Raw genomic sequence first — 114,244 nt, 5'->3', positions numbered from 1 at the left:
TATCTGTGGTGGTGCACTCTTTCCATGAAACACAGACACAACATACATAACACCACATACAAGGAAAATGCACTGATGAGTATAACCCCCCCGTGTGGGATGTGTTGCTGCAGGTTATGAATTAAAGTAGGTGAAGGAAAAATAGACTTTTAACTCTCCTGTTTGTATCAAACTCTGTTGAGATAGAGTGTAACAGCAATAACCAGAGCACAAATATGTGAACATCCCTTTTTCCCATACTGCCTCAGAAAACAGATTACTCAGTGATGGCGCAGCAGGGAATAGACTGAGGTAGACAATGGAAGGCCTCATTGGGTTCTGATGATCCAGTCCTACTGACGCAACCCCGTCTGCTTCACATGGGACCGAATCAGTCTTCTTCCGCCGTGGGTGTCTGTCACTCATCCTCATAAATACACACCATGGTGCCTATATACACACACATAATGACCTCAATATATCAGTCAGTTGCTCTTAGAATTAATGATGTGGAACTATTTAAGCATAAATAAACTTTAAAGACTTATTGCCTACTGTATGAAAGGAAATAATGAAAAATCCAGGTGGCATTTGGTAATAATCAACAAATCTTTTTTTTTCTACCTGTCCTTTTATTTGCCATGTTGCATAGTTCACACTCACCTGAGGACATGGCCCTGGTTAGTGAGAGGACAGAAGTAAACTCCAGTTTCGGCAATAAAAACTCTGTGACCAGATGTGTGCAACTCTATCAGAGCCAGATCATGCAAAGAACCGAGCTCTGACAGAGCGGTAATGTGGCATAAAGAAAATCTGGGTGACAACAGCTCATCTGTCTCCTGCTACGGCAGCTTACAGTAATTTATGAGCACCCCATTTGAACCATACACAAATGAATGCTTTCCAAGATTACATGCTCATAAATATTCTGACGAATGCCTTGAGTGAAGAGGTGACACCATCAATGACAATAATTTACATTTCAAAGGTTGCAAAAACACTTTAATGGCTTGTTTTTTTCTTTCCCCCTCTGAAAATTTTGAGTTTGGGTTGACTGCTTTCCCAGTTCTGCATGGAAAGGGTCTGGAGTTATCATCGTGGAGGAGATTCCAGAGCAGGTACTTAAGGGAATCTGTTTCCATGCTCCAGTTTAACACACAGGGGCAGAGAGTCAGAGAGACAGACTGCGAGAGTGGAATAAATAGAATAGCGAGAGATGAATGTGGGAGGGAGAAGAGATGGAGGGCGACACGAGATGGCTGAGAAGTAATGAGGAGAAGACAGGAGGGTAAACAAAGCGTAGGTGAAGGAGATAAAGAAGATATGTGAATGTGGTACTAACAACGAAACATTCAGGTTTAAGTAGCAAATAGAAAGTGTGTATGAGGAAAGGGGCTTAGTGAGTTAATAACGCAGTCAGAGCTCCCAGCACTGTGAGAGAAGGCAGCCAAAGGTGGCACACTCTCTGAGTTGCAAACCACATTAAAGAATCCCAACCTTTGCATTTAAAGCCCCCTGATGTAGACGCTAATGTGTTTTCATGCTCCAGGTTATCAAAACAAATGGGGTGACCGGGTTTCGTTCTGTTTTGCAAGGAATGTAACAGATGCAGTCTGGAGCCGCAGGGGGCTGGTTGGTAGTCATAGCACATGTTGTTGACCTTGTCTGCACCCCCAAGAAACCTGGACCGGTCGCTGTAGCTGATACATACATGCCTTTGAAGTGCAGACAGACAGACAGGCAGACAGGCAGGCAACAGTACAAACAGGGCACATGTGCCATTGCAAATCACTGCCTATGCCAGTAGAAGCATTTCATTAGCTGACATTGCTTATAGAAATAGAGAATAATACATAAACCATGTGTCTTGCAAGTTGTTACTTATATTGTAAAGATATTTCATCCCAATTTGTTCAATAATGCCTCATGCCTGAGGGTTGACATGGTGTAATCAGTTGTGATAATAGAAATTAATACTAACAAAAACCTGTCTGTTGCCAATGTAAACAGCAATGTGGTTAGTTTCTAAATTTGGGGACTTTTTTCTACTCTGGAAAAACGAGTGCATTCAGGTAGATGGGTATGGTTTGTCAGAAAAAGAAAGTGGAGAAATCAAACAAAACTAAGAGCTTACAGCCATGCTAGCAGCTCCGCAAGGCCTTACTTAGGCACAGCGGTGCTTTGAGCTAAATGCTAACATCAACATAAGGCAAGGCTAACAAGCTTGCATAACAATTACCATGTTCATGATGAACATGGTAAGCATTAGCATGCATATTTAATCTAGCTAACATGCTAATTTAGTGCATTAGCATGCTAAAATTTGTTGAGTAACTCTAAACACAAAGTACAACGTATCCTGGTTTGTAGTTTTGAAGTGGTTGGCCATAAACCAAAGTTATTTTTACATGATGAAACGTTATGACAAGTCCCCTGGGAGGGACTGAATTTCATGACAAGAGAGATGTCAAGATATTGCTCTAAAAACCAAAACATTACATATGTATTTTGTTCCATTTCATTTACTGGATGTTCACATATTTCACTTGATAAGTGGAAAATTGTTTGTGTTGATGGCAACAATGAAAAATCAGGAAATCAGCAAAATCATTGAGATTCTTACTCTGGGCACCATGAATTTCATGGCAGTCGATTAAATAGTTGTTGAAACATTTCGATACAAATGAAAGTGGTGAACTCAGCTACTGTATATTACCACGCTGCTGGTATGGCTAAAAATGTGTAAATCGGTGAATGGCTCAGGAATGCTATAAATCCATAAATCAATCAGTTAATCCGATTTTTGTAAGAGATTTTTTTTTTTTTTTTTGTCAACTGTTTTTTTTATCAGTAGGGGAAAGCTGATTTCATTGAAGGTCTTTCCACTGATGTATTTTAAACACTCCATCTTTCCATTGGCAGTGTCACATAAACCCTGGCAGATGACTTTGTCTCCCCTGCGTTGGATCCAGTGTTACAGTCCCACTGCTGTCAGGAGCCACCGGCAAGGCCGACAGCTGCCTGGAAAGAGATCTCGTGGGTCCAAACAGAATCTTAGTTGGGGTCCTTTGGGTCTCAGCGTGACTGTAAATCCTCATCCAGGATATGATATCCCAAATGTTGCCTGTGCACAAAGATACATTCACTCCCACATACTGCAGACTACACCTGCAGACCCCAACGCCTACTATGGCATGCCATTCCAGTGGCTATTATAAATTTGACAACATAAGTAATCGCTGTCGAGAGAGTGCAAACACAAATACTTCTTAATATGTGTGTGATTCATTGATGGGAAACAGCAACTGAACAGGTAGAGACAAGTTACTCTTGGATGGTCATGTAAAGTTAATATTATGAGCAAATGATGTACGTCTGGCTTGGATTGAATTCAGGCTAATAAGAATGGAACTACTGTTGTTTTGCTTCAGTTAATCTTCAGCAGATTTTTGTCATTTGTTATGTTAGTTATAAGTTACCTGATTTAGAATTTGTGCATTTGTGCAAAATCCATGCTGCAAGAGTTGTATAAATGTAAAATTACACTGCTAGTGCATGTTACTCTGCAGACAGAGATAGTTATGTATTGTATATACAGCAGTGTTTCTGCCTCCATGACAACAAATTCAACGTGCCCACATGTCATCAGGTGGCTGATAATGGACATGTCTTGTGGTGATGATGTCACTACCTCCATACAAAGGAGACCTCGAGCATTAAATAGAGTGTGGAAGAGACTTCTCATTCGCAAAAGAGCTCTGTGTTGAGTTAGGGATTAGGGGGGAATTAGAGTGCCAGTGTCACCTCTAAATAGTTCCTCCATCTTTTAAAGTCACATAAAACGTTAAATCTATGCACTTGGGCAGCAACAAGAACTTTGTTACATTGTATTTTCCATTTGGTTTCAATAGCCAAGAAAAATATGGCATAACCAGCAGTGCTACATCAAAGTCAGGGACTGCAGAGGGAGGAGAGGGAAAGAGAAAGCGACTAAGAGGGAGGAGGGGTCCGGTTCATACTGCTCCTGTGTACCTCACTCACTCTTCCCACCCTCTGGCAAGTAACACGCACGCACTGCCTCAGTGCACCAGTGCTGAAGCTCTGAGCTGGGACGGCAGCCTAACTATTTATCCTCTGCAGCCATACACCCTTCGTGCTTGACACTACTCCCTGCAGTCCCTCAACACATTAGCATAACAAACTTTCCACTTGCAGTAGTTTTCTCATAGGTCTCTTTGGTTAAGCGGGGTCTTTGAGGAATGTCTGTTTTCTGGTAAATGGGTGGCCACAGATGGGACAGCCACTGTAGTCCACAGAGTATGTGTCACTAGAGGCCAGGCTTCCTTTCTGGTCTGAGGGGTTCTCATTAAATCCCAACCACTTGTGAAAGGGCCTTTCATGTTACCTGGCTCAGAGCAGTGCTCAGTGGAGCTGTCATATTCATGACTCTTGCTTTTTTCACATCATTGCCATGCTCTAACACAAGGCCTGGTATTTCGTTATTTAGAATCTTAGTCAATCAGAAATAATTGCCCTCAATGTGAATGCTGTAAAATTACATTAAAGCTGCTATAATCGAAAATTGTAAAATCACGATATGTCATATGTCTTCTTGGACACGAAAGGTGTTGCTCATAGTGACAAAACCATAGAGATATATCACCGACTCTGCAGTCCCCCTCAGCTCTACAGAGCTTTGTAGCATCTTTAAGCTCATTGTTATGTTTGACTGCCCCACAACTTTACTGTTTAGTAAAGTAAGCATAGTTTCCACTTGCAGCTAGCAACTGTTCTCAATGAAAAAGCTCTGATAAATACTTTGAACGCTACCTGCCAACAGACAGAAACGGAGAGTAAATATTTAACTTGGACAAATGTCGCTCTGTCGCTAGATGTTTAATAGAAAACCATTTTAACAGGTTTGCCATGTAAATTTAAAAGGTGATAATATCAGTGCTGTGTCTGCCCAGAAGTGGCCTGAAAATTAGCCATTGCAGCATTAATTGAAGTGCAAGTGACTAAATGTAATATTTAGAGGAAAATATAATAAAAGAATAAAACAACATTGATAGCTGTCGAGACATCCTTGCTCAAAGGAAGGATGACAATGTATGTTTTGAATCTGATAGACATTCATATCGTCTGCCCTTCAAAGACAGCACTTCTGCTGTGTCTACAGCAAAAGAGGACACACACATACACAGAACTCCTCCTGAGACATACAAAGAAATTGAATCTTATACCCAACTGTTATGCTAGTTCCCTTACTGATGGCACCTGCAGGTGTGCGTCGTACCATCCACTGCAGCCTTGACAGATAGAGATGAGACAGTGTTGGTTTGTTTTTCAGGGGTGCTGTGAACTCTGCTGCACACTCCGCTGTGAACTTTTCTGTCTGGTCATGCCGAGGACAGCTGGGGTCACAGCACGGGCCAGATAATCCCCATCCCTGCGCACGTCTAACGTCTGTGTTCACCCCTAATAGAAAGCAGACACCATTAATAGCAGATTCCTGTCCATGATTAATGATATTGATTCAGTTTTCCAAGCCTGTGTTTTTCTCTTTCGCTCCTTCTGAAATGTTTCATCAGTGTTGCCATGGCCAATTAGTCTGATTGCTCTGCGCTGGCATCAAAGACCGACTGGGAGAACGAGCCTGATGGGTCCTGGGCAGAGTGTTCAACATGCACATGAAGGACTGGAAAACAAGCCTGATGTCTCTCATTAGAACCTTTCTCACGTAATCAAACAAGACTTGTGTCAGCTATTTCAGATATGCTTTTATGTCTGCATACATAAATGGTTACAAGGACTAAAATCTGCCCTAAATAGCCCCCAGGGGGTTGAGATAGGAGAGATCTCCCAGATGCAGAGGTGCAGCAGTAGACGGATGAGAGGACTATTAATGCAGGTGTCCTTACAACTCACCGTTATTATGCAAATTCAAATGTACTATGGTTGATTGGGAGACATTATCACATAGCAAGAGAGATTAAAGTGGAAAATGGAAATCTTTTCATAATTAAATCACTCATGAGGAAATGCCATTCAAACAGCAAATGTCATTCAACAGGGGATTTACAGAAGCTGCACCAAAAGGACAAGTGGAAACTATCAGTGTCTGAACCAGGAAAAGACTGATCAACAGTCCACAAACACCTACAGCATTCTTCTCTCAGTGTTCTCACTGTGCTGAGCCACTGGACCAGGTGCACACCGGGACACCTGATACAGGTACGACCTCTCTTCCATGCATCATTTTCCTATTGTAATCATTTCAAAGTGCGTCATGGACATGAATGTTAGAAGAACAATATTCCACGAGCTGGGAACACCCAACATGATTTGATGCCTGATTATAACCCAAGTTTTTGCCATGGTAATTGTTTTTATGATGATGTAGATTCTCTACTTGTTGCAAAATTAATGATCCAGCTTTTTCTATCCAGATCACAAATCTAATGACTAAACTCATTTGTAGAGTAACAATCAAATGCTGGTGCTCTCTTTTCCCAAACTCGACATCTGTATACCATGCACTACATGAAAGTGGGCAGCCTGCCATGACTGAATGAATGTTAGTGCATCTTTCTGAAATATGAGTCAGGTAATGGTCACGTATGGAGTTAACTTACAGTTTGTAAATGTTTTGTAAACGTTAGGTTTCGCAGGCCAGGCCAGGCCAGGGCAACACAGAGCAGAGCAGAACAGATCTGAGTGGCTTAACAAAACAAATCAGATTTTTTTTTTATCTACTTCATTTAAATCTAGGATTACCAACTCTTTCCTACTCTGACATGATTTTATTTGTCACATTTCACGGAAAAGTGCATTTCAATCTCACTGTCACTTGTTATGCTGTGACCACATATTCTTTTGATCACTTCGCTTTCTTTCTCCCTCACTAATATTTTGTTTACTGATCTCTGTTGCTTCCCATTACTTGATACGACTTCACAGAGACTCTCATCAGAGATTTTGCTTCTGTAATGTGCAACCAATTAAGCTGAATTACCTTAGCACACAAGCTGCAGCACATGGCTCATGAGCTGTTTCTATTGGCTCTGTTGAATCAGACTAGGGAACATGTTTGGTGTGTGAACACAGGGGAGGTGGGGACTATACGAAGGGAAAAGTTTCTGTAGATTTGGGTTTGTGTTTTTTTGTCCATTCTTTTTTTTATATATATATATTTTTATATGTTAAGTTAAATGCACATAAGAAGTAAAGGTATTAAATTAGTTTGAAAGGCAGTGAAAATCAGTCACAAACATGTAAGAGCATCCACTAGGTTTGGGATAGCATCTCTTTCATCCCACATCTCGCAAAATACTGGAGACGACCAAATCTGCGGCTTCCTGCCAGAATGATCTGTGCTTTACAGCGCGAGTAGCAACAGAGAGCACTTTAATGGTGCTGAAATTTGTGCAATATGTGGTTCACAAGTAACATACCAGAAACAGGAGCGGGGGTGGGGTCGAGGGGAGAGACTTACTAAAAGCAAAATGGTGCACCGTCATGGTACAGCGGCTCCCTCTGAACACACTGACTGCAGCCTACTGAGCCCCAGAGTCGAGTGTTTGTTGCACACCGTGAGCCCTAACATGCTAACGAAGCTTTATCGATTCAGTAATGACATTCCCGTCCACTCTATCTCCACAGGGTGCCCCACCCTAACTCAATCCAGATGAGCTCCATCATGTCATACTTGGAGGGGACCCAATCTTACATGACAGAAGTGGGTGGGTATTTCTATACTTCTGATAAAAATGAGGAGAGTAGGAAAAACATTTCTAAGGGGACACTCTATTAAAGAAAAGGCATGAGGCCTTTTCCACAGATGTTTTGCACATTGGCCTGAGTCAAGCGGCGCGGCTGGTAATGGAGTGACAGGCAGTGTGGAGGCTCGCTCCACTGAGGGCCATTTTACGCTTTTCAGGGTGTTGAAGAAGTGCACTAGGAGGACCGCACACACACAGTTTTTTTCAGTTTGTTTCTCACACAAACACAGACACCGTCTTTCCGAAAGGAATCGAAGACGGAAAAAGAATTGATACATAAATATATGCTATACCTCCTCCAGTGGATTAGCTGTTCAACTTGCTGCAGTGATGCACAGGTGTACTTCAGAACGCGCTGACATCACTGCTGGGTGTGGTTACAATTACTGGAAAGCACAGTTGGGACCACACCCACCCATACAGGTAGGTGTGGTCTGAAGTGAAACAAACTTGAAACTTGAAACTTTTAAAAGGGCAGTAAAACAGATTTTCAGCTTGGTGTGTAGTTACGCTTTAAACCTGAAATAACAGATTTTTGCTCCACATGGGGGGGCAGTGAAAACAAGCTGTAAACACAACACTGACATATCAAATTTTTAATTTACTTGGCTAACTTCATCCAACAGTTGTCTATTTATACATCCCACAGACACATACAGCAACATTAGCATTCACCTGTAGTTGTGTTTATATATGTCCAATATTCACTCTTCTTTTAGCTCTGTTTTGGTCTCCAGCAGCTACTTAATGCTTAACCATGTTCCTCAGCTAGTTGCTGACTTTAACTGTTGGTCATTTGGTGCTGGGCAGGTGTTGCAGTAGAAATTCTTTGATGAAGTAGCTCCCTGCTGTGGCTGGAAATTAAGTTAAACACTCCGTAGAGCTGAGGGGGACTGTAGAGTCGGGTGATAAATCGTTGGGGCTTCTTCCCTGTGAGCAGTTCCTTTCACATTACACATAGTCCTGAAATCCATTATAAATGTAAAAATATTGATCGGCCTTTAACTTAACCCTAAATGAAGATGAACTTCATAATTTAAGCACATAGTCTAAAATGACATTACATTAAACACCACATATTTGATCAATTTCCAGTCTACAATCGGGAACAACAGTTATCACTGTTCAGAGATCAGTGACACATTTTTCTTTTTCATGATTGCTGTAGCTCCATACAGCAACAGTCAGGTCTGAGCAGGCCTCTAACAGTTCAGCCTCCAAACACCCCAGACAGCTTGATAGGCCGCATGGACTTGCTCTGTCCACCAGTTCCCGCAATTTAACTGCCTGGCGTGCAAGAAAACTCATTACACAAATGTGCACTTCAAAGTTCATTTGGATTCCTGAGCTTCACACACGCGGGTTGCCTCACTCATACATTAGAGTCATGAGCAATACTAAAACAGGCTATAAAATTACAACGTTACTGTGATGTTTAATGCAGTTTCTGGTGTTTGCTGTGCAGCGCAAGACTTAATGTTTCCTTTCCCCACAGCCAAGCCTTATTTCAGTGCATGCTCCAGTGATCACTTTGCATTTACGCTCAGCAGTGCTGTGTTACAAACACAGACACACATCCAGAATCATCTGTGTCATAAGTGATTCTGTGTGCGGATGGATGCAGCGAAGGTAGAGGGGGAGGACAGCAGTGACATGGGAAGATCATCAAGTCAACAACATCAAACAAAAGGGCCCAGGTTAAAACAGCAGAGAGTTGATGGATGACCCAAATTTTCTGTCTACAAGTTGTCAACTTTTTAAGACAAAAATAGAGTACCACTTCCTAATAAAGGGTTTATAAATTGTAGTTAATGGCTTTATCAATAGTTAATAAATCATTTATCATTTTATTAGCTAGCCCCTTATTTTTTTAAGAAGATAACTTACATGTATGTAATATTTTTAATTAGTTAGTGTCAGTAAGTTGTTAAAAATGGATTTTGGTGGTTAATAGTCCATAGGAGGCAACTTTTTGATGGAGTTAGTAATGTCATGCTGGAAGAGAATTTTCCACAACCTGGCAACCCAAAAGCTTCTCTTGGATATGGCTTAAAACTGATCTATAAAGCAATACTGAATTATTTATTAACCATTAATTAAGTCATTAGCTACAGCTTATAAAGCTTTTATAAAAGGTTCCTTGTTAGAAAGTGGTACCAAAAACTGCCTTGTTTTAGGGTGATGGCAGTACAGTTAGCAAACCACCAAACAAAGTTTTTTGAAGTGGTTGGGAATTGGTCTCATCCCCTAGAGAGCCACGAAATCTTTCAACTAAATCTAAAGTGTGAAAATCATACCAACTGGATATATAAGGTTTTCATGGTCACACACTTTGTGTCTCTCTTACTATCTCTGTCTTGCTTTCTCTCTCACACACACACCTGTGCACACAAACCCAGAAAAAAAGAAAACAGCATAATTCTGTGGTTTCTCATTGTCTTTTTTGTCTCATTGAACTCACCTTACGATGGAGGATTTATACAACTGTGGCTATTTCGTTTGACTTTATGGTGCCTATGGGAGCACTCAAAGTCAATTAATATACTGAACAATAAACAGCTTCACACAGGCATTTAAAAGAAGACTACGCCAATGACCTTCATCGGTCCAGCACATAAAACACCTAAACAGTAGGATTCATAAACCACTCTGACTTCTCCCGAGTAGAAGGAAAATAACAGACAACTATCTGCTAAGGCTTGTCAAGGTCCAAGGATTCACTTCCAGTTTTCTCTGCTGCCAGACACTAAGACTCTATTAGTTCACACCTTGTAGTGCAATGAAACATGCTTGTGCTAGTTTTACGGGTTTTGGCCAATGGTGCTCTGTATCCACACTGACCAGTAAAAATCTCAGAGTGCACAGTGGAAAGTCAAGGTAGTTGGCCCCAGTGTGCAATCAGACAAAGACAGTCAGGATGGGAGAGATACAGGCCCTCGCAGCTCACCAGGCACACAATAATGTCACAGTGCAGAGAAATGAATCCATGGAAAAGACACATAATCCTCATTACAAAGGGTTTGGCGTCTCTTTTTATGACACATGTGACTGGCGAACAATTATGTATTCTCTAATCCCATCAACCAGTCAGCAGCCAGTCTTCTGGAGGCTTAACCTTTGTAGTTATAATGGAATCTCCCGATCAAAACAGGAACATGTCAGGTTCCTCTCTCTCCCGCTCACGCTCTTTTCACACTCGCTCTCCTTATTGCATTACATCAAGCACCAGTCTGACAAATTAGCACATGCATAGACCAGTACGTGGAGAGCAATTCATGTGTCTCATCTGAATGCACTTGAACAGGATAATAGTTGGGAAATAGCCTTTGTTTGATGCTGTCTTGCAGGGTTCAATTTGTTCACAGGCTTTTGCTTTTATTATTTTTTCTTTTTGGTTTCTATGGCCACAGATTATTCTAGACATTTCTTGTCAGAGTAATAGGGCTATCAGTGAGTGTGTTGCTTTGTTTTAAGGTGGGGTGAAGAGGACAGAAAGAAGTGGAAAAGCTGGCAGCAATGGTGGAAAGAAGACACAGTAAACAAGAACCCACTGATGAGCCTCTGCACAAGATGAGGATATGTTCTGTGAGCGTGCACCATCTCATGTGTGCATCTGATAATCTGCACCAAAATGCACACAAGGGTGCGTGCACACGTATAAGGTGCATGTGCGTATTGTCTTCCAGAGTTGTAGAGGATGGGGTTCACTCAGTGACCCTGTGCAGGGCTCCTCCAGCAGCTTGTCAGGGTTGGCGGCTCCTTCCCTGGGACCTCTGGCTCTCTTATCCAAATTGCAGTCAAGCTTCAAAAATAAAGAGCCCCTGAGACCCATTCGCCTGAGCAGGCGAACCCCGCACCGACAATGCGTCACAAACTCCACATTGACACTTTCATGGCCGAATCTTTTTTCTTTTTCTTCATTTTTCTCTTTTTTTAAATACATTTTTTTTTTTTTTTTTTACCAGCGCTTTGACCTTTGAAGAATTTTCACAATTGTTTCCTGCCTCACTCTCTGTTTTCTTCTTCTACTTTTCCCCCATTATAGTTTTTCTCCTCCCTGTCTGTTGTTTTGTTTTTCTGTTTCTCGCTCTTGATTTCTATGGTGACAGTGCATTTCCCAGGAATAATGGAGGCTGGGGGATTAGAAGGCGTGAAGGCAGATGGATGGCTTTCTCATAAATAGGTAGGAAACTCCTGGAGCTGGGTGGATGGGATCAGCAGATGTGTGACATGGGCTCAGGCTCTAATTGGAGACTTTTCTATCACTCAGAGGTACAGGGAACATTTGCACAGGAGAAACACAGACACCCACTTGTACAGACCTTCATACCATCTCATCTGAACTGAGGGGCCACTCCGAAACACCACTTAATCCCTGCTATAACCAAACACAAGGAGCACACACACCACATGTAGCTATGCAGGTGCACACGCATGTAAAATCACTGACATACATCTTCTAAGCTCCTACAGGTAATGGCATCATCAGATGCCACTTGCAGGATTCATCACAGCCAGGCTCCACTTCAGCTCCAAATGGCATGGGAACCACACACACCGCAAAAGCCTCAAGTCAAAACACATCAAAACACTCAGCACACACTCACAGGCAGCAGAAGGGGAGGTCGGACAGAAACAAGCTCGGTGTGTTTACAGTCTGATTTGACTTGTTTGGAAGATAAGTTTGGGCCATTGGTGGGTTCGCGAGGATGTTTCTCTGCAGTGTGCAGTAATTCTAACACAGTGTAATGAAGGATTTGGATTTCGACAAGTGGTTTTGTCAAAGGAAATGCCAACCTCTGTGGTGCAGCACTCCTGGCCTTTAGAGAAAGACAGAGAGAGTGTAGTTGCAGAGTGTGTATTTCTTAGAGAGCATTTGTGTGTTTGAGAGTCTAAAACATTCAGTGGCTGCTGTGCTCCATACTTGCCTGACCGCGGTAACCACAGGCGAGCCACAGCTAAGCCTCCAAAGCCAATTAAAATGTTATGAAGTGGAGTTCCCTTTATTTATTTATTTATTCCTCCAGGCGGGGAATAGCCAGACAGTTACTGTAACTACACAAAACTGGCTGCGAGCGTCAGGCCTCCTCCTCCTCCTCCTCATGCTGCTGCTGCTTGTGGGAAACGTGTGAGTGGAGGGTCCCTCTGAGGCCTGGCGGGGCAGATCAAACCTCCAGATTGTAGAACAAGCCCTCTGACAGACTGACAGCAGAGAGGAGAAGGCCTGCAAGCCTGGCTGCCACGAAGCAGACATCAGACGGAGGCCACAGGAAAGGCCCCGCCGCTGCACTGAGGCCGACCTACGCGCCACATACCGAACATATTGCGCAGTGACGCATGGTGCAATGACCACGTAACCCTGCGCCGTCAGAGCTAAAGCCTGTAAGCACCTGTGTGTGTGTATGTATGTGTGCGCATTGCGCAGGAGGGGATCGCCTCCCTTATAAAAACATCCTGCAGGCCCAGCTGAACACACACACCGGAGTCCCCAGCAGCCCACAGCTCCACACACTGGGCTGCATGGCAAACACCCCAGGAACACACACTTCTTCAGGCCTCACACACATCCCCACCCTCGTCCCCCCAACTTCCCCAAGGGAGCCACAACCATGCTTTTCCCAGGCTTTGCTCATATCGTGTGTCACAGGTGTTTAAGTACAGAAACAGCGGCGAGGCTTCGGAAATACGCCCGCTGCCAGTCGCAGGCGTGAGGGAACATGCTTGATATCGCCTTGACAGCATGTTTATTTCTTTGCTGTTTTGCCTTCGCCTCAACAAAATGCCTCTCCCCCGGAGTTCGCCGCATAAGTCCATTTACAACACCAACACCCTGCAGATGACAAGGCATCACCTGTAGTAATACCCAACTCCTGATGTAATTCACCTGGCCTCGCGCTCTAGCACAAGTGTGTGTGTGTGTGTGTGTGTGTGTCTGTCTGTCTGTCTGTCTGTCTGTCTCAAGAGGCAGAGCTTTCTTATTTCTTACCCTGTGCTTGACAGTTTATGTGTGCATGTGCAAAAGTGTCTCCTGCACTCCTGCAGGAAGGATTACTGCTGATTGTGTCCACTGTCTTGTCAAGGAAAACCTGCCTTGAAATGACTCCTTTGTCTTTCTCTACTCACAGACACACACACACACACACACACACAATCCTTCAGGGCACCTCCACCGCCTGACTGAGGAATGTTTTTCTCGCTCACCCATCAACACAGGGGGAAATTGTTTGTGCACGTGTGTGTGTGTGTGTGTGTGTGTGTGTGTGTGTATGTGTGCGTGCATGCTCAGGAGAGACAGCTAGAATACCTGTGAGTTGGAAGACAATATCTCATGTCTTAGCAGGTTGAGTAGACAAAGTAAACAGCGGGTAAGCACAGCAGGAACAAGACAACCTGTCCCTGGATCAGACGGAAAGTTCCACCACACACATATCGTTTTCCATCAATTAATCTACTTTTTGCTCTCAGAAAAGATCAGATTTTCAGTCACTGCCACTCCCCTTAAAATGGAAGATGCCTAGCATGGAAAAATCAGCTGCAAACTGAATTACAATGTATTGGAACACCTTTTTTTCCACATGTAATTGCTGAAAAATTATGCATCTTGTTTCACTTTTTCAGTCTCATATCAAATTGTGTTTTCTGGTAACCACTAGAGGCCGTAGTTTTGCCCTGAAGTACAATTTATCAAATACCACAAACCCAAAGACAAGGTTATGAGAGGGATGCTCTGAAAGCAAGGAAGGAATTCAGATTGCATGTTCAGTGAGAGAAATCCAGCTTGAGCAAGATGCATTGTGTTCTGCTTGGTGAGGAATGATGATGTTAATGGTGCTCTTGTGGGATGATGGATGTGTGAAGAGTTGTGTTTCTCCAGGGCCCAAGAGGTGTGCTTCCTTGCTCTCCAAATCCTCCCCAGCCCTTTGATATCATGTCTTCCCTGCAGCATGTTCGACCCTGGCAAGAAGACCAACACTTATCCTCCCCTCTGGAAGGAGTGGGAATACTTGTATTTGTCAAAATGGTGGAAACATGGAAACCAGAGCGCAGGAATGATTCCCATAGATCTGAGGCGCAACCTTGATGAAACACTCCTGCAACAGCTTAAACCAGAGAGGAGGACTGAGCTGTATGAACACGTGTATATTTGTGAGTCAATAAAGATACCACTGATGAAAAACAGTTAGTGTCTGAGGAAAAGTCAGAACAAATCCTGATGGATTGTAAAAGTGTCTGAGGAAGGAGGGAGTTCTTTGGGCTTTGGGAGGAATTAAAAGAGAAACATGTCCTCCAAAAACAGCTAAGTGTATGATCCAGGAAATACCGCAAAGACATAAAGTTGTGTGAGGAGCTGAGAGGCTTCATGTATAATTTGCTCTGCCTGTCCATGTTCCACTTTTGATTTAAAGTTCTTGGATATGAATGGAATCTCAAACAGCAAGAAGCTTTTTTTCCCCTTTTTAAAAAATCTGAATATAAAGCTAAACCTTTCGCCTGAACTTTGACTTTTTTCACAGACACAAAGACAGATACCCATGGCAAAGCAGATATAACAGCTCGTATTTTTCACTATTATCAAAGGGGGCTGCAGACTGCACCAAGGGAATGGGAGGCATAATTCACTTCGAAGCAGTGCATGCAGACCATCTCATATCACAAAACCTCTTTGATGTCCAGTGGTAAAAGAGGAGAGGTTTTTCCTTAGCTTGAGAAAACAAACAGTGGCATTCTTTCCAATCGAGTCTACTGTATGTGCAGGCGCGTATTTGTTTTCCCTTTTCCCCCTTTTTTTCCCGATCCCAATCAATTCCTGATGGAATTACTGCATTATTCCATGGAAACTGCCTAACATGAGCAGGTGTTTCACTCTCGAGCTGATTGCCAGAGAGAGCAGGCCGGGGTGCAGCTGACTGTTAGCGCTAATGTGAAGTGACAGGGCCTCTGAAGCTTGGGGAAAGAATAGAGGATCGTTCTACTTTCCAGAGCCTCTCTAAGAGTTATCAGGTTAAACACAGGTTAAACATAAATCACAGAAAACACTTAGATCCAACATTAATTGTTTTTCTACTTGACAAGTTCAACTGCAATTGATTAAATGGTTGTGCTCCTTTCATTAATATAATTATGTCATACAGATTACACCTCTAACATGAAAGCAAATCATTTCGTCTTTAATGCACAGCCTCAGCTGTATCATATTGTTCACTTTATACAGACTTAACACTTGACGTACTGCTAAATCACAGGGAGATAAAAGCACTACATTCTTGGATAAGGCTGCTGTAATAAACCAACAAGATCAGTGATATTTCATCTTTGAGTATGCTCTGGTGAAGATAGTATAATTTGTCAAGATAATACTTTTTATAGGGCATAAATTAATGATGAATGCTGCTCCTCCTTCAGGTGTAATGTATCCTCTGTGCCACATGTTTTTCTGTTTTATGAGCATTACAAAATATTCACAAATTGCATGTCAACCAAAAGACACTTATTTCATTTTCCATCCTTTGACAGTATTTATTTTTCACTTCAGGTCTCCTTTGCACAACAATGTTGAAGACGTGAGAGTATCAACTTTGATTTGACATCTGCCCCGGCATAGCAGGTGTTTTGAAAGTGGAGGGACACTCCATAAATCCAATGACGAACATGTTCACAGGCAAACAAAATGTCATCAATCCAACCATCTACCAGGTTTTCGATCGAAAACAGAAACCAGCAGGAATCTTGCTCACATCTGTTTCTTGTGACGCCAATGGACAAAAGTCATGAAATCACTCACTAGAGAGGGAGGGAGAGTCAAGGTGGTTCCAATTAGAGAGCTATAGATAACCCTTCATTTATTTGAGGCTTGGCCTCAAAGAACGAACGTAAAATTCACACCATTGGCTAATAGAGTCTTCCTTAATGAAAGCAGATACCTCTATCAGTCCTGGATATCATCAGCTGCTGGCTGTTTTTTAGTCAGTATCCAGCCATGCTGACAGGATTAGGCGTAAACATTGAGGAGGGCACACGCAAGGCCCAAACCTGTACTCCCTGTGCTGAACCTCAGACAGAGAATAACTGAACGACTGCCATGACAGCCTGGACGGGGAACAGAGAGATGGCCACATCTGTTAGGCTCATGACTGGGCCGATCCACACCGAGTCTGTGCCCCTACACCGAAGGAGTAAAGACTGAAAGCAAAAGTCAGAGGCACCTTCAGACTGCTTCCACACCTCGCCCACTCATCCCAGCCCATCCAGTTCAAATAATACTGCATTCATAACCCCAAAACATGATATCCCCCAATAAAGACCATGCTGTTTTTAAATCTTACTGACTGGTCAGGCTGTCCGGACAATAGCACCTAATACTGCACTAGACAGAGCAGTCTACTAAAAGACGACAGCACCACTCAGTTTAACTTTTTGTCAGCGTTTTAATATTCCAAGGCGGAGGACGTATGAGTGAAACCTTATGGGCCAGGTGCATCCGCAGAGCAGCGTCAGAGTCTCTGATTGAGACACAGAGAGAGAAGGCAGACAATAGACAGGCTTTGTGAGGACAATGAAAAAGCCATGTGTCCACGTGGGCATTTCCAGACCCCGGGGTCAAAGATGTTAAGTTTCATAATGCAATGATCACTCGGCAAAACCTAAACAAGCCTGTGATTTTAACATTGCTGCTCTCCACCTTCTCTGGAAAATGGCTTATGTCTGGACTTCTGGAATGTGTTTATGGGCGGCCGTCCACCTGACAAAACCATCGCCAGATATATGAACTACTGTCACAAGTCACTTCAAAGGTTATGCTCATATCTTCCGAAGAAGCTGCCGCTGTGTGTGTTCTGTCTCCACCATCCTAATACTGAATTCAACAGAAGGAAATGTACTTATTACCACAGAGACCACCAGGCCTATTTTCTTCATTTCCCACAACATGTTAAAGTCACCCACTATCAGCATTTCTCTTTAGTGCAGCGGTTCTCTCTGGCATGCCCCCCTTCAGAAGCTGAAAGATATTCACGCTGCCCCAGCTCCCACCCCACAACTTTTTCAAATCTTTAACAATGACGGGAGAAGCATCTTATGAAAAAGGATCAAGTTGAATTTTAGTGAAAGAAAGATCAGAATGATAGCATCAAACAAATGGCATATTCATTCAGCTTAGTTGCACTTCATATTTTCCCCTGGTCATCCTCATCCTTCCTCCAGTGGCGCTATGCCCCCACAGGGAGGGGCCACCCCCAGTTCGGGAACCACTGCTTTAGTGAAACTGAAACCCTTCCCCTGAACAGTGATTGTACAACATTAGCTTAGCAACTGCGGCTGGACACGGTACAACTGTCAAGCTTTGGATTTCGCCACGTACTGACACGTTGTGCACATAACTGTAACAAGAGCGATTCTCAACGTCTAAAAAGTTTGGAGGATGGCGTCTTTTTGTTAGCTTTTCAAAACCACCAGCACAGGAGCAACAGTCTAAGGAATTCATTAACTAGTGTATCTACTCTAACGTTAGCTGCAATCATTTGCATGTCCAGCTAACCAGCTAACCCCGATTATTAGCATTACACAGCATCACGTCCAAGGCCAAAGAGCATATCATTAACTAATTAGGTGACATTACTTGGTGTTTAAAAAAACAGTCACAACTAGCATATCCACAGTGTATTATTTCTCAACTGTGTTGATGCTGGTGTTATAGGGTTAAGGCTGATGTCAATTTAGAGATGTTTTTACACCAGAAACCCCAGGAAATGTTACATGAGATAGTGTTACGTTTGCCTGTTACATTTGTCTTTACTGTCATACTTACAATACAAGGACAAACTCCACACACGCAGCTTTAGCCACGGCCCTTAAAGTAATAGTTTGCGTTATTTGAAACGGGGTTGTGTGAGCTGCTTATCTATTGCAGGTGTATTACCTGCAGCAGATTGGGATCAGCACACTCCCGCTTTTGAGAAGCTGAGCAATGTATGGCTGTGGATGGAGTCACCCACAAAAACGTGTGATATTATGTATGTAGCCATCAAGGGCATATTCAAGTCCCCAGTTACAGTGTTTTCGACAAACGTCCGGAGCTAACTTTAGCTTCACTAGCTAGCTATGCCTGATTTCAGCTGGCAAAACAGAAATGAGAAACTGCAAGTGGTAAATCTGCCATTGTTATCATTGTAACCTGCATACCTGCAAACCGAGTTCTGCTTGGGAAAGATGTTTTGCACAGTGGATATTTTAAGAGAGATGAATAAACATTAATGAAACAGGTGCATCAACAGTCAATTTGCTCTTCTTTCACTGACTTCAGCTCTCTGATGAAATGGCAGCTTGTGAGTAACACATCAATCTGTAGTGGAAAGGTCTATTTCTGTCCCACTCTTGCCTGCAAGTCCTCTATGAAATGCAGCTGTTGCCTTTACTAGAGCTGAGAGACCATGATAATTAATAACCTCACTTGTGCCTCACACGCAAAAGCCAATAAGAGTATGTTTAAAGACAAAATACACACAATACCATGACAAACAGTTCCATATTTCAGTTGATGTTGTGTATACTGTGATATTAGTTTGTTCAAACGTTATGGAAATGTAAAATGAAGTTGATGATATCAGAGGATGATTTAAGTGGGATGTTGTCAGACTGTTAGAACATGAAAAGGGCGGCAAGAGACCAAAGCACTTGCAGACTGAGTGTCCTTTTCAAGTTTGGAAAAACAAATATGCATGCACACATGCAAGCGCACGAAAAACAGAAAACTTACACATGTACCTCATCTCTATGGCCTAAATTAGAGTGTGACGAGCTGTTCAAAGAAACTGGCTGCCGTCTTTTCCCACTGACAGATTTGAACCTGCGCCCCCTGAAACCACAAGGGACAGTCAGAGTGATGGTTTATTCCAAATCTGGATTGTAAAACAGACTAAAGAGTCCTTTAAGCACAGAGAGGGGGCCAAGATGGCAGTGCTGTTTAAAACGCCATCCAATACTAAACCGTCCAAGATATTTGACTAACACATCTTTCAGGTCACACTTCAATAGTTCAACATTTTGGGAAATGCTGAGCATTAGATGAGAAGTTTGAAACCAGTCTCACAACTCGACGGTAAATATGTTGCTGGAGGCTGGTTAGCTTATCTTAGCATAAAGTCCAGAAGCAGGGTGAAATAGCTAGTGTCTCTGCAGTAAATACGAAGCTACAGCTAGCAGCCAGTTAGCTTAGCGTGAAGACTGGCAACAGGGCACGCAGCTAGCCTGGCTTTGTCCAAAGGTTAAAAAAAAAAACAGCAGTAAAACATTAACAGCAGTGAACATATTTATATCTCGAGTGTTTAATCTGTACAAAAACAAAGTGTCAAACGACATGTACAGCAAATACCCTGCTGTGAAACCTGCTAAACAAGCTAAGCTAAATTAATTGTCTCCTGGTTGTTAATATTTAACAGACAGATATTAAAAGTTTATTCATGTGAAAGAATTGTACTTCGAAATACAAAATCTTCTCCTCGGCAGAATATTGTAATGCTGAAATAATAAAAAAAAATAAAATTTACTGCTGCAATGTGAATATATGTAAACACTTACACTCTGCAGACATTAAAACAAGTTCGTTGGAATCTGTATTTCACTCTTGATCTTCCAGCTGCCAAACCTGATGTGGCAAATAATTTATTGTATTGGGGGTGTTGGAAATAAATGGACTAAACTAAAATTTTTGCTGGAAATATTTGACAAATTAGCTTTTTGACCTCTCGTGGCTTGATGCTTAATTCTATGACAAGCCCTTTTGAACTATCAGCCAACATGGAGGTGTACCATAAAGACACTGTTCGAAGCAAAATGGAAAATCAGAACTTACCAGGAGGTAACCAAAGAGCCTTTTGTTCCACCACAGTGTGTCTGATAACTACTTTTATCTTTGCCCACATTTTTCCTCCTTCTAATCCCCTGCATGTCGACTCAAACAAGGAAATGAAAACTTCTGTTTGATTCCATAAATCCATTTGGCACATAAACAAAGCCTCCTCTCAGTGTGTTATCCCAAAGAGAGGCAGCGCCTCATCAAATTACCACAGCTATTCATATCTGCCTCCCCTCTACTGGAAAGATTTAGGTAGAAACCAATCCCATCTTTCCTCAACAATCTTCAGTCTCTCTTAATTGTCCACTGTTTAACTACTGGATTAAATAGCATCAGACATACAGCCGGCGGGAATGAAATTAGCCTCTCTTAAGGTGAACTCATTCATAAAAATAACATAAAACTGCTAAATTCTAAGATATTTTTCTTTTTACTTTTCTGTAAGGGAACAACTTTACACACATTTTGTCTCTTTGTCTTAATCCCTCTATTTCCATTGCTTGTACCAGCCAGAAGGGGGGAACAGATTTGGACCTCAGTGCATGAAGTTTAATTGTGGATTACAACCCCCTGTTTATTAAGATAACTGTCCCTAATGGAGGTAGAAGAAACTAGCTCTTAATGCAAACTTAATGGCAGTTTTTCCAAAGCAAACAATTTTCCAACAGTTTGAATTATACAAATTATAGCTCTGCAATGCTCAACAAACTTTTACAAGATCCCACAAACTGACAGTGTCATTTGCAATTTGTTTGCACAACCATATTTTGAAACAAAACACTGTCAAATTTGGGTTCAGTTTGTTCCCAAATTGTTGAATAAAAATTATATTTCTGGTCTCCATGAGCTGACGACGCCTATTGCCACTCTCTAGAGAAGAAATACAATCAACCAGTGTTGTCCAAAGATAATCAATGAAACTACTTTGCATGTCATTCCTCACAGCAAGTAAGAATTAAGAGGGACAAGTAGGCATGAACCAAGATTCACAGTGTATGTGCAATAGCAACAAGCAAACATCACCTCAGCTTGGCTTTGCCTGTTGACTCACTTTGTTACGAGGAAAAAAACCTTGGTCGTGACAAAATCATTTCTAGTGAATAAAGGGTCAAATTGGTCTTTTCAGCATGAATCGGTGGAATGGGTGCATTTTTTTGGCTATCATTCTTAAATTTGACACATCCTCGGCTTGTTCACCATGACCTACGGGGGTGAAGAAGACAGGAGATTTTGGAAGAGTCCTTTTTTGTGGGAGTTGCACAAATTTCCTGAGTTTGAAGACAGTGAATACATCCTGGTGTCCTGCAGGGCTGAAGTTTCCTCTTGCTCAGAAAATGTATTACCTTACTTCAAGCCACCTACAGCTTAGCACTGCATTACTGTCTCATTCATGTTGCAGACTGACAATAAATGGAAAATCATATCTGGTTCAAATAGCTTCACAACACTGCAAGGCCTGAGGCTTGATCTTAAAAATTTTGTGTAATCAGTGTTTTGGCATCAAGTTGCTTCAACTGGCCAAGTGCTTAACACAAACATGTACAGTTATTTTAATTAACATGAAACTTAACAAAACTGAATACAAGATGGCATTTATGTTTGTTTGGCTGCAAACACCTAGATTGATTAGACCTTTGTATGAGAGCTGAACAACAGGTGTCTTTGTGCATGTAAGGCTGCAGCAGGCAGAGAGTGGCCAGCGCTTAGGGTTTCACTCTTTGAAACTGATATGGGTGAGCTGCTTTTCTCAGGCCTAACCCCAAATCTGTCGTTGATGGACAGACCACCCAACTCTCAGCTCTTATGGGCGCACAGTGGGGCCGCTCGCTGCAAAGGCAGCCCCCTGTCATTTTCCTTTGGGAAAGAAATGGATCTGCCGACTGTTTGTCAAGTACACTGTCAGGGTCTCCTTCACAATCAAACAGCCAGCATTACACTAATGGATACCACTGGAATACATGCAGTGCTTTACAAACCCTTACATCAGTCTCTCAAAATGGTTGAAAATGTGACAGCAGTAGCACTGACAGAAAAAAAGTGAAATCCTTGCTCTTTGTTGAAGTACAGAAAGGTATCTTTCAGGAAATAATAGGACAGTGTGATCAGTAAAAGTAGACTCCCCAAAGATAAATGACATTTTTATGGTGATCTGTCCCCTTCGCCTCTCCAGCGCAGTTCACGGTGTCTCTGTTGAACTTTATTGTGTTGTGGGACTTTATAGGAGGTTTCTGCCCTGTATTCTGATCAGAATAAAGATTCCCCCAGGATCTCACTTTGCCAGAGCAGAGGATGCCAGAGCCATTGGTCAGAGCAGAGGGCTGGGGGTTAGCCTCGCTGGGCTGCTCAACTGACAGTGTGTTGTGGCCAAGCTTGGACTCAGACTGAGACAAAAGATTCACACCCATCCTCTTCTCTCCAGAAGGATCCCTTCCCTAAAGTCATCAGTCACAGGACAAACAAAGCCACCAAGTACACGGTCTGTAGTATGCTTTCTTCCTGAATCATCTTTTACATTTGTATGTTTACACAAAATAATCAGATTGGAGCAAGAAATATTAGGATAGAGGTTGGAAATTAGCTCTGGTGTCCTCCTATTCTTACACTCAATAACTAGCAGAAAAGCTCAAGAACAACCCAAGTCTTGTGCTAAAACTCTACCTCGTGTTTTGGCACATCAGGCCCACTATCTTCTCATATTTGGAAGCAACCCCTCCATCTATCTTTTGCCCAGATCTTTTTTCTTTCAGAAGACATGTTGCTACATACGCACTCGCACTGCGCGCCCAGTTAGCACAAGGATCCAAGTTGTGTTTGGTTGGTGAAGGGGGCAACCATGTGTAAGTCCAAATCCTAAACATATGTTCCCCCCTCTCTGGATGAGATCTGAGATACTGATAATTACTTTCATGGCTTTTCTGGGGAGAGCTCTTACGAGGGAACCCCTCCCCAATTAAACTGGGGCCCCATGTGTCTCTCCAATCAATAAAATGGGAACAGGATCGAATAGCTCAGCCAACAAACAACACTATGTGAGCCACACAAATTAAAATCCACCCTCAGGAGGAAAAAAAAAACAATAGCTGGTCTCTAATTAATGTGGTTTATGTCAAAATAAGTATATAATCCATATGCTTATGTAAGTGTGAAATGCTTCAGATATTTCAGAGCTTGTGTTGGTGACCTTCCTACAGTAATCCAGCATCTCTGCCCTGAAATAAATCAATCCATTGCCACATAAATCATACAGCATATTAAACAATGGGGTTATGAAGAAATTAAGCCCATGATTAATTTTTCTCTGGACATTTTTGTCAAAACGCTTACTTCATCCTGCACTTTGTTCATTACTCAAACACATCTGGCTGACAGGTGCCCCGTCTGTTAAACGTTGAGTAATTTAATTCCAGCAAAGAGGAGCAAATGGAGAGGAGTGGAGGATAAGGTACTCTATCTTCTATCTGTGATGACATCAGGGCTCTGAGAGCTTGTTAGAGATGGAGAGTTAGAGCGGCGTTGCTCGGTTTCTACAGACAGTAATCCAGCCCACCGCTGTCAGTGCCCTTTCAAAGCACTGATTATTCCATTTCCAAAGGCCTAATCTCTGTAAACAATCTCTGTTTTCATTATCTTTTAAACTGATTAGCCCTATGAATATAACTTTCCAGCGCTGGACTAGACAGAAAAAAAGCCCTGCCATATTAATGCCAGCTGTAGCTGCATGACCTTACAAGAGAAATAAAGCTGCGATACAAACACAGATAGAGGAGCGGACTGGGGAAGAACATATGTGACTAAGACGTGCTTGAAAAGTATGACAGACGGATAAAAAAAGATTTCCTGAGGGAAAATCCTTAACCTGCTTGTGGTTTTGCACAATTTGCAGCTGGATATTACAGTCAAAACCTGGGAATAAACAAAGTCTCGACCATTTTTTCTCAGACTAGATTGACAGTTAAAGTACAAAGTACATAAAGGGGTTTACTGCTTATTCTTGATACTATGGGTCATCAACAACTGCAAGGCTTGGACATTCAAATATTGAAATTAATAACTCTTCTTCCTCTGTTATCATTCTCTTTCTTTCTATCTCAATGTCTGTCGTGCCATTGGAAATTAAATTTTGCTTCCCCCCCCACATCCTTTTTCCTCTCCCCTCTTTCTGGACAAAGTGAGGTAACGTTTGCCAGCACATGTCTCCATCTGTTAACAAACACTTCCAATATGTTGAGAACAACATTTTGGCCCTCAGTCTCCTCCATCAGGATGTGATGAACGCAGTGCACCTGTCTCAGCCTCCAGCCTTGTTTCTGGCAGCCGAGAGACAGTCTCAACCTAACAACTATTCACCCCCATAACATCAAAGACGGAGAAGTTGAAGACCTCAGATGAAAACATTGGGTTTCTGTGCTTTCTTTTCCATTTTAACCTCCCAATACAAGTCATCAACAATGAACCCCTTGGCCCCATTAGTTCGTTTGGCATTTTCTCATTTGCCAAAAATCACTTTAAGTCATTTAAAACGTCTCTGGTAGAGGAGCTGCTTAACATCAGAGAGCACACGAAAGACATGACTTCTGTTAATCCTATTTGGTAAACAAACTTTAAGCATTCTCATGCACAGGCCCACACAATCACCCCAAACTGTAAATCACTCTGGACAGTAAATTACCTCCACTAATATACCAAATCCGAGTGTTCATTTAAGTCAACAACAGAGGAGAGAATAACAGCAGAACGACGTCAGAAGCTGAAGCGGACTTGATTGCAGAAACTGAGAAAGAACCCATCCAATCACGCCAGGAGAGTCAGCGAGTTGGACTCAGCTCTGCTTTTGCATCGTGACACGGTGGAATGTTTAAGAATGAAAGCAAAAAAAGGACAACCTGCGTCACCCCGCTTTGAACTCCTCACTTTAATTAACTAATGTATCTCCATTTGTCATGGCGTGACATTGCATGATTCTGAGGCAATCTGAGATGTTGGCTGGGCTCTGAAAGGGGAAAACATCAGCACCTCTACTGACGAGCCGGCCAGCTTCAGGGCCCCAGTGGACTTTGATTTCATTTCCTTTCATTTACATGAAGGTTGTTTGTCTAATTATCATCTTATGATAATGCTGCCACTGATCTGCTTGCTAATGAAGACCAGATCCATCCTCTGAGCTAGAAAAATCTGCTTTCTTTGCATCGTTTAACTCATTGTGACTGCTATTAAACTTGAAGGATTATGACAATGACAATAATAAAGTTAAGTGTCAGAGCCACAGAGGGGCTTCACACTAAAGAGTTGTTTCCAAATACGTAGACTTAATAAGCCTGGCCACACTTTCACTGTTTCCAGCAGCAACAAGTTGGCTCCTGATTTTTGGGATTGTACGAAATTTATTAGCTAATCATTGATTTTTTTTTTTATCCCAGATTTATGTTTTATTCTATTTTTTTCCCTTGTTACACACCATATACAGTGGAGTCCAAAAGACTTTTGGACTCCACTGTATGTTTGGCCATATGAGAACGCTTCTTTCATAATTTTGGAAATTGGTGGTTATGTGAAAATTGCTGTTCCATTCACATATTATGGTTGAATTGTGTTACACCATCTTAAATTCCTGATGCACCAGTTATTAAAGATGCTGTATGTACATTTTTTCTGCCACAGAACATGGTTCTTGCTGGGAGCAGGTGGTGGTAGTGGCAGTTTGCTAAGAGTGTCAGCCATTGTTGCGTTAACTACTGATGTTGAACTGAGGGCAGAATGAATGCTACAGTGACTCACTATTGCAAAGTAGTATGACGAGACAGAACGGGCCTTAATTAGAAGAATAGAAGAGATAGAAATAGAGCCAAAAAAATGTTAAGATTGGTAAAGTAAGGTAAGTAGGTTAGTAAAGGAATGAAGTTTGATGCTGAACTAGCAACTTCCTTCTAGACTGGTAAGTAAACCACTGTTAATGTTGGCTTTGTAGCAGGAGCCAAAACTTGCTTGCAAAACCTTTAAAGGAGAAATAACTGTACCACTTTTGTGCTGCTATATTTGTTTGTTTGCTATATTTTGCTTGTTTGCTTTTCAGGTTTGTTGCAATTTTTCTCATACTCAAAGGGAGGGTCCAAAGAAAAACTCAACACTGGTGAGGGCCTTTCTCTTTTAAGAGAACTACAAGGTTCAGTCCCTTCTCCAATAATTTGTGTACAGCCCCTTAAGTATTCTGAACTTGATGGATGAGTAACATAAACTTAAATAATTCAGTTTACAAATGACTTTACTCTTGCTATGCACCCATCAAAGGCCATACGAGCTAAAATAGAAGTGCAAAGAATTTTATTTCACCTCACAAGATTAGTGAGAAAGCAAATATAAACTCTGATTCCAGGAACAGTTATCATTATAAATCCTTCCCTCCCACATCTGCCTGGACGAGAGGGGACAATAAGTCAGAGTAGCAGGTAGAGCTTTTTCCGATACATTTGGCTTTTCTGTGAAAGGGAATGGCTAAATAAAGTGTGGGGTAAAGGTTTGCGTCAGCACAGAGATATTCTCAGTAACGGGATGCCTGGCCTTTTTCATGTCAGTGTAACTGAACCTGCATCAGTATGTCACTGTCTCCTCAGCTAAACAAATTAGTATGTTTGATTGATCAAAGTTTATATGAGAGCATGTATTTGATTTCAAACAGTGAGAGGAGAGAAGGGGGGGGGGGGGGGGGGGGGGGGGATGTAAATGTATAGATACAGGCAGAGTGAAAGGCAAAGCAAGGGAGTGCTGAAAGAAGGAAGGAGAGGAAGAAAAAGAGAGAGACTGAGCAGCTGGATTGCCATGTAAATAGCTGTGCAGATAGGTAGGGTTGGGCTCGATGCCAAAGGCTCTACAAAGGGCTCCTAACATCTGTTTGAGGGTAGATTCCTGCTCTGTGTTGTAGTAAGAATAATAGTCTCGCTCTGAGGGCCTGTTCCCTCATCAGACGGGATCATGATCACGCATATACACTCTCTAACGACAGACCGCAGCCCTGCACAGCAAGTCGAGCTGTTATTACACTGCACCTCAGTCATCAGCATGGATGGACAGGTGGAACATTGCTCAGATATTGAGGGCTCATTCATGAAGCAGGAGCAGACTAATGTGAGACTGCAATTAATTAGACTTATTACCCTGAAAACATCCATTCACTGATGAATCAGTGGCTGTCAGTGACCAGAAGAATCAGGAAAGATTCAAAAAAGTTTGAAAACCCTACTTATATCATGGATAAGTAGGAAGTTTACACCATGAAATACAATGTTTAGTGTTCCAGTTTATATTTAAGTCAGCTGTCTGATGAAAACAGCAAAACCGCAAGTTTGGAGTACGGATAATTAACTGCTAAACCAAAATGTTGGAGACAAAGTTAAAATATTCCTACCAAGGTTTTCCCATCGAGTAAAAAAATAGTGGGACATCTCTGTTGGTCTGTCATGACAGGGATCTTTTTTCCTCTCCCAAGAACATATGCAAGCAATTTGTACAACAAATGTTGGTTTTAGACTGTGTTCCTTGCATACTAGTGGCTTCTCAAAACCTGGAGGGCTCCATTTGTTAGTGCTTAAAAGCAAAGCAAACAAATTAATTAACACTATCTTTACATGGGATGGCCAAGGAAAACAGGCGCTGAAATGTTACACCATTACCTAAATTCGCATGCATCTGTCTGTGTCGTCCCCCTCACCCCCCCTCTGTGTACCCTCCAACCCCTCCCCAGCGCACACAGCGCCCTTGAACAAGACCGAAGGACCACCTGCGTGAAAGAGGAGACCCTCTCTGTTATGTCTCTGCTAGGGAATGAAATAACACGGAATCCAGCTCTGCAAATAACTCACAGTGAAGATCATTTTCCACATGCTGCTTGACAAAAGGTAAAATAAGAACAGATGATATCCTTTCTCTCCTCTCTCGCTGGGAATTTGAAGCTCCGCTCTGTAGCTACACTTAGCAGTCCTTAGACCCTGTTGTGCTGCTTTGCTAGCAGGCAGACGCAGGGGTTTGACCCCTTTAGTGGCCTTGTTAACCAGGTGGTATAAGATACAAGCCCTTATTGGTAATAGCCACTGATATTGAGTCAGGCATTTTTTTCATGCCCTCCCTCGGCTGAGGTTAAGAGGGGTTTTTGCGGAACCTGATCCCAGATCTGATGATGACGTGTGAGCCATCAGGAGCAGCAGGAGGCCTCCTTCTAAACTGGGCATCCATCACAGGAGAGGAAGGCGGCAACTGGCTGCACTATAACCAGTCTATTGTATATGATATGCAGACGATACCGTTTTTTGAGCATCATGTTGGGGAATTTACACACAAACTACATATGCAACAACATCACAGTGTTTTCAGGAAATGTTTGACAAGAGTTCGATCCGAACCCTACTCTTGTGACTGTGTGTCAAACGTGAAGCTATAAAAACCACAGTGAGATGCTGGTAGGTGGCTTTCTTTACCACTGGACAGAGCCAGGCCACCCCCCCAACTCCTGTTTCCAGCCTTTATGCTAAGCTAAGCTAACCAGCTGCTGGCTCTAGCTTCATATGTACCTTACAGACATGAGAGAGGGGAATCTTATCTTCTCATCTACCTCAGACAGAAAGCGTAAGTCTCCCAACTGTTGAACTTTAACATCAGCGATGACTGTGCAGAACACAGACAGGACCCTCCAGCAGGCTGTATAACCGAACTGAACACATGTCATCCAGTCTCATCCTGTCTCAGTCTGCAACAACATACCGCTTTAATTTGTCCAAGCGGACCTTTGCACAACCCACTGAAGAGGACACATATGAAGTTTGTCTAATCCAAATAAACAGGTGAGGCACTTATTAGCCCCCAATTCCCGCTGCAAGTGTAACTTCATTTTCAATTCCGACTCTCTCGCTCGTGACTCATGGGAGAGCGACTTCAAAGCTGCAGCCATGCACTTGAGGTCATTATCTTCATTTCTATATCCTCTGCAGGTTCTCAGCATATGGGAACATTTTAACTCTGGATTTTTTTTTGTGTGTGTGTGTGTGTGTGTGTCTGCAGCCATAAATCTGCCATGTCAACTATAAAATATGGCTGACCAGCAACAGATGTAGCTGTAATAGCTACCAAAAAAAATGAAATAAAAATTTAGCACCTCTAGGTTTTTATTCTAACGCTGAATAGCCGTTTAGATTGATTTGAGTTTTGAGAGGAGATGAACAGTGACCGAAAGTCAGAACATGAGGGACGAAAAAGGGGGGGTGGCTGTTTCCTTTTAATTTTCTATTACTCTGTTTCGCTTGCTCAATCTCTTTCTTTCTCCTCTTCTCTCATTTCTTTAATCCCTCTCCTTCCACCCTTTAGCTGAGACAAATCCTCCTTTCATCCTCTTTTGCAGTGAGGGCCCTGGTGTCTGTTCGCACAAAGCCTGACCATCCCTGACTCCTCGTCAACCCCTTGCCCAATTCATCAAGCAGAGGCCCATGGGCATTCATCACCCCCACCACCTTTCATATCCCGCACCAGCTGAAAGCCACTGTCCCTCCTCTGACTTCAATGCCGCCATGACACACCCATAAGATTTATAGTGGCATAATTAGTAGCAGTGAAAAAGGCTCGGTGCTTTGGAGGGTCAGTCATACTGTATCCCACTCAAAGCCACTCACATCTGCTTCCAAACGGATTGCATTGCCACCCCAAAAAGTTGATAAATTAGCCAAAAAAAACAAGAAGCCAAGAAATTCATCAGAGCCTGACAGTGACATCAAGACATTCATACACACTTTGGGTAATTTTAACGCAGTTTGTCACCATTCATTGGAAGCAAGACACCGTCATAAATCCCATTTCTGTCACAGGGAAGCTGCTTCTGCCTGTGATGAGCAGCTCTGAGGTGAGAACTCCCCCTCAAGACAGGGGTTTCCAAAAACAGCTTGAGGGAGGTCTAAAATAACATGCCTAATAGTTAAAGTGTGTTATTGATGTAATCGTGCCCTCCCCTCCCACCTCGCCCCGCTGTCACTGATATCTCAAGAACAGTGAACTAATTAAAACACTCCTGGAGTTTGTTTTCATTTCGATCCTCACACAGAAATAAAGTCTTCGCTAAACAGCTGCATTTAGCTTTTTTTTCTTCTCGCGAAGCCACAAGTTGGGACCTGTTGTCCAATTGTGCACAGAGGAGATGCAAAATCCCCATTCAATCATAAATTACACATTGTGCCTGTTGTGGCTTTCTCTGTGTTCTCTTTCATGTGCATGATGGCACAGCTCATGCTGCATTTGAAATATGAAAAATGTTTGACATCAGTGGTGGTAACAATCTGTGGTGGAAGGTGACTGAGAACATTTACTCACATATAGTTTTGAAGTGTTTGTACTTTATGCTTTTATTTCACTGCATCTCAGAGGAAAATACTGTGCCTTTTTTTTTTTTTTTTTTTTACTTATTTGACAGCTATAGTTACTCATTTACTTTCAAATTATGATTCTAAGAACAAAACATGTGATCATCTTACATTCACATTAATGTATAATTAATAAAAATATAGAAATATAAAAATATAATGCTCACATGGAGCTTTTTCTTTTTTTTATAATTTGTTTTTTTTTGTTTTTTTTAATGCTGGACTTTTACTTAAGGGATCTGGGTACTTCTAACACTGGTGCTAATTCAGAGAGGAATTTTTTTTTATGAATGTGTGGTGCTTACTCATGTTTTATGTAGTTACATAATTACTAGGCAGCAGAACATAGTGGGGAAGCAGCAGCTTGTTTGAAACTTTGCACAGAAGATGGGAACATGAACAGTTTGTAAGATTAATATTGGAGAGGTTAAAAAACATTTTGATCAAAGCTCTTCTGAAGTCTCCAAAAGTCCATACGCCTCTGCACCAGTCAGATTTGATACTACACGTCATCAGCATTTGGATTTTCCTTTTTTTTCTCTCCTCTTCCTTGCCAGTAGTACAAGTGGTGAAGCTGCTGGTTTGCTGGAGCACATTGCAAACGTTGTGCAGAGGGGCGAGGAAGCACCTGCTTCCAACAAGGAGGTGGAGAAAATGCTCTCATGAAAACGTCCAACTGCAGTGGTTGGCACTGACATTTGTGCAGGAGGTTGGTTTGCTCTGAGATTATGCACAGGTTATTTTGATAATCCTGTGATGGTGCTGGGGGGTGGGTGGGGGGGGGAGACATTCGCCTGATACTTTGCGGTTTTCCTTTTCTTTCCCAGGAGGAGAGGCTATGGTGTGACCATAAACCAGTCAGTGTAAATTATGGATTTGCCTTTGTGGTGAAGTGGTTGTTACAGTTTCTGATAAATGTAGCTTTTCTGCTTTGTGTCAGCTGCCATTTGCGTTTTAACAATGACGGTCTTTGCTTCTGCATCTGCGTCGCATTTTAATGCACCACAAACTGTTGCCAGAGTTTCCTGCCCCTGGGCAGGCGATGTGCTTTTATCAGAGAGCCTCGGACCGCGCTCGGGAGCGCAGGATCTATGAGAAGAAACTTCTGGACTTGGATTTTTTTTTTTTTTTCTCGGAAGATAGATACAGCTTTCTAAGAGAGCAGTGACAGAGACGTAGCTGATAGACAGCGGCATCATCAGTACTGAAAGTTGGACTGAAACTAGTCTACACGTTCAGTGAAGGAAACTGATGCGCGTAAGAAGGGATGCCAGCCAGGCGTGGCTTGTGTTTGAATATCCAATGTGGGAATGCGTGGGGAGTATGTATATAATAGACTCTCTCCATCTGATAAACAGAGATATCAAACTGATGATTAAAGCTAAGGACGGTCAATAAACTCATAGGACTCCGCTGATTTGGAGGAGCACGGCGCGCTGGGTAGCTCCGCTTTGTGCGTGCATGGACCGGACTCGTATAAACTTTTCTCCCTCTTTGAGTCACCGCAACGTTTTAAAATGCCTACGCTTAATGTGACAGCTGTGCACACAATGGCAGAGGTCGGGAGTTTCCTGGGGACAATCGACCTGGATTTACAAAGTTTTCCTGCACTGGGGAATATGCCCATACCGGAGTCTCCAGTGGGCTTGAATGAGCGGCTGGGGCAGATTGAAGGGAGGCTGCAGCGGGGGTCACCGACCGATTTCGGGCACCTCAAAGGGATCCTGAGGCGGCGGCAGCTCTACTGCAGGACCGGCTTTCAGCTGGAGATATTCCCCAACGGGACTGTGCATGGGACAAGACAGGACCACAGCAGATTTGGTGAGGGTACTTCTTTAGCACTGGACCTTTTTTTGTTTTTGTTTTTTTGCTTTGAAAATGTCCAAATATTGTAGATTTTGTTATATAATCTGTTTCTCAGTTCACAGTAATTTGCCTTTAGTTTGCTTTACCACCAACGACTTATCACAGGCCTGGGTCTAAAGGAAAGGGGTGAACCATGGCCCGTCTGGCAACCCCGAGGAAAGCAACCATCAATATAGCACATTTTATTGCAGTTTTTGCTGATTTACGAGGTCACTGTTATGCAATATGTATTCTGCAGCCACTAACAATTTGGATCATTTTCGCTGCTGTAACTCTGGGCGAAGCGGGTTTAATTAAGACGCCTTTTTATTTTCTCCCTGCACACATCCCCAGTGAAAACCCATTCGTGCGTCACTGTCACCTGGCGCGCAGGGGAAGCGGAGCCACACGCGTCCCTCTGGCAACGTGGGGCGCAGGTGTCTCTCCTCAGTCTCTGAGGGGCTTTTTTTTTTTTTAATTTTTTTTTTTTAAGCGATAAACAGATGAGGTCAGAGGTCATCTCACAGGTGCGACCACCGCGGAATTCAGGGGAGGTTTAATGTTCAGACTTCAGCCCAAGACAGGCCGGTTTACAGGGGATGGGTGGTCCGTGTGTTTGTTTCTGGCTTCACTTAGCTTTAAAATGCGAGGTCTTTGTCAGAGCTGCAAGAAGGACATGGCTTTGATTAGAGGGATATGAAACACACTCTTCACCCCGCAAAAAATTAGAGGGATCTTCTCTGTCATCCTCTGGCATCGGATGAGGTCGAGGAGATGGGGACCAGGTGGCTGTAAGCCGGCCCCTGCCAGTCAGCGCAGCCAGCTGGATCCTCTCTGACTAACCTCTGCATCACAACAGCCAAATGGCTTTTAATTTTACCGGTTGTTTCCCTGCCTTTGAAGTAGATGTTCACTTTACAGTAACTTCCTGTGAGTCAGCAGTTCACTAAACAACTTTACCCACATCTCAGCTTCATAAAAGGGACTTCTTAGTGTATTGGTTGCCAGCTGGGAAATCCCAAAGACAGGATGAACACATTTATGGAGACCACAACACATTATGATACAGCGGAGTGATATGTGTTGCTTTAGCAAGACTAAAAAAGAAAGCTAGAAACCAAAGGAATCTTCCATTAGCGCTGTTGTAATCCAGTCTTTCATGCTGTAAGCAGTGATAAAATAAGTCATTCAGTGGCCTTAAATGTGCTATTTTCCAACTAAAGCATGGAGTGGCAAGAAGACGCTGGGTCTTCTTTATGCATATTAGAAATAATACAAGAAAGCATGAGAGGACAGTGAACACACATCCGCAGTACAAGTGAAAATAACTGAGACATAGTCTGCCCGGTCTGCTGTCACAGGAGAGAAGGCCACTTGTTGCCGTAGTGATCCTGCCTGTTTCAAAAACAGTGTTTTCGTGGGCTTCACTGACTGGTTTGCGTTGTGTGTGTGTATGTGTGCCGTGTTTGACCTCAGGTATCCTGGAGTTCATCAGCCTGGCTGTGGGTCTAGTCAGCATCAGAGGGGTGGACGCTGGACTCTACCTCGGCATGAATGAGAAAGGAGAGCTCTATGGGTCGGTGAGTCAAAAACCCCTCCTTTCATTCACAACCCCCGCCCTCGCCATGCAGCCCAGGGTCTCATTCAAAACAAGTCCGGTGCTTAATACACACGACTTGATTCCCAGGATATATTATTTTCAAGCCATTCTCAGTGAAATGGGAATATACGTCAGTACTGAGCTATCGAAAAGAAGTTTTCAGAAGGAGTCTGAGGGTCCGGTTGTTATCAAGGTTCCCATAAGGGGCAGATGAGAAAACCACAGAGAGACAAAACAAGCTGTCTTTGTTTCTCTCACACTCTGTGTCTCATACCTCCCTCTCCTGCTGCTTCCCTCCAGGATGGTGAGCAGAGAAATTAATAAAGACAGTAGATTGACTTTTAGACCAAAAACAGCAGCAGTGTCAAAGAAAAGAAAACAGATCTTTACTCTTTTTTTTTTTTTTTTTTTAAATAGGAAAGGATTCAAGGAAAGCAGCTTTTGAGAGCAAACTGTCCTCTTCATTTAGTTTTGAGATATGCAGAAATATTTACATATTTTCCCAAAGTGGAGACGGGAACGCTTGGAGTCACTTCGGATGTGTGCAGAGGATGAGCTCGGTGGAGATTACGTATCCATGCGCAGCTGGGCCAGAGTTTGGACTGCAGTGTTAAATATAGAAGAATTATCTTCTGTTTTTCTATAGCAAATTCAGTTTCTAGAGAACATCTGTTTTTTGGAGGGGGGGGGGTCCATTTTGGCTGACTTTCTCTCACATGTGGTTGGTATCTGGAGACAGAGAGAGGGGAAATGGAAGAGATAAAGACAATGGAGGGGAAGTATGTGTGGGTTACCTGTATCAAGTGTCCCAGGGCATTACCTGAGGGCCTCTCAGGGCGCAGAACTCGGAGCATTTCGAACAGAGGCCACCTTTAAGCACGGCCATTATGTTGAAAAGTGCAGATATTGTTACTGCGTGCTATCAGAGTCTGGCATCCTGGAGCTTTGACCGTGGGGGGAGGGGCGGGTGATGGTGGGACACAGTGATTTAGCAGGGTGGGGGGTAATTGCACACCTGACTGAGTCACCTGACTGACAGAGGGAGCGATGTAGACATGTCTGTCTGAATCTGAGAGGCCAGGGGATGGGAGGGGGTGGGGGGGGGGTAACAGGTAGAAGGGTGCTTCCGTCCCACAACCACCAGACCTTGACAAGCTTTTGATCCGATACGGTTCTTGTGTGTGTGTGTGTGTGTGTGTGTGTGTGTGTGTGTGTGTGTGTCAGGATGAAGCTAGCCCAGTCATGTGCCCTCAGGGCTGTGTTTACAGACAACAGCTTCACCACACAGCCGCAGCCAAGCAGAGCCTGACAGCCAATCAACAAAATTGCTTCTGGAATAAAAAAAAAAACAGACTCTTGCACAAACACTTGCAAGAACTACAAAGTGTGCTAAAGGCAGCGTTTGACTGATCCTGAACATTTATCTTTTTCTCAGCCAAAAAAAGTTCGGGTGCCCAGGAGGGACAGCAGGAGGGAGAGTGCGAGATAGCAAACTGTTTGGGACGCCCCCTAGAGTGGTTCATATTTGGCTCTCGGTCCTCAGTGATACCCTCGACTCTCCTGAGGTCCGGCCCTCTTACAGAGCAGCAGAGACTGACTGGTCTTGGCAGGAAAGCAGCTCAAACCCTGTATTGTTCCCACACACTCACTCAGCCAGCACACTCTCACCTGCTGAACCTGCAGCCATCACTCATGCTGCGCCGTCAGTGGAGGCCGAGGCTTTTAGTGTGTCTGTGTGCGTGAGGGAAGACTACTGCTGCTCGCTGTTGCATCACAGAGAGGGAAATAATTCTCCATGCACAATGAGAGGTTACCGGGTCTGAGGAGTGAGTGTGGGGCCTAAACTGAAAAGCTTGTAATGATTTCCCCTCTTTGGTCATCATGAGCACGCGCCTAGATGAGCTTCCACTGGTTCATTTCAGCCTTCAAGTGCAGTGCAAAAGAGTTAACGACAAACAAAAACAACTACATCAGTAACAGTGCAAAGCAGCATCATTCATCTCACTCTCATCTGCATTTTAATGTCTCTTTAATCTTCCTGTTGTTGCAAATTTTCTTCATTTTTTTTTTTTTCTCTTCGCACCCAGTGCCGTGAAGCAGGACTTCGGCACGTGACTAACAGGTTGTTTTCTCTCCTGCAGAAGAAGCTGACAGCAGAATGTGTGTTCAGAGAGCAGTTTGAGGAGAACTGGTACAACACCTATGCTTCAACTCTGTACAAGCACACAGACACGGGACGCTTCTACTATGTGGCCTTAAACAAGGACGGCTCGCCCAGGGAGGGCGGCAGGACTAAAAAACACCAGAAACTCACCCACTTCTTACCGAGGCCGGTGGAGATTGAAAAGATCCCTCAAGCATACAGGGACTTATTCCAGTACAGGTGACCAGCGCTTACACCGGGAGAGCTGGTTACATTGGGAGGAACAGAAATAAAAGAAGAGGAGAGAGGGGTTATTGTGGATATTTTGGACCCGGTACAGAACTGTTTACCCTCAACTCCCCCTGAGGTCACTGTGTTTGCGCCTCAGCCCCACTACCAAGCACATACGGCACTGACATAAACATTGTGCATGTTCCTGGATGTTGCTTCTTCGCTTCTGTGGTGGACTCGTGACCTCGGAGAGGAGGGAAAGTTGTCTTGTAAAACCACTATGGACATGGACGAAGGAAGCCCACATGACCTCCCAGCTGTGGGGCGATCGAGACAATCACATCAGGTGCCATGTTTTCTCAATAACCACTTTTTAGAGGTAAATGCGTAGATGCTGAAGCGACATGCAACGACAAATGGAGTTGTGGCTCCTGGCAGTTTTGAGCAGCACTAAGCTGGTGGGGAGAAAAAAAAATATTGGTTGACTATAACAACACAGAGAAGAGACTTTCAGAAGCTCCAAAAGGAAACAGAAAGCACTGCATTTGTCGCGCACTATACACAGTCATGGTAATGTTAAATGTGAAAGAGGGCAAAATCCACATACACACAGAGAGATAGATAGAAGGTAAGGCTCAGAAACACACTAACTGTGTGCTGCATGCAGGTTAAGTGGCAGGTTTGGATAGTCAGGTACTAAAGAGTCTGCAAGAAGAATGTCTGTGGGGCAGAGACCAAACTATTACATGGGGAAACTGGAGTTTTATTGAGTTGTCTTCAAAATCAAAGATGAAAGTGAAAGTGAAAGGATATAAAATCTCTATGATGAATGTGGGATAGATGAAAGAGCACTTACTGCACATCCCCAGCCCCAGCTGCAGGCTCACTTGGTCTCCCATATAATCACCAGTCTAAGGATCACATTCAAATCAAATATCAAGCAGCATCCTGTAGGAGTTGTATGCAAAGTAAGTGATTAAGCTGGGGACAAAAGCACTTCTCTGACTGTGGTTGTAAAGAGTAAGAAATGGGTTTTTTTTTTTAAAAAAAGGACGGTGACTTGTAATGTTCAGAGTGTCAGGAACATTATTAAAAATGCAAGCAGCTGAGGTGTACATATGGGTGATCCTATTTATGAGATGTACAATATATTTATTTTCTACATATAAAGTATAAATATAAATCTATATATTTATTTATTGCAAAGACTTTATTTTGTAATGAACTTGAAGTTATCTGGACTGTAGATTCTACTGAAATTACACCAAAAAACAAACCAAAAAAATGAAGAACTGCAATGAACATGACAATAAAATTGTCCTGCTATCGAGAACTCATTGTGACAGACTATTTTTGCTTGGATTAAAATCTGATGTACCAATTAAAACCGGATATACATATCTATGTGAATGTTGCTTTTTTTTTCCCTTTGGTTTCTATGACTGATAATATCAGTCTGTCTGTGGGTCGGCCCACCACTTTGATCCAGATTGAAATAAATCCACAACTGTTGGTTTGATTGCTTGAAAATGTTGTACAGACATTCTAGGTCCCCAGAGGATGGATCCTGCTGACATCGGTGATCCCCTGACCTTTCCTACAGCGCCACCATGATGTTGATGTCTTTGTTTTTCACCTGAGAATAAATAGACCTCTATTAAAAAGCAGCTTTCTTCAGCCTGAACAAAAAATATTTAGACTTTGCTGAAGTAAGTTAACACTACTGAATGACCGTTATTATGCAGCCAGCTCTTTGTTATTAAAATACATCATATCAAATGTAATGTCTTGAAAAGCAGTGACCTTTCGGCATTTTGTCCTGCTATCCAAAAGACTGAGAGAAAAGTGGGTAAAAAGATACAGTAGATTTTTTTTTTCACAAAGGAGATCCCATGCCAATTTGCCCTCATAAACCCTTTACCACAGTCCTTCTCTGTCTCCATAAGGTCTTAGTCAGGCTACATCCACCGTACAAAATCAGATTCCTTATGCAACTGGATCCTGACTCCTAATTGGCTTTACACATCAGCATGGATTAAGGGCAGTGATTGGTTGTTCAGTGCAGGGGCCTCACAAACTCCACTATAGTGTAGTCTGCAGTGGGCCTTTTCAATGGACAGAAACAGCTGCCTGCTGCAGAGAACCAGCAGGGCTGTGCTGCAAACCTGGAGTGGTGGTAATCTGGGGCTAAGAGGGGATGGGATCAACATTTCAACATCTGCAATAGTTGTAATGTTTCTCCACTGGCAGATAACTGTAAGCTGTGAGAGCAAGCTCCCCTGGGGGGGAGGGAATGGAAAAGCCAAAGACATGCAGGGGAAAACCCTGGCAGACTGAGAAATGAAAACAATACCGGGAGAGGGAAAAATAGATGAAAGATTGAAGGGAGAAGAGAGTGGGACAAAAGGCACTTAGTGCTGTGGGTGTGAAATACAGGGACAGTGCATCAGGAGGTATCAACTAGCTGCTTCCCAACCCCAGGGGTAGTTCTTGACGACATGAGAAGGTATGGTAAATATGAGACAGTTAGCTTAGCATAAAAACTGAAAGCAGGGAGAAAAGGCTAGTCTGGCTCTGATCAAAGGTAACATAAGCATAGCCACTCACATCTAAAAAAACTCACTAGTTAACACGTAACCTTGTACGTAAACCCAAGTGTAAAAACATTAAGTTGTGCTTTCACAGGGGTTATGTAGTTCTTGGTCAGGCTCAGTGGCTCTGTGAAGTCTTTGCTGGTTGTCTGGCAAACCGGGAAGATTTTGTTACCTTTGGATAGAGCCAGGCTAACTGTTTCCCCCTGATTCTAGTCCTTTTGCGAAGCTAGGCTAACCAGCTGCTGGCTGTAGCTTCACATTCGTCATACAGACATGAGAGTGCCATAAATCTTTTTATGTAATTATTGGCAAGAAAGCAAACAAGCATATTTTTAACAAATGTCAAAATATTCTTTAAATTTTACATAAACCTGCAGTTTCCTGTTTATTGACTGCATGTTTAAAGTGAAACACATCATGTATATTGGCTGGTACAGTGTATCAATAATAGTGCATACATCCCTTGTTCAAAGCTGGCTGGGAAGCTTTGTCATTCCCCCTCCGCCTCCAGTCATTTACTTCTGTCAACTGTCTAATTAAAATGCTCCAAAGAAATACTGGCCAATATTTTGTTAATGATACATGATGATATAAAAGTCTTAAAAATCTGATGTCGGGATAAACCTTAACCATTCACCATTAGTCAAGCTTCAGATACATCATCATGCAGGTGTGTAATAAAAAGTTTGTGAAGACCTACAATAGTAAATAATAATCTCCTACTAACATTCCCCACTATAAATTCAGTCAGTGCGAAGGAATGCAGACTTATTAAAAACAAATAACTCAAACACAGGAGTTGCTCATCCTTTTGGTCACTTTATTAAATGTTATATTAAATACTTATCAAGATAATAGCGGATCAAATTCATGGCAAATCAGGTTGGTGTATTTGCTAACATAAGAACATTCTTAGAGGAGGGCAAAAAAGTTCTCTACACTTATGAAATACACCTTGTGCAAACACATGAGCCAACTAGAGACAACAGGTGTCTCTTCGTGAGAAATGTACATATTCCTCATGTTTAACAGCTACACCAGTTTAAGCATTTAGAAGCAAGAAATGTGCCAAAGTCGAATACACGTAGTCTGGGTGCCTGCCTGGTGAGACTACAGTGTCCAGGAGGGCGGTTTCTCACAAAGCAGAGGACACAAATCAGCCAGATATAATAAGATTTCCTTTACTTCCTCTGACCAAGTCCAACCTGAAACACACGTCTCAAACGGTGACAGACAAGTAAAGGGAAATGTTTTGGGCCCTGTGATACATGGCTGAAGTGGTTGTGTTTTGTGAGACCCAGTCAATCACCCAAGCTTGGGATCAACACAAGTGGAACATAAACAATGAACAGGACGCACAGTGCTATGCTAGACAACACATGACGATGACAATGATGTTACAAAAAGGTCATAGGAACGGGCAGGCAGTTTTGAACAACACAAGCATTCCAATACCATGTTCAGTGACAACTAATGTAAACACTTAAAAGCATAATAGAAAAAGTTCTCAACAAATCTCAAATCTCAGAACTTTACAGAGCTTTTTAGGAAACAAATATAAGGCCATTATTTTTTTTTAATGTTTTTTTCTTTTTTTTTGACTTATCAGTTTCTTCTATCTCCCAAAAAGAGCAGGACTTTGCAGAATAAACAGCTGTTGGTGATATTGGTGGAGGAATCTACTGGTGCTAATAATCTTGTAGAGCTTTACATCATAGAGTCCTGTCACCAACAACACTGGTCCCACTCAGGTTTAGTTAGGCATTTTAAAACAGTATAAAAAACTGAGTTTAAATTATAAGGAAACCCTCTCATGGGGAAAACAATACAATGCTAAAAAGCATTGGGGGTAAAACTTGTTTGTCTTTAAATACATGAAAAATGAAGATACAGAACTTGAATAACATTAAGGCGGTATATACATTTTTTTTCCTGTTGAAACAGATTTTTCTTTCATACAGTCATTTATACATTATATTTCACCTTCTCTCAGTGAACTACAGAATAAAGAACTGAGAGTCTATCCCACTTGAGGCCCCAGTGGACAGCAGCCTAGTCTCAAAACTACTCCACCCTCTGCTTGGTGCACCGGTTTGCTTTGAGCTCTCAGCGGTATCACAGTGTGTTGTTACAGGGCCACTCTTGGACTGGGCCACTGGGAGCCGGCTAGCTGAGTGGGAAGGGGGTGGGGGAATGGGGGCAGAGGAAGAGTCCCTCTGACTTACAGGCCCTTGGAGGGCCCAGGATTCTTGCCCATGCCTTGATGGGAGCCCAGGCCATGGAGCTGTTGGTAAAGCCCCAGTAGGTCCATCTGGCTGAGCCCGCCGCCTCCCATCATGCCGTTCTGCAGTGCCAGCTGATTCAGGTAGTTGGCCTGGTTAGCCATGACGAGCTGCTGCTGCTGCTCCTGCACCTTCCTGTTGGTGATCAGCTTCTGCACGAACATCATCAGCTGGGCAAACAAAAACACAGAAAGACTGTTCAAGTAACTATAACCAACTATAAAATTCCTCCTGTAATTAAGTAACCACCCTCTGAAGACCTCATATCTCTGAAGCACATGTGGAGATAATGGACAATAAAAAAGATAGACATTGAAAACTGGCAAAATATGACAAAACACTTCACCAAGGTAGAATGTAATGGCTTATTTAATTATTGACCTAAATAACATGTACGTCCATGTATGGGTGGCATGGCACAGCAAGAAGGTTCTGGTGCCTTTGTGTGGAGTTTGCATGTTCTCCCTGTGTCTGAGTGAGTTCCATCCAGGTACTCTGGCTTCCTCCCACAGTCCAAACTCATGCACGCAAGGTTAACTGGAGACTCTAAATCGACCGAAGGTGTGAATGTGAGCGTGAATGGATGTTTGTCTCCACATGCCAGCCCTGTGCTGGACAGGTGTCCTGTCCAGGGTGTACCCCGCCCTCGCCCAGTGTCAGCTGGGATTGGCTCCAGCCCCGTACCGATATACAGTATAGATAATGGACGGATGGACGTTCATGTATGCTGGAAAATACTTATCTCAAGTTCTCTTCTAAAAATTGGCATCCCAAGTTGGCCTCTTTTCCCTTGCCACAACCAGGCCCATGTTCTCCTCCTCCTCCTCTTCTTCTTTGGATTTTTTCCATACACATAAATACCGCCATAGCAAGCTCCATTGTTTACCACTGTAGTGGTGCAGATGGATGTCGCACACTGATGACAATTTATTTTGTATATTGACTTGTTGTTGACTTTGTTGGCAATGGAAAAGGAAACAATCGGCATCCACTCCTGGGTAAAATGACTGATGTGGTGGATGTGGGTATTAATCTGCTCCGGTCCAATCGGCAGTAATGTAAACACAAAACCTGGGTGAACTTGCTAATTTTTGCCCCTTTTCTATGTGAAACACTGTAAACATATCTGTCACCTGCCCAGCACGGCGCTGTTAAACCAGAAACACTGCAGCTATACTGCATTCAAATATTAAAGCGTGCACAGCCCCGAAATGAGGTTTAAAAACACACACAAGTCACCGAGCGAAGCGTCTCCCACGGATGCTCCAACACTTAAAAGAGCACCAACCCGGAATGAGTCACCACAGATCTGTTTTAGCAGTTTGTACAGCAGCTAGCAGCTCACTCTCTCCCCCGTGTCTGTGTCTGAGTGTGTGCTCTGTAACTGTATGACATTGCTCCTTGCAGTTGTTTGTGTCCTCTCAGAAAAGCAAACTCAGCTGGCAGTGTGAAAGGAGTCCAGGGTTTACTCGCATTTAAAAAAAACCTGTTTATACCTGCTAATTTTGGTGTAAATGGGTATATCATTTAGGTCATACAACTTTCTGAAGAGTGAATGAACAAATGCTTCTAACTGCTTGGTCATGATATTCACATGAATAATGATCCATTAATCAAACTTTATGGGTACATGTCTCCTTTAAGCACCACTGACAAATATTATTAACAAAAAGTATTGTAATGAAGTTTTTTGTCAATATGGCCCAGTTGTACATGCTACAGTTTGGTTTTCATAATTAAATGACCTGGTTTGCGAGTAAAATGGTGACAGCAGACATTGTCTTCAACTAAGCTGCTCTTACCGTCTGCTGCCGGGTGAGAACGTCCCTGTAAATGGCTTCCCTGCGCTTGATCTCCAGCTCCACACTGGCCTGTCGTCCCAGAGCCATAGATTGGACCTGACTCTCTGTGAGTGACGGGTTCTCCTTCCACTGTGGGGGGAGATGAGAGTTCACACGTTAACCTCAACCACCGCCACAACTATAATCATGCTGCAGTCTAGTGCCAGAAAGAGGACTTCTTTAAAAGTACTGTTTTTGACAAATTCAGATGCTTGCTCCAACAACAGTTTTCAAGATTATCTTCATTGACTGAAGACTGATTTAGAAGCCGTGTGGCATATGTTTTGACACTCACCACTCTGGCAACAGTGTCCTCCAGTGATTCCCGTGATAAAGTCTTCAGTGCATTTGTTGCTTCAATGACTTTCTGTCGTCCCTGGTTTATAAGGTCCTGAGAACAAATGAAGGAGTTGGAAAACATGAAAAAGATGCAGGTGAGCTTTTGCATAAGCAATGGATACAAATATTGCAAATATTTAGTATATATTTAGTATATTTAATATAGTGCATGGACGATCTTTAAAGCTGTATTAATTAATATTTTTGAGATTGACATCAATTTAAAAGAGTAATGTCAAAAGCATCATTTGTAGTTATAGTTCATTGTTGTGTTTTTATAACCCACATGTTTATTAGGCTGTTCAATGTCACTACTCCAGTATCCCTGTAGGCAGCAAATGCCAGAAAAAAGAAAACCAAATAGCAACTGGCTGGTGAGGAAATTATAAGGAGTAGGTGAATACAAAACTAAAACAAGTGTAAATATTAGATTTGTAGTCATCAGCTGACTGGAAACGACTCCAAATAATCTCTGTGTGCGCTTAATGTGAAAACAGGCAGCACATTAGCAATACACACCTGATAGTCAGCTATCATTGTGGTAGCTTTAGGTCCTAAGTATGTTTGATTTTAAGCTCTAAAATCTGTTGATATGATCTTCTTAAGAAGAGGATGCTGAGCTGTGAATCTCTTTTACAAGTTTATGAGAGTCTTCTTACAAAGAGAGAACCACAACAACATAATTTCTTTCGTGACATGATTATACACTCCTTTTGTTTTACACTCGTTTGACTTTCTTACTGAATAAAAAAAAAAAAATCGCCTCTCTGCATTTTGTCCTCTCCTTCAGTCAGATTTGCCACCATGTATAAATAGCTGCTGCCCCAGACATGAAGTATTACAAACTGTTGGGTGGCGGAGCGGGGCAGAGCTGGGCTTGTTGGCTACTAGACTGTTGTCACAATTAGCAGTGGGGTCTGAGGAATGTGGGGCGCCATGCCGTGGGGGAAGGAGACGGACGAGTGTGAGGCAGGAGAGGGGCATGTGGAGCTCATTACTTACCTCCAGCTGCTGGTTGGTCATGGAGGCCAGAGCCGCCACGTTGTAGGAGAAGTAGCTGGAGCTGCCCATGTCCATGTGGGAGTATGATGACTGGTAGTTGGTCCTCATGGACAGACCCTGACAGATGAAAGACAGAGACGGGGGGGAGGGGGGGGGTTAGTATACAATTATGCAGGTGTTAAGAGCCACCAAGGGCATCACTTTGGTCGACCAGAGACAACAGTTAATGTCGCTTGTCAACCTCATTCACACAGTGACTAGTCCAGCTCTTCTAATGTTCAGCCAGTAAACTTTACAAAACTTTACAAACTTTCAACTCTTCACACATTCAACTTGTTTCACTCTGCAAGAGCGACAAGTTTCCTGATATCAGCCTGGTCCTCTTGTATTAAACGTGTGTGTGTGTGTGTGTGTGTGTGTGTGTGAGAATGTAGTGACCTGAGGTAAACAGTCCTGTCCCAGTAAAGGCTAGCAGGATGCCAATGTTTGTGTGTAATTGAGCTGCTGCAGATGGTTTTCCCGTGCCCTGTAATCTGGCCATCCGGTGTGTGTGTGTGTGTGTGTGTGTGTGTGTGTGTGTGTGTGTGTGTGTGTGTGTGTGTGTGTTGGGGGCCAGTGGGGGTCTTTGGACCTGGTCAGAGACAGGTGTGCAGGCCTAAACAGTACAAATACTCAAAACAACCACAAAACCACAACACACATGAACACCTCAGCACACACACTCACTTTTGGATTTGCCATTAACAAGCAGCCACTCTTGGACTTCAGCTGCATCCTCAGATGCTCTGCAGACCTCAAACGTCTTCAGACAGACACACAAAATCTAAACTTTACTTCATTGCCAAAACTCAACGTCTGAAAACTTAATTTATGACATGAGCCTCGCTAAGCTCTGCACCGAGCTGAAGTCATCCCAGTGAGGCAGAGGGCTCCTGGGTTCAGTTTGGTTTTGGGCACCTGGTCATGTTCTCACAGTTTTTCCCATTTCCTGAGTTGCAAATCTGATATTCATACACTTAGCTTTCCCTGGCCACCACCGGCCAAGCCTTAAGTTGTGAAGACATTAGCAGAGACCAGGTTATGTTTGTTACGCTGCTCTCCTACAAAGCTCAGAGTATACAGCATGATACTGAAAAGCCTCTCGTGGCTGAAAGTGACCACCTCTACATCTCAAGTGTGCGACAGTTTGCAGCGATGCGAACACAATTGAAATCCTCACATTCGACCTCAGCGCCACTGTTTTTCCTGTGACTGGGAACCCTCTGTTCTCTTGAAAAGAAGAGGAGCTCGGAGGGAAAAGCTGCTTAAGGCACACAGAGGGCAGAGGAGGGAGTGTGTGTTGGACAAATAATCATTAGAGTGAATTAGAATCTAGGATTACACAGGGGGGAGAGGAGACCTGCTTCTGCTCTCTTTCAACATCAAGCCCCCCCCCCCCCCCCCCACTTCTCCAAATAAACCCCACTACTTGCCCATTGATTTGTCCCACAAGAAAAGAGAGACAACATAGGAGGAAAAGAGAGAAAAGCGAAGAGTGAAACAGACAGAAGAAGAGACCCTAACCCTCTGTGTACAGCAGCTCACTCGCCTGATGGTGGGCCATAATGACAATCACTGGAGTAGGGGGTGGTGGACTGGGGGCTGTCATCTACTTTAAGTGAGGAAAGGATTACAGATCCAACACCAACTCACACATCATGACAAACAAGAGTGGGGCCTTGTTCAGCTTGCACCTTGCACTTTGATGTCAATGACTTGGAGACTGACAAGGGCTAAGTGCTGTGTGTGTGTGTGTGTCTGTGTACCTACGTGCGTGCACCATTGTATTTGGAACTGGTGGCTATGCCACTGTGCAGCGTGCATGTCTGTGTTTGTGTTTTTCTCCTTGTCTACCTTTTTCTCTGCCTCATATTCAGCCCAGGCAGCCTTGCGATCCTCCTCACTCAGGGCCTCCTCCTCCTTGTGGTCCAGCAGGGAGTCATGTTCATGGTAACAAACAATCTGGTCCTTATTGTTCTGCAGAATCTCAGCCAGGATGGGATCCTACAGCAGGGAAGATGACAAAAAAATGGAAAGGGTCACAGTGTGTTTGGCCACATAAAGGTAACTATATATATATATATATATATATATATATATATATATATATATATATATATATATATATATATATATACATACACACACATCCGATATATATAGTAACCTAGTATACAGTAATATATATATATATATATGTGTGTGTGTGTGTGTTTGTATTCAGACTAGCAGCACAAATCCTGTTTTTGGCATGTCTAGATTGGAATCCCATTGCTTTTATCAAAAGCTATTAATTAAAAAAAAAACAAACCTCTAAGCACAAAGCAAAGCATGCAGCAAGAACGCAAGGGTTGAACAGAGGTGGGTTTTTTTCTGGATTAAAACAATGTGTTTCTTAATAAAATGTTCTGTGAGCCACAAACAGCACACAGAATCTTTTAATCAAATTTTATTTAGATCTCTGGTTGTGTTGGCAGTTTTTTTCATATCACCTTACCCCTCAGACATTCATAAACTTGCGTGCAAAACTGATTTTATCTTAACAGGTGGTTTGAAATCTAGCTCAAAACTAATCTCTGGATGTGTACCTCAATATGTTCACTTATTTAAGATGTTAAATTGTCTCTCTCTTTTTTTTTTTTTTTGGACATTTACTCAGTGGTGACTGGGAGAGATGACAGGAAATGAGGAGGGGGAGAGGTCAAACAAACTACCCTGAATTGAATCCAACCCAACACTTGGATTTAAGAAAAAAAACACATGGATTTGTCTGTTAGACGATTAAAATGACACATAAAAAAAACCCCAAAATAAATAGATTCATTTTTTTGGGACTCTGGTTGCTATAGCTACATTGTTATTGAAAACAATACCTGAGTAAAATTAAAAGAGCTGAGCCAGGCTCCACTCACACAAACATGGTTTAAATTACTCTCTCTGCAGCACGTTTGCTTTTCTTTGTCTCAACTTAGCTTTACATTAAACTGGAACTTTGCAATCTGGAAACAAACGTCATACAGAAGTTGCATCATTAACCTCCACACGGACCAATTCATAGAGGGGCCCCACTTGCCTCCATGCTCTTCTCCCTCTCATTTTGAACAAGTGTGAAGATGCAAACAAAATTAATCATGGATGCCATTTGTATTAAGGTGGAAAAAAATTCAAAAACAGAAACAACACACTATGAAATTAAGCAGAGATTGTAAACCTGTACTGAATAAACTGAAAATAACCACCAAGCCAGACGGAATGAAACTGGATCTCTCAAAGGGGGAGAAGTGAGCAGTAAGAAAACCACACAAGAACCTATATTTAGGTTCTCTGCAACTTCAGAGAGTGACCGATAAGGTGGCTGAAACAGGTAGGTGCCAAAAGCCTTCTCAACCGCATACCTATCAACCTCGTAAAGTTGGATCTCGGGATCTGATTGTGCTCCTCGCTGACACATGTTTGTGTTTCCCAGCCATCACACTCAATCGGGACAAAACCAGGCCACCCCTGAACGACCAGACATTTCAGAGCAGAAGCACAGCCAGCGATTCAGCTGGTCCTTTGCTCTCTAATTAGGACATAAAAGTGCAGGAGAGCCTGTTGGCCTGACTCGGATAAAAGGCATCTATCGTGGTTTGTTCTGCCAAAGTAGGTGAGCACAAGGTCAAATAAAGGCCACAGTAGATGCCAGCACAGGCACTTATGTTGGCACCGGTATAGACACAACAGGCATGGCTTGATGAAGTCCAAATCTGACTCAGTGCTGACAATACGGATTATCCAGTGGCCACTCAGACGTTCAGCTGGGCAAGTTGATTTTTCTGTCATAGTTTCCCATAAGAAGATAACATTCTACAAACTTCCACCTCTCTGCTTTGCAACTGATCTGTTGTTGTCTGAAGGAGGAGAATGATGGCAGGTACTTTGAACTATGACATGAAAAAAAGTCTTGCATCATGGAATCAGGAATTTCTGTTGTTTTAAAAAGGGACAAGTCAAATCCTGCAATACTTTGCACAGCCTGCTGTTGAAATAAGGCAGATTGAGCTGCCTTATTTTTAAGTCAATGACAACTACAGCCAACAGGCACACGTCCACAACAAGAGCTGGCAGCTTCTTTCCCGTTTGTTGGTATAAACAGAAACTCCCCTAGTGTGAAAAACATCCAGATCGCTACCCTCATGTGAAAAAGTCATAGCCTTACTAAAGAAAGACAACACTTGGGACTTAGTTTTTATTTTTTGGTTATGCCGTACTTTACTACTGTTAACTACTTCAGTTTAAGCTATGCATGGAAAAAGCTGAAACTTTTTGAGCATGTAAAAAATGTGTGTGAACATTTTATACAAATGCATGAAAGAGAAACAATTCTGACTGCAGACCGGGTAACAGATCAGTGAAACTGCAGGTCAAATGACAGTACAGATGCTCCCACTGGAACCCAGTGTATTCTGGGATATTTTAGTAATCCCCACCAGTAATGGCTCTGGGGTGGTCCGGTCCATCTCCCATCCTGCTGTGCTCAGTGTGTTTGTGTGTCCCGAGCCAGCACTAATGATTGTAAGTAATCTGACCTGAGCTATTGTCATCCTTATGGAGCTGCATGGTAAAGCCTATCGCCTTACTGCAGGGGAAAAGAGAAAGCAAGAGACGCTGGGTGGGCAGATGCTCAGAGAGAGAAAGAGGTAAATTACCCTACTCAACTCGATTAGTTTTTTTTTTCCCCCTCTGAGAAGAAATATGGCGAGCAGGATGAATATTTCTAAAGCGTGAAATCCAGGACAAGAATTTTGGTATTTGGCATCACAGTGAGGATGTTTGTTTTCAGATGTAATCGTGGAGGTGGCAGGCCATGTCTGAGGACACGTTGAATTCTACAGGCTGAATGTTCTCAACAGATTCAGTCTCAGTGAGGGCCTGGTAATTGCTGTAAATGTAAAGCAAGCTTTAAGATGACTGTTGAGCAAGGCAAAGAAAAGGGCCAACAGAGCAAAGAAATTTAATGTTAGAATTTGTATACTAATCGAACAAGGCATCCTACATGCATGACATGTACCACTGTATGAAGGCCTTTTCTGAGAGAACAATTTATGCCCTATTTAAGCCAAACCCTTGTACATGTATATATTATGAAAATGGCTACCCTGCCAGCAGTCCATAAATGATGTAAAGCAGTTTTCAAACTCGGCAGCTCTCACATCACAAAGATGAAAACTTGGGAGTCGACAAAAGTGGGCCTCATGTAGACTTTACAACTTGGCACAGGCACCCACACGTACTCTACCAATAGACTTTAGGTGACGCTTAACTGTAAAAGGTCTGATGCAGTTAAACACCCGCCTGCATTAATAGCTGTGGGTTGTATGCAGGCTGGATTTTTGGCTGTGTTATCAGATACTTTCTCGAGCTGAGAACATTCTCAACCATGTTAACCCCATGTCCCGCACCTAAACGGTCACTTACTGCTTTAAGAATGCTTTAACTATGCCTCTACAGTCACTGTTTCATTTTATTTCTGTCATTGCCACAACAATAAACCTCCACTTAACAGAGAAAACCCCCACACAGGAGGCATTGAATGTGCAGAGATGAAAGGTAATAAGGTTGGAAAGATATGGTGGAAAAACAAACCTTTGATTGGATCCTAACATGAAAGAAGAGTGAAACAGAGGTAGAGAACACGAGACAATAATGTAAAGAAAAACAAGCTTCAAAGTGGGAAAGTGACAAAGATTCTCAGTTTTCTGACTATAGCAACTAGTTTCTTGAGTTGTTCAGGACTTTTTGAAAGTATTCAAATTGACTGTGTCTGCCAGAAGCTGTTTTTGATGCACAGGTACGTTAACCATAGCAACAGAGGGGACCAAGACAGGAGAAATGCGAGTTGTTGATACACAACGCCCTACTGGCACCCTCTAAACAGTTCCTCTGTAGAAACTATGGGTGTAGCACCTGACATCATGAGTCCACCCCTGCCCTCAAGACCTCCTTTGACCACTAAAATCTAATCAGTTCATACTCGAGTCCAAATGAATGTTTGCACCAAATTTGAAGAAATTCCCTCATGGCGTTACGGAGATATTGTAATCACAAGGCCAAAATTGCATTTGTGAGGTCAACGTGACCTTGGCCTTTGGCCACTAAAACCTAATCAGTTCGTCCTTGAGTCCAAGTGAAATTTAAAGAAGTACCATCAAGGCATTACTGAGATATTGTGGCCACGAAAATGGGCCACAATTTTCGGAAATTTCGGACAACCCGAAAACAATTATACCTCTGGCTCTGGCCGTCGCCAGCGCGGAGGCATAAAAACCATGCCTCAGCTAGCAAGAAGTAAGGGGGTGTATTTTTTACTGAAGCTCGCTATTAGGCCCAGCTAGGTAGAGCTAGAAGGTCCGGTCAGGAAGGATTGATGTGGGGTCAATTTCCCTCTTTCCACCAGCGCAAACCTTGTGCTAGTTCTGGGCTGTTGCTACTGCCGGTTCAGAGTTGGTTCAACTTGCGAACCCTCTAAGAATAGGTTTGCTTTTCCCAGCTTGAGAGCCACCTCATTACATCACTGTATACATCTGTGCTGAAGTGAAAAGCAGACTGTACCCTAGCTGTAGTAGTTGAGAGTGTGGGAGTGGAAAGGTAGTGAAGTGTTGCTCAGTTCAAATTGGATGGAAGGGCTGTTCCCCACAGGGTGAAAAGCCTGTCGTCAGAGAGGTGAAGGGTGTGATATTGCTTGAATGTGGCGATAATGGTGCACATTCTCAAACACTCCGCACTGAGTGGTTCAGTAAAAAGTGACTGAAAAAAAAAGGGACCTTGACAAGTTCAAACCCTGGCACCTTTCTGACGTCCACACAGCCACCTAATAATGGCATGTAGTAGGTGGGAATGCCAAATTGTCGGTTTTGTAAAGTCACAAAAATGGTCAGGTATTGAGACAGACATAGCTCCCTCAAAGAAAGAAAGGTCGTTTCAAAAGCTGTTTGATCAACTAACAGTTCTGAAGTAGTATACTGGTGCCTTCTACCAAAATTAAGCCATTAGACTAAACCGTTGTTCGTCATGTACAAATTATATGGTGGTAAGTTTGAGCTCTTCTGCACAGTGATGAAGTAGCATCACAACCTTGCTAAAGACAACAAAAACGCATTTCTACAATGATACTATCCATGTTGATGTTCAATAACCATACAGAAATAAATCATGAAAGAGTCACTAATATCTCCAAAGACATTAGTCCCAACAGACTGGATGCAGCAAACAAAGCCCACGGCTCTCGCTTTTTCTCACCTGCACCAACGCGGTGCCTTGCTGTTGCTGTCATTAGTGCTCTCCACCTGCAATGCAACAAGCTCAGGCATGTTTCTGAAAGCTGACGAAGAGCATTCTGGGAAGTGTGAGAAACCACTTACCCAGGTGGGTTAAGGGTGGGTACACTACAACACTAAAATAAGCCCTGGGATCCACTGATCATCACTGACTGACGATATATAATGCTTTAAGGGTGTTCAAGGGGGAAGTTTCTTTTAAGGTCAGAGTGACTTCCTATACATAATTAGACAAATATGGTGTGGCTTATTGCTCCAGTCTGCTCCTGTCTGTGCTTTGGTTCAAGTGCAGACTCCCCACAGCCTTTCAGTGTCCCTGACAGAGTCTAATGACCACCGCAGCAGTCACCTGCTGAGAGCACATACAGTGAGGTACATCCACAACCTGCCAGCTTGATCAACAGTGTAGCAACATTTGCAGGGAACACTGCGGTGAGTTGTATAAAAATTATCCACAAACTAACCACGCACACTGCCCTTTGCGCAAGTGGCCACATGGCAGATGGAAGATACAAGTGTGATGAACAGGAAACAGGTAAGGGTGGGTGGGGAGTCAAACTCTCATGTCTGGGCTGTGAGGACCTTCTTTGTCATTAGGGGGAAGTGCGCCTGCTTCCTTTGTCTCCAATTAGTTTCTCTGAAGAGCGGAGAGACATCTTTAAAAGACGGGGTTTAAATAATGACCCTTCATCACGCAGTGGAAGCCAGAGGGAGAAAAAAAGAAAAACAACTTTACTGAGCTCACTTTGAACATTTGTAGGCAGAGTGGCGAGTCAGGGCAACAGATGGTTGTGAGGATGGCTGGGAGAAGCAGGGTTGGGGTAATGGTGGACGGGGGAAGAGAGTGGGGACTTCAGCACAAACAAGGTTGAGAGGGAGTGGAAATGAAGATAGGATAGGAGGTGAGCTAGATGCAGTAATGACAGAGGCAGGATATAAGCAAGTAGGGGACATAAAAAGAGGCCTAACAGGAGTAGAGGTAGGTGGAGCGATAAAAGAGAAAACATAATTCTCTTATGAGTTTTCCCTTCGACACAAGAAGAAAGATGAGACAAAAATAAGTCCATCTCAAGCACAAATATCAACTACTGCCTCTGAAAGCAATTTGCCCTCTCTGGCTGAGAAAACAACACTTCCCAGTGTGAGGAGCTGAGGAGAAGAAGTACAAAACTCTTTCTACTGTGGCTCGAATCATTCTCTCCTTCTGTGCAGAGCGTTGTTGGCTGAAAGTGATAGAGGGTGTCTGACTCATCTTCACATCATTCCAGACGGCAAATTCCTTCCATAATACCGCAGTCCTGCTGCCACATCATAGTTAACCCCCTGGCCAAAACAGGTCGGCTTGTGAAAGAGCTTGTCCGCCTCTCCGTCTTTAATACTGTGTCACATAAATGTCACTGGGCTCATTAAAGATCATACACATCTAACAGGCCGCGGCTCAATGAACACATCTTTCCTCTTCAAATCTCCAACTGTGCACTGCTGTGCTCTGAGTCGGCTTCTCCTGCTTAAGAGGAATATAGAAGGTGCGAGCAATGATATCAGCTGGTGGCTGAGTGGATTCACGCAGAGCTCTTACCTGTTAATGCTCATGAAGGAAATAGCGATAAAGATCTTTTGACAGTGTAAGTGGAAAACAGATTTTCCATCAAGGTGCACTGAAAGGCCTCTCAACTGTCCAGTGAAAGAGCAACCGGGTTGGATATACAGTGTTTTTTAGCCATTCTGTTTACATATGTCTGCAGTGTAACCGAGGTCAAACCAAAACAAAGAGGTAAAACCACTTAAGATGATGTGGCTAAACCCCAAGACTGCAAAAAGGAAAGGAGCAGGAAAGGATGGGAGTAATTCAAAGATCACCAGAGAAGCAAAAGGAATGAATGAAAACAGAAAAAAAAGAGGAGTGCAGGTTTATAGCGTGGCAGCGGCAATGTTGCAATAAGAAGACTATTTAGTAAATAGCAGTAAACAGACAAATCTGTGCAGCTGTGCAGGGTTGGATGGCCCATGTAAGGGATGTGTGTTCTTATTAAACCCCAGGGGGTCCAAATAGTGACACAGCACCTGCATTAAGGATAGAAGATTTGAGTGCAGGATTATGAAAGGAAACAAGAAGAAACAGAAAGGCCAAGCAGGATACAAGCTGGCATTGGGTCTAAATAACAGTTTATCACTGAAGTGCTAAACTTCAAAAGAAAGAACACACTACTTGGTGCAAGTTTGGAAAAACAGGCTTGGCATTTAAAATGGCATTCTGTGCCATGTTTGTTGAAGGATAAAAGACTATTTTACTACTGTTAATAGGTTTCAGCTTGCTTTTTTGCATTTCCTTTGGGGATTAGTCTAAAGAAAACCCATGAAATCTCAGTCAGTGGTTCGTCAAAAACCAATTACACGTCTGATTTATCCTAGATTTAATTCCTAAAAATATGCCTAATCCAGTATCAAAACATATTTTTGACAGTATGAATACATAAATAGCATACACATATGCATGTTCACCTTAGGAAGCATGGGTGTGGCTTTCTTGCTTTTCTTCTCTGAGGGATCGTCCAGCAAGTCCGGCTCAAAGGTATAGAGCTCGGCCAGCTCGTTCATTGTAAAGTGCCTCTCAATCTGCTGCTGGTCCACCACCCGGTATGACAAAGACTGTTTGGTTACCTGCCGCTCATAAATCTTCTCCTCCATTGTACCCTGAAAGCAGCGAAAGGAATGATCAAAAAGCCAAGAAAGGTTTATTTACTAAGCAGTAAGTGTCCTTGGTATACACACATTGAGATTCAATACAAATGCACCACTAAGTCTTTCAGAGATTCCAAATTGTAATTTTGTTACAGTTTAATTGGTCACCAATCCAAACTCTCTATCATAACATAACATTAGTGTGATTTTTGTTTGTTTCCTCACATCTTGGCTGATAGCATATGAGATATGTCAAATACTACTGTTTCTAGAATATCAGCATTCTTAAATACACAATGTGTCCAAAACATAAACTTTAATTCTCAAGCAAAAGAAATGGAGTTTGGCTGATCACAGATGATGTGTTTTCAATGTCTATCTGTGATGACTGGCAGACTATCAAACAGCGCATCCGTAGATATTAACAGAACAGCCGGTCGAACTCACCTGGGCAAGGAACCTATAGACGTAGACGGTCTTGAACTGGCCAAAGCGGTACACTCTGAAGATACTCTGGATGTCGTAGGAGGGGTTCCAGGACGCATCGAAGATGATGACCCTATTGGCTGCCACCAAGTTGATGCCAAGGGAGCCAGCTCGAGTTGAGATGAGAAACAAACGACCTCTGGAAAAGTTCAAACGGAGAGTTTGTTAAGTTGTTAAGCATTTTGCTTTAAGATACAATTTAAGTTTCAAATGTCTGGGATGTTTGATCTTATTGTTCTGTGCTGTTTAATATCATAAGACACATTACCTCGTGTTACTGGTGTCATTAAACTCTTCAGCCCACTTCTTTCTGGTCGTGGCGTTAGTGGAGCCATCCAAGCGATAGTAGTCAATGTTCCTGAACCACTTGCCTTCACCTTCACAGAAACATTAGTTACGAAATCCACTTTGACAGTATAACATCACCATCTATGCTCTATAAAGCCTTCAAAAACACGTAAAACTATCAACCAGGCCTTTTCCTTGTCCAAATATACCAATACCACACCATAAATACCCAAACCAAATGGACTTGGTTTAGGTATTAACAGACAGCAGATAGATGGCTGTGTTGGTAAGAGGCCAGCCGTGTTTAGCCTTCAAGATGGCCGACCCCCCTACCAGCCTTCATAACCAACATTTCAGTATGTTTCCAATTACAGCACTGTGATCTTTTCATTACAAATTACAAACCCTTGAGCAAACATTTTTTGTGGAATAAAAAGTCAAGGTCTAATCATTTTCAAAATGAAAGTAAAAACAGCTGCTGAAGTTTAATTAGGAACATGACCTTACACCAGTGGCGGTGTGTATGTGTGTGTCTGTGTGTGTTTAAGGATAATAAGCAAACCAGCGATTACAAGAATACATGTTGCATGTGGGCTGTCTTACGAGTGCGAAACATGCATCTCCGTATGAAAATACTTCAGCCTTCTCCAAAGCCATGTTAACTTGACAGACTGCAGCGTAAAAACCACAAAAATGAACCTCGGGACAGACAACTGGGCTCCTTGAGCTGCATAAGTCAACAGCTGGCTTAAAACATTAAACATTGCTTGGTGATTTTAGCACATCATGAAACCAAGCGCAGCCTTTCAAATCATAACAGGCAGAGGGAAGCTGATCATAAGCAAATGTAGGATCATTCAGCAAAGTAAGGTAACAGTAACAGACATGTCAGCAGAGTACAGTGAAAACTTCTTGAATAAAACAAGCCGTGTCAGACGGCACTAAAAAGGTACCTTTGTATGGAGAGGTTTTTTCCTCGTCTTTAGCTCTGCAAGCCAGCTCAAGGAAATCCTCAATTAGGTCCAGAGAGATGAGAGACTGACTGAACACCAACCTGAGGACACAAGGAGATAAGTTACATCAGTATCACCTTACTACAGCTATGTGTCACTCTGTGATTAACCCAAACACTTCAGTCACACTGAAAACAGAAGAGTGTGCAACAGAAAAAAAGACTACAGACAGACTTACACTTTGTCGTCCACTTCCTCTGCCATGCGCAGGATCTCAAAGAGGACCACCATCTTTCCAGAGTGCTCCAGGATCTCAGCGTCAGCCTCAGTGACAAACTCCTTGTGCCAGTCAGCGGAGGGACTCCCGGGTGCTGAGCCAGAGGGCCGAGCCGCTTTTGATGCATAAAATGACAGATGAAACGTCAGTGAAGTCTCAGAACGAGCTGTAACAAAGTCAACTGGTTTCATCAATACTGAGCTTCACTATGTTTTTCCTACTGAACTCCAGCTGCAGTGTGTGCAGATGTTCGTTACCAAAGCAACAATGTCATTAAATATTTATTCCGTTTTCCATATGTTTATGTGCTCAATCAAGTTCCTGATGCTTGTTACCTTATTGTGTTTACTTTTGGGCCAGTCGATTCATGCATTTGAGTATGACATCAGCTTTCTACTTTTTCCTAACATTATAAATGTAATAGTACGATGACATTTGTAATATGGTGACCTGTAAAGTGTTGCAAAGCCAGATAAACAGGATTTACCTTGGGTTAGGGGTATAATTAATACTTTTCAGCTCACTGGGTCACCTTTTACCAGTCAGAAAAATAAACCTAAATACAGTTCAAAATTTAAAACATTATGCTGCTTATTGTTGTACTCTAAAACTAGGCCTTGAAGTCCAAAATATGTCCCGAATTTCTGGTGGAATTTTTCAGGAAATTAAGGAACTTGTATGTTGAACTTGTATTATTCAAGCTGGCTTCTACGAGGCTACATTCCCTGATACATAGAAAAAAGTGGTGAATGGCATCACATGTCGCATATATACAACTCTGGGCCTTAATGTGTAGTAAATACACCAGACTCACGTTCTTCAACAATCTCTGGTCTGTTTCTGCCCTCTCCATTTCTGCCCCGAGAGCTGGTGTTCCACTCTTTGATGACCTCCACATCATCACTGTCCGAGTCATCAGATCCCTTCTTTTTTCCCTTCCCTTGCTTCTTTTTCCTATTAAAGAGGAACAGTGGAAGAGACGGGGTCAGCAAGAGTAACAGACAAAATAAAGACGGGCAGTTAAATGAGGTCATCTCTGCTTAAATGTACAAAGAAAAAAGGAAGTGAATCTGATTTTACTTTTTCGTCTTCTCATCCTCCGAGGTCAGGCTCATTGAGGATTCCTCTGTTTCTGAGGCGATGAACTCGTCCATGCTGTCCTCGTCAAAGAAACCCTGCAAGAGAGTGCACTTGTGTGAGGCTCCGCTGCGTGGTGATATAGGTCAGGCAAACACTGAGAGCTGGATCATGGATAGCAGAAATGATGCATAAGGGAAAAATTCTGCCGCAGTGGCAATATGTGTGTTGTTCTCCCCTGGTGCATGACCTGTCAGCACTGTGTTTCTATTGTTTCCCCGCAGTGTGTGTGTGTGATTTGTGCTAATGTATTCCCAGTTTTTGAGTTAGTATTTAGTGTGGTTTAGTCTCGTCTTCCACAGCCCTACCCTGTTTTCTTTACTGATGTAGTCCAGCTGAAGGCACCAGGGATGGGTCCAGATTCTGCTGAGCATCTGGAAATCCTGGAAGAGTTTGGTCCCCGCACGGCCCCGGCCCCCCTCCATAGCGTTCCCCACACCTGCACACAAGGGAAAGAGTGTGAGGAGGAAGATGGATGTGTGTTTGCATTATGTACTTGACAGCGTGCCCTTAATCTCTTCATACATACTGACGAGAGTGGAAAACGTAGTGCAACAAACTCTCTCCCCCTAACCACCTGACTATGAACAAATTGGAGTAAAGGGGCAGCTGCTGAAATGATAATATTGTACCTGCTCTGCAAGTTGAGCTGCACTGACCCTGGGAGGTCGGAAGTTATGGTGGCTTTAACATAGGCAGCGGCAAAAGGAGGGAACATTTGTGGCTATTCCTTCCTTGCGGACTGACTGGTGGTCTCGGGTCCAAACACACCACTGTGGAGATCCAGAGCCACAGTCACAACATCAGCACTGTGCCCTGTGGACAACCCAGCCTAATGAGCCACAGCACATACCACCAACGCGCCCCCCCGCACTCCTCCTCTTACATACCAGCTCTCCTGTTCTTTGTTTTCGCTTTTGGTGTAAAACCTCTGGCCCCTCCTGCCTCAAAATTTCTTTCCCTTTCCTTTATGCCCCCATTCCCCCCCTTTTACCCCCCACCCTCTGTTCCCTCTCTCCCAGAGCTCTTCATTAGGGAGACGTGGGAAACTGGGCTTAAACCCTGCCTGCAGCACTCTGCCAGCTGCCACTCTTTCACTCACACACACACAGACACACACACACAGACACGTCGTGGGCCACATTCAGAGAGAAAAGTCCACTAAACGACTTAACAATACTGCATGAAAAAGCGAGGGACCAGAAAGGCTTTCCATTTATCTAAAAACCTTGTCTGACACTCAGTCCAGAGAGCAATTTTAACAGAAACAAGACTCCTGCAGTAGGATTTAGACTCGTCCTAGCCTACGTATGTTTTCCAGTGGAATTTTCAATTGAATTTTGTTTTAGTCTAAGACTAGGCTAAAGCCCTGTCTGGGCAATCAGTCCTGATACTGTAGCCCAGCTAGCAGCCTCTAGAGGCTCTGCTGCTCCTACCAGCCAAAAAGATCAGAATAGTTTGGACCAAGCAATCAAATGGCTCTGCCTTTCTCAAAACCCTGAGCTTCATTAGAGCATGGTTCTCACCTGTGAAGTGCTCCAGATAGTATCTGTAGAGTTTACACTGGATTGGAGTCACTCTAATTGACAACACATATTCATGTTTTGGAGGCAGGAACTTGGTGAGCGCCGTGTAATCCTTCCTCTGTGGGAAGAAGAAATAAATGAGTAGCTTTAAGAGACAAAGAGAACAGAAAATAGAACCTGAGTCAATAGTTTGTTTGTTTTTTTTTTTTTTTTTACCTGGACACAGCCGGCAAGCATCTCGTAGAGGATGTGAGCCCTCTTCTTCATGATTCGGACATCATGTAGTGTGGAGTCGGCACACTGACCGTTCTGGATGGGGTTAATGAAGCGGTTCCTGAACTCCTTAATTGACCCAAGTAGGTTTTCCTTGATAAAGTTCACCATGCAGTGGTCTGGTAAAGAGACAAAGATTAGAAGTTTTAGTCACATCTACAACCCAATAAAATCTTGGTATAAAACCATCTAAATGAAACCTGACTATCTGTTTTTTTTTTTTTTTGTTTTTTTTTTAAAATAAGGACTGCAGCCAGACAGTCTCACATTCAACGAGGTTGTTTTGCAGAGGCGTTCCAGTCAACACAACCCTCCTCCTCGTCCTGATGTTGTTCATCGCTCTGGACACCGCAGAGGCCTCATTCTTCAGGATGTGGCCTTCATCACAAATCACCATGTCTGGACCTGATGTAAGTGAATGAGAAAAAAGAAAAGCTTAAAAACAAGAGGGAAAACAGCTGGAAACACATTTGAAAAAAAGATTAGTCATCAGATATTCATTAGGCTAGCTTATACAGCCACAATGGTATGAGTTAGTAACTCATGTTAACAACAGAAAGATGACTTTTGAGATGTTTTATGGACTTCTTCAGTTATGATTATATTGTATTTTAGGCCAATATCTGATAACACTGCAAGGTCTCACTCCTGAACGGACACCCATTCACAAAGAACAGTCATTAGCACTGGCAATGCACATGCAAACTAATACCACATATGGTGACATTACATTGTACATTAATCTACAGTGGGTGTCAGCTGTGAATTTGCAGTAATATGCTTTTGAAATCAGACCCATCATGATACTTTTGAGTTTCGCTCAATAAATAAACACACTTGAAAAACTTTAACACCTCCATCACGGCTGTCCTTCACCTTTACTTGCAACATGCTGTATGAATGGGAATGGTTATGTAGCATATTTCTATGTATTACAATGCTTGGCACATTCTCCCATTCATATACATACATCACACCCATACACACTCATACACTGATGGCACCGCCACCTTCAGTATCTTGCGCAAGGACACTTTGAGTGTCGAAACTACTTCCAGTTATCGAACCATCGACCTTCTCATTAGTGGATGACCTACTCAACCACCTACCTCCGCCCACAAGTGAACCACAAGCAAGCAAACTATAACGAACGTCATCTTGGAGTGACTTAAAGTTGCATTAATTCACACCAGACTGAGGCCACTCTGCCACAAAACATATTTTTGATACAACAAAAGGTGAATGAGGCTCAAATCAGAATTGACTATATCAGATTTTTTTTTTCTTTTCTCAATCTCATTAGAGCTCATATATACTTTGACAATCAGTTCTGACACATAGCAGCCCCATACCTGGATCAACCAGTGTCTTCTGAAAGGTCTCTTTGAGCTTCTTGCTCTTGATGTTCCTGCCCTGCGTCAGGTTTCGGTACATCTCATAGCCGATGATCATAACGCCGCCCATCTCTTGCCATCGCTGGAGGGCATATGCTCGCTCTTGTGGCCTCTTTACTGTAGCCAGCTCAGTCACCTGTTAAACACAGCAAATATCAATATGCTGTGCAGACATCTTTGAAAAGATAAAGAAGACGTGAGTCAGGGGTGTGATGAAGAACAAACATGCACACACAAATAAAGCAAAACAAAACAAAAACCACAAATGGGAACAACTTGAAATTTTGCAAAAGCAACTCTACCTCTAAACTCTCGTCATCCTTCATTCCTGCTTGCCACTTCTCAAACTCGTTGAGCCAATTAAGGACAGTGTTCAGGGGACAAACCACCAGTGCTGTAGTGAAGTCAAGCTTGTCACAAAGCAGCAAAGTATGAAGGAGTGTCACCACCTACAGGGCAAAAGGAGAACTACAGTTAAACATCATGTGGCACCACACAGTCTTGCAGATACCCATCACACTCATCAGGGGTTTGACAGGCTCCACCTGAAAGTTCTCATATTTGTGACAGACAATACAGCAGGTTTGGGACACCTAAGAATTTTGCTCTAGACTAACAGTGAAGGAAAGTAAAACCAGTCAACATGAGGTGAGTAACTAATAATAAGAGTTAATCCAAAGCATACCAGCGACTAAAAGCAATCATTTTGTTTGATTGTCAATTCAAAATGACAAAACCATGTATCTAGATACATGTTAAACTGTCTGAGAGCGACAGACATGCATCACCAAAGTGAGGGCATCATGTGCATCTTAAGTTTCCTTCTTTGTTTCGTGCTGTGCAGCTTTAGTGTTATTTTCACCCACAGGAGCATGCTCTCTCCTCCTCACCTGCAGAGTTTTTCCCAGGCCCATACAGTGAGCCAGGATACAGCCGGAGCCAGAAGACTTCTCAATCTTCTTCACAGATTCACAGCAGCAGTCCCACATGAACTGCACCCCTGAAGCAAAACACAAATACAGATGAGCCACGACTGGTCCAGAGCCTCTCACTGTGACACATACAGGCTTGTCTTGGCTAATATCACTGTACAGCTCAAACGTTTCTAAGGACTAAATTCACTTTGTCCTTACCATCAACCTGGTGAGGTTTGAGCTTCGTGACAAGGTTCCTGTGCACCTGCACCAGCGGCTCCTTGGTCTCTTCGTCCTCATCTAGCACCAGCTTAGTGGTGATGGGACATGTCACCTGGGAAGACTCCTCCACCACAATCACCTGAAGAAGGAGCAGAGGCACGGAGAAGGGAATCGCGGGAAAGATGTAACATTTGTTTTGAAAGTAAGGTCAGTCAACTATTGCCTAACAGAAAAATTGATTTTTACAAATTTTAGTAAGATGCCCATTTTTCTTCATGTCAATTTTTCACTATAGTTTAATTATTTTTATTTTTTTTTTTTAAGTTATTTTTTTTGGCCTTTTTAATGCCCTTATTGGATAGGTCAGTGAGAGAGTGACAGGAAAGTCAGGGAAAGAGAGGGGATGACATGCAGCAAGGGGCCACGGGTCGGATTCGAACCCAGGGCCGCTGCCTTAATGGTATGCACTCTACCAGGTGAGCCACCGAGGTGCACCAACTATAGTTCAATTAGCCAACATTTCTGTTTTTGACATTAATTTGCTTTATTCTTCTTGGTCTTTGGCTAAAGCAAATACAATTCTAAATAAATGGACAGGATTTGTAACTACTTAACCTTTTGGTGATACTGAAACCAGGGGTGCACTCAGGTTTGTCGTATGCTATCATGCTCATCTGTCTGTCCAGATACATTTATATCTGGATTTAAGGTGAAGAAAGCCAAATGAGACCAATTGCTGCCGTGTTATTTTATGAAATCAGTCCAAATACATTATGCAATTTATTCTCCCTACTGGCAAACACATGAAATTGTGCACAGTGAGCAAAGTTACCAACATGCTCCCCTTCTAAAAAATGAAATATTTCAGTAAACATAACACTTTATTATGTTGTTATTTTATAATCTCACAAGCTCATCCAGAGCTGCCAAGCACATACTGACTATGATTCAGACAAAGGACTCTAATCACAGAGACTCATTCCACTCCTGCTGTTTTTCACACTTTGATGAGTAGATTCTGGACTCTAAATTACTTAGAGCAAAGCCTAGAGTAGAGTTGATTCTGCAGCTGTTTGATCTGACAGACTGTGTGCAATCAGCAGTGTGTTGGTCTGTTGTCAGTCTCCCTCAGTCATATGCAACATATGCTAGGACTGCAGCTAGTGACTATTTTCATTGTTGATTATTTGTCCAGCTATTTTTTCAATAAATCATTTTGTGTATAAAGTAGCGGGGGGAACAAAACAATATTCTCAAAATATTCTTTGAATTACATCTTCAAATTCCTTGGTTTTTTTTTTTTTTGCAAACAACAGTCCAAATTGCAAAAATATTTAGTTTACTATCACATAAGACAAAGCAGCAAATCCTTCCATCTGAGAAACTGGATCCATCGATCAATATTTCTGCATGAAAAAAGGCTTTTCATACGATTAATTTTTTTATCTTAATAGCTGTAGATTAAAGTTCAGTCAATAGACTAATCGTTGCAGCTCTAATGTACATGATACAGTTCTACGCATTACCCCTTCTACGAACTAATTTCCTGGGGGAAATTCCCAAAATTGTATCGCAGGACTGAAAGAGATCTTCAACATTTTTACCTTGCATGCAGTTCTGTCAGATCACTAGACGCTAGTGGATTTAACAGCTCAGAGCTTTGAACCTACAGTCTGTGCTCCAAATTAACAGCAGGACTTCTCATTTTTACCTCACGTAGTTTCTCCCTGAGTGCCTCTCTCTCAGCTATACGTTTCCTCCTCTCCTCCTCTTCTTTCAGAGCATCTCGTGTCTCTGTCCGCAGCTTGTCGTCCTTCAGGATTTTGCGGATCTTTTTACGTCCTTTGCGTCCTTCTCCATCTTGGTCCTCATCATCTTCCTCTCCACTCTGTGGAAATGAACATTAAATTCAGCCCTCTGATCTTCAGCCCTTAGGAAGAAAAACTCACTTCCTATGATCAGTAGCAAGCCAAGCCTATGATTAATTTGTGCCCTCAATAAGCCTCACAACACACTCCAGGGGTAAGTTCAAATAACATTTTATGTGTCATGCATGACTTGACTAGTAAATGCTATTTGGGTCCATCCCCTCCACTGGCAAATCCTGTCATGAAAAAAAGGAAACTTTTGGACAGCTCAAGACTGCTTCCAAGTGTACTGCATTTTAAACACCTTCTCATTGCTGGAAGAGGAATCCTGAACTTTGATCCTGCGTCGCTTCTTCTTCTGCTTGTAACTTCTCTGTTTCTCCTCATCCTTCTTCTTCGAAGCTCTAGAAACAAAGCAGAATCTGTCTAAGCTGGAGCAGGAGGTCACCCTCGATCGAGTGGCGATGAAATAAATTACCACAACTGATTGGATGGAGTTCTCTCTACTCACCTTGTCTTTCGACGCTTCCCCTCGTTATCTGATTCACTGACCTCCTCGCTTATCCCCGACTCTGCGCTTGACTCTGACTTCTCAAAGTCTGAGTCTGCAGAGTCATCGCTGTCCACTAACAGACAAATAACAGACAAGCAAACAAAAGTCATTTGCCAGTCTCACAGAGCTCAGAATACTTGCACCCATATATAGTTAGACATGACACATGGCAAATTTTTACAAATTCTGAATTAACCTTTCCGCCCTGACTTCCTCTTGCCCCCCTTGCTCTTCTTCTCTTTACTGGAAGCTTTCTCCTCTCCTGATTCACCCTCACTCAGTGAGAGTTTATGACGAAGCAGTTTGTGGCGTCGGCCGCGCTTCTTCACTTCAACATCAGAACCTGAATCTTCTGAATCCTCGTCATCTTCAAGGAGAGAGACAAATCATTTGAGACGATACGCAATAAAGAGTGTTACTTGAAAAGACCTGGATATATTTAGTAAATGTTTGCTACCTTGCTGCTCTTCTTCTTCTTCATCGTCATCCTCCTCTTTTTTAACTTTATCGGAGGACTTTTTGTCCTTATCTGCTCCTTCATTATCAGAGGAGCTCTCTGCTCCAGAAGAATAGTTGGATTTTATTTGGGCGAGAAGCATTTTCTTTGCAATCCTTCAGAGGAACAGAAATAACACAGACACAGATCCAACATGAGAGGGATTCACATTAGTCACAAAATAAAAAGCTGCTAAGCTGCCTGTACAAAATTTGTTTAATGCTGGGGCGGGGGAAGTGATCGGTGGAAACACTTTAAATTCCAGACTAGACATCCACATTTTAAATAATTCCTTTCATGAAGTTCTTCCAAGTAACTCAACTACAGACACAAAGATAGCGCTTTGCTATCTCTACACAGCAATTTTCCACTGTGATTTTACAGTAACAGGATATTAATTACTCTTTAGAGCTTGTGAATGGATAACTGATGGAAACACAGGTAGCCTATAGAAATATGATGATACTGTAATATTCCTGTGGGAATCGGTCAAAAATGCAAATGCACTGGGAGAAAGTATTGTCAGCAGAGCCCAGTTAATATATTTGGTTAAAAACCTCTACCTGTGACAAATCAAATCCTTAAACTTTCTGTAAAAACCAGCACACAGTAGAAGAGATGTTCCCTTGTTGACCATAAATGATAAAGATGAATAACTTGACCAACTGTCTTTATCCCTAGTGGAGAGGGTCTTTGCAATTTGTTGTTATTCAAACATGTACCTGTTTTCAGGATCATCATCATCATCATCATCATCATCATCATCTTCTTCATTAACCCGAGAGACTTCTTCTTTGTCATCCACTTCATCTCCTGTGCAACAAAGTAACACACATATTACTGGAGGAGCACACAGGCCATTAAAGGAACTGTTCAACATTTTATGCTAAGCTAAGCTAACCAGCTGCTGGTATCAATCTTCTCATCCAACTCTCAGCAAGAAAACAAATAAGCAAATGTCGACCTTTTCCTATATCATATGAAATTAAAAGTCAGGTTTGCTGAGCTGTGTGATAGTTAACCTGATGCTGAGCTGAGCTCCACTAAACACGCTGCTCTTCTCGACCAAATTACCTGAGGACTGATGGAAAACTCCACTTCCTCCCACCACGTTATCCTCCACAATGGGCTTGATCTTTTGCTTGTCGCTGTCATCGCTGGAGCCGCCTTCAGCCTCTTCATCCTCACTGGAGGATGACGACTGCAGCTTGGAGGCTGCTTTGGGGCTCCTTCCCTTACGCTTCTTTTCATAAGACCTTTTCCGCTCGGCCGCCTTCCTCTCAGGTGAGTTTTTGTCTTCCTCTTTTGCTTCACCTTGTTTCTTCACCCGGCTAGATCTCCTCTTCGCTGTACTCCCTTTACTCTTCATCTCCTTCTCTTGTTCAGAGTCAGAGTTGGAGGAGTCTGAACCATTTTGTTTCTTCTTCTTGAAAGTCTTTTTACTTTTTTTCTCTACGTCTGAATCAGAGCTTTCAGACTTCCTTTTACGTTTGGATGCTTTGTCTGCATCCTGTGTGGACGTGTTGTTTAATTTGAATAAACACTTTTTAGCACTCGTGCTTCCCTGCTCTTCATCGGTGCTGTGGCCCTCTGCAGCTTTTTCTAGCAGTATGTGAGGAACTTCGTCTGAGTCAGAGTCCAGTGTCTTTTTCACTGAAGGCTTGGTCTGCTTCCTATCCTCTTTTTTGGCGTTACTGGATTTCTTGGTGGATTTGGCCTTGCCCTTACTATCTTCCTCTGACTCTGACTCAGAGGACTCTTCCTTGCCCTTATTCTCAGCCTGCTTTCTCAAGGGGGTGGTTTTCACTCTACTAGAGCGACGGCTGGGTGGTGGGCTGTCTGCCCCATCTACTACATCAGCAGCAGCATCTTTCTCCTCCTCACTTTCTTCCTTACACTTTTTCTCCATCTCTTCATCATTTTCTCTGTTTTTGGACCTGGAGGACCTTGACCCACATGTTGTCACGACCGGCACAGGAGTCAGTTTGACTATGAGGTTCTTCACCTTGGGCTGTGGGCGCTGAGAGTCTGTTGAGTTTCCATTAGACTTTGCATCAGTGTCTGTGACTAAATCTGTGTCAGGCTGTGACAGCATGGTGGACTCCGCAAGACTTTCCACCATCTGAAAAAGCTCTTCAGGAACCGAAGGTGGAACAGACATGATGTCATGATCTAAAGACATTTCACCAGCTGATACTAGTCCATCGTCACAGACCTCAGTTTTAATTGTCTTTTTGGTTCCATCAATTTCTGTTTGGTTGTCTTTCATTTCAGTCTCATTTGAAACTTGATCATTGTCCACCTCCTGCTCCTTATGCTGCTGCTCCTCTTGCTCGTCCTGCTCCTGCTCCTCCTGCTCTTCAACTGCATCAGCCTCATCAACTGCATCCGCCACAGTATCCATGTGGTCGTTTTCTACAGGGGCTACAACACTAGTGGTCTTTCTTATATGTCCTTCGTTACCATTCTGCAACTCCATGCTTTTGAACTCAGGTTCCAAAGCCTCCTCCAAAGCACTGTGGGCTTTCTTCAAATCAGCAAGCACTGCCCTGAAGGCTTTCAAATGCCGACACCTGATAGATTTATCTTCCTGCTCCTCAGATTCCTGCTGTATGAACTGGATGAATGTATTGTTGAGACCAGTTGTAGTTTCAACAAGCTTTTTAGCTTTCTTTATGAGTTCTTTGGGTACCTGCAGTTTTCTGTAGGAAAATGTCATGGTCCCTGAGCCTTCTGTGTGTTCTTTTCCATTGACAACTGCTTTGTGCTCTTTGACTGCTTTGTTCTTGTGTCTCTTGCCCTCACGTTCCTCTGTTTTATCTGCTTTATCTGCTTTCCGCTGCTTGAGTTGGAAGTGTTCTTGTTTTTCCATGATACCTTGGCATTTGGAGACCAGATCCTGCAGGGGCTCCGACCTGCAGACATAGCAGTGCCACTTTGAGTTCTCATCAGTAATGACTGACAGCTCCTTCCTGCCCAGGTTGCGCAGAATGCACTTCTTGCAGAAGGCATTGTTGCAGTAGTCACAGCAGATGAGTTTGCCTCCTTCAGCACACCACCTGGGGAGGAAAAGTTTGACGGAGTTTTAGGGCATAAAATAAATAAGGTCTTTAAAATCCTTAAATAATTACGACCACTTATATTAAGGTTTCCCAAATTGTTGACACATGGATAAGGATTGAGCCAAAAGCTATAAAATCAAAAACATTCATTTCTAAGAAATAAGCAATGAATAAAAAGGTCAGAAATACTTTTCACTCATTTCATTAAATGTTAATCTCAACGGGATATTCAAAGCATTACCCACCTGTGTCATACACTTTAAATATACACACACACACACAAAAAAAAGCGCTTTTGTGTTTGTTCCATGTCATAAAAGAACCATCATGGTTAAATCAGTGTAATAAGTGTATTAATGTATTAAGTATGTATGTAATCTATAATGTATAAGCCTACCATGTTAGAATTCATATCTTATTACTGCTATTGTGCGTCTTCTTGTCACTATCGCAAATAAACCACAATGTTTTCTTGGTCTAGTGCAAAAGGTCGTACCTGCACTGCTCATCCATCCCATCAGAATCTCTGCTGATGTCATCGCTTGTGTAATACTTGTAGCATGACTAGAGGAACAGGAAATAATATGACCACAATACACCAAGAATGGAGAGACTGAAAAATGTCAGGGGGAATTTCACCGTAATGGTTATTAACGTGTGTAATGTGTTAAATGTTGGACTTTCCTACCTTGCAAATAAGTACTTTGAGAGCAGGATGCTCATACACAGAGTTGCGCTGAAACTGGTTTACTTGTTTTCCACAGGCAGTGCAGCTGACCTTCTTCTGCAGGGTATCATCTATTATACGGACAAAACAAATCAGGAACTATCACTTTCTACATTTCATTTTTTCTCACTAAATGATTTACTAGACCACAAAGTTCATTTACATTCACAATCTCACATTCTCACTTGCGAGCATCCATGTACCAAACACATGTATAGTTTACGACTAATGAAAATAACTGACCTGTATGTTTCTGTTTGAAATCCACTCGGAGCTTCATGGCGCCTTTATTTTCATTCCCAGCTGGCCTCATCACTAAAGTGCCTAAAGAAATAAAAAGCAAAAATGTCTCCCAAATTCAGCATCCTATTCAGCATCAACAATATCTTGATCATGACCAACATATACCTCCACAGTTCATACCTTTAGATGCACTGCCCGTGTTACTTTCTGAAGGATTGTCAGAGGTGGCACCTTCATTTTCACTATCATCTGAGGCGTCGGATTCATTCTGTCCAGTGTGCTTAGTTACAGTAGCGGACTTCCTAAAATGTGTTAGCACAAGGTTTTTCTATTATTTAAAGCTGTGTCTTTGAGAGGTGCTTTGAGAGTGTGCAACTGCAAACAAAAAAAAGAACTGCCGTATTTAAGAAAACTGCTCCTCACCTCTTATTGCGAGAAGAAGAGGGCTTCATATTTTCTGTTGAGCTACCAGGCTGATGAGGAGTCAAGATTTATTTTAATACCATGACAATTAAGAACAAATGTACAAATACAGTAGAATATGTGGCTTTTAGAGCTAGTTTGATTTTCTACCACTGTCAACACACAAAGGTAAAAGGACATTATTTGACTGCCAAAGATGTTGAATACTTACCTCCTCTGCTTTTTCTGCCATTTGGTCTAGGTTTGATTCAGAAGAAGCTAGACTCATATTACCTGGAGAGACATTTGAAGATTTGTTTGATTAATCTGGTAATTTAAGATGTTGTACCTTGGTTACAGAGATTGGATTCAGTAAAAATAACATTAGCAACAAGCATTTACTTTTACCATACAAGACCAAAAACAACCATGCTGTGTTTTTACTGCCCAGATACTAGTTAACGACAGATCCTACAATTCCACTGTGTCTGTATAATAATGAAGTGTTTATGTTTGTGTATTTCATTCATTTTAAAAGCAGCTTAACTTGTAAGATACATATTTAAAATGTTATTGCCCTGGTACAAAATAAAGGCTCAACTGTGATATTAAAAGGACAACATACAGTTACATACAGTTTAAAAACTCAGAAAAGTACTGGTTGAAATATAACACACCGTTAAATAAAACAAGAAAGCAAGCAGTAGGCAAAATGATAATATTCAAAGATGTTCAAATGTTTTAATCATCTATCCAGCAACACAGTAAAATCTTATATTAGCATCTGCTACATATACAAAACTGTCTTCACAGTTTTTTATGATCACACAGACTTGAGGTTATACATGACCATGAGGGACAGAATGGACATGTTTTTTTCGAGACAGTTGCCGGCAATGTCAAAGATAACAGACAATGTTGGGTTTTTTTTTTGGGAAAAACACCAACAAAGCTGGCTTTACAGAGAGCGGGATATCGTTGATAACTATTAAAATCACTACATTTGTGTTACTGTCGTGTCATCGAGCCTAAACAGTGCGTTACATACGTGGTTTAAGTGCATTTGTTTGCAGCACATCACTCCGAGAGAGGCACCGCTGTTTATTTTGCCGTTTTGCGTCATCATAATGTGCTGATTAGATCGCTATGAGCTGTGTTCAGCCCTCACTCAGTCCTGCCAGCAGCGACCAGGCCTCAATTAAATCATGTGCAAAAACACACACAGAGCCCGCTCGCCCAACAAGTACCTCACTCTTTTGCATTTGCAGCTCTTTCCCCTCGGCGCAGCCTTCCCTGTTTCAACAACACAGGAACTCCTGACTCTCTCGGAGACGCCAAGTTGAGGCTTGTTAGCATTAGCAGGTTTAGCCACCGCAGTTGATGCTGAACTACTTCTTCGTTGCCCTGGCAACCTTGCAACCTGGGCAGTGCATGCAAGGTCCAGTGCATGGGCATGCACCGAGAAATGCATGCACAGGCCTTTCCTCCCTCCACGAACCAGCTCACTACCCGCAGCTTGGCACTTCCTAGCAGCAACCGAAGTAGCACTGCCACATTTAGCTAGCTACAGCACAAAACCAGGCGATTGCATCTTTACGCGGAAGTGCATTTTTTAATTTCAATAGCGTTGACAAACATCCTGGAAATCGTATGTGTGAATTTGAGTGTTTCCGTGTACGAACTTGAATACTGCCGGCTGCGAAGCTCATAGCCACAACTGGTCTAGCCTAGCTTGCTAACTAGCAACGGATACTCATGGCCCGGCTTGCCGTTAGCGAAGGCAGCACAGCCATCAATGTAAAAAAAAAAAAAAATACTTGCCTAAACAAACAGATTTAACTGTGCTCCTACCTGCTTTTCATCGTCGTCATTTCTCGACTGACACAGACGCGTTGTGTTATTAGGTACGGGTGTCACGGTTCAATCCAGTTTCCAGATTTACGATGGTTCGGAGGCAAGAATAGCCACTGAAAGCCGAAACAACTCCGGTCAGGGGAGACAAAGCAGAGAGACCATCTTGCCGGATAGCTGTGGACGCAGTAAAATGGCGCATCTAGCCTAAATCCTACCCGCTTTCCTATTGGCTGAGCGCGTCAGACGCTCTCCCGCTCTTGGCGCAGGTTCACCGGGGACCATCCGAGCCAGCGAGTCGTGGGTGAACCGAGGGGAAAATGCAACCGGCTGCACTTTCATTTCACTCATTTGTGGATGCTGGGAATGGCGCGCTGTTTTGTTTATTGTTTTGTTTATAATGATATACACGTTTTGTATTTGGCAGCCGTAGCTTCAGACAAGTTTCTCCACATGGTGTAGCAATATTCATATAGGTGATAACAATGTATTGGAGGAGTGTCAAAAAAAAAAAAAGTCCTGCATTTAAAATCCTATATAAGTGAAAGGACGCTAGTATTATCAACTCAATGTGTCAATACAGCATCCAAATAATGGCCCCAGTGACTGACATATGACAGTACTGGATGGTTATCCATGTGTTTACAATGGGACTACTTTTTACACAGTTACAATAACATCCTGTGGGCACAATTACTCCCTTAGTTGGGCTGTTAGATGATTAATGGGATAAGAGAGAAGAAAACACAAAGTTTCTCTGTGTATTCTCTTGAATAGTTTGGATAGGAAATCACTTTTTTGTTTGAAATCCTACAGCGACTCTTGGATGCATGAAATGTGGCAACTGGAAGCCCCAACCAGATATGGTCTTATATAAGGGGTCCCAAGCTAAAAAATATCACTGGTTTAGGCAATGTATTTTATAATCACGCTTTACAAAAACTTCTCCTGAAGTTTCACATTTCAACTTTTTAACATTACAAAAATAAGAGAAAATAATTATTGCATTTAGTGTCACTCCCTGTGCTGTGGCGTCAGGTGCCTCTTTAAACGAACTGCATGAGTTTAAAGATCCTGAAAAGCAAAATTTGCAGATTTGTTCCTAAAAACAATATATATATGTTGAAGAACTATTCCTGAAAACATGTAAAATGTGTAAAACTTGTGTGGTGCTGAATTGTGCAGTTGCTAAACTGTATTTCATCATTTTTGTGTTGAGGATTTTTTGGGCGGGCCCAAAACTGGGGACTGGTGACGCACCCCTCCCCTAATGCTATAACGGCCTAATAATATGGCACACACTAGCATCAGTGGTTCCTCCCAAAATACATCTTTCCTGGATGCCTCAATACCAGCAGTGTGGCGTCCTTATTCGAATTCGATGATGAAAACAGTAAGAGGTGGATTGATTTTGTAAAAAGTCAAGATGGGATCCACTGATAATAGGTTTCTACTGAAGAATGGAGCCTAACCTACCATCTCCCTCCCTGGCCTTTAACCCGCTGTCCCGCCTGCGGCTTGTGCCAAGGTCGCTGATACATGCCCAGCGATGACCGACCTTTTGTGCTTATGTTAGACCACAGATATGATCTTAGCCAATATTTGTACATGTATTGATATATTGCCCTCTTTCACCAGTATGTGCATCAGCCATGACTACAAATTGTACCTCAGGTGCTAGCTACTGTCAGTGCATTTATTGCTGTATTCCCCTCGTATCCTGAGTGGGAATGCATAGGAAGATACGCTGCTAATCCTTGGATAATCTTTCCGTGACTACAAAGTATACCAAAGACGGGATTTTATGTTTACGAGGGAAACCTCGCCTTCCCGCTATGTAACAAGTGGGACAATTTTTGGCTTTCGCCTTATAAGATGGACCACAATTACAGCTGGATGATACAGCAATAAAATGACTCACAGGCAGGTTTGGCAAGTGTAACAGATGAGGCCTTTTATTCATCCATCTTCAGGAGCAAATGATCATCACCCAGCATCAGACCAGCAACTCCCAAGCTGTTAAAATGGCGCCTTTTTATACTGTGTTTCAGGTAATGACCTCGGGAGACTTCATTCACAGGGATCCACTGCCTGCTTACATATCAACACACTCTTTTCTTTTCCTATAATTATACACACACATCCTCACACCCCTATATACATATTCATGTCTTCCACTACCAATGAAACAAAACCCCACTAAACCACATTAAATTTACCACAATAAAATACACATATCTAAACCACCCCACACCAATTTACACTTGGTTACCACTGGAACTGTAAAACATGGGGTCTGTAGTCTGGGGAAGCCTTTTGCCCGAACACCCTGAAGACAAAGAGACTGGTGAGTAGTTAACACGCCTTATAATCTCCCTCCTTGCACCTTCATACGCTTATAGAACATACTACACATTACAGCAACCATTACATTTCTTTTGGCTTAGCTCTAAGCTCATAGTTTTATCCCTTAAAACATGGCTGCACATTTACTCCCATGTCCCTCTCTTTCAGGTGGAGCTGCGCGGCCTACACAGCACCCGCCATCCAATCAAGATTAAAAAGGACAATAAATATGGAGACAAATATTCCATCAATCAACAGTGCAAAGTATAGCCATACAAATGTGCAAAATGCAATGTGATCAAATGTATTGTGCAAATCTTCAATAAAGTGCTGTTGCTCCTATTAAAGTGCTTGTGCAATTATTGAGGTGCATGTGTTTCCATACCCCAAATAGTCAAAAGTGCATGGTATAATATTTACAAAGCCAGGTGACGAAGCGCTCTTTGTCACAGGCCTGTAAGTTAAAATTACAATATTAGCATGTAACAACAGTTGTATATGTACCAGTGACGTGCGGTCAGGGGAGGCAGGAGAGGCCGTGCCTCATGGAAAGAAACAAAATGTAAAATGAAAAAAATAATTAAATGGTTATATTTATTCAATTCAATTCAATTCAATTTTATTTGTATAGCGCCAAATCATAATATACATTATCTCAAGGCAAGACCTTACTTTGTTACAGAGAAAAACTCAACAGTTCCCACAAAGAGCAAGAGCTTGGCAACAGGGAGGAGGAAAAACTCCTTTTTAACAGGAAGAAACCTCCAACAGAACCGGGCTCAGGCCGTCTGCCTCGACCGGTTGGGTTTAGGAGGAGATAAAAAAGGGGGGGTGGGGGGAGGAGAGAGGAGAAAAGAGAGAGAGAGAGACCAGGAACAGCTGTGTAGGTAATGGTGTTATCAATAATGATGACAGATAACAGTGGTTAATAGTAATGATGAGTAGTGGTGGATCTGGATCCTGCTGCTCCAGAGGCAGAGAGACCTGCAGAATGAGGACAGAGAGAGGGAGAGAGAGGAGAAGCACAAACTACGGGAGAGAAAAAAAAACACAAAGTTAATTCAAAATCGCTGAATTTTCACATTTACTGTTCAAATACTGAGAAGAGAAGTGCGGTGAGGCAGCAGCCGGGTGAGCCTCACCATGGATTGCGCAATGACTTGGCTAACTGTGCTGGCATGTCGTGCAGTGAGACCGTCTTGCCGTCTCTCTGTATGTCGCCATTAAAATGTTCAAACACTTTTGCTATATGAACTAAATTTCCATAGTTTAGCTGATGTATTTAATGCACAGTGGGGGTTTTTTTTGTCAACAACTGCATGTGTGTTTCTTGTGGCTGCGAAGAGGCGCTAAGTGAGGCCCGCAGTTCTCCTGCCTCATGGTGGGGGGCCCTCATGATCCCAGTGATTCTTCTTGTGGCTCCAATCTACAGTTCCGTTTATTTTTTTCCTCTTGTCTGGCCTTACTTTCAAAATGGAGGATTACATATCTGAACTCAAACAGTTTTCTAAACCGGACTTTCAATCGAAGCAGGAGGCAATAATTAAAGGAAGACACTGAAGCAGGCTGTGAGGTGAAGGAGGCGTTTTTGGGGTTTTGATGACATGAGTGAGGACAGACGCGCTGCCCTGCCATTGCTGAGTATGTCCTGGGAGTGTTGGAGAAGTACGACTGTGTTGACAAGCTCAGACCTATGATGGGGCGGCTGCAATGGCACCAGAGCTTAATGGCGTGCCAGCTAAAATTAAAGAAAAGGTGCCCGAAGCCATGTTTACCCACTGTTACGCACACAGGCCGAACTTGGTGCTATTGGCATCAACATGCCTTCTCCTGATGACACGCACATGAGGACATTTTCAATGAAACTAACGCACTTTTCAGAGTGCTGCAAAACAAAGCGATGGACATTGAATATTGTCTTGCAGCTCTGGACTAAAAGCGGATCTCGTTGGACTGTACAGCTCACAAACGGTGAGGGGTGAATGTAAGTCTCCTGGACAGCTTCTCAGCTTTTTTTTTTTGGCCCAGATGGATCTCATTCAAACTGTTCCTGAGGCGACAGAGTTGCTCCAGCTAGTGCTCACTGTTCCCGCTACTACAGCATCGGTGGAGCGGTCATTCTCAGCACTGAAGAGACTCAACACATACAGTAGGAACAGGACGGATCAAGGGCGGCTCTCTTCCCTGGCAGTGATCTCCATTGAGACAGAGAGACTTTTAAAACTGAAGAAAGACAAGGAAAACTTCTACAAACAAGTTATCGATGCTGCCTCACCAGCCATGAACCTCGCTGCACGTCACTGATATGTACAGTGTGCCAGTGATTTCATACCTAACCTGTTTGCTTTGGGTAAAACCAACTCAGGCCCCTTTGCCTAGATACTGAGACTTGGTGCGCACCAAACACAAGAGACTGGATGGAGAGAGAGAGAAGAGGGAGAGATGGATTCATTTCAAAGTGAAAGATAGGACTTGCTTATGAAACTTTTTATTTCCCGCAATGGAAAAAGGTGGGGGTGGGGATTCATTGGAAAGCTAGCAATCTATGTTTTCTATTTTTTACCAGGGTGTTTTTGGTCAGGAGGTACAAAAACCCTTCTGTATGTTTGAATCCTTAGTAATTTTGACTGCTCTTTTTTACAAAGCAGTCCCTTCCAACTAGAAGAGAGACCGGGTGCCAGTGTGACAGGGAGAAAGTCACCAGAGAAGTAGGATGTCAGACACATTGGTTTGTGGGGAAAAGGACTGTGGCCACACAACTGTCTCTAAACACACTGGGCAACAGCAAGAATACAGGCATATTGAGGTTCAATATGTCATTATGAATGTCAGATCTTAATTAATCTAATGGCAGAAGGACAGCAAAAACAGTCCATCTCTCTTACACATATAAACACTACAAATAAAGAACTCTTATTAGTATTAGTATCTGTATTTACTTTATAAATAACGACCTTTGAAAAAGTGTTGCTGGTCATTGGCAGTTGCTTTCTTTTGTCAGCAGAGCACCAACCAAGTAACCGCAGGAGATGACGAAGTACTTGGTGTATGAGGAGCGCCTGCTTGAGCTTTTTGAAATTGGCCCCACCTGCTCAAGAGTCTGCATGCTGCAGACAATTGTGAATCCTGCAAGTTACAAAATATTACCTGAAGATGGGGCTGCTCATCAAGATTTGTCTGTTGGTGATGCAACATATTCAAAATGTTCACACAGCAAAATGTAAAATGTGGTAATGTAAAAGTATGGTTTAAGAGCATTCAAAGATATGAACTCAAGTTCAGCTAAAACTTCTATCATATATCTGCAATAACAAATATTTAGAACGATAAATAATAACAATATAATAATGTACAAAATATATAGATACAATAAATTACATATTTACAACAACAGTAGCTAATGCATGAGGTTGTTATGATGCGAATCTCCCGTTCCACCACATCCCAAAAGTGCTCTATTGGATTGAGATCTGGCGACTGTAGAGGCCATTTGAGTACAGTGAACTCATTGTCCAGTTTGAGATGACTTGAGCTTTGTGACATGGCATGTTATCCTGCTGGAAGCAGCCAACAGAAGATGGGTACGCTGTGGTTGTAAAGAGTTGGACATGGTCAGCAACAATACTCAGGCAGGCTGTGGTGTTTAAACAATGCTCAGTTGGTACTAAGGGGCCCAAAGTGTGCCAAGAAAAGATCCCCCACACCATTACACCACCACCACCAGCCTGAACCCTTGATACGAGGCAGGATGGATCCATGCATGGATTCCAGTCTTCTATTGTCCAGTTTTGGTGAGCCCGTGCGAATTATAGCCTCAGTTTCCTGTTCTTATCTGACAGGAGTGGCACATGGCGTGGTCTACTGCTGCTGTTGCTCATCTGCGTCAAGGTTCAACGTGTTGTGCGTTAGGAGATGCTCTTCTGCAGACCTTGGTTGTAATAAGTGGTTATTTGAGTTACTGTTGCCTCCCTATCAGCCCGAAACAGTCTGGCCATTCTCCTCTGACCTCTGGCGTCAACAAGGCATGGACCTGGAGCCAATCCCAGCCGACATTGGGCAAGGGCGGGGCACACCCTGGACAGGTTGCCAGTCCATCGCAGGGCGATGGACTGGCAACCTGGCACACTCACTCACACACCTAAGGGCAATTTAGAGTCACCAATCAACCTAACGTGCATTGTCTTTGGACTCCGGAGTACCTGGAGGGGACCCCCGCAGACACAGGGAGAACATGCAAACTCCACACAGAAAGGCCGCGGGCCTTTTGTTAGGCTATTTTTATGAATGACAGATGCCTTTACCCAGAGTAAAACTGAAAGTCAGCAGTCACATTTTCCTCTTCCTAATGTGTGGGATAAACTCAAATTTCCTATGTGCCTACACACCACAGTCATTTTGACATGATAGGAAAATCATCAGGTATTACGAATAAAAAAACAGATAATAGTTGCATGTTGGCTCACCGCCACAATAGAATTGGGGTCATTGGGGCCAGCTCCACCTGTGGTTTTCTGCTGTGACAAATCAAAATGTTTGATGTGGAAAACGTCTGTGACATTACATTCAACAGTGATGACCCAGCAATTAGAAAACTATTAATTAACAATTAATAACAATTTGAATATGACAGGTTTTCAAAGTCAAGTTATAGTATTTGGCTATTACATATTATGTTATTTTCTACTCTGTTATTTTTCCATCCTTGCATATTAGGACAACCCTCATAAGATGTTAACGCAAGATGATAACTGACAATTGTGGTGAGAGCTTTGCTGATAAGGAATGGACAGGTAATTGCTTATCAATATATAAGGAAAAGTCTGCACCGAGTGGAACATTTGATAGCAACACATCATCCTTATTTGGTGTCTTCTTCCTCTGACGTGTCAATAGATTGTGGTCTGACAGTATAAGTAGCAACAGTAGTAAGTGTGAAAAGTACTCAACCTTTCTGCTCAACCTGGCAGTGCTGGCTCACAGTCTTTTTAAAGACATGAAGAACTTCAATATTCAAAGTTTTACACTGATGAAGATAATGATGATTGGAATGGCCTGTGCAGTAGCACTCAACAACGACATAAAATTCATCCTGAGTGAAATTCATAAGGAAGCAATGTCTCTGGAGGGTCAGGTAAGAACACTACAAGACTTGATTTACAACAAGCGCTTTGGTTGTTTTACGATGTACTGACAGTCCTCTCTTATCATTTCAGCTGCCAAATATACCTGTGGCATGTACAAGAGGACCTTACAGATGCTCAGTACGTTGGAAACTTTTTATAATTATTGTGATTATTGTACACAGTGGTCTTTGGCATGTCAGGCATAGTACATGTAATTTCCACATTTTGTGCGCAACTTGTTAACCATTGAAAATGAAGATGTCTCTGAACATAACTCCTGTCTGTTGGATACATTACTAACTGTCTTTCTCTATACAGTGTGGGTTCCTCTGTTTTGCTGAGAAATCGCTGAACACAGCCCAAAACCATTTAAATAAAACAGACAAACTTATCCGTTACTTGCAACAATACAACAACAAGGTAAAGAGGAACTCAAAATGCCTTTTACTCCTAAACCAAACCAAAATTCATGAACAAAATTTCAAATGGCTTGACTCTGTAAGACATCTGTTCTAAAATGAATGAATGAATATGCTTTTTTAATGTCAAGCATGATCTGTATTATTTCAGTTCTGTACTCAAATGGATTTTTGTGCACTTAGAATTAAAATTATCAAAATGATTTTGTTTCAGACTAACGTGAACTGTACCCTGAACACAGAGAAATCCTGCCCACTACGAAAACTTGTGAAGGACATCGAGCACTGTGCCAAGACACTCATTAGAGTTTGGAAGGAGTGACCATATATATTATTTAACACATGTAAGATGTGTAAAATACGTAAATTATTATTTATTGTAAAATGTATTTATTTTCTTACCTTTTGTATTTATATATAAATAAATTATAATATGACAACAGCACATTCTTGAGGTTTCTTAATTTTTAGTCAAACAGCTGTTTTACAGTGAAGAACAAAACTTTTCAACATGAGGCTATTTAAAAAAAAAAAAAACGCAATTACTTTCTGGGTTTACTGAAATGCAATTAAAAATAAGCTGCTTACGGCTGTATGTGTCATTATAACTTTCTTTTCAAAGATGCCATAAACAATTAGGTATATCACTGATTTAACAAAGAGAAAGATAAACAAGAATGGGAGGTAAAACATGTACAATAATTTAATAAATAAAATTAAGTTTAAGTTTGGTGGGTGTAAACATTTGACATACATTATGATACAAAACAAAAGCCAGTTTGTCTCCACTACAGAACACCATGACATGAAATGAGCTCCACAAAAACTTCATACTACAGTATTATACCAAGACATACAGTATGTATGGTGTGTCTTAATATAACACAGTGTTCTGACATATAAAAATAAAAAGATGACTGACATCCTTAAATCAGCAAATGGCACTAATATAAGAGCTGTCTGGCATGCATGCCCCTATGCTTCTGACCTAAAGGAAAAAGTAGAAAGCGCACTTTTCAGTTACATACTTGATACTACATACTCTCCTCTTCTTGTTCCCCCCACATTAGTGTTTACTTTAGTTTCTCTCCATATTAATGATTTCATGTATTCAGTGGGAAAAAACACTAAGGCTACAGCTTGTGCTCAGAGAAGAATAATTTGCTTTAAGTGAAAATGCACCCTTAATTAGAATTCAGTTATAATGTGTTCATATCAGCGTGGGCCATTTAGTATTAATCAGTTTCTCACAGGAAATCAGTAAAACAGAAGTTAAGACTTAATCTGTCTGGTGTTCATCACAACACACTTGTATGTTAAATACTCAAACACATTTCAGAAGATATAAATGCAGTTTCTATGTGCACAATTCTACTTTCAGCATCCCATCAAATCTGCAGATTCTTTCAGATTATTGATCATTTTCAAAACTACTGATGTTGCAAGTGAAATATGTTCATGGAAGATTTCCCCCTCAAAGAAGCGGTGCTTCAATAAATGAGCTTAATTTAGACAGAGGGTGCTGCCACTGAAATATGTTCCCAAACATTAAAATGTCTTACACCACAATACAAATAACAGGTCCTCTTGGCCAAGAGGTCTTAATCCTACCATGAGTGCTTCCCAAACAGCCCCTTCAAATTTAAATGCTTGTCAGCTATACAGTGCATTCAGATAATCTTATAAATAATGTTCAACGATAACTTTTAGACTCGACTAATGACTTCTCTTCATAAGGTATCATGAAAGTTGCAGCCCAACGTAGCCCTCCTGTATGCTGTTGTTACTGCAGAAGGGATTCGATCACAGCGTCTGGCTTTGCAGATCTTTTCCTGTGTGGAGATGAGTGCATGATAAATATTATCAACAACTTCACAGAGCTTTCAGCCCTCTCATTTCTCAGAATAACAGAATATCATGATAACGCAAATAACTTCATGCTAACATATCATTATCAACATGCTATATATAGACTAATTTCACAATGAGGCTAAACATCCACTACCAACAATTCTTGTTTACTCAGGAGTATTTGATTTAGTCTAACTTAAGTATAGATAAAAAACTGTTAAATAGTGTTGAAATGGTGAGGGGCTAGAATTTGCAGATAATGAGCTATGACTGTGAACAAATGACACAAGAAAAAGTGTCAATGCATCAGTCTCTCCAAGACATATACACAATCATTAGTCCTCACAAGCGTAAATATACTGGCAAGCGATCTGCAGAGGTGGGCATTTACGAGAACTTCTTCCGTGACAGTTGAAGTGACATTGAAATTATGCTGAAATCAGCTTTGTCACTCCTTGTCACATGATAAGCAGCAGCGAGAGCACAGCCTGCGATTTAAATGAGTACAGTCAAACAGAGGCCATTTAATGTGCTGCTGTAGCTTGATCAGTGTAACCCTTTAGTCATCCATATGTTTGTGTTAGTAGATGGATATTTATTAGCTAGCCTGCTAAACTGTTATTGTTGTAATTAAACTGTCCATGTTATTGTTCTTTCATTATTTAAGAGTTGCCAAACAGTTTCTAGTGCAGACCCACCATCCTGCGGACTGAGGGCTGACCCAGATTTCATGTAACTCAGGAAACCAAGATGCATTCAATCAGATTCGTGAAATTGTCAAAAAGGACATATATATGAATCTCAGCATTAACTTAAGTGCATTAAATCACATGAAATGACAAACGTAAATTGGGTTAAAGACTAACCAACGAAACCATCTCTGAGAAACTACAAGGTGGCCTCTTTTATCAGTAATTCTCAACAGGATGTGCAGCTTCAGGCTGTGTAGAAAGAAAGAGAAATTACCTTCGCCCAGTCTTAGGTCGGCCACTCTTGCTACTTTTAGAGGTTCTTGGCCTCTCCAGTTTCATCAGTGACTGCCGCATACTCTCTTCAGTGTAGGCCAGATACACATGGGATAGATCCACCTCAAATGGCTACAGGCAGCACAGACAGAAGAGAGAAGTCAAAAATACATTGTAAAGGAGGAAAAAGAGGAAAATGCATCATCCATTACACAAAACCTCACATCTTTTTCCTTTTTGTCTGGAGCAGGGGTCTGTTTTCTCATATTGTTGCCAGTGTAGGCCACACATTTCTGAAAGACAAAGTACAAAGACACAAAATATTGGGAAGTAGTCCTTCACTCTTGCTTGCACTTTTAAGTTGATGTTTATCAATGTGCAAACCTCACTGCATACATAAGTTATATAAAGTGAGCTCACCAGCTGCCATTCTCCAATGTCTTCATTCCAATGCACATAATTCTCTATCATCTCCTACAGAGGAAAACATGGGAAAATATAAAACTATGAACAAGAACAGACATTGTCACTGATACAAAGCACCCCAAAAGAGCTAATATCATCCAGCTGCAGACCTGCAATGCCAGCAAGTTCATGCAATGTGTAACAGCGACAGGGAAAAAAAAAAAAAAAAAAAGATTAGGGGCGGCCTGGTAGTCGAGTGGTTAGGGCACGTACCATGTTGAGCGCAAGACGCTCTTAGCAGGGCAGTCACCGGTTCGACTCCCAACCGGTCCGACTCTTTCCTGCATGTCATTCCCCTCTCTCTACCCCCTTTCCTGTCAGTCTCCACTAAGCTATAATAAAGGCATAAAAAGCCCAAAAAAAAAAAAAAAAAAAAAATAGATTAACAATTTCTATTATTTGGACACCTGTGCTATCTGCAAGCACTGAGTCTTCCAAATGCATTTTTTATAGCTGTTGTTTGTTTTGAGGTTTTATTTGCATTTCAAACCTGTAAATTCTAAAAATCTAATTAACTGAAGCATATTCTCTGTGTAGCATTTATTCTGTCCTTCTAGAGGGATGTTTAAGCCTTTTCTTTGTGTGCACGCTGAGGGAACAGTGGAGGTAATATGTATTAGGCAAAGCACTGAACATTAGACTGAGCCTTATGTAAGTGCACATGTAAGTACACAAACATACACTCACCTGGTATTCCTGGGGAATAAAGTTGTCTATAATGAGCATCTGCAGCCTGAGCTCTCGGCTCAGCTGGCGGATGTTCTCCAGCAGGCCTTCAATTTCTCTGTGATGCTCTTGCTGTAGATCTGCCATCTAACAGACAAAACAACCACAGTGATTCAATTTCCTCTCTTCACCTGATCAATAAAAACTAACTACAGATATGGACTGATTTCAGAAAATTACCAGTTTCAGTTTAGATTAAAAAAATTATTCAATTTTGAATAGGAATTACAGGTTCAAACAGCCTTGATGCAAATGTCTGTACATGTCCTGTACTGTATGATTGTCACTAAATATCACACCACCATGTTGCCCTGATGGGCTATTAAATTCTCACTCTGTGTTACTCCCAAATGTATACTTACTTCTGATTTGGCAGCCATCAGCATGGTCCATACTTTCTTCAGCTTCTTGGTCTTTCCTTGTGCCTCCTCCTGCAGACTAGTGTATTTCTCTTCTATGTCCAGTCGTTCTTGCTGTTTTAAGAGTGAAAGGTTTTCAATGTTTATGTAGAAGGAAGCTCCTGCAAGCATAGTGTGGTCTGTGGTTGTGACTTAATAGAACCAATAGAGATTAAATAGTTTTCAAATCCTGATGTTTGCATTGCTTCACACTGAAAGGACACAGTTCCGCTTGGTATTTCTCTAAACATTTATTTTACATGTACATGTAAATAAAGAAAGTGAGAGACTGAGCCTGAGACATATTTTACACCCACAATGCAGCCATTTCAGTGTAAATCAAACTAACATCGAGATTAACCCCTCATGTAGACTGTGGTTTCTGATATGTAATCCACAGTACAGCATAGGAGGTTTAGAGAGCTGATGTTGCATGCGTGGGTGAAGATGGTACTATTTTAATATATGAATTGTGAAAGTGAAATTGTTTATGCCCATGAAAATACATCACCTTATTTAAGTTACAGAAAGTTTTAAATATGATGTTAATGTTTCACACATTTTCATCATTTCATGTCATGCTGGCTAGAACATGAATGAGTAACATAAATACTCATCATTTGTGTTAAAATGGTGTGCAGAACAATCTATGCTGTCATCTATTGTTACCTCTTTCTCCTCCAATTCCTTCCGTAGCTGCTCCGCTCTCCTGCGACGTTCTTCCAGTTCATTGTTGGACTCCTGCAAGAGCTTCTCCTGTTCCTCAGCCTTGGCCAAAAGGTCCACCCCACCCACAATCACCTTCTTCTCTAACGCAGACAGTTTGTCCAGCAGAAGGAGGTGCTCCTGCCTTAGGTGTAGGGGTAGATCAGGTATAAAATCAGTGGTATTACTGATAATTGCAATGTCCACTAACAATAAATAAATAATAAATTACAGGTTATCTGATTTGTCATACTGCATATACTGCATTCAAGGCTTCCGTCCAAAAATGTGTTTCTTTTCATGCACTCACTGGGCTTTAAGCAGGTCCTTCTCCCTCTTCTCCAGTTCTGCTCTTGCCTTGTTCCGCTCCTCCTCTTCCATGTCTAACTTGGCCTCCAGAGCCTTTCTTTCTTCTTCAATCTTTGCCTGCATTTCCACCATCTTGTCTGGAGAAACCTTCTTCTTCCCTTCAGAGAGACACACAGGAAATCATAGTGTCTTTAACACACAGGTTTTCTTAGCTGTACCTTCTCATACAAAGCACTTGGCAGTGTATAGGTTAGAATGATTTAAATGCAGATTCATTTATTTTATACTGTGATTTTTAGTCGGCATTAGTATTATTTAATTTGTGCAGTTTAGTTCAGAAATTTGCACTACAAAAGTTGAATTTATGAGTTTTCTGAACCTCAATCCTAACAGTGAGCGCCAGTGAAATCCAGATGCACAAAGTTGTGACTTGCTAATGCACAGTGTTAAATAATTACTGTTAGTGTGAGCAAAAAGTAAAGGAAACTGTCAAGATTCTCTGATTGACATGGAGGTTATGAAGATGTATAAAATTAGATCCATGGCAGTGGCAGTCATATATGGACAGACAGAAATATGTTAACAGCGACGATACAATAGCCTGTCAACAGATTATTCAGAATTAGTGAAATAGCTACTAAAACACATTGCGGCCATCTGGATAATTTATGCGAGTGGAGACACCATTGCTACCGGAAAGCAGGACCTGTAGATTCCCACACCAACCTCTTTCTTCTTGAATTAAGAGGTGTATAGCAAGTCAGACAGGCGGCATTTGCACCAGGAGGAGGAGAGAGAGAGACAAAGAGCAACACATTACAGAGTTATATCAGAAGTCTTATGACTTTACAAAGTGGAACACCACATTTAAGAAAGGAGTGGGAAGAGAGATCAAACTAAAAAGTAGAACTAAAAATAATTAAATGCCATAGAAGAAATGACAGTGAATACCATGAGTCCGAAAACCAAAATAAATCACTTGATTAATCACAATGATTAAACATGATGTAGGTGAATTGTGTCTTTGAGGTATGGTTGTTACAGACAACATAATAAAGTCTGGAAGAGGTGTACACTGAAACTGAAATACTGAAGATTATCGTGCATAAAGAGCCTCTGATGCCAAGTCATGCGTGGAAAAAAAGTAGGACAAAATGTGAATGTCAATCCTTTGGAAGGATCGGTCAGGGATCTGTCCTGAAACAGCATTGCAAACGTTGCACACCAGGAACCTTTGCAATCATTTCTGTGTAAATTCTAACAATACATATTTGGGACATAAAAATACAGGAGCATGGTCGGCAGCAGTGGGGGTATCTCGGCTATGTCTACAAGAGAAGGGTTACAAAGGGAAAGTATAAAGCCCCTTTCACACATGCAGTGTAATCCATAAATACTCAAAATTCACTTATTTGCCAACCCAGGAAGTAGGACAGCTCAAGTGTCAAAACAATAACTGCCACAATACAAGAGACAGATGTCATGCCTTTTCCCTAAGATGCACAACCTTCTAATATTAATAAAATAAAAAAATTAAAATATGCATCCTTTTTTAATCTGCATTTCCAGCTAGATCAGTATTGTGATACATAGTGACAGATAGTAATAGACAATTATTGATCACATTCCATGACAAGATCCGAGTTAGAATCACAAACTAATAATTTTTCACTTGGTCAATATATTCCAAGGAACTTTTTGCCCAACAACTTAAATTGAGCTTTCCAATGTTAAGTTAAACAAAACTTTTCACGCATGCTTGTTGTATTATAATATATATCTTTTGCACCCTTCTGTAGACAGCTGTGCAACTTGACATATAATCGAATACACATAAGAGTGAGTAATGTTCTCTACCACTTTACAAGGGAAATACTACAAATGACTCAGGTTGACAAGACATAAGGCATCAGGAAATCCCCCTAAAAACCACCTGTATACACAGTGCAAAAAAGGACATAACTCAAACACATCAGTCTAGTTGCTCTCAATTTTCAACTTTCATTCATTCCAACTGTTGCAGAATATAAACAGAAAAAATGTTTTTACTACAAAAGCTACTGACAGCATGCAAGAAAATCAGGAGATGAAGAGAGAAAAACACTAACAGACAGACTATGTAAAGTAGACTGCAGAATTCTCTGTCATGTCTAATATCTGATAAAATTTGATAATTAACATTTCTTGATGGAATCTACAGGAGTTTTGACAACTATTGGGGATGCTAAAGTAGGGGCAAAACTACCAAATCACTATCAGTTATCAGCAATTAAATCATGAAGATAAACATCCCATCAACTGCAAGAAAAGCTTTCTAGTCATTTAGACAGTTTGTGCAATATGAGGAATGATACACATCCTTGGTGGCATGTTTTTTTAAGTCTGATATCCTCCAACAGTGACTGAACTGATAACAATACTCAATATTGTATTTTCCTGTACAGAAGAACTCAGTGTATAAGCCAAAAACACTGCCTTATATTCATATTTAACACCTGCGATTGTAGGGGTTCCATGTGTGAAAGGGGCTTAAATTTGTGGGCAGGTGGTTTAGTAGAGCAGAGTGCTGCTCCAACTCACTATCCTGAGGTTTGTCCTCAGTGGATGGTGGCACTGAGGAGGAGCAGCTGCTGCTGCTGTCTGAAAAAGAAGAAGAGGAAGCACCATACCTACCAACTCCACAGTGACAAACAGGTTGATGTAGAGATAGAGAGCTACAGTAAATGTGGGTGCTTTATGCAGGTCTATGCATAAAACGATGCTTTAGGCAGCTGAGAGTGCACACATGCTTATTACATATTCAGTACTGCACCATACTCACGGAAGCTGAATGATTTGGTTATTATTGATTCAGAGTAATCTAATACTAAAGTATTGGAAAGAATAATAATAACAAATAAAGAGAGACCAGTGTAAACCAGCCTGTAACATGGCCTTGCAGATAAATTAGTGTCAGCAAGTATGATTGTTCATGTGTATTTAACAATTTCCACTTAAAAACTGCAGGGTGAGAATATAAGGGGAACTCCTAAATGAGAACAGAGTTATGTTTATGAAAGCCTGTTAACGATGAGTAGAGGTTAACCACTGACCTAAAAGCAACTTCAGCTTGATAATTATCTGATGAACTTAATGCTGACTCATATTACAATTTTCATATTGATAAGAGATGTAACTAGATTATACAGATATGTATCCAACCATTTACCAAAACCGCATATTAATCCACAGCATGAAAAAGCACTCCTCACAAGCATAAGAAGATTGTGTCAATAGATTTTCATTTGTCCTTTGCTCACAGTCACTGAACAATTGTGCAGTACATAAATTCTCACCTCTCCTTCTCCTGCGGCCCTCTCCTGCCTCCCTACTGTCATCATCACCTTCATCCATCTCTTCGGATCCACTGCCCTCTGAGCCAGAAATCTCTTCACCTAGAATTGCAGAAAACAACATTTTAAAATGAAATGGCAGTCTTCAAAAGCAACTGAAATCACATTTATTTATTTAAAATAATCTTGATGTGTTGCATAAATGTATTGATAATAGTTTTTGTATGATTAAAAGTAAGGAAAAAGGTCTTTGGGGAAATATCAGAAATGTCGCTTTAGAATTTACACAGAAAAACCATGGGAACAGTATCATGAAATCAAAAATATTAATTTCTTCCTCCCTAATGGTTTCTGATTTTCTTCTCAAAGGAGAACTAAGGACAAGTGATATATAGCTAAAAAAATGCAATTCAATCTCAAGTGGACTTTAACAATACCTGTAATCCAAACAGCATGATAATTGTTTTACTACTGAGCTCATTACCTTCCTCCAGTTTCTTCTTCAGCTCCTCAATCTCCTTCTGAAACTGGCGCAGCAGCGCATCCTTAGGATCCTCATTGATCCTGGCTTTGTTCTTGATGTTTTTAGCCCTATTGGCATAGCGGAGGGTACTGATGGTCTCATCGTAGTTATAGTCTGCAGGTCCTATATTTGCACACTGGTGGGGAGAATATGTCATTCAAATGTGGCACAAAAACTGTAATGTCAATGTCACGTGTGTGTGTGTATATATATATATATATATATATATATATATATATATATATATATATATATATATATATATATATCCATTGGATTTACAAAAGCTTAAACGATGTCAATTTGCACATTTATTTTTTCCTGAACGTATGTATTTGTTGCTTAGAAGACCAGAGTGTCTGTGCAACTCTAATACATGTTTCTAGTAGTGTTTTGAAACTTTCACTGTACCATCATGGTCTTAGAGTTTCCTCCAAGTGAATCCTGCAGCAGACGGGTGAGTTTGGAGTTCCTGTAGGGAACGTGTGTGCTCTTGCCGTCCACCAGGGCAGAGATGACATTACCCAGTGTGGAGAGAGAGAGATTGATCTTTGTTGCTTCCTTTAAACGTTGACCTGTGGCTCCAGTCTTGCCCTGTCTTTCTGAACCCTGTGGGGGAGGGGGGTTTCAGATTAATTGGTGGTGGCTAGATTGGATTGTGGGTGATAAGACACATATCCTATTTCCGTCAGTCTCATCTCATTTTCTAGGAAATAGTTTATTTTTACTCAGAAATACATACCGCCAGGTCAACCAGATGAAGTTTTCCCATGCGCACATGCTGGTTTCCGTCCACACCCTTCTCACTACACTCAATGGTTATGGTGAAGATAGCATGAGAACGAGAGCTGTGTTCATTCATGTTTGTGGCACCAACAGACCCTAAGCGTAGTGAAATAACTGATTAAGAACTTTCAAATGTGAGCTGAAATTAATGGTTTATTATTATTATCTTTGCATTTTATAAAATTTCTGTTCAAGCTGTTTCTAACTATTAACTGCTTCTTTTTTTTTTTACACATAAGCCCAAATATGAACAGTTTCTCTGCACTGTATTTTAAATAAAGAAATAAACAAGATTGTATTCTATGAACATCAATTAAACACACAATATATTGTACAGTGCAAGACAGTGAGATTGCATTAACCTCTTTAATATTTGTCTGTCTTTCCATTCCTAGCAAGCAACAAGCTTCTTAAGGTCTTACCACATATGCCATAAGCAAATATCTAAATTACAAATTGGTGTTTGATTTTGTGGGCTTCTATTTCCTTCCCAATGCTGTCAGTTGTTCTACTTACGATTTTTGTGTCCCAGTGTCATAATCCTGTCCATGTCGTCAGCATTGTTCACAACGTAACCAGAGAGGTCTTTGATGTACACACCAACGTCTGGTCTTTCTTTCACCTTAGATGAAAAAATAGAACTTTTTCACGGAAAACTGGCCACATCAAAAAGTTGATTCAAGCAAATCCATTCAGTCACTGTAATAAGCATGAGCATAAGTGTTCACATTTTTCACAAATGACTGGCAGTGCTCTTTATAAAAGATCCTTCATGACAGTTTTGTTATTAATCACTGAACTCTACACTACAAAAAGTTCATAAGTTTTAGGATGCCTAAATGTTTACTTAAATTTGTATTATGTAATGTATCAGTATTTCTGAAATTGAAGCATAGAACAAATAAACAACTGAGATTTTGTAATACAAAATTGAATGACAGAATCTAAAATCCTAAATTTAATGTAATTTTTTTTACTCATTCACCAGCTGAACACACTCATAACATTCCTTCTACAATGGAAATGAATCATTGTTTGGAAAGTTTGCTCCAACACTGTTGCAGAGGTTTCTGTAGATGTGCTGCACTTGCATTTTACTTTGCTTTCAACTTTTGGCCACTTCATCCAAAACCAGCTCCACAGGGTTTCAGTCTAGAGACTATGCTGCTCTTAAATCATGTGGAGCCACCATCTATTGTATTTCTGTCATTATTTTTCTGTAGGATGAACCCCTGACCAACCAGTCTCTTGCTTTTGTTACTTGCTAAACTTTTGTTTTTACCTTAGGTAGTTAACACTTACCTTTGTACCATTTAAGGTTATTCACTGGAATTAAACCAATAAAATTTCAATAAAAAGTGGAGAAATGGAGATATTCTTTACCTCTAGTCTCTGCAACTGGTCCTTGCCCAACAAGTCCCGCACTTCTTCATTGTAAATCTCCAGGTATGAAACACGAACCAAAAACCTGTAAACATCAAATGTGTATACAAAGTCAGATAAATGTGAAGCTGCAAATGGCAAAACAGACTTTGTAAATAAATGTTTCACTCATCACACTTGTTTTCTTTGACAAGAGCTCTGTTTATATGCTGCATTTTATTCTGGTAATATGACTATCTCACATAAGCAATCTGAACTGAGTAATAAACTCTATCCAAAAGAAATTCCATTCATTTTCATAGGGATGAGCTAAACTTTTAGCTGTTTTCACAGATTAAAAATTGTTCCTTAAATTCCTCTTTTAAATTTTTTTTGTATCTTAACAAAACACACAATCTCCTTAACTTGAGTATAATCAGAAATGCCCATCACACTTCACTATTACGTGTGAAAACGCTTTCTGATTGGTGTGACTCTCTCAAGCAACCAACTTTCTAAATTGGTGTTATTACTTGACTTTAGGTCAATAACATTTTTAACAATATATACATTATAGTACATATTTCAATATTTGGCACTTGAGTAAACACTTCAGTGGTCTTTGTCAGATTGAGGGGGGCAGTTAACTTTTGTGTGGACAAACTGTTTTTGCTCACTGACTGATTACTCTCTTACCTGGTGTCACCCTCTGCCTTGGCAATGTGGCCAAAAATATGAGCAAAGGAGTTTGGGATAATCCCTCTGAGTTCTGGGACTGCTCTCACACCCTCCATTGTGAATGTTTTTCCTGTGCCAGTTTGTCCATATGCAAAAATGGTGCCTGAAATGGACAGCAGAGTGTACAATAACACAATTGCTGCCAGTATGGAATATGGATAGTAGGATAAAGGAAACGATAATTATTATTATATCATTACAGTTTAAAATGAGAACAGTCTAGACTGATAACGATCTAATTAAGATTAGATTTAAAAGAGACTATAAAATGCATGTATTTATCAGAGTACAGTCATTACACTGATGATTCTGATTTTAGCACAATGGTTTATTAACAAAAATTTAATTTAATGTGACAGAAATGTCACATTAAATGTACCATTGTAACCCTCTAACACTGAGTTGATGATGGGACGGGCTGTGAGGTTGTAGACATCCAGCTGTTTGCTGTCTGGTCCAAACACAGTGTCAAAGGTGAAGGTCTTGGGAGGCTCCTGAGGAGTCTCCAGCTTGTTAACCGTTATGGTCCCACGGATTTCGTCCACAGTGACGGCCTGTTTGTGGCCCATCATCTTCTCTTTCTGGTTGAGGGGACGACATCTCACCACTACCATGACATTATCACTGACCTCCTGCTTGTCAGGTTTCTCTAGCTTATTGCTCTGTAAAAAAAATGGACCATATTAAGATTTAGTTACGTCATGTGATGGAAGCCAATATGTAGTAACAATTAACTAACAAGCCTACAATTACAGTTGACCCACATCGGCATAAGGGCATAGTGGTCAACCTGTTGTAGATTAAAAAAAAATACCCAGCAGTGTGTGTGCAGGTGGACTGTTAAGTGAGAAAACAATCAAAAAAGAAGCTAGCTAACAGTCGCTATTGCGTTATCAGCTTTAACGTTTGTTGCGTTGCTAGGCAGGCAAACGCTTACGTTACTACCGTTGACTGTAACCGCAGACAGCTAATTTAGTAAATACATTTTTGTAAAAACTCCACATGGTTAACACGTCATACCAAGTGTTTGTGGTGACTAGTAAAAAAGCAGCGTTGTGAAAAGTGCACCATTTCCTTATCTCCTGTGCGAACGGCAACTGGTAAGCTAACGATGCTAACCGGTTAGCATAACATCAGTGAGGTCGGAGGAAGGGAGGAACCCCTTTGCAAACAAAACAGAATATACAAAGAGGCCTGGCGACTTACCGGCATAGTGAGGGTGCAGAGGGGAGATTATAATAGGTGAATAATGAAATTGAAGTGTTTGTAAGGCTCTGTTCATATGACGCTAGGTTATCCTAAGAATTTAAACGCGAGCCTAGTGCCCATATTATCGACGGCTCACGTCCGATAGCTTGTTGTCAGGCTTGTCAGGTTGCGCATGCGTGCAGGGGTTGGGGGCGTCTGAAGCTGGCTGATCAGTGTCTGCTGCAGTAAACGGCACTAAAACTAATATATTTAATGGGACACACATTGGCATAAGTGGGAACATCAATGCAATAATATCAATAATTGTTAGTTGCAACCTTACACTACTTCTATGATGGAACAATACGACCTTGCTCCGGTTTTTCTGTGTATTTATTTCTTAAACAGAAAAAAATAAGCAATTTGATAAAACAACTACAACAGATGAACTCAATAAAAACAAAAGCAGTTGAAGCATAAAATCTACATTTTGACACAGATTTCCTCTGCAAAAAAGAGGCCAAGATGGACGATGCAGCACCCATTATAGTTGATACTGTACTTCAAGTGCTGCAAATTTCTCGTTAATCAAATATTAGATTTTAGACTATTTTTTTTGCCTGCACATAAGCATCAACATTGTTTTTTAATTCTCCAATACTGACATTGGTATCAGCCTCAAAAATTTTTTAGACACATTTTGCTGCTATTATGTATATTTGATATAAAATTCAAACGCGGGACTCAAGCAAGGATTTCTCCATTAGGGTATAGCAGCTAGTCAAAAGGATTACATTGCACACCTTAAATAAGACACCAACTACTACTAATGTTCTGCAAGTACAGTTTATTACCACATAAACAGTACATATATTTTACATAATAATTTGTCTGAACATATTTAAATATAGTTTGTTTTCTTTGTGGGTTTTGACAAAGGCACTCACCAATGCGTGTAACATGGGTATTAAACAAGGAACAGTCATTAGGTGGGTTTTTGTGCAAAATTTTAGTATAGTATATGGTACATGTGTCACAAACATGCACACATGTTCAAGGACGCAAAATATATCTCTGGAGAATTTAACCACACTCTTATATGTACTCAAGAGAAAAATAAACACCTCCCTCATAAGCCTGTCATTTGGCAGTATCAACCTTAGGGCCTCAACACGCGTATTGCTGTTCAGTAGGTCAGTCAAGTCATTTGGCAGTTTGAACACATGGAGTATAGAAATATACACTACTACAGTAGTTCTGCACAGTCAGCTGAGCCTCTCGAGGGCTTGAAGAACACTGCTGTGGAATAAGCCTGTCCGCCCACTGCTCTCTTGAGTAACCAGGACCCTTCCATCAGGTCGAGGTCTGTGGACGAGGACAAGCTCTCCTTGCAGCAAACTGAGCTCGGAGTCTGTCTGGGCTAAATGCATTGTGGTCACTCTGTGTCTGAAAAAAAAAGGAAAAAATGCAAGATGTTTTTGTCCAGTTTATCAATCAATAAGATTTTTACCTCCTCTGTCTGATAATTAATCACTGCTCTTTATTTTCAAGGGAAAACACACAAGTCCAGCATACCTGCTGGGGCTGAACTGAGCTGATACAGCTGATAGCGACGGCTGTGATGATGTTTTTTGTGGGTTAGAATTTAGGCCTGAGGTGACTGTTTCAAGGCCTTTCTTGAGAATAGGAGCTTTTCCTTCTTTCAGAATTATCCCTGGTCCGTCTCTTCCCAGGGTGAGCGATGGGGCCCAAACTTCTAATGGAGGAGGGCCAGGACGGCAATTGGAGGGGACTTGATTTCCTGAGGACCAGGAGGAGGTCCGAGGCCTTGGAGGAGGGGAGTCTTCTTCTGTGAGGAACCGCACTGACTTTGCAGGCTGGGAAAGTACAACATTTACTGTCAGGCACATGCATCAACAGTCAACAAAGGAAGAGTTTAAGTACAATGCATACAAATCACACATGAAATCATTAGTATGATATTACCTTGTCTGTATTGTTCTTATTTAAGTCAGGTCTGACTAGAATTGAGTGAGGCCCATTGGTAGGCTGTCTGTCATGCTGAAATGTTGCTTCATGTGAAGCAGTGATGTCCCTGTCCTTCAGGACCGCAGCAGCAGAGGGTGCTGCTGGCTCAGTCATCCAGCTCAGTGGTCTGCCAGAGTTAAAGAGGATGCTGCTGTTTTTCTTTCTCTGTATGGCAGGTGAGTAGCCAGACGACTGAACTTGTGCAAAATGCTGTGAGTTGGACGGGACGTTCAAAGTGGACGCATAGGAGAAATGGTTGGAGCCTGAAAAAAAATATTTAAAAGACATTCTTCAAGAAGGCGAAGTCCCTAATTGAATCGAGACATTAGAAGACAAGTGTGGTTGCTTAACACTCACCTCTACGAGGGTTAAAGATACGCCTCACAGTGTCCCAACCTTGTGAACCCCCATAAAAGGATGGTTTTCCAGCACCAGCGGATGATGTTACATGCTGTGCTCCATTTGGTACAGATGGGACCTGTCCTGTTGAGTATATTGCTCCATCAGAGTTCACCCTATCAAGAGCGAGGAACACAGCAGGACTCTTAGCAGCAGTAGGTTTCTTTCCAACAACTGTGTTGTACTGTGAGGACGCACTAGCTGCTTTGGTCTCCAGGAGTCTCGCCGAGGTTCTGCAGTGAGGCAGGGAGACACATTAGTAAAAACTTCTGTACCTACATTATGTTCATCATACTGTAAAGAAAGTTTATTTGAACCAAGAGCCAACCTCTGTTACAAAGTGTTATATTCTTATTTCATGAATAACTGAAATATGTGCAGGCTGACATGTCATGCTGCCCACATTAAATTACTGTCTGAATACAAATGTCATTTTGCTCCCACTTTCTGCAGTCAGGGCCTCTCACCTGAGCACAGGCGTGATGTAGTTGCTGGGCAAGATACCCACTTTGCCCGTTCTGAGAGACAGCCCACGCAGCCAGCCTTCTTTGAACTTTCCATACACTCCCACCATCTCTCCTTTCCTCAGCTCCAGCTCCTCTGGCCGTCGTGGTTTGTAGGAGTAAAGGACAGCACACCTGAGGAATCACACAGAGAGTTTGTATATGTTACTACCACACTATCTATGATATATATCCAGATCATGCTGTCTTTTTTTGGGGGTATTTGAGTATTTCTTGTTGCTCTTTCTATTCATGTCTTGCAACTGTGACCCTACATTATCATTAAAATAATGTTTAAAACAGTGACTCACACACTGATGGAAAGCTGCTGCGTGGAGGAGTTTTTGCTGTCTGCGGAGGCAGAGGACATTTGGGGGTTCACCAGAGCCATAGAGATAGTGGGTGGAGTCTCACTGGTCATCTTCTTCTCTCCCTGTAATGGGATTGATTCAAAATTATCATCATATGGAATGCACGACCGTGCTTTGAGCTATATGTTAATGTTGGCAGGCTAAGACACTGATATTGTGCAGATAGGCTAAAATTTTTAGCATGTTCACTGTCTTTGTTTAGTATGTTAGCATGCTAGCAGTTGCTAATTCACTCTAAATACAAAGTACAGCTGAGGCTGATGTGAATGTCAATATTTTTTAATATATTTGGGTACAAAGTATTGGAGAAATTAAAATATTGGCACAAGATTAAAAGTCAGGAGGTGACCAAAGGTATTACACTATTTTCTTTACATGAATGTGTGGTAAATTAATGTGTGTACAAAATGTCAATTCATCCAATTTATTCCAAATATCCAAGATATTTCACTAAAAGCCAAAACTGTCAAACTGCTGGTAGCTGTAGAGGAAACGTAGAAGATCACCCAAGTTGTTAGCATTTATCCCCTGGTCAGCATGAATGTCTGCACAAAATTTAATGTTGTGTTCTGACCAGAGAATTCTGTAAAGACTGTAACTTTAGAAGACACCCACTTGATTTGTCTAAGTCAGACTGCAGAAGCCTCACTAACTTCATTTTAACTTTAAAATACACTTTTGCACAGAATGAGGATTGTGCATTTTGTCCCCCATCACTTCTACTGAAAGCACACTGGCACACAGAAGGGATCTGACCAGTGTGAACAGGAGGAATAATTACAGCCATCAAAAACTGGTTAAAAGGGAATGTGTATATCGTTTTAAGACTGACTTGAGAAAATCTGTAACCGATTCTTTAATATCTCCTTTTTCATAATGCCAGCTAAATCAAACCAAACCATTTCCGACTGGAGACTGCTGCATAACACATCGGTTAGATTACTCATGAAACCATTCACCGAACCTTTGTGTCTTTGCCTTTGTATGGAAGCATATGCATTCTCTATGTTTCCTTGTTTTTCTCTTATTCAGTTTTTTTTCTTTGGAATTTCTTCTGAAATGCTGTAAGTAAATCACAATGTATAAATTTCAGCCATGTAAGATGCACTAACTGCAAAAATATATATAATGGCATGACAAACTTCTTTTGCATTTTCTCTCCATAGATTCTTCGCTTCTTTTTTAAAGCTGAGAGCTAAGAAAGTCTGACAGGCTTGAAGTCAGCAGACTGTGAGTCAGGCCTGGTACAGCCAGTGATTAGCAGGGAGTGACACCGAGGTGTGTCTCATAAACATTAATGGCTCAGTATGAAGCTTACTCCCTAACTACTCAATTCCTAGAATGAGGAGGGCCTTCTAGTGAGATCTTCATTATATTTTATTTTCGTTTTCTCCTCTGACCAGACAAACCATACATTTCTTATTGTTATCATTACAGAGAGGATAAAATAACTTTCTCAGTGTCCCAACATCTCCTTGGTGACATTCACAGATGCTTGGTGCTATTTACAGCACTACCACTCAACTACTACTTAAAGCAGGAGTGCTAGCCTGTGAGCCTGGGGTTCCTCTATACAGTGTTGTTTACCCCTGAATCATACAGCTCTCCCACCATTAAGCTCCGCTGCATTCACACTGTAACACAGAGGAACACAAAGAGAGTCATAATTAGGATGTAGCCAATGCTATAAGCACAGTTTCTCTTATCAAAGGCAGTGCTATGAGGCAGAAGTAAAAAGAGATAAAGTTAGGAGGCAGTTAGTATGTCCTGAAGATATACCAACCTTATATCATACAGGAGAACGGATGCATGATTACTGTCGTCTATGCCCAGTAGATAGTAAGACCATTATCTTTTAATAGCAATTTGCCATTTCTTAAAAAACACTGTGCAACAAGAAAAAAAGAAAAACAACTATTTTTTTTCATGTATTAAATTATTCAGGTCTTTTTGTTACTTTGTGTCCTTTTTCTATTTTTGGCTTGTGTTTTATCAGATACAAAGAGCCAGCTTCAGTTATGCTGCAGTCACGCAATGGCCAGGTGCAGTGACCCGGCAGCAGCGGTGGCTATATTTATATGGAGAAAGTAACTCCACTATTGGTCATGTACTGAATACAGTCTTATTTTGTATAAACTGTTACTGCAGTCAGTATTTTTCTCAATGACTATTTTATTTTATACACTCACTGCAATCTGTTTGTCAATCAAGACATACAGTGCAGAGCCAGTTACGTGACTGGATGCTCATTATGAATGAACAAACAGCTAATTACTTTGATCTGTGTGAGCCTGCAATAAACTGCAATTAAATAACATTTCATGATAATGAGAAACTCTCATAGTTCTGTTGTATATTTCATTTGCATTTATTCCTGTGATTGTTTATTTCATATTATCATATTCATATTATAATTTTGAACACTCTGAGTCTCCATAGATTTTTAAATTATGTTTTTCAATGCATCAGTCAATAACCAGGATTCTTAGTAAGCATTTTAAGAACACTCCCTCTGCATGTAAACATAGGAAATGTCCAAACTATAAACGGAAGTCAGTGGTCCAGTTTTCAACATTGCGACCTTCAGCAAAAACACAAAAACAACACCTAACAGAAATCTTTAGCCGCTACTACATTTTTATAACCATCTTGTCACAAAGGAAAAGTCAGCAATTTCTTTCTGAAAGTAGGGGATCCAAAAATCTCAAATCCCACCCCAAAAAAAAAAGATATAGCCTATTTTAAAGATATATTTGTTAAGCTCAATACTATCAACACTAGGTCATAATGCGTGTGTAAAAGTGACACTCAAAAACTGTTTCAAAAGTAAATAAATTGTGGTTTTGGCCACACAGGATAGCCAATGTTACTGCTGAGAGATGAACACAGTGAAAATGTGCCAGAATTAATTACTGATGTGAAGGCCCTGCACACCCACACAGGTATTTTCAATTACTCTGGCTAATTAGACCTCCAGTCAGGTTGAAGTTGGCTGGAGTTCTCCTTGAAATTACATAATGCCACCCATCTCCATTAGACAGTAGCATTAGGCTCAGTTCGAGACCAGCCAGGCCTGCAATGAATCATCTGCCGGCATTCAACACACAAAGCATGATGGCTTTCTTGAGATTTCTGTCCCACTTGATCCCAGGTCACAGTGCTATCAAGCTGAAAATTGAAAAACTTGGTGGCTTGGATGTGAAAAAAAAAATTTGTACTGTTGCAAGTCTTGATTTTCTGTTTATGTATACATATTTGGATTTTATTAGTCGCAATTTAGACTATGAAAGTTTATTCTTTAAACAGAATAAATATTCTGCGTTTTATGAGCCCAGAGGCTGAAAAAAAAAATTATCTCCAAATATTCAAGATACAAAAAAGGAAGCATGTTGGTTTTTATCAAAATTTTTGATAACAGATGTACTGTGAAGAAATAACATCTTGTACACACCAGGACATTTAATTATGCCATGTGATATATCAGGGACTGAACTGCATCCTGTATTCCTGCTTTTCCTCTCCCTGTGCATGAGTGGTATTGTCAGTATTTTGACTATTAATATGTGTTTTGAATTCCTTTATTTCAGGATAATGATAATGTATTAAATACCAAGGCTTACATATAAACTCTACCATGTCATTATCATAGATATGCTTTCATACCTTACCATGCAGATCATGATTTCAACATCAGTTATTGGTGAAGCGGGTAAAAGCTCAATGGATTGGTCTTATAAATAGCTTTTCATTCAACTCGAGATATTATTTAATTTTATATCCTGTGTGTTCTAGGGAGGCTCTCACTTTCCAGGCAAGTTCAACTTAATCTCAAATGCCTATTGATAATGGTGTAATTTATCCAGCCTAAGAGATACAACAAAGCCAGATGTAAGTCAGGCACAGCCTGCACATGCCTACACAGGGCAACATAAGAAGACCCACATAGGTGTTTTCACCCACACAGGTGAAACAGTTGGCTACATGTTAGGGATGCAACTTAGAGCAACTGATTTTCATGTTTCACATAAGAAAAAGAAAAGCTTCAATCTGAAAAGTAAAAGAATTATTGCTTGAAAAAGAACAAGAATTAATCCATGGTTTTATTTCATCCCATCTTGCCTATTGTAACTCCCTCTTTGCCTGTCTGAGCAAAACATCCCTTGACAAAGGGTCCAAAATGCTGCAGTTAAGCTCACAACCATACAGGTCCTGCAAGATGTCTCACGTCACAAAACTTGATGTCTCTCCACTCCAAAGCAAATTCAGAATTCAATTTAAGATTCCTGTGATCACTTTTTGAGTTCTCACCACAGCACAGACATGCTGCAGCCCTTTGTCACCAGTAGGTCTCACAGGTCCTCTAATCAGGCCCCCCCCCCACTCCAGGCTTAAGGGGGGTTGGAGGTTGTGGCTCCTAGAGTTCTCTCCTATTGGATTAAATTATTCATATTTATGTTGTCAGGAGAACTATGTGTCATTTGAAAGGTGCTATATAAATAAGATACTTATTTACTTACTAACTTAATCATTTCAGCCCCATTAGGCTTTTCATCACTGATAAAACCAAGCTTTCTGTAACAATCCTGACTGGTATCTTGATGCACCAGTGAACTGGGAACTGACCTTTTCTAAGTTGCATCTGAAGATGTTTTTGCTTTTGGCTCATGTCCATGCTAAATTTTGCTCTTACATAACTATGCCAATATTCACATAATTCATGCATTATTTCATCCACAGTCGGTGGGAGGCTGCACCTCTCTGTAAAACAGCCGAGCCAGAGGTGCGAGCTGATGGGCTACAACATTAAGAAGAGCACACAAGCTGGCTCGCTTAGTGGGGAGCCCAGCCTGGTGTTTGGGGACAGAGCCCTCTGCTCCTTTAAAAATGGAAGTGCGTGGCTTGTCTCCTATTACTGACCCACTGATGTGAAAGTGAGTGTTACCTGCTTAGTGAAGAGGAAGGAGTTTGAAGGCAGGGGAGAGAGAGGTCTGTTATATAACCAACTTCACCAGTGACTCATCATCATCAGCATGAGAGAGAGATAAGCAGACACACTGGGGGACTCTCCAAGCCTCCCACTTTCTACATCTCTCATTTTGCCTCCTCCTTCGTCCTGCTTCTTTGCCTTTTTGCAGCTCACAAATTGTGTTTTCTGTTTCTCTTTCCACATCTACGCCGTCTTTGTTTTCAATATTTCCTCTCACCCTTTCCTCTTCCTGTCATATCTCTCCTATTTCCTGCTTTTTAACATGTTCTTAAGTCTCCTCTACTTCCTTTCCTCTGGTGGTTTTTCTCCAACCTGCATGAGGTTTTGCATTTTTATGCTCTGACATGTATAATTGCAGGGTAGAGCGGTGCAATTTGAACTGAATCAAAGGAAATCGTTATCTCAGGAGGCAGGGCACTTGGCAGCAGGTTATATTATTAAACCTTTCAAAGGCTTTTATGGCTTTTATTTTTTCACACTGCACTCTTGACTTGATGCAGTTTTCACAGTATTTTGTTACACTGCTTATGAACATGCATTCACTAAAACCTTTAAGCTGAGGTGATCAGAATTAAATAAGTTAATATTCTTTTCATATTTTACAGCATATATGGAAACCTGAACAGCCCAGTGTTTAGCTGAACTAGCCTCTTAGAACCCTCTTTCACTTTACTATATTAGCACATATCATCAGTTGCTTGTAGACTTAAGCAGTGAAGTTTTACAATGATTTAGAAAAATAAAAATAATGGACAAAATTGTCTCACGGAGACATCGTAATAAAGCAAAAGATTCTATGGACAACAACTATCTCCCTGAGCTGAACAAAAAAAGCCAGGACACACACACCGTTAGGCTGCTATTCATCTCTGTGGGGAAATCCTGGCTTATGTCCCAGGACTCATGATTAAGGACCCGTCAAAGTTTCGGTCCACTCACCTCCAGTTCTCACTCTTTTCATATCCAGCCCTGTTCCACATCTGTGTTGTCTTAATGAGAACCACTTAATCACAGAGCGGCCAACAGAAGGGCGATGCCTCTCTTTCAATCATTCCTTAAGGTTAGTGTCATAGTTCCCTCCCTGTACCCGAGACAACTTGATCCCTTAGTGACTCAAATCAAAAAACATCTATTATCTCACAGAAGACTACTATGCCTTTTGCCAACCACATGTTTTCTGTTAAAATAAAATCACTGCAAAGCCAAACATAGTTCAGCCCAAAGATTATGAAAGAGGAACCTAAAAAGGTTAAAACTAACAGACTCTATCACATCAGTATACCATGCATTAGGACAGATATGTTTGCACGTGACTCGCCTGTAACAGGTGTCTGTGCGTAGTGTCAGAGTGGCGTCTAATTCGATGAGAGTTCACTCTGGAGGGGTGAGAGTGGCCCTGGGCTGCAGAGTGCACAGAGTGGCGGTGTGGCTGACCCTGATGGTTGAAGCTGTTGATGGTGCTGTTGTTGGTTGTCTCTCCTTTGGTCGTCTGATTAAAGTTGCCGCTGCTGGCTGCAGGCTGTTTCCGCTGGCTGGAGAGGGGCAAAGCATTGATGATGGGTGTCTTAGCTGGGACTTGAGGGACTCCGTAATGGGTGGTCCTATTTGATGCGTCAGTGGCCTTGTCTTTGCCCCCGCTCACAGTCCGATAGTGAAATTCTGCTGAGTCACTCACCCTCCGACTCTTTCCCTCTAGCAGTTTGGCAGCCACTGAGTTTGGCTGAAAGAGATGAATACATAAAGATAAACTACAGTGAAAATCGGGGTAAATCCTAACACAGAAAATAGCCAATCCTCAGTCAAGAAAATCCTCTCCAACTCGCTCCTACCTGCTATTAGCGCCTGTCAACCTCTGCTCCTGCTGATCAGCGAAACGGCTGCCTAAATACACCCACTTATCACTACTCCGCTCACCCCTACAACTTGTTGGACAGGCAGGCAGGGAAGCAGGCAGACAGAAGGATAAGTACCAGCCAGTAAGCCAGGAAGGGCTGACTGGTGCTGAGAGAGGAGCTGCACAGACAGGCAGGCAGGCAGAAAGACAGGCATGGCAGGGTTAATGCTTTCACTCCCCACAGTGATGTGCTGTTATGCCACCCAAGCAGAGAAAGCATTACTGTGTCTTCACGCCTGGCTGCACGACACGAGGAGAGGCAGGCTCAGAAAGGAGAGGGAAGAGGAGGAAAGCAGAGGATGAAAGAATAGAGTGAAGATGAAGAGCATCACTGAGGCGGGGCTCTAGGAGAAGACATGGGTGAGCAGGAGATGAAAGGAGGTGTAAGACTAATAAGAGGAGGGGAAATATTAGGGAAAAACTATAGCTAAACAGATGACAAGTGAGGGAAGTGAGCAAGAAGTGAATGAGGCACCACATTAACCCCACTGTAGGAACACATACAATTTCTCTCAGAATGGCTGAAGTTAATTCTTGGAGGCAGAAAGTACAGAGGAAAACAAATGACAGCCACATAGCTAAGCAAGCTCTGCAAACCTGAGTAAGCCACATAGTCACAGACTAATGAGCAGCTGCAGACACAGCAGGACTTCACGGATTAGCTCCCAAAGTGCTGAGACTTTGCAGTGTAGGAGTGACATTTACGGATGATTCAAAGATGTGAATGAAAATCAGGGTAGTGCCCTGGCAGTGACCTGGAATTAATGACACCCAGCAACGACATCTATGGTTCAATTCATTACAAGAGCTGCACTATCAGACCAATGTCAACCTTGATCACACTGAAAAGGCCACAACTCACATTCAAACAATGAAGGAGAGAAGAAAGAAAAAGAGAACTCACCTCTGTAAACTGCTGAGGGCAAATTCCAACTTTGTCCCCTAGTCTGGCTTCAATCCAGTGTTCATCCACCCGTCCGATGACAGTGAGGACGTCTCCCTGTAAACCAGAAATAAATAAAGGAAACACAGAGAGAACTCAACTTTTACAAAGTGGTGAAAAGGTGAGAGGCAGAGAAACCATGGAGGCAAAAGAAAAAAGATTGCCAGGTGGTTCTGGCAGAGTGTGCTCGCCCTGCAGACTGAGCACTCAGCTCAGAAACTCTCCGAGCCCTGTGTTTCTCCTGCAGCATGTGACACATCAACTCTCTTTGTGTCTGCAGGCCTAGTCCTTTCTGCAGCCACCCTCGCTCTAAAAAACCATTTGACCATCTGCATTAAAAAAAAAAAAAAAAAAAAAAAAGGCAAGCTCAAGTGTACTTTAATGGAGAGCACACAACTACTGGAGCCCTTATATAACTTCCTTAGAAATCCTTCAGGGTAAGTAACAACAACTGCAACGGAGGCCTGAGCCTCCAGCTCCTCAAGTCTCTCAAAACAGTCAGAAGAACAAAAAGCAATCACCATTACGTAGTAGTACTACTGAGAACTTCCTGTGCAATACATAATCACAGACTACTACAAGTTCATGTCCAAAAAGACACACTGATGATGAATAGGTTAAGTGTTCACTTCTCTAATATGGGAGCAAGACCTTTTTAAGCAAAAATGGCAAAACTTTACCTTTTCCAACTTCTAACATGTGATTTTTCTTTTTTATTCTTTTCTTACTCTTCTGAATTCTGCACTGAATATCTTTGAGTTTTGGTCTGAGAGTCAAATAAAACAAGACATTTGAAAATGTCAGCAAGATAGCTTTGGGAACTTTAGCAATAGTTGTAAATCGTAAATCATCGGTAGATTCATTTAAAATGAAAATTATTTTTTATTGCAACCCTAAAATGCTTGGCATACTTTCTCTGTACATGATCAAAATGATTTATCACAAAATATTTTAGCACCAGTAGCAGCCCTAAATGTTCGCCACAGTTTCCCCAGGAAATTGGTGGTTAGCCAACCAGCTCCTGCTGCATCTCTCTCAAGATCAGTTTATTCAACAATAGGAACACTCATTACATACAGTATTTTTGCTCCTGAGGGGTAATATATTACTTCCCTGGAAGTTTTGTTAAGTGTACTAATTTTCTTTGTGTGTAGGAAGAGTAGGAAACCTTGCTCGTCATTTAAAAGATTAAGTGTACACATGCAAGTAACTAAACCCAATGAAAATAAGCTTCCTGCTGCGTTAAGTCAGTAGTTTGAGAGTCAGACCTTGAGGAAGCTGAGACAATATTTACTGTCTTCCAGATTCATTTCTTGTGGATTAAAGTTGTACAGCGCCCTGCAGAGAGCCGGTGGCTGGGACCGCTGGAGGGGCTGCAGCTGAGGCATCTGGCTGACGGCCTGCAGCGCGCTGGCAGTGACAGGCACACCGCTACTGTCACAGGGATTTCCTTGGTGCCAGTTTTCATTTACTTTGTGTTTGGTGGTGATACTGTTACCAGGACTGAGGACCAGCTCTCCTGACGTATCACCACGTTGGTTTTGCATCGAAGGTCTGACAGCAAGCTGAGAAACAGAGAAAAAAAAATCACACATTAGCCACCGCATGTTTAGTGAGTTTATTTTGGTTGAATTATATGTCTGAAGATGGTGAAATCAGTCTGGATTTTGGGATGTAAAGGCCCTTTAAGCTGCACTCTCAACTGACAGGGATAAAACATTGTCTCGTCTGTGAGCGGGTGCTTTGCCGAGGTTATCAGTTAACAGAAGAGACAACTGGCCAAAACATTCACAAAAAGTAAAGTGTAAGGTGTAAGGTGTAAGTTGTACATTGTCGGGACATCTGGTGGTAAGAGTCAAGCCTCAGCGTGCTTGACTGCTTTGTTCTTATCTAGATAAGCAGATATGTTTAATGAGAAACATCCTTTTTCCACGTTAAGATGATATCAGGCTTTACCGTCAGTCTATTTTTTCAATTACACTTTTTCAGTGAGATTGAGGAAAACAGCACAAGAACACCAAATTATTTTCAGTAAAAGTAAAGAGGAATATCTCATAACTTGTATAACTCTTAACAAAATCATTGTCTTTCAAAAAGAGAAAATATAATTCCATTATTGTCTAGGTTTTCAGTCTGACACGTTAAGTGAACATACAGATAATCTCTAGCTTTTTCAAAGACTTGCATAATAGAGTGTTAATGATCTGAATGATATGAAATATTATCACACAGTTTACAATCCATAATGTGACCACAAAATTGGATAATGATTACAAATTAATATGCACTTCATCTAACATTTAAAGGATACCAATAATTTTACAGACGCTAAGTGTCACTTAGTGGGAATTTAGTTGTAAATAACTTCCACTTTGTGATCACTGTGTTGTTTAATAAAGGGGCTATTTGTAAGTTTTCTCGACCACCGAACGTGGTTTTTTGCCAGAAGAAGAAGTTTGATGCTTAGCTCACAAACTTTTCTTCTAGATTGGTAAGTAAACAGCTGTTAATGCTAATGTTGGCTAGCAACAGCAAAACTTAGTCCCTTTAAACTGGAAAATACTTACATATTATATTTATAACTTTAGGTTCACTGAATAATACCAATGGAAAATCATTCTAAAAGTAATGAAGTTGCTTTATATTATGAACTTGAACTGAAGTTTTTAGAAATTCAGACCTGCAAATAGTAGTAATAGAGTCTAATTAACTGTACACATCCACATCGATACACTATTCCCTATTACTGTTAGGCTGACCTTATATTTCATCTGGCTTGTCGTTGTAAGTTACTCGACAAATCTCTAAGTTAATGTTAATTTTAAGACGACCACACTATGAGAAACTGTTGTGAGTGAAAAGATGATGGTGGAACAAATTATACCACATTACTCTGACCTGCAGGTTTCCAAATGGCAGAATCAATACAAACTCCCCGTCATGAACTCGGCTGAGATGTTTGAACTGTGAATGAACTCGAGCTACGTATTAACAAGAAAGCTCTCTCAACAGTTTATACAAAGAAGTGTAGAGAAGGCAGGACTCATCACCTCACAGAATAAAACAGCACAATCATGTCATAGTGTCAAATGTGTTATACAGATCTGTTTTATATGGATACATGAGTTTTAAACATTCACCAAAGAATGACTCACTCCTCTTATAATTTGTAATTTCCCTTGAAAAAATTGAGACTGAAAATTTTTCTTTAACTTTTTAACATCCTGAAAATGAAATCAGAGTGATTGACTTTTTTAAAACTGAAAACTGAAGTTTCGTTTTAATTCCCTGTTTCAATTAACGCATGAAACCCTCACTCACTCACTCATTCACTCCTATTTTTAACTAGGATCACTCTTAATTTTTCTTTTAATATTAATTTATTCTTACACCTATTGCCCTGTGCAGTGGTTATTTGAAATTATAGCAGAGCTCTCCTCACTACAGTGGCTTCTTGTCTCTGAGGAAAAGGAGAGGACCCAGGAGGTTTGTGGTTTCTTATATTCTTTATGATGTAGGAGCAATTCACCCTCTGAAGTATATCTGGAAAATAACAATAGACAACACTCTTGCTGGTTTGACGGGATTTCATCGTGTTAGGTCCAAAGGGACCCCGGCTCACACTTCTCCAGAGGAAACATTTTGATATGTCAGATCTATTTCCAGCTCATTTGTCACATAGTCTCATACAGTTAAACGCCTGTAAGGGGGAATAATAATCACAGCAAGTTTAGTGTACATACAGTGGTGAGTAGGTCATTCAATGTGTCAGAGATGAGACATAGGCCCTATTGTAAAAACAGAAAATAATTAAATCAATGAGACATCACAGAGGTGGGCGAGATGAAAAAACAATACCATGGCAGAGATTTTGTTCTCCTTCTAACATGTGTGGGTGCATTAGGACATTGTGGGCAATCATTTTGGCATTAAATCTGATAAAGTGTTTTGATTTGTCAGATACTGTTGTCAGGTATTAAATTTGCTAGATTAGCCAAAATCCTTCTTGTGTGGTTATATTAGCCAAACCAGTTTCTCAAGTTATCGTCCATAATTATCTTATCAACATGTATCAGTATTGTGATGTAAAATTACATTGTCGCCTATATGACATGCCATGATAAAGGAAATCATGTTTAACATCCAAAAAAAGTTCATGTGGATAAGGTAAATAATGAAATAAAAAAATAGATTTTTATGCTTTAGAAAAGGGTGTATGTAAACAGGCTACTGGGGACAAATGTTGGTATTTCAATTTTTGTGTAAGAGGTAAAATCCTTCGATTGCATAATGTAGTGTGTTGATTTTTGATGATGTTCGTACATGTTTTTACAACTGTGGAAATTCAAATAAGGTTATAGTTATCAATAACTTTTGTAATACCTCCTCAGAGTCAGAGTTGTTCTCAACCATATCACTTCTTATAAATATGCAGAGGGTTAGGACGAGGTTGTGCACTGACCTCGCTGTGCCCTTGTGTCTCTCTGTGTTGACTCTCCTGCTGCTGCTGACCCTCCTTGACTGTCAAGCTTCCCGTGGACAATGGCACTGCATAGCGGCCCGTCTGCCTGTTGTTGCTGGGCCCCGCGGAGCCCTGGAGCCCCTCCAGGAGCCCCACTAGCAGGAGGTTTGAAGGAAGCTCCTCCACCGTCCTGCCTGGGACAGGGGCAGAACACTGTGGACAGAGCAGCTGGGAGCGGGCTGCCTTCTGCCTCTGCAGGCAGGTCACACAGAAAGTGTGCTGGCAGGGCAGGACCCTGGCTGACACATCCAGCTGCTCCAAACACAGAGGACACTTCAGCAGTGCCATTAGAGACAGCTCCTCCATTTTAAAAGGGCCACCTCTTTGTGAGACTCAGGCCTCTGGTGCCTCTGAAACACTGTCATCCACCACACTGAGAAAACAAAGAATGAAAAGCTAATTTAGTGACAGAGGTTCACGTCTAGTTCTACAGCAATTCACCACTGACCAAAGTCCTCCAAACAGCCGGGTCTCTGAGGGAGAAAACTTGATGGGACACTTTGTAGTAAACATCACACGCTGCTAGCTATCAGGTGTCAGCTCACCTGGCTGCACAGGTAAGACGGCGACAGGAAATATCCGCAGGGAGCGAAATATTCCCACATTTGTCTAAGTTCACACTCAGCTCGGAAACATTTCTTACTTACACACGACCCTGCTGCCTGGCAGACTGATATACTCCATGAACTCCGATTAAGAGACGCGAAACTTGCTCCTCGCCGTCGTCGCCATGACGCAGTGAGGACGAGACGGTACGAGGCGGGACGGGACTCAAACCTCATTATTCATGACGACATGAAACTTACCTGTAGAAATCAGAGTGTAATCACACAGGTGAGTGTGTCTCAACCACGGCCAGGCTGATTCATTAGCGCCTGTATCGGATTTCAGCGTCATGTGCGGCTCGGTTTAACCCTTAACAGCTGATCGGCTCTGGTTTCCACATCGCTTTGACTTTAATGGCAGGAGAATGTGTCACCGCGATAAAAAAAAAAAGTACATAAGTTAAATAATTATTAAAAAAATTACACTTTTAAGGCAAACGGTTTAGTAGTTCTTTAACAATGTCTCAGTTGTGAATTAATTTTTAAAGTTTTGTGTGCCATTTTGCGATCATTCAATTCTGTTCCTGACTACAGTGTAATAATAATGTAGGTCAGGTATTTGTTCGTTTCTATATTTAGTTCTCCGAGTAGCGTCACTTTGACTGATTACAATGTGAAGGGGGAAATAATAGGACTGCAGAGTTCACAGCACTGTAATGTGACATGGTCTCCCTCTGCTGGTGCATTCACTGACCAGCTCCGCAGCCTTTTTTTTCCCATCACTTGCAGATGCCAGCACAGTGCACATCAATCCTACTGAACTGAATGATAGGTAAAATTAAATAGTTTTATCCTCCATCACTCTGTTGCACTGTTGAGCCTTTGCTGTTCATGCAAAACCAGCCACAGTTATTACTGGAGACTATGATGATGATGATGATGATGATGATGATGATGGTGGTGCACAAGTCATAATCCATGCTTTCGTCCATTTTTGTTATTGTTGTTTGGATTTTATTTGCACTGCCCAAACCCTAAATTCCCTTTCTTGCATCACAAGGTTAAATAATTTATCCACACTGGTTATGTACCGAAAGTTCAGGACATCCGTTTGAATTTTTTAAACAAGCATGAATCTTTCATTTCTTTCTTCACGTCAGCAGAACTCGGGGAATTCTAAAAATGTACATATGGCTTTTACAGAGAGAGCGAGAGCAACAGGGAAAAAAAAGAAGAGAGAGAGAGAGAGAGAGAGAGAGAGATTAGCCATGACTTATTTACATGTTCATATCAATGTTGATACAGGCCCTTCCTCTCAAGCCTCTCTCACTCAGTTTAATGGGTCTGGCAGGGTAAAGCAGCGCCCAGGCAGGACTTGATTTTAGTTTTTTAGTTTTTTTTTCTGGACAGAAACATAACTGCGTGATGACTGTAGTGCTCCCATTAGCAAGTGATGGATCTTCTGTCATCCGGTCAAAGCTACATAGGAGGGAGTGTGGTTGTTTTACTGCTGAGAGGAAGTCAGTACATTTGTGTTTATCAGCTCCCTACAGCCCGACGGTCAGTCTGGCCTCCACTTGGATTTTGTGGGATGAGGTACCACGTTTGATGGATCTGTTATATAGTCTATCTGATGGAGAGGGAAGGGTCTCCCCCGGGGGTTGCTCTGAGCTTGGTGTGCTGTCTCTCAGAATATCATGGCTTGTCACAAGTTGCTGTATAAGGGGGAGTGCCGTCTTCTCCGGCTTTCATGTTTTATTTAAAATGCTGTCTTGCTCAGAGAGTGCTGCTAACTCACTGAATGTGATCTGTCTCAGCGTTGCCTTTCCCTCTTTTCTCAGGTCTCATACTCCCCCTCTGTTTGTGGCTGTGTCTGATCATTTGGCTATGTGCTTCAGAGTGTATGAGGATGTGTCTCAGCAGTTTGATTTGAACAAGGTGTCAGTCAAAATGTATAATCCTTGTGCAGCAGTTTGGTGAGGATTAACTGCCAATCGAACAGCACTTTAGGTGCATCAAAGCCGTGTAATTAACTTCTCCCTTTCAGAAGGAACTAATCCTCCACCCAAAACTTAGTCTCTGTCATAGCTGCAGCGGTTCCCAGGTCCTCGTGAAGTGACTCATTTTTATTGTCTCCCTTTCTTTTCTGAAAGACATATTGACTAGCTTCAGTAAAAGCCAGCTTTCACTCACAAAGTCAACATGTGAGGTGAGTCTGTGTTTTTAGAGGAGAAACACAGCACTCCAGTCAAACTGGCTGAACCGGAACATCTGCAGTTTTTGCTTTATATGTGCTCGTTTGTATGTGCAAACACCTCAGCTTTATATGCAGGTGAGGTGTCCACTCCCATTGTCGAACACACACACACACACACACACACACACACACACACCGTCCTGCTGACAACAGAGTGATACTTTAATGGCCTGCAGTGTGTTGTCACTCCAGCTCAGCTGACTCAGTCATGACTGCCTGAAAGCCTGCGAATGTAATTTAGGACAAAAATGTATGCAGAGCAGCAGGCAACCCTCCACCAGATGCTTTTTTTAACATCCATCCATAAAGCAACTTTGTGATTCTTCCACCCACAGTTTGTTCTGCCTGGTCCTCCTCTGCAAGCAGATTGAATCCTATAAATATTTCACATTTGATAAATAAATGAAACAACCTCTTTTCTTACTTCTGGGTAGTGCACTAAGTTGCTCCCCTACCTACGGATGCAGGAGCTTATTATCGCAGCTCTGACATTGTTTCAGTCATTGCCTAAATGAGGTTTGGCTCAGGGACTTTTTCATTTATTTTTCAAATGTGCATCCGATGCATCCATTTCGCTGCTAACGACAAAAATGTTTTTTCAGTTGTTGGCGCTTCTGCTCAGTTTGGAGCCATTATTGGGGTAGATTTTAAGATTTCCTACAGCATTTCATGAATTAAATATTTTCATAACCATAACAGTGTCTCTGTGTTTCTTTAGGAAAACAATAAATATATCATTATCTCTTTTTCTCAGCAGCCTGTGGGAGAAGCTACATGAATTTCTGCCTTTCTGGAAGATACCAGGGCGACATCTTTGCCTATCATGTCATTAATGACCTCCTCTGACATGCTCTCTCAGCCTGATGCGTCCCTCCATACATTACTCACATGGGACACAGGCTATTTACAGCTGTCTTACTTGACAGGCTGCAGGCCATGTGCATCAGCAGCACTCTGGGTCATGTGACTTTATGCTGCGCCTCACCTTTGTGCTCAAGTGTAAATGTAACTCAGGCTAACACAACCTGAGGGAAGTGAGGGGCAGGACTTTTGCTTTAAGCCAATTACAGCGGAAACACCTGAGCTTTCCTATTGCGTGGATATTTTTTTTTCTTCTTTTTTTTTGATGGAAGGAATGATGTTGCTGAAGTCTTTTGGTGTGCAAATGCTCCAGCAGCTGTTTGAGTTGGAGATGTGCATGAGGGAAACTAAAAATAGGACACGCACACCTCTGAGCCAGCTGCCTCTTCACTGCCTTTGGGACCGCCTTTGCGTCTCCCCTCTCTCCTCTTTCAGTCCTCTTGCTCTCCTTCTTCTCTCAGAGTAGCTGTTGTTACCCCTCTCTCACTATTTTCCTACTTTTCTTGGTCCCTGAATCAGGCCTAATGTGTCTGGTTAGTCCTGTGCTGGCATGAAAGACCTGAAACGGGACACCGCTTCCCCTCACCCAGGTCTATTATCCAGTCTGATGGGAAACTAGAACACTGTGGCTCAGTTCAGAGAATGTGAAGTCTCTGTCCCATTAGTCTTGGGTCTAATTATTTGAGAAGCACGCTGAAGTTTTATACCCATTCCAAATAAAGAAAATCTGGTGATAAAAAGGATATTGATATGAACGAATGTGTGATTGAAAAGGATCCTCCAAAAATGCCAAACATTTTTGTGTTCCAAGTTGGCTGGGCATCAAGCAGGCCTTGGTGCAGTGCTGTGTATTTGTACTTGTTTCCTGCTTAATAATAAAACAACCTTCCATCTCAACAGACAAACTTCTCATCTGACATCTGACAACGACATTTTCCATTTTCCAAGTGATCTTTTTAGCACAACATGAGATGAAAAATGCTGGCAGTATATTTTTCTTTTTATTTATTTTTTTTTAATTCTCAACAAGTCCTATAAAAATACCAAAGCCAACAATGCATTGATCTGACTATCAAGTATTGCCTGTGTAGCTAAAGTCTGAGCTTATTCCACTGTCGTCCAAAAAGCACTCACCTTTGCCACAACATTGAACTGGTGACATGTCCCTTCCACCTGTCAAGGCAGTATTGCACAATTCTGCATATTCAATGCCAACCTTTTAAAATTCTTGTTTCCTGCTGCAGCTAGTGATTATATTTATCATCAACCTCTGCCAAACATCTGCCAATTAGTTCCTCGGTTAATCAGTTAACTGTCAGTCTATTAAATGTCAAAAATAGTGAAAAAATGCAACAATCTTAAGTCCCAGAGATCAGGATTGTGTTAAATATGGTTAGGATTAACAACTTAAACACTTGGTTAAGTTTAGGGAAACTGTGGTTAATAAAAACACAAACCTTAAGTGCAGAGTAATGTAAAAAAAAAGTGAAACTATATATTTGTGACAAATGAAACTATACATTTGTGAGCCATTTTAAAAGATTTATCTCAGAAGGAACAAATGGCTTTGGGCTGAGAGCAACAATCTTAAAGTATTTAGAGTTGCACTAACACATTATTGGTTTTTGTCTTTACATAAGATTTGTTGACAGTGAGAAATATATAGAATAATGCCATCCTTATCCTTTAAGTAGAGCAGCAAATTGCTTTTGTGCTTGTATTCTACAGCACATCAATTCAAAGGTGAAGCAGAATTACAGACCAAAAATGTTCCTCTTTTCCATGAAGGACAAAAATCAAGCAGGCCTGTATGCATGTATGCTGGATGGCCTATGAATAAGACAAGAAGTGGCCTCTATTTGTTGTCCCTCAAGACTGTGAACAGGAAAATTCTCTTTCACAAAGTAAACACAGTAACATGATTATTATGGCCTGCTGTATGTGTGCGGATGATGAAAGTAATTCACATCTGAAATGACTGGCTGAGTTTCTTTCACTCATCTCCTGTGGAACAAACCCCCTCAATCATACCCTTTGATGTGCTTTTGTGTGTGTCTAATTTCCATTCAGCAGGCAGATACATGTGCCACACTGTTTGCTTGGTATCAATT

The 114,244-nt window shown here is 41.7% G+C and overlaps 4 protein-coding genes and 1 long non-coding RNA gene across 7 annotated transcripts; 2 read left to right on the top strand and 3 right to left on the bottom strand.

Moving 5' to 3' along the window:
* Nucleotides 1-31,801: 31,801 nt before the first annotated feature.
* Nucleotides 31,802-38,220, top strand: fgf16 (fibroblast growth factor 16). Its single transcript, XM_071458276.1, has 3 exons — nucleotides 31,802-32,822; nucleotides 34,323-34,426; nucleotides 36,588-38,220. Exons 1-3 carry the CDS (start codon nucleotides 32,519-32,521, stop codon nucleotides 36,831-36,833), a joined length of 654 nt encoding a protein of 217 aa, XP_071314377.1. The 5' UTR covers nucleotides 31,802-32,518; the 3' UTR covers nucleotides 36,834-38,220.
* A 1,993-nt stretch (nucleotides 38,221-40,213) lies between these two features.
* atrx (ATRX chromatin remodeler) lies at nucleotides 40,214-71,815 on the bottom strand. Of its 2 annotated transcripts, none has more exons than XM_071457142.1 (34): nucleotides 71,588-71,815; nucleotides 69,969-70,030; nucleotides 69,758-69,807; nucleotides 69,515-69,636; nucleotides 69,335-69,415; nucleotides 69,053-69,162; nucleotides 68,861-68,928; nucleotides 66,377-68,361; nucleotides 66,025-66,115; nucleotides 65,264-65,418; nucleotides 65,003-65,173; nucleotides 64,765-64,879; nucleotides 64,558-64,657; nucleotides 64,097-64,273; nucleotides 62,383-62,524; nucleotides 62,140-62,249; nucleotides 61,552-61,698; nucleotides 61,208-61,385; nucleotides 60,123-60,260; nucleotides 59,799-59,974; nucleotides 59,583-59,700; nucleotides 58,365-58,495; nucleotides 58,000-58,094; nucleotides 57,734-57,873; nucleotides 56,881-57,034; nucleotides 56,643-56,743; nucleotides 55,670-55,778; nucleotides 55,363-55,540; nucleotides 54,736-54,927; nucleotides 46,772-46,921; nucleotides 44,879-44,995; nucleotides 43,833-43,928; nucleotides 43,499-43,627; nucleotides 40,214-41,866 (listed from the first exon to the last, which is right to left on the bottom strand). In XM_071457142.1, the coding sequence occupies exons 2-34, from the start codon at nucleotides 70,023-70,025 to the stop codon at nucleotides 41,636-41,638; spliced, it is 6,114 nt and encodes a 2,037-aa protein (XP_071313243.1). In that variant the 5' UTR covers nucleotides 70,026-70,030; nucleotides 71,588-71,815; the 3' UTR covers nucleotides 40,214-41,635. The 2 variants fall into 2 exon arrangements, with proteins under 2 accessions (XP_071313243.1, XP_071313244.1); XM_071457143.1 differs by lacking the exon at nucleotides 71,588-71,815 and adding an exon at nucleotides 70,984-71,102.
* Nucleotides 71,816-78,926: 7,111 nt separating this feature from the next.
* LOC139605784 (uncharacterized) lies at nucleotides 78,927-79,476 on the top strand. Its single transcript, XR_011684472.1, has 3 exons — nucleotides 78,927-79,064; nucleotides 79,147-79,194; nucleotides 79,375-79,476. It is a non-coding gene; the product is annotated as an uncharacterized lncRNA (long non-coding RNA).
* Nucleotides 79,477-80,153: 677 nt separating this feature from the next.
* kif3a (kinesin family member 3A) lies at nucleotides 80,154-93,018 on the bottom strand. The gene is made up of 17 exons (XM_071457562.1): nucleotides 92,842-93,018; nucleotides 92,015-92,297; nucleotides 91,594-91,738; nucleotides 90,919-91,003; nucleotides 90,052-90,157; nucleotides 89,492-89,631; nucleotides 89,161-89,358; nucleotides 88,711-88,885; nucleotides 88,230-88,328; nucleotides 84,896-85,052; nucleotides 84,550-84,730; nucleotides 83,845-83,955; nucleotides 83,444-83,569; nucleotides 82,712-82,765; nucleotides 82,516-82,584; nucleotides 82,293-82,423; nucleotides 80,154-81,307 (listed from the first exon to the last, which is right to left on the bottom strand). The coding sequence occupies exons 1-17, from the start codon at nucleotides 92,845-92,847 to the stop codon at nucleotides 81,259-81,261; spliced, it is 2,115 nt and encodes a 704-aa protein (XP_071313663.1). The 5' UTR covers nucleotides 92,848-93,018; the 3' UTR covers nucleotides 80,154-81,258.
* A 637-nt stretch (nucleotides 93,019-93,655) lies between these two features.
* Nucleotides 93,656-109,436, bottom strand: sh3rf2 (SH3 domain containing ring finger 2). 2 transcript variants are annotated; one of them, XM_071457872.1, is made up of 11 exons: nucleotides 109,277-109,436; nucleotides 108,411-108,843; nucleotides 105,217-105,513; nucleotides 103,910-104,005; nucleotides 102,426-102,831; nucleotides 96,065-96,182; nucleotides 95,718-95,888; nucleotides 95,209-95,483; nucleotides 94,810-95,114; nucleotides 94,399-94,700; nucleotides 93,656-94,269 (listed from the first exon to the last, which is right to left on the bottom strand). In XM_071457872.1, the coding sequence occupies exons 2-11, from the start codon at nucleotides 108,774-108,776 to the stop codon at nucleotides 94,089-94,091; spliced, it is 2,517 nt and encodes an 838-aa protein (XP_071313973.1). In that variant the 5' UTR covers nucleotides 108,777-108,843; nucleotides 109,277-109,436; the 3' UTR covers nucleotides 93,656-94,088. The 2 variants fall into 2 exon arrangements, with proteins under 2 accessions (XP_071313973.1, XP_071313972.1); XM_071457871.1 differs by lacking the exon at nucleotides 109,277-109,436 and adding an exon at nucleotides 109,118-109,263.
* Between the last annotated feature and the right edge of the window lie 4,808 nt (nucleotides 109,437-114,244).

This window comes from Trachinotus anak, unplaced genomic scaffold (genome assembly GCF_046630095.1).
Source record: "Trachinotus anak isolate AG129_WGS33_773 ecotype Australia unplaced genomic scaffold, CSIRO_AGI_Tana_v1 ptg000021l, whole genome shotgun sequence".
Classification (NCBI taxonomy): Eukaryota; Metazoa; Chordata; class Actinopteri; order Carangiformes; family Carangidae; genus Trachinotus; species Trachinotus anak.
The sequence above is the reverse complement of the archived record's forward strand: the minus strand, read 5'-3'. Positions and strand labels throughout refer to the sequence as shown.

Coding starts and splice junctions, on each gene's coding strand:
- fgf16 (XM_071458276.1), top strand. CDS start 32,519: ATGCCTACGCTTAATGTGACAGCTGTGCACACAATGGCAGAGGTCGGG. Junction 32,823..34,322: donor ACAGGACCACAGCAGATTTG/GTGAGGGTACTT, acceptor GTTTGACCTCAG/GTATCCTGGAGTTCATCAGC. Junction 34,427..36,587: donor AAGGAGAGCTCTATGGGTCG/GTGAGTCAAAAA, acceptor TCTCTCCTGCAG/AAGAAGCTGACAGCAGAATG.
- atrx (XM_071457142.1), bottom strand. CDS start 70,025: ATGAGTCTAGCTTCTTCTGAATCAAACCTAGACCAAATGGCAGAAAAA. Junction 66,116..66,376: donor AGTTTTCCATCAGTCCTCAG/GTAATTTGGTCG, acceptor TTTGTTGCACAG/GAGATGAAGTGGATGACAAA. Junction 64,274..64,557: donor CCTCTTCCAGCAATGAGAAG/GTGTTTAAAATG, acceptor TCATTTCCACAG/AGTGGAGAGGAAGATGATGA.
- kif3a (XM_071457562.1), bottom strand. Junction 88,329..88,710: donor GAAGAAGAAACTGGAGGAAG/GTAATGAGCTCA, acceptor CTGCAATTCTAG/GTGAAGAGATTTCTGGCTCA. Junction 82,424..82,515: donor CAGACAAAAAGGAAAAAGAT/GTGAGGTTTTGT, acceptor TGCTGCCTGTAG/CCATTTGAGGTGGATCTATC.
- sh3rf2 (XM_071457872.1), bottom strand. CDS start 108,776: ATGGAGGAGCTGTCTCTAATGGCACTGCTGAAGTGTCCTCTGTGTTTG. Junction 105,514..108,410: donor AGACACAAGGGCACAGCGAG/GTCAGTGCACAA, acceptor TCTGTTTCTCAG/CTTGCTGTCAGACCTTCGAT. Junction 95,484..95,717: donor TACATCACGCCTGTGCTCAG/GTGAGAGGCCCT, acceptor GCCTCACTGCAG/AACCTCGGCGAGACTCCTGG.